Genomic DNA, 138,258 nt, shown 5'->3' on the forward strand with positions numbered 1-138,258 from the left:
CTTTTGATTTTTTTAAATTTTAGGCAAAATACTGCTGGACTTACCCCATGTGATTTTTTTTATAGTTGAGGCACAAATTTGATTAAACTGCTGGACTTACCTCTTGCGATATTTTTCAATTTTAGGCCCAAATTTGATTAAACTGCTGGACTTACCCCATGTGATTCTTTTCAAATTTAGGCACAAATTTGATTAAACTGCTGGACTTACCTCTTGCGATATTTTTCAATTTTAGGCCCAAATTTGATTAAACTGCTGGACTTACCCCTTGTGATTTCTTTCAAATTTTAGGCAGAAATTTGATGAAACTGCTGGACTCACCCCATGTGATTTTTTTTTAATTTAAGCACAATTATGATTAAACTGCTGGACTTACCTCTTGTTTTTTTCCTCAAATTTGCGCCCCAAATTTGATTAAACTGCTGATTAAACTGCTTGTTTATAATTTAGGCCCAAATTTGATTCAACTGCTGGACTTACCCCTTGCGATATTTTTAAATTTTAGGCCCAAATTTGATTAAACTGCTGGACTTACCCCTTGTGATCTTTTCAATTTTAGGCAAAATACTGCTGGACTTACCCCATGTGATTTTTTAAAAATTTAGGCACAAATTTGATTAAACTGCTGGACTTACCCCTTGCGATATTTTTTAATTTTAGGCTCAAATTTGATTAAACTGCTGGACTTACCCCTTGTGATTTTTTCAATTTGAAGCAAAATACTGCTGGACTTACCCCTTGTGATTTTTTTCATAATTTAGGCCCAAATTTGATAAAACTGCTGGACTTACCCCTTGCGATATTTTAAATTTTAAGCTCAAATTTGATTAAACTGCTGGACTTGCCCCTTGTGATCTTTTTAAAATTTGGGCAGAAATTTTATGAAACTCCTGGACTCACCCCCATGTGATTTTTGTTTAATTTAAGCACAATTTTGATTAAACTGCTGGTTTTTTTCCTCAAATTTGGGCCCAAATTTGATTAAACTGCTGGACTTACCCCTTGTGATTGTTTTATAATTTAGGCACATATTTGATTAAACTGCTGGACTTACTTGCGATATTTTTCAATTTTAGGCCCAAATGTGATTAGACTGCTGGACTTATCCCTTGTGATATTTTTCAATTTTAGGCCCAAATTTGATTAAACTGCTGGACTTACCCCTTGTGATTTTTTCAATTTGAAGCAAAATACTGCTGGACTTACCCCTTGTGATTTTTTTCATAATTTAGGCCCAAATTTGATAAAACTGCTGGACTTACCCCTTGCGATATTTTTCAATTTTAGGCTCAAATTTGATTAAACTGCTGGACTTGCCCCTTGTGATCTTTTTAAAATTTGGGCAGAAATTTTATGAAACTCCTGGACTCGCCCCCATGTGATTTTTGTTTAATTTAAGCACAATTTTGATTAAACTGCTTGTTTTTTTTACTCAAATTTGGGCCCAAATTTGATTAAACTGCTGGACTTACCCCTTGTGATTTTTTTATAATTTAGGCACAAATTTGATTAAACTGCTGGACTTACCCCTTGCGATATTTTTAAATTTTAGGCTCAAATTTGATTAAACTGCTGGACTTGCCCCTTGTGATCTTTTTTAAATTTGGGCAGAAATTTTATGAAACTCCTGGGCTCACCCCCATGTGATTTTTGTTTAATTTAAGCACAATTTTGATCAAACTGCTGGACTTAACCCCATGTGATTTTTCTATAATTTAGGCACAAATTTGATTAAACTGCTGGACTTGCCCCTTGTGATCTTTTTCAAATTTAGGCAGAAATTTTATGAAACTCCTGGACTCACCCCCATGTGATTTTTGTTTAATTTAAGCACAATTTTGATTAAACTGCTGGACTTACCCCTTGTTTTTTTCCTCAAATTTAGGCCCAAATTTGATTAAACTGCTGGACTTACCCCTTGCGATCTTTTCAATTTTAGGCAAAATACTGCTGGACTTACCCCATGTGATTTTTTTATAATTTAGGCACAAATTTGATTAAACTGCTGGACTTACCCCTTGTGATTTTTTTCAATTTTAGGCCCAAATTTGATTAAACTGCTGGACTTACCCCTTGTGATCTTTTTCAAGTTTAGGCAAGATACTGCTGGACTTACCCCATGTGATTTTTTTATAGTTTAGGCACAAATTTGATTAAACTGCTGGACTTACCCCTTGCGATATTTTTCAATTTTAGGCCCAAATGTGATTAAACTGCTGGACTTACCCCTTGCATATTTTTCAATTTTAGGCCCAAATTTGATTAAACTGCTGGACTAACCCCCTTGTGATATTTTTCAATTTTAGGGTCAAATTTGTAAACTGTCGGACTTACCCCTTGTGATTTATTAAATTTCAAGCAAAATACTAATGGACTTACCCCATGTGATTCTTTTTCTAATTTATGCACAAATTTGATAAAACTGCTGGACTTACTCCATGTGATATTTTCTATTCTAAGCCCAAATTTGACTGAACTGCTGGACTTACCCCTTGTAGTTTTTTTCAGTTTAAGGCAAACACTGGTTAATTTGCTGGACTTACCCATTGTGATTTTTTTAAATTTTAAGCAAAATTTGGTAAGAACTGCTGGATTTACCTGCCATTAAAGGCAGGTTACAAAATTTGTGGTAAAATTTTGAAATGAATACAAATATTTATATGAGGTCCTGTCCCTTTGAAACAAATTCAAATGCAAGTCAGTAATGGTTCATGTGATAAAACAAAAGCACTCATTTAATTACTCAAATCACACATTGTTTACAAGTTTGTCTGTTAAAAATACATCACAAAGTGGTAAGTCAATAATATAGGAAAACAGGTGGAATGGAAAATACTTGGACGGAAATTTAAATCTTATCTATCCTTTTAATATAATGAAAATATTTTTATTGTAAAGTTGATTATTTTTTATTTTTTTAGTTCTAAACTTAACATTGTACTTTGTTGGACGGATGGTACAGGCTGTGCTGTATGAAGCAACTTTAATAACTTTTAAAATATCTACATAGATCAATCATTTAATTGTGACATTGTATAAATTGTATTCCAAACTTTAATATCTTTACATGAAAAACGATATAATTTACAACATACACCAATACCGGTATTCAGGGAGCAATATTTTACAATCTAATGGCTGGTCCCAAACTTTTAAACACAATTCCCATCAATATCAGGGTGGTCTCATCAATATAACAGGGCGTCCCATTCCTCACCATTTTTAGGGAAAGTCTTATGCACTTCATATTCACAACACTCTGGTAATTTTTTGGCTATTCCTGTACAGCACTTTGAACACTCCTGTAATATCACTTCAAAAATACATCTACAAATAATATTTAAATTCAACACTTCATTATAACAACATTATAATCGGTTGAGAATGCATATGATATCATTGTGCTCCTGTTCCAAAGTGTGACATAAATTCACTGTTAGCCATGCCCACTTCACAAAAAATTGCTTCATAGAGATAGCAAGAATTGGTTGAATGAAATGTGTTGATCAAACCTTTCTGAAAAAGTTTGCAAAATAATAATAATTTTTGACTGTCTTTCATATATTTTGCCGGTCATTTTAAAACAGATTGGTAAGTTTCTATTGTAAGAAATGCCTTTTTCTAGACAGCTAAAACCTTTTTACGAAATCTTATTTATGTTAACTATTAAATTAAATAAAAAGCATCTGTGTCAAAATATGTTGAAATACAACCCCTAGGAGATTCAGTCTTTGAAAAAATATCTGCATTCATTACACACCAGTTTAAAGGTGTCAAAACGTTTTATCTCTACAAATAAATCTGGATGTATATACCAAATCTAATAGGCACCAAGCAGTTTTTTGTGCAAGATTTTAAGCTATTGCACCATCAAGATACAATGTTTTTTGCACTGGCGTTGCGATTTATAACTTCTCAAATTTGACAGTTGAAGTGGTTGGTGTTTAAGGGGTTATACCCTTGAGATAAAAGGTCCAGGCTACATTAGCGTTCCCTCCAGCTGATCTGGGACAAGTAACAACCAGTTTACCCATTTTGGGTGCCTTGGAGGGGTCAGGGTTACCCTCATACCCAACGATGATGTTATGCTGTTTCTTCCCCCGGATGCTCTCCCCTGGCTTGCATGAGAATGCCGGGTTATCCACCTGGAAGGTGAATGCTGTGGTGTGGGGGAAGACGTTACGGAATGGGATAGAGGTTGTAGAGTTGGCCTTGATGTTGTAAGGACCCTGAGGCTTGGGTGGGATACAGGTGCCAAACAGAGGGAAGATGTACTCTCCGCCCATGCTGGAGTTGATGACTAGGTTCCCTCTTGTCTCTCCAAGACGAGACGGCTCAAATGTGATGTCAATACCAACCTCTGAACCTCCACTTGACCCCGGGGCTGCTGTGATGGTTTTATCAGTGTGGAAGTCACTGTTGTCAACCTGTTATTGTGAAGTGAAAACCAAACAAACAAATGTTAAGATAAAGAAACGAACAAAACAAAAAGTTCAGAATCAATTATGGTTTATAGGTGCCTTCCTCAATGACAAACATGTCCAAATCAGGATTTGAACCAACTCTCAACTGCCAACAACACCATAACTTTGACTGCTTGGTTGCCACACCCCTTACCTTGCATGTGTACTCAGTCTTGAGCTTGGCAAAGTTGACAAAGTGTGCCGACTGCTGCTGCCCGCCACCCAGCGGCGCCCTGAAGTACACCGCCTTCTCTGGCCCTGCTGCAGTCGCTGTGAGCTGAAGGTCGTATTGGAACATGCCAAGCTCTGCGCTACTCAGCTGCAACTTGCTGTTGGTGACTCCGGTCTTCAAGGGTAGAAACTCAAAGCTCAGAGATCCCTGGGAAGTAGACCAACAGGAAAGAGTGTTGTAAATAGAGAGAGTTTTTCAATTCATTAAGTTTATCTTGGATTGCAAAAGACATGTTCAGACTTGCATGTATCTTTTCACAATAAACAGTCCTATTCAGAAAAAAAAAACTGGTAAGCTTTGTTATTCGTTGCTCTTGTTTTAAGCTTTAGAATATTGAAGACAGTGCCAGACCTGCCAACCTTGTAAAAAAAATTTGAGTACCACATTATCGCAACGGCATAAACATGATCGCCCAGTGCACAACGGCATATGGCTCAATGCTTACGGTCAGTCAGCAAAAACCATGGACCACTTCATTTTAGATGAACCATTCATTTAATGTAATTATATATCATAATCACACAAAATACAGGCTACTTCATAAAACAAAAAGTTGTATCATGATATCAGTGTTTATCTAAGGGGTGGTTGATGTGGCCTTTTCTGACTTTTTGTGCATGTGACCTTAACAGTCTGAAAAAAAAAAAAAAAAGAAATAACCAGTTGACTGCTGGAACTATGTTCCAAATGCCTAGATCAAGGATTTAAAACTGAAGGGGCATTTTTTTAAATTTTTTTTTAAATTTGTTTTTGTAATATCACAAAAAAATTGGCCAGGGGTTTCCCTACGGGCGGTGAGCCCATTTTGACACATTTCTGATCCATAACATATATTAATTTCATTGACAAGCTCTGTTGAACAATGTTCCTAAATTATTAGTAACTTAAACTCGGCATGCAAATATTATAACTTGGTATCCATCTTTGGTTGCCCAGTAAACGGAAAAAACGAAAGCCCACCGTAGAGTTTTCCAGTTCCACTTCAATTCAGGCATGCTTCAATTCATCATTTGTTTCCCTTATCAGGCTTATACAAAGATTACAGGCCATTAAATTCCCATTATTCTCCCCAAATTCTCGGGAGTTGGGAAAAATCGTGACGTAAATAATAACATGACTACCTCCTGACCTAAACTGCTGCCGCTCTTTGAGTGAGATGTCTTAATCAAATGAAGTGTGTGCACTGCTGACTGCACACGTGCACTGTGCAAAATGCATTATTTTCCACGTTTAGGAAGAAACTTCTTCGGAGCATGCATTCTCTTTTTTCCGGGTGGAGGAGTACTTTTTCCCCCATCACTGACACTTCGCCTTCGATCGGCGTCCATGTTGCATAGTATAAACACACGGCGACGCCGAACGAATTCGAGCCGAACACGTGCGTTGTGTGCACGTACATGTACATGTACATCCATGCATAAGGCTGTACATGTACTATACCAGGTTGACCAAACTGGTATGCGCCATTCCCACCCCCTCTGTTACGCATTGGTTTATTAGTTTTCCAGCGGGAGTAAGAATTTTAAAAAAAAATTCTAAGCACAACCTCTTTTTTCTCGAAGCGCATAATTATCACTCAGATGTGGGGTGTTTTTGATCTGTTGTTTTTGCACTTTGGGTCGAACGAATAACAATTGATTAAATTGAGAACAAAATTGTCCGTTCGTGCTGCAGTTTTAAAACACCGCGATCGCGATATAGATATAGCTTTTTGCGTACGTTCTGCAGAATATCTCGTACCACCGTACTCAGGGGTGAAAATGCGTGCATGGTCACAAAATGCGTACAGGTTGGCAGGTCTGCAGTGCCACAATTCGGAGCCCATCATGGTTTTTTATGAGAAGGCAGAATGTAAAAACAATTAAACTTCTCAGGAAAGTAAACAAAAAATGCAGCTCCCCTCCTCCTCTCTCTCCATTTATTGACCAATCACATCTATTCTAGCATGTCTAGTGACAAAAGCTAGACAAGACAATCTCACATAGGTTATAAAGATGAGAGTTTGCTCTTTTATACGTGTACGAAGCACACAACTCTGACTATACTTGGTTTGTCATGCAAGAGAAATTTGATACATTTTTGCTACGACTTCGTCAAATTGGCTGCAAGACCGACATCAAGAGAGGCCTTAAAAAGTATTACTGAAACAAGAGATTAGTTCAGGGGAGCCTTCAAACAAGTTTGGTATCAAAGAAACAGGGAATTTTGCTGTGAGATGGGTGGGGGGGGGGGTAAGTTTCTATTTGATCATGTCTTACCTCTGACTGAGGAGGCACCACAAGTTGAGGTGGGAGCATAATGTCAGCAACGGGGCAGTTGGTTGTAAAGGTCACCGGTAGATTGAGAGGGTTGTCCAATGAGATGGTATGAGACGTACTGAGCCGTACGGGTGTTGTCATCTCAATGGTGTCAATCACGCCGGGTGCGGTACTCTTGAATGTGGCGTAATAGAATTGGAACTCACCGGTTACCTCATTGCGGAAGATCACCTAGGGGGGAAAAGGGAGGAAAGAATATGTCTTCAGGAACTTGAGTTATACAAGAAGAAGATAACGACATTTATTATTGCTTACTGACCAGTTTTGAACATGCGAGATTAAGGGAAGTTCTATCTCATTTGTAATATATACATGTAGGTGAACTGCCACAATTATGGGTGCTGATCCTTTTTGTTACAAAGTCACCAAATGAACAACAAATAAATACTGAGTAACTCTTTGCAGATCTTGTATTTGACAAATTCAAGGACCTTTGATCCATCATTGACACAGTGGTGGTAAATTGATATATAAATAACATTGAGGTAACTGCTACATCAGTGTTTTTTAAGCCTTTGTGCATAAACTAGGAAAACAAATGTGCACCAATGGTTGTAGCTGTGCACCCATGCAAGCATTAATCTTTTGAAACCGAAAGTTATTTGTTACATTAGACAAAGAGTCAAAATTTGAGCATCTTTTGTTTTGACATATTAGAGTATTATTTCTCAAATGAAAAACACAAGACCACCAGACTTGTCATGTCGTGAGTTTACTAGAATACAACGCTTCAGGCCAGAGGTACAGTGTAAATTTCAAGCCATAAAAGACAAAACTAAAACTATAGATGTTATATTTGAGCTGAGTCAGATTGAAGAGAATCAATTCAAAGACGAGTCTGATTCGTTGCCCAATCTTTAGTCCTTACCTTAGCTGAGTATGAAGCTTCCTTATGACAGAAGAAGTTTAGTTTATATTCTCTCTTACTCAAGCCAGGAACATCAATGTAATCCAGACCCTTCAGGGTTGTTGCTGTATCCAGCTTGTCTGGTTTGATCATCTCAATAAGGACTTTGAATCTATGAGGGAAAACCAAACATAGTATGACATGTATGGGATACAACTCTTCACTGACATCACACACTGACACATTGTGTTCAAACCCCCTATTCTTTTCTTTTGTTTACCACGTTAAGACAATGTTAAATGAGGCCTGCAGTTTCATGAAGTTTCAACGCTTCAGGAGTTTTACTTTTTTAATCAAGATGAAGAGGCTATAGGCAGCTTGGCACAGAAACTGACAATTTGCCTGGACTGACACAAAGGTTCAATTTACCATTGCAGCACATGGTGCACACAAACATCAAAAGTGAAAAAAAATACATTTCTACGAACTGACGCCAGTCTTGAGTCTAGCGCAGGCAATTTTGATTTAAAAGCGCATTGAACTTTAACAGTCGTTTTCTCCGATTGCTACTTTTTACTGGTATCTTCGTTAGTGTGAGTTCGTGGCATTGTTGAAAAATTACAAGACAGTACATCGCAGTGATGTTACAAGTTTGCAAACAAGGATCAATACAAGAAATGTAAATGTTGAGACTGTGTTAACATACCTCTGTGGTCTCTTGAGCCAGTTAGAGACAGATAGTTGCTCAGTATACTGTGTCTTACTGGGTACTTCTCTAGTGATGCTACCTGCTGCTTTAGGTGCTTCAGATACACCAGTCAGATTGTACAGGAGACCTGAACCATCAGGAAGTGCAAAGAACACTGTCCCCTACAAACGGGTCAAAAACAAACAAATGTATTGCTTTGCTGCCTGAAGACCTTCTGAAGCTGTTTATGATTTATTAATTGTAGAATCTGATAATAAGAGAGTTTTAGTACCGTATGCTTCTTGCTCTCAGCTGTCATGATGAGAGGTCTATAGGTCATCTCATAGGGCTTGCTCTGCTGTGGCTCTAGCACTATAGTGTCCGCTCCAGCCCAGTGCTCGCCCTCAATCACCGGTCGCAGCTCCCAGCGTAGGTTAGTGCGGTTGTGCAATGTCAGACTGCGTGTGTCCTTCACCCGGACATGCGTGTTGAAGTGGAGGACCTCCTTCTGGGGCTGGCTGCCGACGCACATCCCCGTCAAGACAAGGCGTAGGGGGCGCCCTCCTTCGATGTGGCAGCGTAATTTCTATGAAGCAACCCCAAACTCAATTATTTTGTAAATCATCAGCAAAGGCATAGGCCTACAACATTTAAAAAGTTTTGTGCAGTAATTTGGAACGGCCATTCAAATACTGTATTGCAGATCGAAAAGTGTTTCGAAGTATTAGTGCTGGACTGAACTTTTAGCTTCAGATACTTTTATTTACAATAAATACCAACACAGTACTTTGTCTTTTACAGAACGCTTTAGACTTGAAATTTAGAAGACTTACGTCATATCGGATATCCTGACTGAGCTCCTTCGGGAAGAACGTGACTTCAAGTGGTACGGTCATACCAGGGGAGATATAACCTTCCGTTGGGCTGATTGAAAAGTCTGGACCAAACTTATCACTGTTCCACTTGAACCTACAAAACATAAGATACAATGAATCAGAAATCTGTTCAAGTCTTACACAATTTGAGTCAAACAGCAACTACTTGTACCGCTGGCTCATCTTTGTAAAATTAAGGGCAAACCTTGGCCCAATTTCATAGAGCTGCTTAAGCACAAAGTTTTGCTTAAGCAAACAAAAACCTGGCTTAGTAAAATCAGATTACCAGCCAAGACTCCACTCAATTGTTATGCTAAGTAAACAACAGCTAAATACCAGTCATAAGCAATGTATATGGCATGAAATTTTGGCCAGTAACATGTGTAACATAAACAATCTATTTTCGTGCTTAAGCAATTTTTTTGCTTAAGCAGCTCTATGAAATTGGCCCCTTGTCAGCTGTAAAAGTAATAATAACAAGTAACAAGTTAATAATAAGCCACAAGGGTATAAACTGACTGGGTAAACTTGAAATAATTTGAGCCCAAGCCAAGAATCAAACCAGGGCTACAGTGCTGAGGGGCAAGCAATTGCCACCCATGCCACCATTATTTATGAATGAGTTTAACCCTTTTGCGCTTTATTATATGCCTTATCCCAACGATGGATTTTGTTACATTTGTAGCAATGCATAAATCAGGGATAAATTTAACCAAACCTCTTTTTGTGTGTTATTTTTGGACAGTAATATGAACTTACCCTGCTCCTATGTCTCCTGTGTTATACATGAGGAGTTTGCGCGTAGTGCTGCTACGTTGTACCACGGCACCGAATGGTATGGACTCCTGATCAAGGCTGATGTCAATCCCCTGGCAAGAGCCGGCCACTACAAACAATGGTTGTGATAAGCCAGCACATTCTAACATCACCTGGAAACAAGATCAAAATGGCAGAAAGGCTGAATATTTCAAACTAATTTCCTTGCGTTTAACACCAACAACTTTCAGGCAAAATATTAACAAACAGTATGCAGTTCTTATCTTTGTCCATCAGGAATTTCAAATGCCATCTAAGAAAGCGGCTGAAATAACCCATCATGTTCATCTGGCAACTCATGAATGATTTAAACTAGCACCATGGAAACTGAAATGGTACATTTTTGACATTTATACTCAGTGAAAACAAAACATCTGGCTTTTACCTCCTCGGTGAATTGTGGAATACGGCACTTTGGCGTGAAGACAAGATCCAGGTTGCAAGTGCCTCCCTTTGGCTTGAGATATATCTCTTTGGTAGGGGCCAGAGAGAGGACATTGGGCAGCTGTTGGAGGATAGAGCTGAGGGGCGTAATGACCACGGTGAAGGAAAGAGGGGCAGGGCTGTTATTGATCACCGGGACGGTGCGCTTGATTGACTCGCCGACACGGAGGGCACCAAAGTTGACCAGTCTATCCTTGGGATTGGCTACTTCCACCCTCATCTCTGTTCCCTCTCCAAGAATTTCCACCTGTGTAAAAGAACAAAGTGATAGATCGAAAATTGCTCATCAACTTCTAACAAACAACATAATAACTTTGGCTTTTAATAACAGAGATAGTAAATAAAAAGATGAAAGACAAATGCTCAGAGGAAGTCCGATGAGAGAAAAATTGTCAAGAGAACTTCTGAGCATAAACAATGAAGGAATGGACGAAACGTCTTTTTTTGTCTCAAATGAAGTTAGTGTGACAATTTCAATGTTCAGAGAACTTCTGAGCGCATAAACAATGAAGGGATGGATTGAATGTAATTTTTTGTTTTATATGAGGTGAGTGTTGACAATTTCAAAAGGTTTTTTATTTATTTTATTTTTATTTTAAATCTTTAGACATACACAATAGTTACAAGTTGTACAGGGGCTGTCAAGGTTAAAACAAAAGTATAAAACTGTCATCAAATGATGTGTAAAACCAGACCCCTGCCAACGATAAAAATATAATTATACAATATAAAAAGGTGATTGCACTGAAACATTTTAAAATCACACAAGTTGTTCTGGGATTTCTTTTTACTTTTATTTTTGAAACTAGGAGAGTCAAACTTGCCTTCAGGTAAGTATGCTTTAATCAAAAACAGATGAAGTGTTGGTCTTTTTTAGCTGTAGCAACCATTCTTCACCGACTTACTGAAATCTTGTTCAATGGAACTGAAAATCACTTTTAGCTCTTAAAACTAAAATACCTGAGTACGAGACAGTCCATTGAGCTCAAAGATGACCATCTCTCTGTACTTGATGGCTTCTCGTGGGTAGAAAGTGAGGTGAACATCCCGACTATCTCCTGGCTGCAACACACACGCTGAGAACTGCACCTCCAGATGGGACGTACTGGTATACAGACAGTCAATGCTAAAATACAAATCAAAATGTACATTTCTTTAACTCAAGCTCTGGTGTTTCTGATCAGCAGAGTGTTGGTTTGAGACCTGGGCCCAATTTCATAGCGCTGCTTACCGGCCGATTTTGTGCTTACTGTGCAATTTTTATTTCATAGCGCTGCTAACCGTAAGCACACGAAAAGGCATGCTAACCTTCCGGTGCTTACAGCACGAAAATAAATGACGTCACAATGCAAATCCACGGTAAACGCGCAATATGGCCGCCCAATTGTTCTTCTAACCTTTGAAATACGCTAAGGCTTAAGCAAATTTTTCTGCTACAGTAAGCACGCAAATTTGCTTACCGTTAAGCAGCACTATAAAATTGGGCCCTGGTCTTGACATTTGTGAAATTCAGCAGGACACTTGGCCGTTATGTATGGTCTTGACATTTGTGAAATTCAGCAGGACACTTGGCCGTTATGAAATTCAGCAGGACACTTGGCCGTTATGAAATTCAGTAGGACACTTGGCCGTTATGAAATTCAGCAGGACACTTGGCCGTTATGAAATTCAGCAGGACACTTGGCCATTATTGCTTTTTACTGGTGTTGTATAATGCTGATAGAATAACTCAGTACATTTGTAGCAAAGAAAAGGGGTTCGCCCAAGTGTTACTGACATGGTCAGGCAGCAATATGCGCCACCTTGTATGTCTTTGAAGGTGTTGTCTTCGGTACATTTATAGCAAAGAAAAGGGGTTCGCCCCAGTGTTTCTGGCATGGTCCAACAGCAATCTGCGCCACCTTGTATCTCTTTCAAGGTGTTGTATTATAGTTGCTTTGTCTAATAAAAGCATTCTCCTCCAGAAATGCCAGATTTGATAATTTGGTGACAGGAGTGTCATTTATGACAGACTTGGCACATTTTAAATATTGCTCCACTAACAATATTTTTATCACGCCAAACAGATCAATAAGTACGTCTTACTAATGGAATGAAAAGGTTACTAAGGAAATATTACCTGATAGCCTTACTATCCCTGTTGGTGACTGTCAGAAGGTTGGACAAGGTAGGCATTCCAGCTCGATGGATGAAACAAGGCCCAAAGTCAAACTTGGTAAAGGAGAAATGAAGACCCGGGGCCACTCCTTGACCAGCTAAAGTGATCTGGTAGCTGGGACCGTTAGTCACCTAAACAGGATCGATAATGGAAATTGAGTCAAAGATTTGGTCAAAGACTGACGAATGAGGATTTGGGAAGAAAGTTGAGGGCCGACTCTGATTTGCCTAAAGGCAGTGGACACTTTTGGCAATAACTCAAAATAATTATTAGCATAAAAACTTACTTGGTAACGAGAAATGGAGAGCTGTTGATAGTATAAACCTTGTGAGAAACGGCTCACACTGAAGTAAAGTAGTTTTTGAGAAAGAAGTAATTTTCCACGAATTTGATTTCAAGACCTCAGATGAATTTTGAGGTCACAAAATCAAGCATCTGAATGCACACAACTTTACGTGACAAGGGTGTTTTTTCTTTTATTTTTATCTCGCAACTTCGAGGACCAATTGAGTTCAAATTTTCACAGGTTTGTTATTTTGTGCATATGTTGAGATACACCAACTGAGGAGACTGGTCTTTGACAATTACCAAAGGTGTCAAGTGTCTTTAAATAAATTGAAATAAGATCAACAGCGATGTTAATATACCTTCAGCAGAAATTCACATCCCCGTATCGATGTCTTGTGGGGTGGTTTAAATGCCAGAACACATCGTTTGCGGTCGCTGCATGGTACAGACCCAGTCTCTGGGGAGATGCTGACCATCTTCATTGCCTTGCCAGATCGCTCCTTCATTGACCACTCATAGTCAAAGTTGAACTTCCCAGCATTGACGATGAAGATGGAACGAACTGCCTTCTCATTTACTTCCACCTGAAAAATTACAGACATAAAAGTTACACAAATTATAACAAAAAAATTAACACTACTTCTCCCTCTTTGATCATCAACATACAAAACTGAGTTCTTATAGAGAACACATATCCTAGCAGCTAGAGCAAGGCAATAACACTCAAAATAAACAAATATTAAATTCAAAGCTTAGAACAGATCTAAATAGTTAGTCTCGTTGTTTCCTGGAGACATGTTCTAAAGTTGATTGGCAGCGCCATGGACAAAGAGATTGTTCTAAAGTCGTGGACTAGTTCAGCCCCATCAAATGTTGAATTTAGCTTGAAAGCATTGTGTCATATCTTTCATTTTACAAGACCAAAGATTTCGTTTTAAAAATGTACCTCTCCAAAGTTGATCTCATTAACTCCACAAGAGGACAGCTCTACATTCTTGCCAGTGGAATCTTCACAGAGGACCTTTGCGTTCATGGAATAGCCTTCGGCCTTGACGTTCAGGTAGATCGGCAGCGTCTTCTTCTTGATGTTGATCTCTACATTGAAGTTAACTACCTTCTCTTCATGAGGGGTGAAGGAGACGTCGATTGGAATCCTGAGTTGAGGGAGGGGGGGTGAAACTTTCTTTTTAAAAAACTAAACAGATTTCATTTATGAAAGGACAAATTAGTTATTATATTAGGTCAGCTTTAGTTTTCGTCACATCTCTGCTTACCGCAGAATTCTGCCCTTTCGACCCAACCAAATTTATGTCCTAGCTGTGTAAGCACTGCATGCCTAGTAACGTGGAATACACACGTGCACAAGCAAAATTTCCCTGGTTAGCTTTGGAGCGCCAAGGCAACCCCAGTCTGTAAACTCCCCAAGACGCTGAGAAAGATTAAAGGAATGTAATTGGTCCAATGACCAAGGCACTAATGTAAAGTGTATCGATAAGTTGTTGTAAAATGCATTGCACAAGAACTAGTTGTTATTTTTTAAACTAACCTTCCGAACGGTGGAATGATTCCCTCCTTAGGAGTAACGCTTAACTCGGATGAGAATGCCTCAGAGTGACATGAGGCTTCAGAGATGTCAAAGGTGAAAGGTCGACTCTCATTGTTGATTAGCTGAATCCTCTCATTAGCTTGGTTACCTATAAGGAAGGTAAAAGTCAAATTAGGATTCTCAGACTAAAAAAAAAGTATTTCCGATCATTCTAGACTGTTTTTTAAGTCCATATATTTCCAGAGCTGTAAAATGGGGGAAGGGGGTCCACAAGACCACTGGACTGACTCCAACGTTTACTGGACCAGAAATATTTGTACAAGACCAGCATCAAAATGAGAAGAAAAAACTTCCTGACACAATTTGATATGCATTTGAAGGTTTTTGGTAAGCACTTTGACATTTGAGATTTGAGAGAAGATTTACCTCGCATCTTTACGGGTATTGAAAGTATTATTCATTGTTTATTAGAATTGAAAAGTATCAGTCAACATTTCTCACCTAGCAGTAATGACTTGAAGTTGATGTGTGATCGATCAGTGGCTACAGCAGGTTCCTTAGCGTCACCCACCAGGAGAAATGGAACGAGGATGTTCTGCTCAGGGATGGTAAAGCGCCAGAAAGATTCAACGATGCCCAGCTGGGATGGGGTGAAGTCAAAGCTGATCTGGAACAGAAAAGTTAAAAACCATGTCAATCTCAAAATGAACTTGAAAACTCTTCTTTTGTAAACATAAGTATATCCTTGTCCAATCTGCACTGGGTTTCCCGAGTTGAAATTGTCCTCCCACATCTACAATCTGAATTTGATTTTCAGTTTTTCTTTTGACAGACCCACCCAAAATTTCGAGAAAAAAGAAGAAAAAAAAGGTTCAAACATTGACAAAGTTAAACACCTTCCCATAATAAAATTAGCTTGGAAATAGGAAAATGCAAATGATTAAAAATTAAATCAAAAAAAAAAAAAAATCACATCTATTTTCATACTTCGTAAACATTTCCAAACAATACAAAGCCATATTGATAAATAGTAATAATAATAAATTAAGTTATTGGTATAAAAAGAGAGCATTAATTGCTGACTGACCATAGTGAGAATAAAATAGGTCAGGAACTGGTAGATGAGAGCTCTTGTATAAGTACTTCTACATCGATTTAATACTTTTTGGATCAATCATAGATTGTTTTACAGTATATTTACAGTATATTTTTATATGAAGAAATATTTTTACATAAAGAAACATCCGATGGAAGTGTCGTGGTCGAGCGATTAAGAGCACTGAATTCAAACTCTGGTGTTTCTGGTCAACAGAGTGTGGGTTCCAATTCCCAGCCGTGACACTTGTGTCCTTAAGCAAGAGACTTAACCATTGCTTCGTCCTTCAGATGGGACGTTAAGCTGTTGATCCCATAATAATAATAATGATACAAGGTATTTATAAAGCGCTCTAACTAACAGGGGAAAGTACCACAGCGCTGTACACACAAAATAAACAAAGAGCAAAGAATAAATAAAAGCAAGCAAATCAGTTGAACAGGTGGGTTTGTAATGCGTGTTACAGAACCCAGTGCACTTATCAAAAAGAGAAGGGGTTCGCCCCCGTGTTCCTGGTCCGATCGGCAGCCAATTGCCCAACAGCACCTTGTAAAGCATTACATGGTGCTACCAGAATTAGGTCTCATAATTCAAACATAGTCCAACATCTGGCGGGAAATACTGTATGTTACAGCGCCAGGAGCGCCAGGAGCGTCACTTGGTGACGGACATGTACGCTATATAAGAAGCCACAACTATTATTATTGATTAAAGACAAGAATTCTTACCTCAGTCTTTTTACCTGGCGCCACGAACCCTTTTGTTGTCGCACAACTAAACTGCTTAACTATCTTAGGATCTTCCTCGTCCTCACAATTCCAGACGAATGAATACTGAGAGTTGGTCGGGTTTATGATGTAGAAACTCCTGCGGTTCTTCACCTGGATGCCTACCGAGGTGAACTCAATCACCCGGGTGTTGGGGTCAAGGGTAGCTCCTGGGGGCGAACCACCTGGACCACGAAGCTCCGGGTTGCGACGGGAACCAGTGACGTAGTCAGAGTCTTCTAGCTCAAAGTGGCAGTAGGGCATGAGGCTACGACCGCGGAGCGAGATCACTGGTCCCTGTTTACCCTCTTCAAGATTTGGGACCCTGGATAAAGTATTCAAGCGTCAACTTGTGTAAACAATCTTATTTAGTTTTAAATACGTTTGAAGAAAAGTGGAGTTTGAAGATCAATGTGTTACACATACACACCAATATGTGTGAGCACTGTGTACTCAACAGTACTTTCCCAAGCTCTGTGAAAACAAAATCACAGGCACTCAGGTGGGATTGGAACCCACAACCTTTGCCATTCAAGAGCGGTATCTTACCAACTAGACCATCAATATAAATATGTGCTTAAAGGGCCCTGTAATGTGCATATTGCTATGGACCACGGCAGGGCATAACAAATCCGTGTGAGTAGAGCCATGAAATTTGGGTCTGATCTAATCTGGACATACCTGCAAATGAGACGTCCCTCATAGTCTTGCATATCCAGTGGGGCAAACTTGACAGTGAAGTTTTGTTTCTTGCCGACTCCAACGGTTCCCATCTCAGGTATCACTGTGAATGGATAGACATCCATGAGATCTGTAGCTGCCGTGCTGCAGCGTGATGGTAATCTCATCTGGTCCTCATCAGCAAAGCTGACTGACTTACGGCGCAGAATCTCGTCTTCCATTACCACCTGCCAGTTGTAAGAGAGCTGTACTGTGCCCTTGTTGGTCAGCTGGAAGCTGTAGGAATCGAGAATGAAGAAATACATGTAGTGGAGTTAAAGCTACATAAGAAATTATGCCTGAGGAAATGTGTGTATCAATACGTATCGACTTGACTGGACCAATAGCAGTTAACCACCACTATTTAACAGGTATCATCAGATGAAAAATAGCTTCTTTGTAACTTTCCTTTCTGATATTTTTGTTGTATTGTCTATGCGTCACATCACCCTCAGATGATTCCCACCCCTACCACTTCCCATGTTGTATGGAACTTGGTTCCCTGGCTATATGGCACTTACAGGTTTAATGGCTTCTGACTGGCACTCCAAACAGAGATATTGACAAAATAGGGAGACCTCAAACAAAGGGCTAGATAGATAGCTCAGTTGATATAAAGTGCAGGGCTCAGGTTTAAGTCCCAATCTAGCTTATTTTTCTTTGTTCAATGCAGAGTTCTTTATCTTTGTACCCTATTTCTTGTAATAAACAAAAAGATCAATTTGATTTATCTAAACACAAGAATCTGGTCAGAGTAAAATAAACAAGTTCAACTTACACAAACTGTCTTGTTTGGAACATGAGAGTGTCTTTGAAGTGAATGACATCAGTTTTGCATTTGTACTTGGCATAGTCTGCATTCGCGCTGACGCGAAGTTCAACGTCGCGTGTTGTGTCCTCCAATGGGGTGTTGGTCGGCTCGAGTTCAGTCTCAACAACCTACATTCAAACCAACAACAATAATTATAATAATGTAAATATATAATGCGCCATGCATGTCAGATTTGACACTCTTCGGCTTGATGTCATCAAGAGCTTAACCTTGAATCATCGTAATTGCAAAGCAAAGTGTGGTATCACATCACTTTGGTAATATTGACATCTCATCTTAAATTTAATCTTATATTGCTTTGTGAAATCCAGGCCAGGATTTTTTATTGACTGAAACACTGCATTGGTTTCAGAACCACCATAACTCAATTTTAAACTATTATGGAAAGCACCATTTAATTACCTTCTTCTTGGCAGGCTTAGGGACCTCAATGACTATCTCACCCGCCGCTATCTTCCGTCTCAACTCCTCCTCTGTCTTCTCCTTATCCATCTGTTCCATGGCCGCCTCCTTAGCCGCCTCCTTGTCCTTAGCCCCGCCCTTCCTGTGCTCTTTCTTGGTTTCTTTCTCCTCCTTCTTGGCATCTTGGTTAGACTTTGGGCGATTCCCCGGGGTGTCACCCGAGGTCGGAGGTCGTAGAGCAGCCACAGGGATGTCTACCCACTTGACTGTACGCAATCTATCGTCCCAGTCAGGTACCTGGTGTTCACAATAGGGGATTTTGAATTCTTAGTTTACTAAAGTTACAAAATGCTTTATACTGTGTAATCTATAGGTGTGATGATGAAGCAAATCAAATTCACAGACAACTTGGTTAATACTTAATCATGACAAGCCTTCAAGTGCAGATGTCCAAACCATGAATTTTATTTGGGTGCATAAGTTGCTAATCGTTCACACCAGATCATATTTACCTGATCCACCGGCTTATCAAATGTGATCTTGCAGACTTTACAATTGATCACAGTATCCTGCAGACCAACGGCGGAATCCGTCTTAAAGGTGACTGCAATATCCTTGGCCAGGCCGCCGTGAAGGTGCCCAACCGAGGGACAGAATTTCAACTGGGGGTGCTCTGGCCACTGGAAGCGCACCGTATCCGTCGCATTGTGATTGGTCATCGTGAAAGTCAGCTGATAGGACTCCCCGATGTGGCAGTGGCCAAAATGGATATGATTGGATGCAACAGCTGAGGAAGAAATTTGCACCAAAATAATTTAAAATAATTTCAAGATTTCCTTCTTAAGTGTTGTGCTCACATTAACAATTACGAAGATTTGACAGCAAGTGTCTGCGAGAAAATGTAATTGCATTGTTGAATCATTTAGCTGCTAACTCAAACCCCTAGGATAGTATGCCTTTTGCTTTTCTTACGATAAAAGCAGTGTAATGGAATTGAGCCTGTGCTTAGGGCCTCTCAGTAGGCAAAAAAGTTTGCTTACAGGATTTATGAGACTTGGCACTGGGCCCAGTTTTATAAAAAGTTGCTAAGCACAAACAAATCTTGCTCAGAAGAAACAGGTAGCCAGCCAACATTCCATGAGTTTCATATTGTTGCCACTGGTGCATCACCCATATTTTTGCTTAGCAAGGAATCTGTATTTTCTGCTTAACAGCTTTATGAAATTGAGTCCTGAACTGTGATTGCCTACAGGTTTGCTGGTTCAGAAAATAAATTATTTGGTTTTGATTGTTTGGCAAGAAGTGAACTGTGACCTTTAAACCTTGATGACCTACCTGAGACTTGATTGTCGTTTTCTAGTAGTGCCTCTACGTTCTCCTCGGCTGGTATGCTGTGTATATTATCCAATGTAATTTCATCCTGATACCCTTCACCAACCATTTGAATGACTCGGTCCTCATACTGATTATCCATGACGGTGACTCGGATAGACCCCTCAAAGCGATGGGCCACGTCCGGCTTGAAGACTGCCTGGAAGGTTGACTCCTCACCAACACCGACAATGATGGAGGCTGTATGAGGATGGCGAATCAGTTCTTCACCCTCATCTGAAGGTCACAATCCAGAAAGATACATATTAGAAAAATCAGGATATTAAACTGTAAGAAAAATACTAGGAGAATCTTAATGAGTACATGTACAAGGGCTGACTGACTTGGGGTGCAAAGGCTGGTGACACACATTGGGTGCAAGGGCTGACCAACTTGGGGGGGGGGGATAAGGGCTGACCAACATATGGAGCACAAAGGCTGACCGACATGGGGTGTAAGGGCTGCTGACCAACAATGGGTGCAAGGGCTGACCAACTTTGGGGGTAAGGGCTGACCAACTTAGGGCTGACCAACTTAGGGCTGACCAACTTTGGGGGTAAGGGCTGACCAACATATGGAGCAAAAAAGGCTGACTGACTTGGGGTATAAGGGCTGCTGACCAACAATGCGTGCAAGGGCCGACCAACTTTGGGGGTAAGGGCTGACCAACTTTGGGGGTAAGGGCTGACCAACTTTGGGGGTAAGAGCTGACCAACAATGCGTGCAAGGGCTGACCAACTTTGGGGGTAAGGGCTGCCCAACTTTGGGGGTAAGGGCTGACCAACTTTGGGGGTAAGAGCTGACCAACAATGGGTGCAAGGGCTTACCAACCTGGGGGGGGGGGGGGGTAAGGGCTGACCAACATATAGAGCACAATGGCTGACTAACATAAGGGCTGGTGACCAACATATGGGGCTGACTGACTTGGGTTGCAAAGGCTGTGACCAATATATGGTGTGCAAGCACTGATCAAAATTGTGGTTATTTTTTACAAGCCATTTATTATTATAAACCTTATACTGAGGTTTTTTTTTAGGGAAAAATCAGTTTATGAAGAATACTTTGCCCGAGGAAAATATAACCAAAAATAACATTTTGCTATTAGAAATACTTGGCCAAGCAGTCTAGCGCAGTGAACTCAAGTTCAGATGGCCTCGTCATCAGAGTGTGGGTTTTGCGATCATGACACTTTTTCATTCATTACACGCCAAAGTATTGTAAGGATGCACCCAAATTGGCAGCTACGGCTACAGGAGCTACGGCTGCTGCTAAGGGTGTTTCTAAGAACATCCTATACTTCAATGCATGATGACCTGTGATCCAGCTGAAGCCGTAGCTGTAGATACCAATTTCGGACACGGCATAAAATATAAGCAATAAATGTGAAGGACCAATTCAGAAAATTGGTTGAAGTTACTGACTGTCTAGATAGGTCTGGATATTTCCCTGCATTGGATAGATGAGTTTTGTCTCTGGTGAACTTTGAAGGCTGAACACTCCATTCGGATCAGTCAAATCAATGTCAACCTAAAGGAGAAACAAAGATAAAGAAACATGTCAACTTTGCAATATCAGTACTGGTATATAATCCTTGCATATGACGTTTACCAGCCCCAAAACAGTCCCCCTTTTGAGGTCAATGAAGATCTATTATTGGCTGAAAGTTGTGTGCAGTGTATACACAAAGGCTCTTTTCCTTTTTTTTTCACAAAAGATACACTCACCTTGCTCGGCAATGTCCCGTCATTCCTAAGGCACAGCTGCAGCGTCTGCGTTGATCCTAGCAGCAATCTCTTGAACAACAATAGAGGGCTCCCTTTCTTGTTGCGTATGGACGGCTTCTGGATTGACACACGAGGGAGGTTTCCCTCACCCTGGACCTCGAAGGATAGGTTCTTCTGCTTGGCCACGGCTCCACTCACCCCGTCCAAGATGACTTCAAACTGACCAGTGTATGTCTGGAAATGGGAAGTTTGTGACAAAGAATCGTCAGCTTACATTATTGTAAGTCCTAACAACTGGACACTTTGGAAAACTTGTAGCTACGCCTACAATTGAAACTAAGGATATTGCTAAGGATGTCCTAAAACCTTCAACGCATGTTGATGCAGAAAACTAGCCATAGCCCTAGCTGTAACCGCCATTTCCAAGAGCTTTTTATTATACCTGCTACCACCTAGCATTATACCCATAAGTCTTTTTTATAAAACTGGTTTAGCATATTTTGACCCGCCTCCTAAATTAAACTTATTGGTGTTATATCTGCCCAAAGTATTTGCTTAGCAAGGAATAAGCACAAGTTTTGTTACAGAAAAAAATTGTCTGTGGTGTTCGATTATATTTCCCCTAAATTACAGCGATTGAACTTTAATAAGTCGTTAATGCAATTTGTAAGGATTTTTAAAAATGAGGTTTAAATTTTTTTGAAATATTCAGTTTAAACGAAAAAGAACAATGACTGGAGATTTCTTATTCCTTTTTTCACACCAAGATTAAATTGGCCTCATTGTGAGGATAAGAAGTTCTTGAAACATTCAGACAAACACTCTTGTTTTGGCATGTTTGGTGAGATGTAGAACAAAGAGCCATTCCAACTGCACCTCTGTGGAACTCCTTGCCTGGTGCATGTTTCCCTTCAGCCTCGTTCTGGACTGTTTGAAGAGAAAAATCAATTCCTACCTCCAGCTCCGCTGAGTAATGATCATCTTAAACATTTTCTTCTTGTAGCCCCTTGCCGAGCGTGGCTTTAACCCTTGTTTTAGGTGTGACTGACTGCCACAAAAATATATAAATTTAGAAAATAAGACATGATGACCACCATTTCTAACCTGCATGGATGGTGGACCAAAAGTGACCATGGCGTAGACGTGACTGTGTGCTGGGATGGAAGCCCTGGATGGCTCTACCTCAAAAATGTCTTGCAGTTTGGAGGACGGCTTTGATGTGACCAGCTTGCATGCAAAGAGAACGTCACATGACACCTAATAAAAACAGAGAAGAGTATTGTTAGGATCAAACTACTTATAGATCAATTTGTTTATGTTCACAGAGTGAACAGTTACATGTCTAACCAAAGCCTTCCAATAATGTGCCAATGAATTTAAGGTGTTCATTAATTTACCACAGACTCTAACCTTGTTGGCATTGGAGATCTTGAACCGCGCTTTGACTTTGCGTCCGACCAGCACATGGCCAAAGATAAACTTGTTTTCATCCTCTCCATACACCCCGCCTCCATCCAGCTCCAGCTGGTGGCTGTTGAGGAAAACACTGAGGTTCTTAACGACACGGTGCTCCTCAAAGATGGAGGCCAGGTCCACCAGATTGATGCCTGGACTACAAGCCTCAGCTAGGATCTTGTAAGGAATGCCCTGTGGATGATCGGCAGGATCACGATCTGTGATCTCAATTGCAAGGTCCTGAAAGAAAAGATGAACAAAGATTGGTACCATTAGAGTGGCTATTAGCCTTATTTGCAGTGAACTTGCATAAAAAGTCTATCATGCAGAGAAACCATTCAGCATAACACGGCACTATGGTTAGTTTCATCGCTTAACAAACCGCCCGACTCTTTACCTCATCTCCTCTGCCAGTCATCTCTGGTGGACATTCTACCTGTATGACATGTGGGTTGTTGGGATACACAACGCCATACGCTGGGTAGACGGTAAACATTCATCTCTAAATTTCAAAGTAAAACAGCTTGAGATCAGATTCTTTACCTCATCTCCTCTGCCAGTCATCTCCGGTAGACATTCTACCTGTATGACCTGTGGGTTGTTTGGATACACAACACCATACGCTGGGTAGACGGTAAACATTCCCAGCTGAAGCCTTGTGGTGCTACCTCCACCACCACCGCCTCCACCACCACCAATATCTTGCCTGGTTCATTCAAAGACAAATAATAATATTAATAATAATAATAATGCTTTATACTTCACAATACCTATATGAATATTATTCTACTGCGCACTACCATAAATATAAACCAAAACAGAAAAAAATACGAAAAACACAAACAGTATTAGAAGGAATGAAGTGTCAAAAATGAGTTTTCTGTCCAAAATCCTGCTCTTAGCACTGATGTCATCAAGCAAGACGATCCTTCTTACAAGAAGTGCAGCATTCTTAACAACTGCTTGAAAGTGTCACACTTTGTGATTGTTACTATTTTAGAGCCAGTTTTTATTTGTACTGGTTTAACCTGTGTGCTATAAAAAGACAAAAGTATTGGTGCCACACTTTTCCAAGCCAAACAAACTGAAAGAGTGATTTAAGAAACAGGCAACTGTTTTTATGACATCATACAAGTGACAAGCTCAATTGTGCTGATAATGTGCTTGACTTGTCAAACTGCAGGATCCAATATCAATGCACTGCTTACAGACCCATAAGTATAGGCCCAGCAGCCACTTAAGTCCAGTTGTGCAAGATTTCTTGTGTCAGTCGTGCGCACTTCACACCTTGCAAGTGGACTTACGCACTTGCGTTAAGTTTAGTGAAAACGGCAGATGATTGAAGGAAACAATCCATTACTCGTTACAATTGTTCTTGATTTAGGCGCTATACAACTTGGTGGCGCTGTTTTGGCCGTCAATGTCCCTATATGAACAGTGTAAAGCAGATTTTTAGGAAAGAGCCAAAGCACAACTCTTCCCAAATATGGCCTTAGTCAGAAATGAGGCAAGCACTTTAAGCACTAGCCATCCATGCCACCACTATAGCAAGGAGAATACCAGAAGTCTGTAAAAACAACGTTCATGTAAAGCAGTACTGATGGAAAGTTGAGATAATCGGATTAAGTTAAGAATATAACCGGCATACCACTCGAGAAAGAAAGTACCACATCCCAAGATTAATCACATTAGTGTTCCATCATGCAAACAATGAAAAACCATTGCCGTAATCAACAACAGCAAAGTCAAATCCAAATTGTGTGAAATAAAGCTCTGGTGGTATAAAACACATACCCGTCAGAAATGGATTGAAGAGTAAATCCTCATACAAGAGACAATGTGTTCACAATTTTAGACCATATCGGAATTAGCGGATACAGCTACGGCTGACGCTAAGGTGTTGCTAGAATGTCCTATACTTCAACGCATGATGGTGGAGAAATCTAGCCATAGCCTTAGCTGTAGCCGCCAATTCAGACACTGTCTTTTATTCACACTGGTGTGTGCTTAATCACAGTGCATGAAAATTACCTGGTAGAAAGCCTGAAGTTTTTGAAGAAGACACCAACCAAAAACAAAATGATTTACAAAAATTGAAATGGTTAATCTTTTGTGATATTTAAAATTCCCAAGTTTATTTTAAAATCAGAGTCCTAAATCCTTTCTGGAACAAACTTTCTTAGAACTTTTTCAGCGTTTATATTTATAGAATTTATATTTGGTTTACTAAATATATGGACACACGTTTTCCTCACATTTCCTAAACCATCAGGGAACATTTTGGAAATTGGCTGTTAATTTGACAGCATGAGAGCAATTTGAACAGCGATTTTGTTTCGGGGGCACCATAATAACACTTTCATCTAAATTCAATGTATGCTATTTTCTTGTATCAATGAGCACATCAATAATACTAAGAACAACAACAAAAATAGTTTGTTTAACTTAAAAAGTTCAAACACGGTCCAAATGACTGTGAATGGAAGACACGGAAGGGGAAGTTTTACCTCATTGAGTCAGCCCTCTTGGGTTTAGCTACAGAGCGTCCTGAGCTAGATCCATCCCTTGATTTACTACGTTTGTTACCACCGGGCCTGTTGACAAATGACATCAATATGTAACAATAATAAAAATAGTAAACAGTTATTATGTAACACCAGCTTAAACTCTACAATCGTAGCCAAAATGCTTTGGCCATGTGACAATAAACATACCCTTTTTGTCTCCATGTAGATGTTGCTAACCCCAGCTTGAGCACAGATGGCACAATTAGAGCCAACAATGACTGTGAGCCAAGGGCAGGGGCACTAATGGCCAAGATTGTCGATAAGTGAGTTGCCATTGCAAGCAGGTAAAATGGGACAGATACAAAATAGAGGCAACCCGTCGAAACAGATGAGTTTTTAGGATTCCTTTGAATGATGCAGTAAAAGTGTTTATATTCGGTTTCATTGACATTAAACAACTTTGATTATTTGTATTCACCCTGGACAGCATGTCAGTCCATCATGATAATGTGGTTTCCAGTAACCCATTGAATCCATACAAGTTAGGTCTGATGAACAAAACTGCTGTTAAAGTCTTTCCAAACAACTTGAAAGTGGGCCCAGTTGAGTCTATAGGGAATTTGAATGATTCCTTACTTTAAACACTTTATTCAATTTAATTTCATATCACTTGAATAAGGGTCTAAAATAGTCAGTTTGATTTAGTTTTCCCACAAAACACTGATTTCTGTGAATGTTTAGGACAGCATTTAAAGACTTGATTATACAGCCAGCCTGTCAGTCATTTAACAGGCCTGGGCTGGATCTCACAAAGCACTAAAATTCACCTTCAGATGAGTTGGCAGTATTACCCTTGTGATTAGTATTGTGACATCAAATTTTGTTTAGCGATTAAAACTGATTTACAGTTAAGATCAATCTTAGCTCTTTGTGAACTCTGCCCCTGGATCTACACTGGGGAGACCAGGGGCCAATCTGCACTTTTACACTGGTCTTGACTTCAATATACTGTATTAGCTATTAGTGTGAGTGAGAATATGGAAGTGCCTTTTTACTCATGGGCTGCACCTTTGAAATTGAAAATTTAATCTTGTCTTTAGTTGGATCAACATGTACCTTGATCTAAATGCAACAATTTCATGGCCCAAAAATGACTATTGTAGACAATTCATAATTTCTAGAGGAGGTTTAAACGTATACAAAGGTGCAACTGGTTACAGAGACAATTTCAAACACCTGCTTAGGATGCTTAGCATAGAAAAAATTTGTTGTGCTAAAGAATCAGGTTTACCAATTAAAGTGCTTTGAAATGACCACTGGTTTTGACCGATTCTCTCTTAGTTCCTGCTCCCAGTTAAATCGGTTAAGCAGCCTAGTATGCAGGCCCAATTTTATGAAGATGATGTAAAGCAAGAATAAGTCACAACCAGTCACAAGTGAGGTACATGTACATTACAATCCATTTTGTCTGGCTACCTGTTTTTTGCTAAAGCATGATTTGCTTATTCTGAGCTAGTATTGTGTGCAAGCTAAGTAACAAAAGTGGGCTCAGCACTAATATAGACCCCTTATCACTGTGAAATTATGAAGGTCCTATGACCAACTGGGGACAGAGCAAGCTCAAACAACTCCCTCTTGGTCTTCATTTGACCCTTGATCAAGGGTCAAATGAAGACCAATTGTGGCTAAGATTTGTGCATGGTGCGAAACACACGTGCATGTTCAGGCCTTGAATTAACCCATGGCACCCACAGCAAAAGCCGTGCTGCCATGTACCTTTACTATGTGGTGCCCTATGAAAAGTTCCAATACAAGTTGACCTTTGACACAATTTTCCTCATAAAGGTGCCCCTATTACCAGAGCAAAATTTCTTTGCCCTTTCTGGGGCAAAATTTAAGGCCTGCATATTCTCATCATTTGAAACTCAGCAATGGCTGCCAATGCAAGGGTTTTATTATTTGAGCTGAAATGTTAGTTCCACTAAGACGGAAAGGGGTGGTTAATAAGCTTGTGGGGGGAAAAAACCCACAAAGGTGCAGGGTAGGCTTGTGGAAAACCCACTAAGGTGCAGGTTAAGCTTGAGGATAATAGACCGCTAAGGTGCAGGGTAGGCTTGTGGAAAAAAAATCACTAAAGGTGCAGGGTAAGCTTGTGGGGGAAAAAAAACCCACAAAGATGCAGGGTAGGCTCGTGGAAAACCCAATAAGGTGAAGGGTACAGCTTGAGGGTAATAGACCACTAAGGTGCAGGGTAAGCTTGTGGGGAAAAAACCACGAAGGTGCGGATGTTTTCTTGTTTACCTCAGGAACTGGAAAGAAGCTTTTGATGCCCGAGATCCACTATGATAGTAAGCAAGCATTATGAGGTTGAGCGGTCAAAGCAAATGGAAAACAGTATCAGGATGGAACAAAGATGTATATAAAATACATCTGGAAATGCAGCTATTAAGCAGATGACATGAACAAGGAGAAAATTTGAAAAAAGAGTTCAAAAGATCATCAGAGCATACCATTATTCTTTTCAAAACCAGCGCAACAAAAATTGGGGAGAGACCATGCTCATCTCATGAATATTCAAACATTTCTGGGGCAAGACTCATTCAACATGCCCTAGACTTGCACAGTAAGCCCTAACACGGTGCTTCTGAAAAAGTTTCCCACCCTATGCAAGATTATAAATAATTCTCATATGGTGACTACAATTGTAATCTAATCAATAACAAATATTTTGGCATTATATTACCAGAATTATTATTGCTATAATATTACCCATTATCACACAATTGTGAGTGGAATAAAACAAAAATAAAGGGCTTCCCGCATCAAAAGAGGCCAGATTGGATGTGGGACACACAGTGCATTATGTGTTTCTATGAGCGCATGTGTGAAAACAAATTGATCTTCAAGCAAACTTGACACAACTTAAAGCACAATATGGGAAGTTATGGCAGCGCGATGCCAAGAGTGTGATATGAATCATGCAATGTAGGCTTATATCACACCTATTGTGAGTGTTTATGGGTTGACCAATGAGAATCAAGAATTGCTGAAGATAAATCTCAATGCAGTATATTACTGACAATTTCAAGGGAAAATATTAGTGTCTACTTATTTTAGCGAATATACAACAACAATGAAACGAGAACAAGTGGAGAAGGTAACACTCAGAGCAATAACAGTCAAGCAAATGTTTAGGGAAAGCGAGAAATGGTGAGAAAACTTAGCTGAGCAGAAAATTTACCCATTTAAATGACTCAAACATGAAATGCACATAAAATGTAACTGCTTTACCCCAAAGGGAAAACCAAAATGAACAAGAAACAAACGTTGTTCAATCACATGGTTGCATAAAGAATTTTAGAAAAAAATCAGAGAGAGTTGGCAGTTGTGATACCATAGGCACAACTTGAGTTCCGTTAATAAGGACTACTTCAGAGTTATAAATGTTCAGATAAAGTTGAGGTAGACTTACACTCTCCCCCTTAGCAGGGGCTGCATTGGCTGCGAGTCACGGCTCATACGGTTGACAGTATATTTAAAATCAAACTCCCCCTTGTTCTCGATGATGAAGGATCGAGTGCGCCGCTGGCCAACCAGCACTGCGCCAAAGTTGATGTCACTGATCGGGTACACGTTGTACTTACTGAAGATGCTACGTACGCTGAGCTTGACAGGAATGCTGGCAATTGTCTCGCCGCTGTCAGAGATGTTGGGCTCAATAACCTGAAGAGGAAATTCCAAAGGAATAATAAATCCATGGATGCGATTTGCGAAATGGGAAAACCCCTAAAATGTTTTCCTCCTACTTACACTGTGCATCACCAGAAATTTAAAAAAATACAGGTTAGGACGCAATGTTTTCTCCCTTTGGTGACTGCTTTACAATCTATCAAGAAAATTTAAAGGAGGTTTTGAAAAAATCCGGAAAAATAAAATGCCTAGAAAAATTCACCTGATTTTGTTTTGGTAAAATTGTGAAAAATTTAAGGAACCTAATTGGTAAGCAGTATTTTGAATACGATAACGTGCATTGACCAGTTTCTTAATTCATAATGCTGCTTTAAGGTATGCAACTTTTCACTTACTTTAGCTGAAAGTTTTGCTGAAAAAAGGGCAGCCTGCATATTCACTATTGATTTGCAACATTGCACCATTAATTTGTTTGCAGTCAGTACTGGAAGGAGAATGCAGTGTCTATTTGCTGTGAATGAGCAACAAACTGTCACAGTACTTCAGAAGATTGTCAAAATTGTCCCAGTTTAGTGAGGTGACAGCGAGTACCAACAGCATCTCCTACAGCAGCATTCACAAATGGACACCAACCCTCAGAAATCTGAGAAACAATTCTTATCTACAAGTAAAATGGTTTGGGCAGAAAACTTCTCCAAACCAAACTACTTCAAAGGGAATACATTTTGACATAAATGAAATTACCAACAGCTGCAGTGCTCCTTACCAAGTAAGTTTTTAAGGTCATCTTTTTTAGTATTTAAGCATCAATGACCCTTCCTTTTAAACAGACTGCAGACCAAGTAACAAATTGACAAATTATGCAGCTAGGACCAGATTTCTGCTTCTGCCTTCACTTTAATAAGGCTTGCCTGATAACCTCAGCAAATGGCCTTTAGTTCAGACAGCCTTAAAAAAATAGAAACTTACTTGACATTTGAGGATAGGTTGGTCCCTGATGGTGACTTCCTTGCGAGACTTGAAGATAACCTGGACCTGTGTGGGTCGGTCATTGGGTACTAGAACACCCTTCTGAGGGATCACAGAGAACAGGTTGATGATCTCCGGCCCACTCACCTCGGTCGTCTCAAAATTGAAGCTAGGATCAAGAAAATATTTAAAACATTAAATGGAGGGTAAAGCGTATGTAACAGCAATTCGGGACCAAATAGAGTACATCTTCAATTTGGTAAAAACACAACTCCAAGAAAGATAAATCAACTCCACCTCACACCTACACTAGAATAGCCAAATATACACACACACACAACATTCACAGAAAAGAGAATAGCCAAATATACACACACACAACATTCACAGAAAAGAGAATAGCCAAATATACACACACACAACATTCACAGAAAAGAGAATAGCCAAATATACACACACACACAACATTCACAGAAAAGAGAATAGCCAAATATACACACACACACAACATTCACAGAAAAGAGAATAGCCAAATATACACACACACACAACATTCACAGAAAAGAGAATAGCCAAATATACACACACACAACATTCACAGAAAAGAGAATAGCCAAATATACACACACACACAACATTCACAGAAAAGAGAATAGCCAAATATACACACACACACAACATTCACAGAAAAGAGAATAGCCAAATATACACACACACACAACATTCACAGAAAAGAGAATAGCCAAATATACACACACACACAACATTCACAGAAAAGAGAATAGCCAAATATACACACACACACAACATTCACAGAAAAGAGAATAGCCAAATATACACACACACACAACTTTCACAGAAAAGAGAATAGCCAAATATACACACACACACAACATTCACAGAAAAGAGAATAGCCAAATATACACACACACACAACATTCACAGAAAAGAGAGAACATATATTAGCTGTTTAAACTGTTTCCTCAACAGTTTCTATCTTCTAACTTCTTGATGTTTTAAAGACAAATTATACCTTTGGTTTGTTTTATCATTCAATTGTTTTAATCCTGTATAAATGTAGTACAATAAAACTAACATGTGAAAAGTTCATTTCAAAAGTTGGTCGTGTTTTTGAGATAGCACCCAAAGTTTTGAGCGAATATCTTGGAGGAAGGATAAAGCGGCTATCGGCTTCTAACCAAAGGTTAATTACCAAAGGTTAATTACCAAAGGTTTGATAACCAGGCCTTATTGATTGGTCTAATATACTTGAAGGCTATTTCATATCGTCCCTTGTTCTTGAGAGAGCACGTCTGTTTGGTCTCATCCATTACCCTGATAGTACCAAATACTTTACACTATTGAAAGCTGCTATCGGCTTCTAACCAAAGGTTAATTACCAAAGGTTAATTACCAAAGGTTTGATAACCAGGCCTAATTGATTGGTCTGTTATATGTACCTGAAGGCTATTTTATATCGTCCCTTATTCTTGAGAGAGCACGTCTGTTTGGTCTCATCCATTACCCTGATAGTACCAAATACTTTACACTATTGAAAGCTGCTATCGGCTTCTAACCAAAGGTTAATTACCAAAGGTTAATTACCAAAGGTTTGATAACCAGGCCTAATTGATTGGTCTGTTATATGTACCTGAAGGCTATTTCATATCGTCCCTTGTTCTTGAGAGAGCACGTCTGTTTGGTCTCATCCATAACCCTGATAGTACCAAATACTTTACACTATTGAAAGCTGCTATTGGCTTCTAACCAAAGGTTAATTACCAAAGGTTAATTACCAAAGGTTTGATAACCAGGCCTTATTGATTGGTCTAATATACTTGAAGGCTATTTCATATCGTCCCTTGTTCTTGAGAGAGCACGTCTGTTTGGTCTCATCCATTACCCTGATAGTACCAAATACTTTACACTATTGAAAGCTGCTATAGGCTTCTAACCAAAGGTTAATTACCAAAGGTTGATTACCAAAGGTTTGATAACCAGGCCTTATTGATTGGTCTGTTATATGTACCTGAAGGCTATTTCATATCGTCCCTTGTTCTTGAGAGAGCACGTCTGTTTGGTCTCATCCATTACCCTGATAGTACCAAATACTTTACACTATTGAAAGCTGCTATTGGCTTCTAACCAAAGGTTAATTACCAAAGGTTAATTACCAAAGGTTTGATAACCAGGCCTAATTGATTGGTCTGTTATATGTACCTGAAGGCTATTTCATATCGTCCCTTGTTCTTGAGAGAGCACGTCTGTTTGGTCTCATCCATTACCCTGATAGTACCAAATACTTTACACTATTGAAAGCTGCTATCGGCTTCTAACCAAAGGTTAATTACCAAAGGTTAATTACCAAAGGTTTGATAACCAGGCCTAATTGATTGGTCTGTTATATGTACCTGAAGGCTATTTCATATCGTCCCTTGTTCTTGAGAGAGCACGTCTGTTTGGTCTCATCCATAACCCTGATAGTACCAAAGTCCAATCCTCCATCAGCCCCTTTAGGGAAGCTCATATCCAGGGCTACATCATACGCCTCGGCCAACACCTGAATATTCTCAGTCTGTAGAAGACCCATGATGTTCTCAACATCAGATACCTTAGGCAAATCAAAAGGGGAGATTTGTTTATATTATTAAATAAATAACCTAATAATAATCCGGGAATTTAACTCCCACTGGGGCAAGGCTATTTTTCATCTTGTGAAGAAGGGATGAATGCAAAACGAGACAAGCAGCAGCTCAGTGGTTAAAATTAGTGTAACCCTAGGGTTTCCAAAAAAGGTACAGGGGCGGATTCTTCCTAAACAACATGATGTGAAATGTCAATGACGTCTTAAACCGCAATGATATTGAACAACATCGAACAAAACAATAAGTTATTCTAGAGAGAAATTATTCCCCAAAAACAAAATCCTGCAGATGCACGGTGAAGTTTTACGACAAATATTTTGGGCTTGAACAAAGACAAATTTACTAGAGCGGGACTGGAACATGTGACCTCCGGATTATATTGGCGCTCTCTATTAACTGAGCTGTCTAGCCCCAAAGATTTGTTTAAATACTTTAATGAAAAGTGGTTTAAATAAAGTTCCTCTTACCTCAAGTCTGATCATCTTCTTGAGATTGGTGGGTCTCATTGCTCTGAAGTGAGCATTCAAAGCAAACTCAGACTTGGGATCAATGACCCCAGTATCTGTTGTCACTGAGAAGTCATCACCGAGATTCTCAAGCCCACTGGTGCGCCAAGCCACGGGAAGGAGGGTGCTGTTACGAAGGTAGATTGTCTTTGTGTCTTTCCTGAACGACAGTTATCAATTGAAAAACAACGGTTACAACCTACAAACCAATTAATAATATTGTAAGCAAGGCATAATGGGCTTCTTGATCTCTTATGGATTTAGGAAAAACAAAACAGGACAATATGAATAATAATATAAGCATTTATATAGTGCCCCACAAAGAACGGAGGGCTTTACAAATTACATAAAAACAAACTGTGCAATGAAAAAAATACCCCTGAAACAGTACAAGGAAAAATAGAAATGAAAAGTCCCTCCCAAAGATGAACTCTACACTGACTGATTAAAAGTTGTCTTTTTTAGGATAGCTCTATGTTTGTTGCTGACAAGTGCTAAATATTATTATTGTTTTTAATTATTAATTAATAAATTAACTTGAAAGATTAACACAATATTTTGACTGGAGACTTTGACTAATAACCTTACCGGTGAAGAAGAACTTTCTCAAAATGAAGTTGTTTTTTGTCCAGTTCCAGCTCGGGTCGCACTCCATAGCAACTAATCTTGAAGAGTATTGGTTCTGGATTCTCCTTGACACAACAGACGATGCTGTCCTCGAAGAAACCCTGGTTCTTAGGATAGGCCCACAGGGTCAACTCCTGCAAAAGGAAGAAAACAGACAAAATCATAGGGTGAACATTTTAAAACCTGCATTGTCCAAAACTGCATAAAGAAGAGTTAGAACTTAAACCTTTTTCCTCTGGTCTATATATTCTTTCATGATTTTTTTGAAAATTTGTGCCTTGGTATTTTTATGCTTGGCATTTATAACCCCTTTGCCGAGTTCCCTTTTTGGGAGGATCTTTTAAACAACCTAAAAACAAACAACAAACACACAGATTCAAAAGAGCTGACTCACGTGAGATTCTCCTGGTTTGAGTGACATTGCTGGTGGATCCATAAGGAATGTAGTGGCATTACCATCATGCTGAAAGCAGAAGGTTACTTCAGCATCCAGCGGAGATGAGTTATTGATGGTTAGCTTCTCCATGTTCTCAGGGTACTTGCACTCCTTATAGCGGTCCCTAGACTTTCCTGCCAGTAGGGGACCCATCTGAAGGGTTTCTGAGCTTAGAATATACTTCTTGTGGACAATCTCATCGGCGCGTTTGCTCTTCTTACGATGTGGGAAGACAATTCTGAAGAAGGAGACGAGAACAGGTTATAAACTCATTTTCTTTGTTTTGTCATTTTCATCCAAGGTTTGTTCATTTTTCAAGGAGGCGAGAAAGGTGCTTTCTTTTTCAAATTATAATGAAATCAAAATCAAAATACTTTCAACGAAAAATACTTCACCTTGGTTCACGACTGACGTTTGGGAAGGAGCATACACCCCGGCAGTACAACTGGTATCGCCGACGAGTCCCAATGATTTCAAAATTAAGGGTCTGATCAAATTGTCCCAGCTCGTCAGACTGGAAGCGAAGTCTTAGGAGAATCTCTGATTCAGCTGGGATGCTCCAGCGAAAGATCCCCAGCCTTAGGGGGGAAAAATACAATGAAAGGAAAGTTTTAATACTCAGTTATTTTACACATTTTTTAAAAGAAATATTCAATAATATTTCAGTGTCAGTGTAAAAATGTTGTAAGTCCTAAAGTACCACTAATTTTCAGTGCAATTTTGAAGTTGTCAAAACAGTGCAGCTAAATAAAACAGCCTGAATAAACGCAGAAAAAAGATAGCAACTGTCTCAACCGGGTGTAACCTTGACTTTGGCTCACAAACAAGACCTAGACCTTTGACCTTTTCACCCCAAAACATCTTTCCCTAAGGGCAACTCTCCTTTAAGTTCCAAATCCAAATGGCACTTTTACTGGAGTTACGATCTGGAAACCGCTTACCTAAACTCACCACTATGACCTTTGAACCTTTTCAACCCCAAACAATCCGATTTTTTAAAGTTAAACCAACTTACATCCCGTTCTCTCTAAGTTAAAGGAATGTTACAGAATTTGTAAGAAACCCCAATCGTGAAGATCACAGATTTACATAAAACTTACACAGTCTAATGATGATGATACGAGAAAACATCCCTTGAAATATTTCTGTCTGAAATGTCATATTTGATGAGATATAAATAATCAAATTTTGCAATGGAGTTTAACGCTCAGTGAGCGTTTTATTCATTTTTGTTTTGGCATCGATGCAATGCAAAATTATTTGTAATGGGCTTTCACTATTCTCTCTAGACACAGATGGCCAGTCGATCTCAAACTTCTACAGGTTTGTCAGTTAATGTAATGGTGGATTACATAAAGTACTTACACTGCCAACAACTGTTTTGTTAGCAAAACCAATTCTGTAATGTTCCTTTAAGTAAGCTCATTCAAGTTAAGTTAGTTTGACCCCACCCCTCCCCCAATGTCTGTGTTACTTACTTGGGATTCTTAGGTTCCTGCATGGCTGACATATCCCCAGCTGTGCTACTCTGACCATCAAAGTCTGATCCTGGTGTAGTGGTGCCTGGGGGTGGGGAGGTGACCACTAAGGACCCCTTGCGATTGCGGGAGCCTTTGGCAGAGCGACGTCTTGAGTTTACACTCTCTGCTCCTGTACGGGATTTGTCTTTGCCTTTTCCTTTGCCTGTTGGGGTTGTATGGTCGTCCTGAAAGCATAAACAGACGTCAAAAAAAGAATTTGAAGACAGCAGAGAATTATATTGTGATTCATAACTTCATATTAGAGCACTGGTACATTTGTTCAAGTCCCGCTCCACTCAATGTTTCTTTGTTCAAAACCCAAATTGTTTAAACCAAAATGAGTTAAACCAATGAATAATGTGTCAAGAAGGTTCAAACTTTGTTGCATTGAGTGTAGATTGATGATAACTATACAGTGGTTTTCAATAAATCAGAGAGCGCATTGTAAGGTGTTTGTTAAAACCACAGCTCTACCTTTTCTCTGCCCTTGTCTGGAGTTGACGAATCTGGCTCCACTTCAACTTCCTTAGCCTTTTCCTCTGGAATAACATTCCTGTAGAAAAAAAATAAATAAAAAATACCATGAAAATGTCATCCTGGGATTTATCTCTTGTGTCATCCTGCCTACATGTTGGGTTATAGAATGGTTTTTGTCAATGCTATATTGATTTATATGCAAACTTATAAACATCGATACAGAAACTCACATGTGAAATTTTCAGCTGAATACAGTGTCTACTTGCTAACAAAATGGCAACAAACTGTCCTGGTATTTTCATAAGAACATTGAATCCATACACATTTATCAGGGTAACAGTGCAACTTCATTTCTGGCCTGAGAATTCCCAAATAGGATCTAAGAAACAAGTCATGGATAAAACCTTGCAGGATCGGGTCTTGCGATAAAGAACCATGGCTTCAGCTTGGTCCTTGCACAAAGCCAAAGCCATGAACTTGCCATTTTCATAAGAACATTGAATCCATACACAATTAGCAGGGTGACAGTGCAACCACCTTGCTGGCCTGAGCATTCCCAAATAGGATTTGAGAAACAAGTCATGTATGAAACCTTGCAGGATCGAGGTCTTCCAAACAATGCCTTCAGCTTGATCCTTGCTCAAAGCATGAACTTGCCGTCCATTTAAACAGCAGTTCAAGACATTGTTGCCACACTTTGATTCTCTTATTTATGTACTGTATCTACAAATTTACATACAGGGTGAAGCCCATTCTATACCATTATTTAAAAAAAAGAGTTAAAATGTGCATTGTACTTACGGGTCATCAGGAGAAGAAGCTACAAAGATGTAATGACCTGAAGGATCAGAACCAAGTGGTGCTTTCCTCTTGACAGGGTAAGGGACAACAGAGAAGGCTGCCGATGGGGGTATTGGTGGCCCATTGGGGCCAAGTCCTAAACCATCCAAGACCTCAGCAGCAGTAGGGAGACGCCCAAGGGTTAGGACCTTGTCGCCCATCTGGGTATCGGGTTCACTGGCATCCATGAGGATGTGAGGTACACCCGTTTCTTCCTTCTTGCTGCCATCTTTCTCATCTTCACCCTCTTCACCGCTCTCGGCTGCAGCCTGTTTAGATTAAGATCAGAACTTAAACTAATCAAAGAAAACTTTCTTGCTGATGAATAAATAAACAAAGATACAATCAGGGCCTAATTTCATTGCTCTGCTTTACGTAAGCAAAAAAACGGGGAAACAGGAAATTCCATGCTTGTTTTAAGTGAAATTCACCGGTAAGCAGTGAATATTTTGCTTGTGCGCATGAGTACTTCTCATTACAAACCATTCTTTGCCTACACAGCTTTCGCAGAAATTTGACGCTTGGAAAGTAAGCAAAGATTGGTGATTGCAGGCGTAGATTTTTAGTGGTCAGCGGTAAGAATTGCGCCCTGATGAAAAAAGGTTGAACTCTCAATAATTGTTGTTCCAATGTAGAGGACAAAAATGGAACCTACCTTCTCTGCTTTCTCTTTCTCTAAGCGTTCCTTCTCAAGCCGTTCCCTTTCTTTCTCTCGCTCCTTCTCTTTCTCCTTTTCTGCCTTGCTTTTACCCTTCCTTCCAGAGGGAGGGTGTGCAGGTAGCTCCTCAGCCTCCATTTCATCGGCCAGTGGGTCAATGACAACTTGTCCTAAAATACAAGAGTAAACAAAACTGCTTCTAAATGTTTGGCTGAGGAATATAAACAGTAAGAGACCAATCTATCTCCTATGTAGCTTTAGTTTATAGAGTCTTATTGATTTGACTTCTCACCAATAGTTCGATCCCAGCGGTCCAGAATCTTCTCAATTTCTTTCAGACCGTGATCGAAGGCCTTGAAGCGTGCAGTCAATAGGAGCTCTGCTTCTCTAGCTGGGTCCTTCTCTGGTTCTGGCTCCAAGGCAACCTCATTGGAGATTGGTCGACCTTTCTCTCTCTTGCGTTTCCTGCAAAGAAACAAGCAATGGTCAAACATGAGAGTAAATTGTTACGAGAGACCACAACAGTCACAAACGGCTTGTAACAAAACACACAAAGCTTTCTCAAACGACTGCAAGATCTGATCTACTTCACTGTACTATACAGGTCAAAGTCATTGGTAGCATACACAACACATCCATGTGGCTGGAACTGAATCCCAAAATAAGGGAAAAATCCTGACAAATTAAAGGCCTAAAAACCAAATGAAAGTTTTGAGGAAACACATGCTAAGTAAGGTTTCATTGTATATCGGTTACACTATGTAAACAATCTAGCTTCTTTCTGTGCTCTATGAAATTGTACCAGGGGGAGGTAAGAAGTCTACTCCGCAGCAGTAGAATGAATAGCAAGACAAGTAGATGTGAACACATGGTGTTACCACAAACTGAATGCTAAGATGTGGAGTTGCAAAGTTGCTAAAGCTATGAATGACTTACTTTCCACCTTCTTCTTGTGATTCACTGCCGGCAGTGCCGTGTGACTCTGGCCGTTCCATAACAGAGGATGCTCCTGCCTTAAGGCCATGCTCAGAGGGTAACAATGGCTGATCATGTCTACCTTGCTCACTAGGTGGTTTCTTCATAGTAGCTTGGCTTGCTGTAGGGCCAGCCTTGGCACCCTCTTGGGATTTCTTCAGGGGAGCTCCCTTGCCATCTTTCTCCTGGCCTTTGGCGCCTTTCTTTTTGCCTTTCCTGGGAACCATATAAACTTACTGATGATTGATTTCTCGGACTACAGCTCACCACAATACTTAATGTATATTTTAATAGATGTTAAATTTGTATTGGGGATAAAGAACATTAACTTTTGTTTCTTTACCCACACACCAATTTGTGTAGCACTGTATACTCAGTACTTTCCCGAGTCCTGTGAAAAAAGAAATATCACAGGCATATTTACTCGGGTGGGATTCAAACCCATGACCCTTGCAATTCTAGAGCAGTGTCTTACCAACTAGGCTACCGAGATTGCCTGGTAGGTAGAGACAGTTTGAATCCTATGTTTCGGCAGCGGGTACCACAATGATATGATAGATGTTAAATTTGCATTGGGGATAAAGAGTATAAATATTTGGTTTTTACCCATACACCGATGTGTGTTAGTACTGTAATAAAGATTATCCCGGCCAATTTCAACAAAACTTACCATTGTGCCTAAATGTGTAGTACACTGGTTGCTATGGATATAGTACACTGGTTGCTATGGGTATAATGTATTGGTTGGCATGGGTATAGTAATGTAGTACATTGTTTGCTGTGTGTATAGCGCACTGCCTTCACACGGCCTTCTTGTAAAAATAAGACATATCATGTCCTATAAACCAATCAGAGGAAGAACCCTTGTAGGGGTGTTTTAAATAATTGTAGTTGATATGAAAAACTTACTTGTCATCCTCCACTTTCTTCTCCTCCAGCAGAGCGGCAAGCTCACGTTCCTTACGTTCTCTTTCAAGACGCTCTTCCATTTCTCTGTAGTAATAGAAATGCAACCAAAGTTTTTATTAGATGATTGTTTGAATAAAAATAGTTTGATAAAATGTTTGAAAAGGACACCTTTCGACACACTCCAAAAAACAGGAAACAATCCAACACTTCGTACTTACATGTAGCTACCAAGGGAACAATCCAACACTTCATACATACATGTAGCTACCAAGGGAGCAATCCAACACTTCATACATACATGTAGCTACCAAGGACATGAAGGAATAAGAGACAATAATTTAAACTTACTTCTTCAGGAGACGTTCCTTCTTGGCCTTGAGACGTTTGCGGTCGACGTCAGCTTTCTCTTCTTCAGTAAGCTCATCGTACTCGTCTTCTGACATTTCTTCAAGACGGCGTTTCTCATCTTCTTCACGTTCCTTATCCTCACGTTCTATTAACACAAATGTTTCTTATTTCAATTTCAAGGAAACTTGGGGGCTTTTTCAAACCTGGTCTATTTCCGTCGTCCATTTAAGAGGTGTGTGAATTTTGTATTGGAGCCCAGAGCCAAGGTTTGGAAACATTTTTCGTAATAACTCTTTTAATGAAACCAAGAATGCCTCATAAGTGAACTTAAACCACTGTAGCTCACAATCCTGATAAAACGGGTAAACAAGGGTGCTTGTTGTGTGAACCAGAAACATCAGGGTTAGCCCCTTCTCTTCCATGATACATGTTTTTGGTTCGTTTACATGTTTTATGTGAACTACCAATTCTAGTACATGAGACCAACAGCTTAAAAGGACAAAGCAGTTTTGGTAAAGTTTCTTTCTCAGAGTAATAATGTCAAGACTGCTACTAGAAACCCACACTCTGCTTATTAAAAACACCAGAGCTTGAGTCCAAGTAATAGCAGAACTGACAACATTTGCATCTTGAAATCAGGGGATTTTGTTAATCAATCAGAGAGATATTTAGAACTAAATTCAACATAATAAGGACAAATTTTCATGATCAGGAAGATTTTCAAATTGGTTCATCAGGACATGGAAAAAAAATGTGTATTTTCGGGTAAATTTCTTCAGAATCAGGGAAAATTGGCAGCTCTGGTAATAGTAACTTCAACTTCATATAAATGATAAAGTACTTTTGACTGCAATCCCTCTTACCTTTTTCTTCCAGTAGTCTCTTCTCCCTAGCCTGGAAGACAGACTGCTCCAGTTTCATGGTCACAAAATAGATGTATTTACGGTTGTTAAAAGCCTTTAGTAGGGCGTTAGCAGTGGCTGTGTGATTGGGACTGAAGATGGTTTCCAAGCTATCAAAGACAACCCCACGATGACAGTCATTCAGCTAGAATGAAGAAGTTAAGAAAAGTTAAGTTCATTTATTTTATAATGCCACTCAGCTTGTCAATTTGACCTTTGCTCACAAGCTTTCTGTGAAAAAATGTCCGCACCTGCGGTTGTTTGTATCAAAGTAATTCAGTAACAAGAGAGTCTATCACATGAACCTCTGGTACATCAACACTATGGTTGTCTTACCTGTAATCTCTCAGCCAGTATCTCCACCAGTAGGTCCTCAGGGAGTAGGCAGCTCATCAAACCCTCCTCCCCAGCCACACTGGCACTCACACTCAGCCTCCTCGCAATGGGAGCGGCTGGCGGAGGGCTACCAGACAGCTGGGTAGCATTGTCCCCATCCTGCTTCTTCTCTTTCTTGTCCTTCTTATCTGGTTTATCCGGGGGGCCTGGAGCTGCCTCGCCACCCACGGTGCTGTGGGCTGGCTTGTGGCCGGAGATTGTGCTGGTCTTGCGGTTGCTGATGACAGAGTGGGCACCACCGCCAGCCATGCTGACTGAACCTAATTTCAAAATTTGTTTAGTAGTTGTTATAGTTTCAAATCTTAAATGAATTTTGCATTTCATTGCATTTCGGCTAAATGGAGGCAAGTCCCAGCAGATAGAAAATCAAGCATTGATTCTGGCCATGGGCCCAATTGGCGGCTGTGACTCAGTCTATGTTTATCTGTTGTTCAGTGCATGAACATGGTGTTTTCCTGAATCTTTCTTCTCTCGACATTGTTAAGTCATGTTTGTTTTGTGCCAGTCATACCCGCAAAGAAAAACATTATAGCAAATTCCACTGATATATTTATAACCCGTATCCTTGCCTGTAAATATTTAGAAGCCTTACTAAGTCTACAAAACATATAAAAAAAATTATCTAAAGAAACATTACCTGAGCCAGCTCCAAGTCCCATGGCATGAGCGGCTACGGCTTCCACACTCAGTCCCCCAGCTCCTGCCACTGCACCCCCAGCTACCTCACTCCCTTCCCCTTCCCTCATCAGCTGAGCCTTGGATGCCTGGGCACAAAGCTCTCTGGCTCGTAAGCCTGCTGGAGTATTTCCATTGGAGATGGACTCCAAGACAACGCTATCCACAGTGAGGAGGGCCGCCTCATAGTACTTGGCAAGAGTGATCGCTGTAGAGGTTTTTCCTATAGTGAGACACAAAAAAAAATTCAGATCACTTCTCAAAGGCCTCGATGATCAAATGTCTTTAACTTAAAGAGTGTTTGCCTTAAAGACAGACTTGAGGTTATAGAATTAGCTGTTATGCAAACTACTACTAACCAAAAGGACCTATGGTGTAAAGGCAAAAAAATAAACTATTGCCCGTCGTCTCAACCGTCTCTCTATTTAAAAATAAACTATTGCCCGTCGTCTCAACCGTCTCTCTATTTAAAAATAAACTATTGCCTGTCGTCTCAACCGTCTCTCTATTTAAAAATAAACTATTGCCCGTCGTCTCAACCGTCTCTCTATTTAAAAAATAAACTATTGCCCGTCGTCTCAACCGTCTCTCTATTTATGTATTTCCACTTGACTGCTTGTAATACAATTATATACCTGTTCATGTGTGCTCTGTTGTCATTTAGCCATTCGAGTAAAAAAATCAGGTCAATTACTATTATTAATTGCAACAAGATAGAGGCCGGGCACAAATTTAGAGTTCATAAGTCAACTTACCAGACATGGGTGCACCATGGACCACTATAGACACTCCTCTACGTCTCATGGAAGCTTTGCCTTCTGGTGTAAGGTCAATACCAAGATGTCTAGCGATGGCAGCAGATACTGGTGTGATCTCAAGTAGCTCACCCACTCCTACGCTACTCGCTGCATCTTTCTTATCTATGTGATATGATTATGGAATGAAAAAGGCTTTATTTAAACTTTTATTCCAGAGACTTCACATCCCTTTCGGAAAATGCCAGTGACATATTCTTCCTGTTTTGCACCTGAGATGGTCTATGTCGTCATAGAATTATGAACATTCAACCAGGTACCGTACATGCATGCCTTCCCCCTAACAAGTGTATGGAAAGTGTGGGCATGCAGTCACTGGGTATGAGCTCAAAATTACAGGTCAGCCACAGGTCTGTCTTGATCATGAAGACACAGACACTTCAAAAAAAATACATGGTTTTATCTCCAAGAATTTTTTTGATGCAATGTTTTCAAAGGGAAATTTGGCGCACAAAATTTTTCTTTTTACCGGCTCTGCTAGCCTTCTGAGCCACAAAAACGGTAAACAGCTAGAATGTGATACAGTGGAATGTTTAGAAAATCTGCGACAAGATGGTACTGTTAACTGTGAATTTGCAAATAAACCTGCATTCGTGTGATCAGAACTACATGGTCCTTCAGTGCAATTTGTATGGATTTCATAAAACTGTTTCTGCATACTTTGGAGCTCCTGGTAAATTGGGTTTATTGATCAAAAGTATTGTTGTTTGACAAAAAGAAACATTTGTTTTTATAATTTAAACATTTTTTTCATCATTTTTCAGATGTATTTTTCGTTTTATAACCATTTGATCATTAAGTATATGAAAATGTCAATTAATGAAGTTTTCCCCCATTTGCTCACAAACCTTGGAGTTCATCCTCGTTCTTGGGCAGCTGCAGTTTGTTGCTTTCCTCTGCACCCTCCGTGGCAGGTTTCTCACCCTTCTTGTCGCCTTCTTGGCTGGCAGTGGGAGAGGATGGTGGACCCTTGACCATTGGAATGGAACTCCCTTTGTGAGTCTGAACATCCTCTGAGGAGCTGCCTGGTGCAGTCACGTCAACCCCGATGGCACCTTCAGCTCCTGAGGGAAAACAAAGGAATGGAAAGCTGGGTTAGAAACTTTAAAGTGACTCATTGATTTTTAATGTTAATTAGATTTTAAAGCAAGGGTAAAATAAATTATTTTTCAAAAGGGGACTACGTTATGAAAAATCTAACAGCACTTTTTGTACCTTCAGCGGCGTCTTGACCAGTAGCAGCTTCAGCAGCAGCTGCAGCAGCCTCAGCCTTAGCCTTCTCCTCTTCCTCAGCAGCCTTCTTTAACTCATCATAATGTTCTAATAGCTCAGAGGCAAGCTTCTCTCCTGGGACACGAGGAGGGAGTAAGATCGTGCCATGTTCATCGTAACCCTTCACACTCCGGAGCACCTAGCAGAAGGGAAGAAAACGATATGTCACAAAAACGTATATCAAGAAATCTTTCCTAATTTGTGTTTTTTAAACCTTTTTAGGAAGAAATGCAAAATTAACCAGGCAGTACCTCAATGTTAAAAGAGGTAAGCCTCAAGAATCTTTTATTGACTTTCTGGTTTATCCTAGGTTCAACCTAAAGTTTCATCAAGTGTTGAATTCTACATTTCTCCCTTACCCTGAAGGCCATGCGGTACTTGGAGGCAACCACCAATACGGCATGGAAAATTAACACTTTGAACAATACAAAAAACAAATTCCTTACACTATCTTACTGTCATAAAAAATGTGGAAATTAAAATGTAAACATTTCTGTTTCCTGGAGATTGCCCGGAACATGTTGCCTGTAAATTGCCTCGTGTGACATGGTCCTAAGAGATAAGAAAAGTATCATGTGAATTGGTTATTGTTTCAATTAGAAGGCCCTTGACTCAGCAATGTCTCGCCAGAGCTTACAAAACAATCTTCAAAGTCTACAATAAGAACCCTTTTTAGATGAATCTCAGCTTACCTTTTCCTCCTCAAGGTACTGATCGTCAAACTCCAGTGAGTAGAACTCCAATGGAAAGGAACAAGGGTTCTTGACCACTACGTCTACCTCATCCCCAAAGCTATGTGGGAGGATAGGATCAAACTCCAGTAGGGACTGGCTGAACTCTATGCGTGGTTCCAAGCCAGTACCATGGGCCATCAGGGTCAGTCGCTGGCTGCTCTGGCTCAGGCGAATGGTTATACGATCAGCGTAAACTTTCTAAATAGGTTTATGAGACACATATAAATCAGAGGTTGAATGTGGTTTGTTTCTTCATTACTTTACTTTTAAAGGTTTATTTCTGTTTTGACAACGAATTGAAATTATTTTGTTTGTTTAACATTGACAGAGATAATAATTTTGAGAACCCCAGAGAAGTATTCTGAAGACGCAAGGTGAGTTTGGTCAACACAAATTGTGTGAAATGGATTTATACGTTATAAATACTAAATGGACAAAAACAAGATGCAGAAAGGGAGAATAATATAAAACAGTGAAAGACGGGGGCTGACTTACAGGAATTACAGATTCTTACAAGGTTTTTCAATGTTTAACTTTTTCTGAGTTTTGATATGACTGTATATTATTACCAACCTCTTCAGTTGGCATGAACTTGACCTGGACGTTGACTCTCTGACCAGGCAGCAGCATGCCTACTGGGGGCATCATCTCAAAGTTCCTTGGCCGTGCTTTTTCTGGCCGTAGCTTACGGCGGAGATGCATTGGCATATGTTTGTCAATCTGTGGAGTAAGGTGGAAACCTTGCTTGAGTTTTACGAAAATACTTTTCCAAAAGTATGGGTGAAACAGGTTGATATACAAAGGAAAATGACATTGTTATTAATTCATAGAAATTCATTTAAATATAAGTGCAATTTTCATTTTAACCCAATTTTCAAATCCCAATCTACCTAAACACATGATCTCCCTTAGAACACACAAACACTGTAAACCCCCACCTTTGGGAAAACCTTTAGATAAACAACAAGTTAATGTCTGTCTTTAAAATCTCAATACCAGTGCTATGAGATGGGAAACATGTGAAAATATATATTACTGAAATTGAATGACATTATATGAATTAGATGTTATCAAAGATCACTTGTTGCCTTTTTTCATTAAAGTAGCTCTTTTAAAGCCCCAAAAAGGAAAACCACTCAAAGGCTATCAAAGACGAATGGTGAAGTTTGGAATTAGTTTTTTACATCACACGTTAGTTTGGCTGTGAGATTAGGATTAGTGCACTCAAAACTCAGGTCCAATCTTTGCAAATAAAAACACACGTCAGTCTACCTTTAATATCCTCATCATCTCCTGTTGGACGGAAAAGCGGTTTAAACAGCAGGAAGTGAAACAATGTTAAAGAAATTTAATTCATGCATACAGGTAGGACAGAAAATAAAACAAGTTTTTGAATAAGCAGTGACTATAGCTAGTAAACTTTGAAACCACTTGTAAATTTTTTGCGGAGTGTTGGCTTTGAGAAGAGAATGACTCTGCTCATCAGCTGATCAGACCCGGCTTTCTGTTCCTAGAACTAGACGGAAAGCTGGGGATAGCTCGTTCTCCATGGCTGCCCCTCGCCTATGGAATGAGCTTCCCGTGGGTCTGCGAGAGGCGATCTCGTTGCCTGTGGTCAAAAGCCTCCTCAAGACATTTCTGTTTCCCCACCCATACTAGTTCGTTTATTTTTCTTTTGTCCTAGTCTCATGTAAAGCGCTCTGTTCTCCGTAGAGCGCTATATAAATGCTTTGTATTATTATTATTATTATTATTATTATTATTATTATTATTATTATCATGTGGTCTCACACTTTGAAAAGTATACTCTGCTCAATTTCATGACCCTGCAAGTTTCTCCTTAGAGAAGTAGAGTATACTGTTTGAAACAACAAGACCACACAGGCTCTTCTCAGAGCCAACACACCACTTACAAGAGATGGTTGTACCAGCAATTTACGAACATAGTTACTTGTTATTTTCCACACCATGCAAAGCTTGATAAACCATGGGTCAACTTTTCCTCACGGAAGTGTTTGAAAAAATCAACCTAAAGAAATAAACTTCAGAATCTTGTGGCAAATAGTGTTTTGAACTTTGTTCTTGATAGGGGAAACAGCAATTTGTTTCTGGTGAGGGGCACATCTTTGAAGAAAACATAAATTTGTACTAGACCTTGGCAAAGAGCACACAGCAAAAAGCACAAGGCACCACAGCAATTGCTGTTGGTGCTGAGGTTTAATTCAAGCCCTCAAACACTGTCTCATAATACTCTTGGCAAATTGGCAAACATATGATTGAGCAGGTCCATTGATGGCATTCCTGTACATTGTGGGAAGTTTTTGAGGACAACAATATTGAGGATAAAGTCTGTTTCATACTTCACATGAAATCACAAACAGTGCGTACATCATGTACATGATTGTTTGTGTCCTGTAATTTGCTTTGTGACACATAAACCAGACTTAACTGATACAACAAGAAAGTGTAGTAAGAAATGCTTTATAGTTACCAGTTTTCTCTCTTTGTCTGTTGGTAGAGAAGTCCACTCACACTTGACATGCTGGTTGTTATGAAGCTGTATGGTGATGACCTTACATTGACCACACTGGACTGGGCCAAAGTCCATGGAATCAGTAGATATCTGCATATCCGGCATGGTGACACTGGCCCTTAACCTCAGGGAAGCACATGGACCATTCACAATCTAAGGGCGTGATTTTAAAAAAGACACAATATTTCATATCAGCAGAAATGTGGGATAAATGTTGGTTCTGAGTCGGATTGTTTAGACAATGTGGTTATCTGTTTTTGGTTTGCCTTTATGGCTTCCCATAGTTTTCCAACCGTAGTTGGCAAGCACTCGGGGTGGGACATTCCAATAGGAAGGTCTACATTTTAAAATCTTTACATCAAAGACGATTGCCTGTGTGCAGTTTTATTTAAAAATTTAAAATGCACCAAATGATACTTACGTTTATTGGGACAATAGCCTGAATGCCACCGAGCCCAAGATTGGCCCCTCGAGGATCAAAGCTGACCCTAAAATCCACCGTCTCATGCTCAGGGTAACCTGGTAGTTGACGAACACGATCTAGCTCCACGTTGAACCCAGACCCTGCCAAGCTGGCACGGTCAACAGAGAATGAGGCAGCGAAGTAGCCTGTGTTTGTGGCTCTGACAATATGGGTACGCACTGTACCAAGGACAACATAGCCAAAGTCCAACAGGTAGTCTGTTAAGCGAGCCCTGTAAAAAAAAATAAATAATATTAATTAAGAAGTATGGCATGATGTGAGTTTGAATTGAATTTAGTTTCATCTTTTGGCTAATGTCAAAGTATCCTTACTTGGTGTATCCCAACATATGCATGCAATACCAAACCTGTGCGAATTTGGGCTTTATTGATCATCAAAGTTGCAAGAAAATAATGGGGCAAAAAATACACTTGTGTAGAATTGTATGCTTTCAGATGCCTCAAAAAGGCTTCGTGCCTGGAGCCTTTCTCAGATCAAAATTTACCAATTTCTCTGAAACTACATAACTTCAAAGGTTGTCGTTTCTGACACTGTTTTATAATATCAACAACTCTCCAGTGCTCTTAACCAACTAAGCTTGTATGGTCAATGGTTTTTGGAGTAATTACATGAATTACCAAAGGTAAAATCTCCCTTTAAAGTTGTTGATAATTCTTACTTGATTTTGGTACTCTTCTTTGCCCTTGATGTTCGGGGTGTCTTGCTGTAGGTAGGTCTTGATGGGCCATTGTTCATATTGGACTCATGGTTGGAGGAGCTGTTACTCTGTTGCATCTCTAAGGCAAACTCTTTCACAACCAGACGCTCCACTTCCATCTGCAGTTCCAGTTCTGATGGAAACTCATTCTACGCAGGTTAGAACAAACATAAAAAAGTTATTTGTCCATTTCTCCAAAAGATAATCTTTCTCTTTTTAGAGGAGTTTGAGATTTTCTGCATTTCTGTACCAAGAAAAGGCTATCTGTTGACACTTAATACCTGGTTTTGGGACTAATTTCATAGAGCCACATAAGCACACAATTAAGCTAAGCAGGAAACACCTTTGCGTTTCACTGAAAGGTTACAAGCCAAAATACTATGTCGGGATTTATACCATTTCCTGTAAGCAACATTTTCTATATATCATAACTCTCTATAGCATGCACTATCACACCAATGTTAGCATGTTAGCCAAGGCTTATGCTGTGCCTAGGTGTCGTGATTGTCAATCTGGGCGGTACATCAAGTGCTTTATTGTTTGTGGTTTCCCACAGTCAGATGTATATTGGGGTGTAAGGGTAAACATTAAATCACATCTTACCTGCATGGAAAGGATAGACTTTGCATCTTCATGGGATGGGTCCCTGGGTGTCAAGGAGGGCATTGGTGACCCTGTGGTCGTTCCTCCAAAGAGTGACTTGCCACCTTTACGGGTGTCTCTACCAAGGGTCTCCTTGGCCTCTTTCAGTAAGGAGGTGTAGAGACCCTCCTCATCACCGTACCTTGGGAGGTCCAGAGAAATCCGAGGAAACACTCCCTCCCCGCAGAGGTTAATGGTGTCTGGCTCAAAATGAGCCACTTGAATCTATTCAGTGGCAAAAACCACAATTTTTATTGATAAAAATAAATTTAATTTCAGGAAAAACTTGCAGAAATTTATTGAAAACTTTACGAGGAAATTTTTTTTCAAAAAAAAAAAAACCTAAGAACATTCTACCAGAGGAAAGTCAGAAAAGTCTCAGATTTTGTCTTATTTTCTCCATACACAGAAATTTGGAGGGGAAAAAAAAATGAGACTTGTAGATAAAAAATATATTTTTTAGAAACTTAATTAAACAAAAAATGCACTGCAAAAAATGTAACCAAAAACTCTTGGAAAAAAATCTTGTTATTCTTCTGATAATCTAAAACTATGCACTGGAGTGGAGCATCGATTAACATTTAAAAATTGAGGTAGTTTAGGCATAAAGAAAGAAGAGAAAGAGCAACAACTCACATCAAAACTCTTGTGGAACTTCTCAGGAACACCTGGAAGGAACTTGACAAGTAGTTTAAGTTCCTGGAGTGCCTCAATGCGACCCGCATGAGGAATCATAACTGGTAAGCCTGGTACTGGGCGTCTACCTGTGCTGGGATCCATATTGATAGCTTGGAAGTCAAAACCAACCTTGCCAGTGTTATGAAGGACAATCTCTGCTTCAGCAACTTGGTCAAACATCTGAAAGAAATTTGTGAAATTGGAAAATGTACCGTAATACTTTTTACCAACACTAAAAAATGATATTGTTTTACATGTTATATAATAACAACCAGTTTTTATATAATGCTATATCTACGAGTATCTCAAATCGCATATCATTATTTATTTCCTAAACAGGTTTTTGAATATTTTGAATTAAGACCCCCCTATGTAAGAAACCCTGGGCAAACTCCATCTCTTAGCGATAAGAGTATCTAGTTTCTTTAATGTACATTACACAAAACATGCATCCCATCTGAAGAATGAGAAGAGGAGAATTATGACTGATCAAGAGACAAAAACATAAAACAAGCTAGCAAGGTTGCACATCCTGAACTTACCCGTTTTCCATAGTCAATGTGTTTGGTGTCAAAATCATACTGCACAATGGAGGCCTCGCCTCGTAGTGACAACTCGTAGCAGGGTCCTCCCTCAACATTACATAGGGCCTTGGCTTCACTCCCTATATCTGTATGGCCATAGAAGGTGAAGGTTGTGATATCTGACTCACCGGGCATCAGAATACCATACAGGGGTAGAATATCAAAGACCTGAGAAACAACCAAAAGATTTTTTTGGATTTTAAGAGAAGTAAATGAGATCCGTTATTTGATTTAGAAAGTAAAACCGATTGAAAGTTCCAAACCTGTAAATGAAGAGGGAAAAAAGCTATTCTTTCAAATGACAATAAATAAACTTGGAAGAGAGCAAAATATAAGCCGTGCCAGTCTTGTTTGAACCTAAACATGGGATCGTTAGGTTCTAAAAAAGGGATTCAAAACAAACACTTTTAAGTTGCATGACTCATTTTTGGCGAAAAATCATTTTCTCTAAAACATTTAACAAGTGAAGCCGTCATACCAGTCAAGAAACAAACCTAGCATCTGTAACAAGACAAAAGGTTAGAATATGCATGAGACTTGCATAGTGTATTTAGTGTATAGACTTTGAACTTGACACAGTAATACAAACTAAGCCGTCTGTGAGTCCATTCGAAGTCTCTTTTTAAACACTGCTGGTTTCCCAATAATCAGCTTACCGAACTGTGGATATACACATGTACCATATATGTATTCCCTCTTTAAAACTCCTTCTCGTCATTGTTAATTTAATTCTACGTTCCTTTAAAGTTTTTTATCACATTATTATTTCCATTCAACGTACTTCTCTTTGAGTTAAGTTGTTAATAAATGTTGATTTGAACTGAATCGAATTATATATACAATATTTGTCTGCCAAGACACTAAAAGCAACTTCTGGTGATAAATCTGAGGATAAATAAGAATGACTAACCTCTTCAATGCCAACGACTGTTGGCTCAGTGATGGCTTGGAAGTAGGCAAGCTTAGCCTGTCGTCTGCGCCTGGCACTGGCAGGGCGTAGAGAGGTACGACTGCCCATACTCTGCCTGTCATCTGCAAGATGGTCATCAGCAACCACTGATGACATGTCTACTATGCTTAATATCTAGTTGGTAAGAAATGGTTTATTTTGTTTCATCAATGATGATTAAAAAGACACTCACAGTATGCATTATGGTCTCTAAAGTACAATATTGTAGTTAATACAATAAAAAGCAGTAATTGACAAAAAGCACATACAAAACAAAAACCCCACAATAAAAGGGCAAAAATGACCAGGAATTATACAAAAGGAAACTCTTACCCCAGAACTGACCCCAATCAGATCAAGCAAACATTACACAATGATAACAAGTTACAGACATAACCCAGACAGGTTATGTGTGATTTAACACTAACACAGGTTGTACAGGGAATCATTTAAGTGAATAATTTAATAATCTAAAGATGGTTACCTGTTCTCCAGGCGTCTCCACGTCTCCTCTCTCTGCTTTGTCCTCCTTCCTCTTCTTGCTGTCTTCACTGACAGAGGTCTTCCCTGACCGAGAAGACTTCCCTTGACTCTTCCCTGTCGTCTTCCTTGGTGTCTTCCTGGGAGACTTCTTGGATTTCTCCTCATGTTTCTCCTCATGGATGATGGAGTCTTTGGTGTCCTCTGGGATCATTTTGACAGACGTGGTGTCTTTTACGCTCTCCTCAGGGAGTTTGATGTTGACGGTGGTTGGGATGTCCTCCAAGAGGGTCTCGACAGGTTTCTGCAAACAAAATCACAAACAAGTATGGATTATGTGGTTCTAATATAGCAAACATATCTTAGTAGCTAGACGCCTTTCAATGTTATTATCCCTATTCATCTTCATTAGAAATAATTAAACCATTCCTCAAACTTGCTCAACTCCCTAGAGAGAATACGCCCTCCAGTTGCTTACATTAGTACTAAGGGCTTAATCCAACACAACATGATCTCGCAGGTTCCCCTCAATCAACCTTAGATCTTCATCGTCATCCCAGTTTGCATCAGGTCCCCGTACCAACACACGATACGGCGATAGAGCCTTCTCAGTATGTGCCCCGTCATTATGGAACAGTCTCCCCTCATACATCCAGAATGCTCAGACAATTGACAGTTTCAAAACACAATTAAAAACCCATCTTTTCAATGGTTTCAATCAGTGCCAATGAGATGACAATAATGTTTTCTCATAGTGTAATGATATTGGTTTCTTCTAAATAGCCTGTTATGTTGTATATTTCGTGTAACTTTTGTATTATTATTGTATATTTCTAGCTTTAATTTTCCCGTTTGCTTACTTATCATTTATATATATATATATATATATATATAATGAATAGGGTAGATGGCCTTAGCTTTCGATCCAATATATATATATATATTTTTGTGAAGCGCTTAGAAACTTATTTTTAGTATAAAGCGCTATATAAATGTAATCATTATTATTATTATTATGCACCTGAGTTAAGAGAATAAATCCTGGTGAGGTTTCTTGATTGAGGAAACAAGTGGCACAATTGGTAATCAATTACTCAGCAATCAGAACTCTGATGCATGAGACAACTGGGCTATGACACGCCACTATACAAGTAGAGCACAATTATTGTATCTCAATAATTCCTGCTTTGTGTTAGAGAAGTAATTGGTTAATGCATTACTGAGTGACAATGGGTCGGTTTATTCATATATTCTAAACATAAATGATGTTCTTCATAGAATCTCATTTCAAAACAAACTGACCTCTTTCTCCTGTTCCTCAGATTCCATTCCTTTCTCTGCTCCGTCTGTCTCCGTCTCCTCACACGGCTCCTCAAAGGCAACATGCTGATCCCCTTCCCCACCACTCCCATCTCCTCCCATCAGAGCCTCAGGGAGGGGTTGAGGGTAAATGACAATGGGATTAGAGGGTTCCAGGAAGGACCAGCGATACTTCACCGGCATGGGGCTGTTGTTGGTGATATTGACGTAACGTGTGACTTCGGTGTCGTTGAGGATGCAGCCAAAATCCACATCCATCTTCTCAAAGGTCAGGTTGGGGAAGTAGACCTCACCACGGAGACCTACATAGTCCTGAGGTGGTGAAAACATTATACACAAAAAGCCATTACTCGGAATAGAAAATATGTAGTCCCAGATCTTATACTTCATGAGGTATAAAACCTGTATTCCCTTTTAGGCTTTGAAATTCTGTCTTGAAATGCTATGTAAGGCAAAGGGCTCTGACAAAAATGTCAACTTTGGTAACCACTGCTATTTTAACCATGGCAGAAATAAGGGAACTCCTTTGCAAATGCTGAGAGATTTTTTTTAAATACGCATGTACCCTAAATTACAGACGACTGTTTTTGGCCTATGCAGTCACGTTGTAGAAAGAAGTTCTCCAATAACATTGCATTTCTGTTCTTGAAGGTTGTTTGGAGAGACAGAGTTGGGTAACACCAAGAGCCTTAAGTACTTACAATGTGAGGGTGTTCCTGGTAGCGGAATGTTAGTACCTTCTCAGCCACTCTTGAGTAAGAGTCATCTAGGTAGGCTGGATCAAATTGAATGATTAAGGTGCATGATTCGCCAACCTCTAGCGGTATATCCTGAGAAACAAAAAAAAATACAAATGTAGACACGTGATCAACAAGGGCTTTTAGAAATGTAGTGTAATTTTTGTGTCTCTCGCCAAGTACTACGAGGCGGCCCTCCTCACTGTGGACAACATTGTCTTCAAGTCCATCTCCAAAAGGAACGCTCTTGTTGCATGAAGAGAAGTTTTTACAACAAGGTTGTAACTAATCATACAAACTTGTTGGATTGGCAGGACAATTTATGATTTTTTTTTATAACAAATGCTTGAAAGAGACAAGTTGACAATGTCTTACCATAAATGAGACTTCTTTGTCTTCATCTTCATCCTTGGTAAGGATAACAAATGGATCTTCAAGATCCACTCTGGTGTGGAGTGGCAAGGAGGACACGTTAGTCAGAGTCAACTTCTCCAGCTGGTTTACTAGGACATCATCAGGTCTCTGTATATATTGAAAGGTTAGAAATTTTATTCATAGAAATGCCTGAAAAGGCGCAACCACACACACACATTTTATGTCACCATTGGCTTGTACATGAATCAAAATGAGAACATTCTAGCTCTGTCAAAAAAACAGATCCTTTTGTTAATTTCCTCGGTTGCAATGGGTAGACATCTCCCACATACACCTAAGCATTGCCTAGCAAATTTCTTCAAAAAGCAAAAAAAAATAGTAGGGCACCAGTGGCAACAATGTAACCTTTATAGCATTTTGGCTAATAACATTTTTTTCTGCTAACAAGATTTGTTCTGCTAAACAAGATTTTTCTATGATCTTTACCTTGTCTACTCTAAACATGACCTGCTTAGTGGAGAAGTCAAGCAATGGACTGATGAACTCAATACTGATGTCAGTTTTCATGACTTTCTCCTTGCCGCTGGCCTTACCGATGATGGCATGGCAGAGCATTCTCTCCTTCACAGTCTTAGGCCTATCAAAGAGAATTGTTTTATTTAGTTTTATTTGTTTATGAGAGATCACCTATTACATCACAAGGCCTGACACTCATATCGACCCAAATCAAATGCCACAAGGCCAGACTGCCACTTCAAGGTGAGAGCTACCCTGATTGGTGCTATCAGGTGCGACCAAAATCAACTGCCACCAGGGGAATGAGGCCGTAGATTAAAATGCACTCTTCCCAACTTATTACAAAGTAATCATGACTAAGGCCTTGCAAGTCCACATTTGACAACAGCTTGGGTCCATTGAAGTAGACCGTTTTCTATAACAAAGCTTCTTTAATACAAGCCGTACAAATGAACAATTGTCAAAAATGACAATAATAATGTACTAACATTGGAGTTTTAAATATCACACGTATCTACCCATGAAGTGCTCAAGGAAGAAGATAAACAATTTTTAGACTCTGAAATGATTAAACTTACATTAGGGTAGCTTCTAATATTTTCAATTGAGAATTAAATTAATGTAAAGCGCATTGATACGGTTATTGTGAAATGCGCTATATAAGAATTGGTTATTATTATTATTATTATTATTATAAAGAGTTAAGAGTTTGAAAGCTGCCGGTTTCTGGACAAGCTATTGAATACTGCATTTTGAACCCTCGTTAAATGTCATGACAACAATAATGAAGTGACTTTGACGTCAAACTAGATTATTTCATTTGTAATGTTCTAAACTAGACAAGCATAATGATGTCAAGGCCCAAATTTTAACCCAAAGACATGAGGCAGTCCGGTCCTAAAAACCGGACAAGGCAGGTCTGTCTCTCTGTCATTCTTGAGATTAAGACTACAGGACGACCCACCGGTGTTCTGCATGTACCCAATAAGTAGGGAAGGCACTAAAAACTAACCTCTACAGCGGTTCGGAACTTTTCGTGTGCTCTCAGAACATTCCGGCACGGTTCGCGACGATCCCCCACGCAGCAGGTTTGGGGAGTTGTTACATAATAGTGGACTAACCACTAGGACCTGGTTGTTAATAATTTCATGTCTAAAAGATGCAAGTACTGCTTCAGACTTCTTTATTCAAGTACATTTGTAGCAGCAGGTTTGGGGAGTTGTTACATAAGAGTGGACTAACCACTGGGACCTGGTTGTTTATATTTTCATGTTTAAAAGATGCAAGCACTGCTTCAAACCTCTTTATTCAAGTACATTTGTAGCAGCAGGTTTGGGGAGTTGTTACATAAGAGTGGACTAACCACTAGGACCTGGTTGTTAATATTTTCATGTCTAAAAGATCAGTACTGCTTCAGACCTCAATATTAAAGTACATTTGTAGCAGCAGGTTTGGGGAGTTGTTACATAAGAGTGGACTAACCACTGGGACCTGGTTGTTTATATTTTCATGTTTAAAAGATGCAAGCACTGCTTCAGACCTCTTTATTCAAGTACATTTGTAGCAGCAGGTTTGGGGAGTTGTTACATAAGAGTGGACTAACCACTAGGACCTGGTTGTTAATATTTTCATGTCTAAAAGATGCAAGCATATGCAAAATGACGTCATAAGGTCATTCTCGCTCGGGTATTCTCCGATGGGCCGAACCGCTGTGGAGTTTAGTATTTAGTGCCTTCCAATAAGTAGGAATTAGTGTCCTACACAAGACTCTCTGTCATTCTTGAGATTAAGCCTACAGGACGACCCACCGGTGTTCTGTATGTACCCAATAAGTAGGAATTAGTGTCCTACACAAGACGTTTCATGGAAGTAAATTTGGTTTCTACTTACGTATCAGACTGGCCCTCTACAACAACATCAATACTCTCTGCGGGTTCAAGTTCAAAGCGGGAGGGGGTTATACTGAAAACTGGCTTTGGGGGCGGAGGCGGGGGCGGCATCCTCTGCAATAAATTGAACACATAATATAATCAATAATCAATCAAATCAATCAGGGATTTAAGGCATTGCATGATGAGGTATTAATGTATACATGTGTTAGGTTTGCGATAACACTATGTGCATATCTACTTGCTGGGTAGATTACGTTCTTTTGAGAACTTGTCTTGGTTTTTTTTGCTACTCCCGTTGTTTTATTTTTTTTGGAATTCGGGAGACTTCTCAGTTCCAAAAAAGAACAGTCCTGCTTATTAACTACTACCTGGGCGGAAGGTAGAAAATTGGTTGGAATTACCACTTTTGCTTAGTGGATCTGCTGGAATTACCACTTTTGCTTAGTGGATCTAAGGGACTTATTAACTTCACTGCTGCTGATTGAGTTCTTAATTGGTCTCAACTTTTCGACCAGCTTGCTCTACTCACCAAGCAGAACAATTTATACAGGCAGCTGGTAACTATAAATAAATGTTCAAAGGTGTTTTGACACTAAAACAAATAAAATAAAATAAAGAAATTAAATATAAAATGCAATAGACCAATAAAGTTTAAAAAGATGTATGTTTCCATACAAAAATTTAGTCTTCAATGAGTTGTTTTCTCGATCGATACTTGAACAGTCTATTTCAATCAAGAATGAAGATTCCCACAACCTCTGTCCATTTTTTAATAGAGAAAAAATATCGCTTACAACATTTACAACTAATGCACATTCTTGTATGGTGACCTGTATCTGTTAAGCACAATTTAATTGTGCTTAGCAAAGGTTGTTCTCATGAAGCAGATTGTTACCTGATACTTAACATCAAGTGGGTTATAATACGGATCCTTGTTCTTGAGTTTAATAGGATTGAATCCCTCTGTACTCCAGAAGAGTTGCTGGTGACGTCGCCCTCTGTTGGTCAGTGTAAACATACGCCGGCAAGGACCGCTGCTGCTTGTTAAAGAGAAACAAACATTACAAAAAGCTCCATTAAAGAATTTCCGAGTTTGGCCACAAAAACATGGAAAGTTATAGGATCTTTTCACTAGGTGGGTGTGTTTACATTGAATTACTTGGGTCGTTAAACATAAAGTAGTTATCTTTCATCTCTCAAATTCACTTGGACAATCAAAGACCAAGCAAACCCTTCACAAGAGAGATCTGCATTACCCACCACCAAGCAAACTCAGAAAAAAAGTATATGAATATTACAGAAGATTCAAATTTGAAGTTAAAATATAAAATTCAAGTTTCTGATAAAAATTCAAAATCCTTGGGTTGCTTGTGATTCCTTGTTTCAGTGTTGCAAGTCACTACAAACCTCCCTGATTCAGTTCTCACTCATAACTTACCTGAAATGATGCCCAAGTTCAATACTAGGTGTAATAGGTGGGAATGAGACGATGGTCGTACCATGTCCATAAGCTTGAAGCTTGATGGTTCGAGTCTGGCTATTCTCAAAGTTTATGGCCAACTTGTCTTGGAACCTGTTGAAATGAAAGACAGATTGAAATATGGATAATAGTTTGGTTCTACCCATTACTATGGGACCGACGAGGTCCCCACAGACTAGCAGGGTTTACACATACCTGATACAGTCATCCAGGTGGACAGTCAATTTAACTTCCAGGTTCTCCTCTGATGCAATAGTTACATCACAGATACAGGATAATAGTTTGGTTCTACCCATTACTATGGGACCAACGAGGTCCCCACAGACTAGCAGGGTTTACACATACCTGATACAGTCATCCAGGTGGACGGTCAATTTAACTTCCAGGTTCTCCTCTGATGCAATAGTTACATCACAGATACAGGATAATAGTTTGGTTCTACCCATTACTATGGGACCAACGAGGTCCCCACAGACTAGCAGGGTTTAGACATACCTGATACAGTCATCCAGGTGGACAGTCAATTTAACTTCCAGGTTCTCCTCTGATGCAATAGTTACATCACAGATACAGGATAATAGTTTGGTTCTACCCATTACTATGGGACCAACGAGGTCCCCACAGACTAGCAGGGTTTACACATACCTGATACAGTCATCCAGGTGGACAGTCAATTTAACTTCCAGGTTCTCCTCTGATGCAATAGTTACATCACAGATACAGGATAATAGTTTGGTTCTACCCATTACTATGGGACCAACGAGGTCCCCACAGACTAGCAGGGTTTACACATACCTGATACAGTCATCCAGGTGGACAGTCAATTTAACTTCCAGGTTCTCCTCTGATGCAATAGTTACATCACAGATACAGGATAATAGTTTGGTTCTACCCATTACTATGGGACCAACGAGGTCCCCACAGACTAGCAGGGTTTACACATACCTGCTACAGTCATCCAGGTGGACAGTCAATTTAACTTCCAGGTTCTCCTCTGATGCAATAGTTACATCACAGATACAGGATAATAGTTTGGTTCTACCCATTACTATGGGACCAACGAGGTCCCCACAGACTAGCAGGGTTTAGACATACCTGATACAGTCATCCAGGTGGACAGTCAATTTAACTTCCAGGTTCTCCTCTGATGCAATAGTTACATCACAGATACAGGATAATAGTTTGGTTCTACCCATTACTATGGGACCAACGAGGTCCCCACAGACTAGCAGGGTTTAGACATACCTGATACAGTCATCCAGGTGGACGGTCAATTTAACTTCCAGGTTCTCCTCTGGTGGAATCTCAGCTTCCACTGGTTCCACACGCCACAGGGAGTTGGGACGCATCTACAGATAAACAAAAGAAGCAAAGTTTATCCATTGAAATACATTCGTATTTACCTTCACTCCAAGCTAGCAACGTTAGGAACTCCCAATCAAAACATGTAAACAAGGGTGCTTGATATGTGGACCAGAAACACAGGGATTAACCCTAGCCCTGGCGGCCTTACACTTTCGTATTATACTACAGTGACGTCCTGGATATCAGGGTCCATTTTTAGGGCGGAAAATTTTCAAAGCTTCATTACTCAAATCTTACCTGCAAGCAACCACTAACTTCAACAGATTCACATTCCATGGCAGCATATATTTTTCTGCGGTGGGTTTGATTGTCATGCATTCTTCACAAAACGGTCATTTTCATGAAAGCTCCCAATGTTAAGGAATTCCCATTTGTGTTCGTACTCTCACAGTCTGCCGTGTGTACGCAAGACGCACGGCGCGCAAATCTTGCGTTGTGTTTCTGTGCAGTCAAGAAACAGTGACCAGGAATTCATGCGTCTTGCATCTTGCGTCTTGCACGCGAATGTAAACGCGTACGCACGGCAGCAGACAACACTGTGAGAAAAACAATCGAAATGGGAATTTTTTTACGTTGGGAGCTGCATTATTTCACGAGAATTACGGATTTGTAAAGAATATATGACGACCAAAACCCACCGCAGGAAAATGTATGTCGCAGAGAATGTGAATCTGTTGAAATTAGTGGCTTGTTGCAGGTAAGATTTAAGTTATGAGGTTTTGAAAATTTTCCGCCCCAGAAATGGGCCTTAATAGTTAGGACTTTGTATCTGTGTACATAGAAAGAGTCCTATATAGGGCTAGGATTAACCCCAACTCTTCAAAGATAAGTGTTCTGGGTACTTTGACATGCACTACGATTTCTAGTACACGTGACCAGTGGCTTAATATCCCATCAGACAGACAAAGCGATTATAGCAAAGTATCTTGCTCAAGGACATGAGTGCTTTGACTGGAACTCAAACCCACACTCTGCTGATAAGAAACACCGGAGCATCAGACGGACAAAGCGATTATAGCAAAGTATCTTGCTCAAGGACATGAGTGCTTTGACTGGAACTCAAACCCACACTCTGCTGATAAGAAACACCAGAGCATCAGACGGACAAAGCGATTATAGCAAAGTATCTTGCTCAAGGACATGAGTGCCTTGACTGGAACTCAAACCCACACTCTGCTGATAAGAAACACCAGAGCATCAGAAGGACAAAGCGATTATAGCAAAGTATCTTGCTCAAGGACATGAGTGCTTTGACTGGAACTCAAACCCACACTCTGCTTATAAGAAACACCAGAGCATCAGACGGACAAAGCGATTATAGCAAAGTATCTTGCTTAAGGACATGAGTGCCTTGACTGGAACTCAAACCCACACTCTGCTGATAAGAAACACCAGAGCATCAGACGGACAAAGCGATTATAGCAAAGTATCTTGCTCAAGGACATGAGTGCTTTGACTGGAACTCAAACCCACACTCTGCTGATAAGAATTACACCGGAGCATCAGACGGACAAAGCGATTATAGCAAAGTATTTTGGTTAAGGACATGAGTGCCTTGACTGGAACTCAAACCCACACTCTGCTGATCAGAAACACCAGAGCATCAGACGGACGAAGCGATTATAGCAAAGTATCTTGCTCAAGGACATGAGTGCCTTGACTGGAACTCAAACCCACACTCTGCTGATCAGAAACACCAGAGCTTGAGTCTGGTGCTCTTAACCCGCTTCACCATGACACCCCGCCAAATCTTTGAGCAAAATATTCATAACAAACAGAAGCAAGTCAGTCTGATATATTTTGATATTTTGGGTAGTTGTTCTTACCAGCGTACAGCAGAATGGTGCTGGGATGAGAGATTCATTAGACAGGGTAACAATCTTAATAACATCGGTCAGTACTGGCGTCTGACCCCAGTCAAGTTCAGTGGGTGTCACATGAACCACTGGACCCTCTCCAATCGCCATCAGTTGTACTTGCTGTAAGAAACAATGAGGAGAACAAATATATCAAATCTTATGGCAATGGTACAACAATGCTTTCTTTTTCTCTGGACGATTGTATTTAATCCAACACCTGCAGTTAAACTGGTGGTCACTGTAAATAATGAAGTTTAAGAAAAACAGTTAATGTCACTTCAAGAATGTTGTGTACTCTTGTTTCAAGCTTTATTTGGGTTGTAGCAATCAAAATAAGATATATTAACATCTGGAGTTTTCAAATTCTATTCTTTGACTTTAACAGCATTAGTCAAATAGAAATATTGATCTGGATTATTTTCACTGGAATAAACTTATTAATTAGCTTTCAGATTAAAACTACTACTTAGATGTTTTGATTTTTTATTCATACTTACCAATCATCATTTTTATCTGATCTAAAAAGATTGGCAGTAACACCATACAGTATACAATTGTTGCATGCTGTGACGGGGTCCATGGCGTTTTGTACACTCAAGGGGGAAATGGAACCCGAGGCGAAGCCGAGAGTGCCATTTACCCTTGAGGGTGTACAAAACCCATGGACCCCAGTCACAGCATGCAACAATTGTTTTGTTATACCTTTGTATAATTGTTATTCCTCTTCTCGAAGTTCTGTAGTCATCTTCAAACACTATTCATTGTTTAATAAGCAGACGAACAAGAAACAATTCCCTCGAACCCGCGGTTGTTTCGTACACAGCGCTGGAAATCGTCCAACGCAGGGAACGATCAAGGTGATGTACACCGGTGTACATCACTTTTCATGTTACCCGGCCTGTCGAGGCATGTAACATGCGTTTTTGTTGCGCGTCACATGATTGGTTCTCGACCAATCAAACTTCACAGTTTGTTACCAAGGTATAACAAACATAATTGAACCCCTACCTCTGAATTAACATGCTCAACCAACTGAGACCTTTGCAGTTTGCAGTCTCCCTATTATGGCAATATTTTTGTTAGGGGCGACAGTCAGAAGCATCAACCTGTAACTGTCATATAGCCAGGGACAACACCTAAACTGAGAATACAACCTGGGAAGCAGCAGCAGAGGGATCACTTTAAGTGGATGCAACTTTTTGATTTCAAACATCAAGTACTAAGCCACAAGGGACACTGACTGGGTAAACTTTAAATCAACTGTCACACACGAACAAAGACATTGACAAAGAGGGAGACCACCATCATGCTCAGTAATTGGTAGAGCGCCGGCAAGTTAATCTAAAGGGTGCAGACTAAAATCCCAGTCTACTCACTTTTTTTGTTCAACCCAAAATAATTTTTCCAGTCAGATTTTCTCAAGATTTATTATTTGATACAAAAATAGTTACAAAATTATTTCAAACTTTGAAAGTTCATCCTCTGTACAAATAAATGCTTACCAGTGGTGGCTCATTGCTTCCAAAGATGCTGAACTCTGCTAAAGACTCAATCTCTTCAAGAGCCTTTGGCATAATGACTAAGGGGATCTCAGCCGTAGAGTGTGGCTGGATGATCCCAGTTGCCTCTGGACTGGTGTAAAGCATCGGGCTAAAATCTTCTACTTCCTAATCAATGTAAACAAATTCAGTACAAAACAAATTCAGTGTGTACAAGCGTTTACAATTGTTACTGAACATTAGAAATTAAACTGAACTTGCTTTGGCCATGATTCTCTTGTGTATGTTTGTTTCTAGTGCTTGTTTGTTCGCTGTTCTTTGTTTGTATGTCTGCCTATGTTTTAGTTTATTACCTGTGGCACCAAGTCGTATTTAGCAGGAAGGTCTGAATCATTGAAGAGTCTTGTATTCAGTTCATAGGGATGACTCAAAAAACATCTTGTGTAGTCCATGATGGGTGTGACTACCACGATCGCTGGCACAACACACCTAGAAATAGCGCCAACATCAAAACAAATTATTACATAGGGACATGCGCAGTATTAAAAATAATAATAATAATAATCTGGAAAAAACATCTAGATGAAACAGGGACAAATGTCAGGGTAGATCTGCTGCAACAGACAGTGCTTTAAAAAGATCCTTAAAAAAAGATCCAGGATGTAGCCAAGCACAAGGAGTTACCAAGCACACACAAAATTTGTTATTTCTTTTGACTGCTATTATAATATGAAATAATAAATAATATTAGTAATAAGGTGTTGAAACTATGCAAAATAAAATTTACAAGAACATGACTTGAGCCTGCAACCTCTAGTTTAACATGCCAACATTTATACTACCTGAGCTATCTAGTCTTTATAAAGCGGTCTCCCTATTTGTTCAATATCTTTGTTTAGGCGCTTTGTCAAAACCTCCCGGGCGTTCCTCCGCTGACAGTCTGCGGACTGGACAGCAAATACCGCCGTTGCTAAGGACCTCGTACAGTCCGCGGAAGAACGGCCATGTGCGTTGAAGCGCGGCGAAGTTAATGAGCTATCCTTGCCGGGCGCTATTGTTAGTATAACAATAAGTCTCATGAATAAACAAGTTGTATTTTCAGGTCATGAATATCAGCGGCTTGGACGCGGACTGGCCGTGCTCTTCCAGAACAATACATTTTCTACTCACGAATACCATCCTCCTGGAAGCGGACAGGCCGCACCGACAAGACAATTGCACCATCCAGCGCATGTGATAATCAGGGAACGATTTCGCCTGTATCACATCGCAATTTGTGATGCAATTTTAATGATTTGGTATGCAATTGTAAAAAGTGCATCGCAAATGTTGCGATCCAATTTGCGAAGCATAATTTGCAACATTTATGCTTGATACAAAAATATCGATTTTTAACTTGAAACCATTCACATTTAATCAATTTTCCCGCAAGAAAAACAATGCTAAATTAATAAGAAATCACCGCCGCCGCGACTACTAAACATTTTCTTCCATTATGTTGAATACAATATGCTGCTCTGGCAGTAGGGCAAAATCGACTAATGAAAACATTCGTTACGCGCTATATGGAAATTCAACAGCCAATAAAAACACCGGTCTCTGAAACTGTGGCTTCCTCCCCCTCAGACATTGGACAAACCAGATCTGGTTGTTTCGACATGGAGACACACTCGCACAGGTGTGTATATTTGTTTATTGGTGACGGTGACTTGGAATTTTATAAATAAGAAACTAATGTTTTCCGCTTGGAAAGTAAGAACGAACAGTTAAAATTGTCCCCTGGATACTCTGACCCACTTGGAACGGAGTTTGCACGTAGCCTGGAACTTTTGTCAGTCAAAGCCGGGAATAAAGACAACCATTTTTAAAATTCATATTTTGGTTATGTAGGCCCAACCAAGTCTTAAAAATCACACATTGGAGGAAATGGATTTTAGTTACACATCCACCCTTACTTTGCTTTTTAATCTGCAAAGGTAAAACCATTGTTAACCACCTACGTACCTCCGCAGTTCCGCCGGTCAGCTCATAAGCTGGACCTTACAATGGCCGACCGGTCGCTCCGCGGAATATTCATGTTTATTGACATGTAAATGAGCCGTCGTGGCCGTGGACATGCCCGGTTGCTACGGGTTCTTTTGTTACAAAAATCCGCGGACTCCCGCAGAATGCACGCGGAATGGAAGGGCTTGGAGGTTTTGACAAGGCGCCTTAGGGATGCAATTATATTAAGCCAAACTATATTAAACAGAGCCTTAAACTGGAAAGGCTGGATTCAAACCAGGTCCACAAAGGTGAACAGCAGAGAAAATACCAATTGAAAAACCTTATGATCTCAAGGGCTTGACGCTACTTACAGTTGTAAAGAAGTGCAAGAAGATTCTCCTTAAATATTGAATTCATCCATTTTTTTTTCAAAAGATGCAAGTATTTATATTTCACTTGTGTCAGAAATGCTTTTATACTTACTTAGCTGTAATGGGTAAGGCCAACAGCTCTGTCCCAACGCCTTCCACATCAACAACCAGAGACATGTCGTATTTCTTGACGGTGTTTGAAGTTAGCTCAACCTGAAAATGTAAATACCAAATCATCATGCAACTATTCTGTTTTTGTGCCTAACAGAGATGTCAAGTGTGCTCCCTTTATCTTTAGGATATTATAATGAGCTGCTGCGTCGCCTGATGCTTTAAAATCCAACGTATTTAAGAGCAAGATAATGCCAATTATTTAATTGTTGAATGTTAAAAAATCATCTAGAAATAACATAGGTACATGTACATGTAGATGTGGCTGGCTGCCAAAGGCGCCCTTGCACGCCTGCAGCTTGTATACCTTGAAGCCATGTCCTTCACAATTCAGCTTCTCAGCAGGGAGTACAAAGATCAGACTCCCAAATTATTATTAGTAATTTAAAATTTTTTTTTTTGAAGGCCTAATAAACTACCTGAACTTTGACTTCACTCTGCGAAGGAATGGTCCCGCTCTCTGGTGTAATGTAGAACTCTTTTGGTGGGACGCTGAGATTGGTTCTGTGCAGCGTTGCTTCACCACTGGTTGCTGAGACGACTTCACCTCCTCCATCACCAGGGACTCGGACGTTATAGGTCATAGGTACAAGAGCAGTGTTAGCAAGGGTCACGACCCTAGTGCTCTTGAATCCTACAAAAAGTCAAATTATAGATTAATTCACAATGAACTTCCACCACACTTGTTGATTGTTAAGTTATTTTTTATCTCTTAGTAAAATATAGCAATTACTATTTGTCAAATCATTTATTTTCAAGACCTTATTGATGGAGCCTTCTAAATTGTCATCACTGGGAATTTCAGTTCAGATCCTGCACTTTTTATTATTTACTGTTTTTTATTATCACACCCTTTCTTTTCATAATTTTTTTTAATATTTTGCTAAAATTGTCTACTTTTTGCTCAAAAATATAAGTAAACCTTAAATGTTTTCTGATGAACACTACAAGGCAGGACTTGTTTGGTGTTGAGACAACTGGTTTGATAGCTTGTCAGTAATCCAAAGTACTGAATGATCACAAGACATTTAATTCTTACCATAGGACACGGTTCCAAACTTGAGCTTAGGCTGGTCAAAGTGGAACGTTGGCCCGATCACGTTGCCTTTGAAGTTGAGCTTGAGCATCTCTGGCAGTCCTTTGACTGAGCAGAAGAATTCCTCATCAAAGTCTCCCAGCATGGGAGAAGAGAAGGAGATCTTAATGGCCTGGTGTCCACCAGGGACAACAATGCCCTCACTGGGACTGAATTGGAATAGAGGGCCAAAGGTCGAGTGGTTGGGTAGGAGGTTAAAGGTGGCATCAATGTCCCCCTGGTTGCTAAGAATAACCTGTAAGGCAAATTTATAAGAAATCACAAAAGGGATAAGATTAGGAAATCAATAATTAAAAGTCAATAATTACTAATGATTTACTTTTTCTTAATCCTTATTTTTGCGGAGTAGAAAATTGTTTAGCACTACTATCTGCTTAAGGAAGTATTCTAGGCATGCAAGAGTCGTAGGGACACACCCTCAATGCAGTGGCCCACCACAATGTTCTGTCGGAACACATCAATGCGATAAACTACCAAAAACATTTCTACATGAAAAAAATGCTTGTTGCTAACAATGCAATGCAAACGTTCACTGGAGTACTTAACCAATCCAATTAGAGCTTAGCTGCTGATGTGAATGTTAAGACACTCCATGGAATATCTTCTTTTTTTTAAATGGAAGATTTTGAGTTTTTCAAGGGTAAGAAACCGAACCTATCCATACCTCATATGTGTGCGTAGAGCGGATGAAGATGTGCCCCATGTCCAGAGTGTCGAATGAGAAGACCACCTTGGGTCCAACACCATCACCTCGCATCCTTAGGGGAAGACGTGTCTCCCTGCCAGTGATGTCACAGTAAGCTGTACTCCAGTAAGTACGTGCCTCCTCTGGCTTGAAGATAACGTTGATCTCGGCATTGGAATTGGGCCAAATGTCACCCTCTAGTGGCTCAATAGAGAAAGCGCTGTCTGAATACAACATGCTGTCACCTTCTACCATCTGCAAAAGGTTTGAAGAGGTTATGGTTTACAAAGTACTTGACTCATTACTTATGAACAAGCCTTTAGCATCAGAGAAAAAAAACCTAAAAGGTAGTGTCATTAATTAGTTTTTGTCAACAGAATGCTGATTCATAGGCACAAATATACAATCAAAGTACAATAAAAGCCACATGTGACAGTTTCTGCTGAATACTTAATGGGAAAACAGCAAACAAAAAGTCACAGTTTTTTAACAAGTCGATCCACGTGTAGGGAAGTGACAGTGGCTACCAAAAACACCTCTGGCCGCAGCTCTTGTCGGAACGGACACCAACCCTCAGAAATCTGAGGAACGGATCATAGATGAATCGTTTCTCAGATTCAGATAAATTAAGGTGATAAATAAGCCAAATCATTACTTCAAAGAGTTTCCTTTCTCAAATAGTCTTACACCATCAACAGCTGCAGTGGTCATTTTTTTGTTTACTATTTACCAATCTAAGACCCTACCTTTAATGACTTGATAGAAAAATAAAAAATTTACCTTTCTTCTGTTGTGAAAAGTTCTAGTAAGGATGGCCATTTTGTCTCGTAGAGTGTTGTCCACCATACATTCCTCAAGAAAGCGATCATTTTCTGCTTGCTCTTCATCTGCTAGGCTGGTACAAAATCTACAAGAAAATACATCCATAACACTCAATTTTGTGCAAAGCATCCAAACTACAAAAAAGTCAAGTAACATGTATAAGAATTATTTTCACAGGACTTCAGCAAGTCCCAAGTATACAATGCTTAGCACACATTGGTGCAATGGTTAAACACCAATTAACTTCAAATTCAACATTTATTAAATCGTTGTGGTACCCCTGCTAATGTAAGATTTGAATTACCTTTAGCTACTGAGCAAACTCTGTGGACAAGTGGTGAGATATCTCCTCTAGAATGGCAAAGGTCTTGAGATTGAATCCCACCTTTTGTTTTACATGACTAAGGAGAGTATTTGAAAGGTTTGCCGTAGCACCATGTGAAAATGTCTTTTGAGTAGTGTTGGTTCTGAAAAGAGGAGATTGGTGGTTGGGCTTAGCTCGGTGGTGCACAAAAAGCACCTAGAAGACAATGAGTAGTGTTGGTTCTGAAAAGAACCCGTGGTTGACAACCGAGCTAAGCCCAACCACCAATCTCCTTAGATTTAACAAGTCATTACTTAAGCAGCATCCAGAAACAGAGTCAAGCATTCCCCTAAAGTTGATTCGAGCATCCTGATTGAAATGTTAAGTTGTCAACCACTGGTTCTTTTTAGAACCAACACTACTCAAAAGAGATTTTCACATGGTGCTACCGCAAACCTCACCTAATCATACTTCCATTATGCAAAGTTTCAAATCCTACTGAGTAAACAGTGAATAATACACAGTGTCAATGGTTGATTAATAAATAATATACCTGTCTTTTTGTTGGTTTTCTTCTTCTGCTGTTGCAAAGGGTTTCCACTGGAAGTGTGCAATGACGTCGCTGCGATTGTTGATGGTAAGAGATCTTTGATTGGCCATAGTGATAAAGGTGTTCTCTATTCGGACTGTGTTTTTGTCCAATCGGACGTTTGCATCAACTGCCGCACCGTACAACGTGACAAAGACGTCTTCAGCTGTTTCAGTTCCGGGAAATTAAATCATTTAAAAAATAAAGATCAAGGTTACCAATCAAAGTACAATGTGAGAGTATATTGCTTGTGAGTGGTTCCAAATTATATTTGCTAAGCACAGAAATCTTTTAAGAGAGCATCTCAAAAGCATGTTAGCGAGACAAAATAATTTTTGGATGGGCACATGCCTAAAATCCACAAGACCAGCGGAACATCTTATAAAATCCTACACAATCCAAACAGAACGTTCCTACCATCCCAACATTTGAGATGCTCCCTATGCAACATTGTACTGTGGTTTTGGGGTGCTGTTTAGTAGTAGTAGTGGGCCCCCCTAATAAAGCTGTATCTGTTCGGTATTGCACACAAACTCCACTATCGGGATATCAATGGTGCAGGCGCGTGGTGGCTAGTTTAAACGTCAATCCTAACCACCCCAGTGTATTTGGTTAGAGACCTGCTCATAACCTATAAAAACCTCCACTCTATGGTACTCTGCAACAGAAGGATTTGGATCAAATAGAGTGTGCCTGGTCCCGTGAGAGGTAGGGCCTAGTTTCATGGCACTGCTTACTGCAAAATTCTGCACTACTGACTACCAGCACTCTATAAAGTGGCTGATTCTATGGGCAGAAAGGACTGGTAGAGATGAAAGAATGAAAACACCTAAGGACAATCGTAATACTTTTCCTAAGTTCATACCTGTATCATACGAGACGACTAGATCTTCATTGTGATCACCGACTGTGTTGGGTTTAAATGTCACCTCCACCTGTAGGCTCTCATTGACTGCTAGAACACCGCAGTCAGGGTGAACTAAAAAGGGTCTAAAATCAAATAACAGTCAGAAATTTCAATCAATGACAATCTGATATAAAATCCTTATGACCTTAAGGCTCAACTTCATAAAGCTTATAAGCACGACATTTTCTGCTTACTGAGTAGCCAGTAGCAGGATTTCTATTTCATAAATACTGCTTGGAACCTTGTCAAAAATTAGTCTAGGACAACCAGCGAATAAGTACAGTCCAGGACAAGGTTTTTACCCGCTGTTATTTCACCATGTGGTTTTACGTGGTCGAGCGGTCTGTTGCGTTGATAGTTGAATCATCAAAGTGTGGGTTTGATTCCCGGTCATGACACTTGTGTCCTTGAGCACAGCACTAAACCATTACTGCTGCTCTTAACCTTAAATGGAAACCTGAGAGGGCTGAGATTAAACCCTCATCGCTAATATAGGCAGCTTGGGGTTGAATGCTCCCTAGGGAGTTAAGAAAGTTAGACTGTTCAATAGTGTTGTGAAGGGCCTGGATCTAGCTACTGGGATATCTGCACACATACAAAAACCCACTTGAATTATGACTTACTCTGACACATATAAAGAAAATCTGGCCTCTCGGTTGCCTACATTTCTGACCAGTAACGTCTTTGTGGAGGAGTACTTGACAGGGCAGGTTGAGAAGTTGACCTGGTCTGGGAAATCCAGCAAGGCTCGGGCACCGATGGCCTTGACTGGTACAACAAACTTCTCTCGCTCGGTCATGCAGATCAGCTCATGTACATAGTCCTAGGATCACAGAATTATTATTTATTTTATTCTTATTTATATGGCAAGTTAAGTCAAACAGCTGTTTAAACTTTCTGTTTGCAACTTTTGCTTCCGCTCCAAAAATGGCATTATAAACAAATACAAAATAATTGCAACATGTAGTCCATGTCAGAGACATTATCATAATGCAATATGAGCACATAATTACAAATGAATATATACATGTACATGAACTACAAGTAAAATTATTGTCTTCAAAAAAGCGGAGCTGCCAACAGTTACACCCAGCGCTCAGGGAGATTTTGTACAACTATCAGGGAGATAGTTAGGTGTGCATTCAATGTAATAGTGATCAAGTTTCCATAATCAGGGACAGTTTCTATTTGTTCATTACAACATGGAAAGAATGGCATATTTTCAGGGAACTCTCTGCAGATTCAGGGAGAGTTGTAGCTTTGCAAGTAGGCAAAAAACAACAAACAAAGCAGGCTTGAGTATTTTCAAGGATGACATGGGTTTGGTATTTCCAGTTTTTGGTGGGGGTGGTTATCTTAAAGAGAACTAACCTTCTTCTCAGCGGGCATAAACTGTATCCTGAAGACAATGGCCATACCAGGTGCAACCTTGTTCCCAATGTCTGGAGGACTAACAATCTTAAAATACGGGGAGTCGGCCTGAGACACTTTGACTAATCGAGACACCTGATAAGATAAACGGAATAAAGTCATGACTACCAAGTTATTCATTTTCCTTTTAATTGTAGTCCAGAATATGATTTATAAATAAATGCATCCTTTCTCAGATTCATTTCTCAGACTAGTTCATACTTTCAACAGCTGCAGTGCTTCTCATCAAGTAACTTTGTGTAATCACTAATTTGTGGAGTTACTTACTAATCTATGACACTAAATCATTTCTAAAGAGCTATAGGATACATAAATTGCCGTCAACCTGCCACCATCTTAAAGATAAATTTATGATGAAACAGTAAAAATCCAAAGATTTGTATGCGAGGCACTTAGGATGGGCAAATGTCTGTAGTTGGTTGTTTGCCTGTAGTTGTGCTTGTCCTTTGTCTTTCCGTTTGGATATGATTGGGGGGGCCCATTAAGTCGGCCTGAGTGCCTGTTTGGGGTTTTCCTTTTGCAATGATGTCATCTTTTATATATTTGTGCAATCAAGGTAATAAAATAAAGAATTAAATAAAATGTGTATGTGCGGCACATACGATGGGCCAATGAGCAACCTTGTTATGACCTCTAAGCATGTGCATAAGTTCTATAAGAAATCTCTCAAATCTTACTTTATCGTTGTTTCTGAGCAGCAAAGGTACTTCAAAGACTTCATGCGGCTCAAACTGTTGGAAGACAATCTCTGATGGGAAGGGCTGAAACATGGGCTCATCAATGTCTACTACAGAGAACTGAGGATGCAATCATGTACAAAATAAATACACATTGTTCAAACAAAGAGTAAGGACAGAGAAGTCCTTACTCTATGGTTAAAGACACTGAATAATATTGGTAATTGTCAAAGACCAGTCTTCTCACTTGGTGTGTCTCAACATATGCATTAAATAACAAACCTGTGAAAATTTGAGCTCAAATGGTCATCGAAGTTACAAGATAATAATTTGAGACCTCAAATTCTAAATCTAAATCAAATTCGTGGAAAATTACTTCTTTCTCAGAAACTATGTCACTTCAGAGGGAGCCTTTTCTCACAATGTTTTATACTATCAACCTCTCCCCATTACTCGTCACCATGTAAGGTTTTATGCTAATAATTATCTTGAGTAATTACCAATAGTGTCCACTGCCTTTAAAATGTGACATGGTAACCTGAATTAAACTACCAATCAAGAAGATTACATTTTTGTTTGTTAGTTTGTTTGTTTGTTTGCCTGCTTTGGCATTTACATTGTCTTTCCATTATGAGATGTTATCCCTTTTCAGATTTCTATTACAGTTTAATAGTTTTTAACTGATTTATAAATTGATCTTCAATTTACCTTTTGATGTGTAGTATCTCCCATGTCCAAGAGTTCAATGACCTGAGGAATCCTCATGTCATGTGTGTTTGCGAGTTTTTCATGGGTGGACTGTGCCATTTCCTTCATGAATAACGAGGGGGTCAGCTACGGAGAGGGGAAAAACATGGAAACACCAGCAAGATTTAATGTCCTGCAGCCATTACAGACAAGTCTCACTTATGTTTAAACACTTTTCAAGGATGTTGTGTTCTCACATACATCAATGCGAAGAAAACAAATTGCCCACTTAAAAAGTCCCATCGTCCAAATGTTGAGACCATATTGATTCTTCTCAGAGCCAACACACTTCCTAAAAACGTTTTATACATGGTTGTACCTGTTAAGCCCTTTTCACACAACGGACACAAACCATCCTGGCGAGATTTTCTCAATGTTTGTGAAATAATACATAATGAGCTTTGGTGAAAGGACAGCAATTTTGAACCTTTTCTACATTCCTTGCTAAATGTTCATTGTGAAATTTCATAGTAGGCACGAACATGCATGTGCAGTAGTGGAATTTTTTGCAAGGAGCCCACGCACATCCTTGAGTGTAACAACCCCTTATTTATTATTTTATAGTCAGTTGCTTGAAAAGAAGTCTGACCATGCAAATTTGTGTGCTACCACTTTTATAATGAGCATCACACTAACATTCTGAACCGACATGCGTGGTTGTGTTTAAAACATGTTCATGACACATCATTATTTCACTGGCTCCTTTGAGTATGTTAAAAACATTTATTTGCAGTTGTAATATTATTTTCTTTACCTTTTGTTCTTCAACAGGTCCCCTTAGGAGCTTTGGGTTTCTTGGAGCAGTGACCTTGCTGACATAGAGGGGGGTCTCACCACAGTCGGTGGCCCGTTGGGCTGTCTGCTTCTCAAGACCCGTAGGCATCTTTGCTGCTTTTTATCTGCTGAAAACATGGCAAATAAAGTTGTTTGTATTCAAAATGATAGCAAATGGTTTTCTTGTAATGTTTAAACTTTTAGCATGCAGCTGTATGATTCTGTTTGTTTGACTAAATTATACAACAACAAAAATTTACTCCTTCCTTGTCACTGTCAGCCGTCATGTGTTTGGCGTGTTTAGGATGCTGCAGCCACTGCCGTCAACGGGGCCAGGATAAAGGCCAGCCTAGTACAAGTATAACTTGTTGTGTTGTAATGATGATTGCAGTACATAGACCGACAGTTTTTGACAATTACGAAGGGAAAAATACTTTTAAATCTTGCAAAATGAAAATTTTTGCATACAACATCAATACCAATACCATGTCATGACACCACTAAACAAAAGTGCAGAGTGGGAATGAAAATTTAGGGATTTCTTTGATTAAGTCATATTAAATTTTGATGATTCAAATTTTTATTAGAAATTCAAAGAAAGTTCAAGAGTTTCTTTTGGTAGGCCTGTTAAAAAAAAAAATCCTAACAAATATTAACAACATTAAATAATATGGAAATGTTTCAAAAAATGTTCCCAATTACACACAGACAGTGGTTACACATCCCTCAAATTATTGTGGAAAATAATTAAATCAATCAAGCGGACTAAACTCTTTTTTTCCGGGTCAGCAAACTGGGTCAACATGGTCAAACATTACAAACATCAACACAACAATCAACATGATCAACTCTCCAGTCAGAACAAAACAGTGTAGGCCTACGTCGTTTTTACTGGCGACAGTTACACTGACCATGCTCACACACAGTCACACTCATAGTCAGTGACACTGACAAAAACAATGACTATGTATAACTGGGTACCGCTAACGGCTATAACTTTCATTTTAATAAATTTATTAAGTAAAAATAGAATATCAGCACTCATCTGCTCATTCGTAATTTATTTAGTTACATAGACTATTTCAAATCTAAACCCTCTACCACAGACACTTAGATGTACTACTTACAGTTTACACTTCTAATTTACGCGTTTAAATACCGTCTCACCAGCTCACTCTCTTCAACAAGACCTCACTCAGTCCCCACGACTACACGATTTCTACTCAGAGTCAGAAATCAAGTCCCCATTTCTTTTAATTCCCATAAAACCCTTTCTTTTGATGTGCATAGGTGCTGACGAAACCAAGTCAAGTGCATGCTGTATCATAATGCTATAAAATATAAACTCACCTTTACTTAAAACGAATTTAGATCATACTTATACGGATATTTCAACGACAGAAGTTTTAAAAACATCAAACTAAACATATCGCCATCTTGTTTTTGCTCGATCGTGTTGTCAAGCAACCCGTTTCTAAACTACAGATAACGGCTACTCCTATTGGATGATCTATTCTAGTGACTTAATTTTGACCAATCGCATTACGTGACTTGTAAGTACTGCGATAAATGGTTTAGGTAAATTGTCGTCTGAAACCCCGCGACAAGAAGTGATTCGTGGTAGACTTGTCTACTATATTGAAAAGTTATGAGGAAGGTCACCAGACCAGACGATGACCTAACGAGCAAAGTGACTTGTCGTCTGCTTTTATAAAGGACCGGTCGTCGCTCTTACGAGACGTATGAAGCTAAACCACGGATTGTCGTGCCTGAATGCGCATGTGTGTGTAGGCCTACTATACTTAGCTCGCCTCGTTGTGTTTCCCTTCTTGAATAATCCTTGGGGGGGGGGGGGGGTGTGCCTTCATCGGCCTTTTTGAAATAATCCGCCGTAAGGGATGGTAGTGTGTCACTACATACACTGCCTATGAAGCTTGTTATATAGATTGCTATTGCTCATTAGGCCAAATTAAAAAAATACCAATTCTTTATTTTGAATCAACCGCAAACTTATTTTATACCTCGAAATCGAAAAATAATAAATAGTAAAAAAAAAATTAAAAAAGGGTGCGGCCCCAAAAAAGGATGCGGGCGGGGACGATCAACTGGTGTTAGTATTACTTTTTTTTTTGCCTTAGATGTACATGATTGATTTTGGAATATCTGCTTCATCCATCGGAAATCATCATCACAGGCGACTTTAACATTCATGTTGATGACATCCACAACACCAATGCAAACCAGTTTAAGCATCTACTTCAGGCTTTTGGTCTTACCCAGCATATCAAGGAGCCGACTCATCGTCTCGGTCATTGCATAGACCTTGTCATAACTCGTGAAATCTCACCACCAATTGTCTCAAACTTTGTTATTCTACCTGGATTATCAGACCATTATGCAGTCATGTGTAACTTGAGTCTGTGCAAGCCCAAAGTCCCAACCGTTACTATAAAGAGCCGACAATGGAAACATGTGAATCCTACCGAAGTGTTCCGTGACATAGGCTCCCATTTAGCAAATCTAGAAGTTGATCACGACTGCTTGTATTCCTATGTCAGCCAATATGAGAGTACAGTCAGTGACATCTTGGATAAATACGCACCTTGGAAAACGAGATCAGTCAAGGTCCGAACTGAAGTCTCCTGGTTCAATGATGATATTCGTACAGCGAGAAAGATCTGTCGTCAACTGGAGCGGAAGTGGCGGAAAAATGGCAAATTGGCGATTCAACGACAAGAATATCGCAACCAATGTAAAGTAGTTAGGAATTTGATCAACCAGGCAAAGATCATCCATTATTCATCTCAAGTACAAGAATCTTTAGGAGATCAAAAGAAGCTTTTCAAGATAATTGGTAAGTTGTTGCTCAAACCCAAAACCCCTGTCCTTCCATCCACTTACAATGACCAGGACTTAGCAAATGAGTTCCAGAAATTCTTTGTCACCAAGATTTCAGACATCCGCTCATCATTTTCATCAGTCCCTTACAACGTGTCGCAGACATTGCCACAACCAGAGTGTAGACTATCTGTGTTTGAGCCTGCGACTGTTGCTGAGATTCAAAGGGTTATTATGAAATCTCCTTCAAAATCCTGTGAGCTGGATCCAGTGTCAACATCCATGATAAAGCAAAACATCGATATTTTTGTACCCTACATCACTAAGCTTGTAAACGAATCCCTCAGTTCCGGTTGTTTCCCCGATAGCCTCAAAGTTTCATACATCAGGCCGCTCATCAAGAAACCAAACCTGGACAAGGAGATATTCAAAAACTACAGACCGGTTGCAAACTTAAAATATCTTGGAAAAGTCATCGAACGAGTAGTTTCATCACGTATTTCTGATCACATTCATACTTTCAACCTGTCCGACGTGTTCCAGTCAGCATACAAGCCTTTCCATGGGACCGAGGCTGCACTAGTCCGTGTGAGCAACGATATTCTCTCTGCAATGGACAATGGTAACCTTACAGCACTAGTCCTGCTAGACTTGAGTGCTGCTTTTGACACTGTCGATCACAACATCCTTCTCTCTCGGCTCCAGAATCACCTTGGCATAGAGGACACAGCCCTAGCATGGTGCAAATCGTATCTCTACAATAGAACTCAGCATGTATGTATTGGCACCGCGATATCCGACCCTGTTGTTTTGAACTACTCTGTGCCACAGGGGTCGGTACTCGGCCCGCAGTGGTTTACGCTATACACTTTACCGATTCGTGACATCATCCTGAAATTTAATCTGAATTACCATGTGTACGCAGACGACACTCAGCTATACATCACGTTTAAATCTTCTCAAGAAAACGCCAATGCATCTATTGCAAGACTTGAGAAATGCATCCAAGAGATTCGACGTTGGACACAACAAAACTTCCTGAAGTTAAATGATGATAAGACAGAGTTCCTTCTATTTGGGTCACGTCAACAGTTAACTAAGGTTTCAGTGCCATACATCTCCATCGGTGATGCTCGGATAGCTCCCTCGCTGAAAGCTCGGAACTTAGGGGTTATTTTTGATTCATCAATGACACTTCAGCCACACATCAACAACATTGTTCGTTTATCATCATATCACATCAGGAATATAGGTAAGATTCGCAAGTACTTGGACAAAAGTGCCACTGAAAAGGTCATTCACGCATTTGTTACTTCTCGTCTTGACAACGGCAATGCTCTTCTCTACAGTCTTCCTAACAACCAGATTTCCAGACTTCAACGGCTCCAAAATACTGCTGCCCGCATTGTGACACTGTCTAGAAAATCGTGTTCTATCACCCCCATTCTGAAACAACTACACTGGCTCCCTATCTCTCAACGAATCATCTTCAAGCTGATGCTCATTGTCCACAAAGCTCTTAATGGCAAGGCTCCCCACTATATTTCTGAACTGCTTCAAGTTTACACTCCATCAAGGAATCTTCGATCAAGTTCTATGCTTCTCCTCATTGAACCCAAGTCTCGACACTCATGGGGTGACAGGTCTTTTTCTTCAGCCGCGCCACGCATCTGGAACTCTCTACCACTTAATCTTCGATCTTGTCTTTGTACTGCAAAATTCAAGTCTCTTCTCAAAACTTATCTTATGTCACAGGTTTTCAATGACTAATTTTGTTGTGTCTGTTTTTTCTTTGTGTTGTGTATTGTTTTTGTTTTGTTTTTGGTTTTACTGCGCCTTGAACACCCAGCAGGGTGGATATGTGCGCATTACAAGTCTTATTATTATTATTATTATTATTATTATTATTATTATTATTATTATTATTATTATTATTATTATTATTATTATTATTATTATTATTATTATGGTTGTGCCACTACACTACTTATACGTAGGGCAGCCTTGCGCACGGTTGTGCATGGTTGTTTGTATGCTACTCTACATCTACATAATGGGTGCGTTCGTTTAGCTTCCCTGGGTCGACCCCAGTGTGTGGCGGTTTTTACTTCCATGACGAACGTGGGTAATTATCTGCCCACGTTCGTCCTGGGAAAAAAACCGCCACACACACCGGGGTCGACCCAGGGAAGCTAAACGAACGCACCCAATATGAAGCTTTGTGCGTAGAACACAACAATGGTCACGTACGGTGGTTTAGTAGCTCAGTGTCGGTTTAGTATCTCCGCACTACAGTGTTTCTATGACGACGCTTATCCAGTGAACCTTTCACAATACATGCAATAAGAGTTTGTTGTTTGGTTTGAAGTTATATATCGTATGTGCGATTGTTGGCAAGTTCACTGGTGTGTTTTAAAAGAACTAACTCTCTGTATACTGTAGGTCGTTACTCAAGTTTTGGCACCATCGGGAAGAACAAAGATGACGATGAGTTCGATGCAGTGCGCCGCCTATAGGCGTCAGTCGGCGAGGCAAATGTGAACGTTTTGGAATAATTACCTTCAGATGGCATTAGACAAAGTATTCTTGTCCTCCTGTCTGACCTTGGGATTGGGGACATTTTTGTTGTTAAAAAGACCCATACATTGCCAGGCCTGCTGCAATTGCTGTGAGAATTGAAAGGCTGCCGCCATACTGGGAATGTGACGTCAGCATGAAGCCGGTGAAGCCATTTCCAGTAAAATGATTACGGCTCAGCTCATCCAGCACGTTCTTGTCCGTTTATTTGATATAAGTGCCATTTTCCAAATATTGTTTCTTTCTAAACTAACTTGTTTATACATTTAAAGGCAGCCGACACTTAGTAATTACTCAAAATAATTATAAGCATAAAGCCCCACTTGGTATCGAGTAATGGGGAGAGGTTGATTGTATAAAACTTTGTGAGAAACGGCTCTCTCTGAAATAACGTAGTTTTGGGGAAAGAAGTAATTTTCAATTAATTTGATTTTGAGACCTCAGATTTAGAATTTTAGGTCTCGAAATCAACCATCTGAAAGCACACAACTTCTTGTGACAAGGGTGTTTTTCCTTTTTGGTTATCTCGCAACTCCGATGATCAATCGAGCTCAAATGTTCACAGGTTTGTTATTTTATGTATTGTGAGATACACCAAGTGAGAAGAATGGTCTTTGACCATTACCAATAGTGTCCAGTGTACTTGTATGTGGCCATCCCAAACGTACACGAGCACTCAATCTCATCACACATAAACCCAGAGAGTCTTTAACATGGCCGTGTTCTTGGCGCGGTCGTAACCAGTAACTGTTTCTGATGAACTTGCCATTGGTTGATCAGCGGCCAATGACCGAAACAGCTATTGGTTACAGCATGGAGGTAAAATTAAATTCTACCTATGGTTACAGCCACCAAAACGCACTCATGGGGGACCCGTTTTCTTTGGCATGTGTGTGCGCATGCGTTTTTTGTGGTTTTTTAAAACTGAAATGGCTTCTAATCACAATGTTGTCGAAACTGTCTCTATACCGCAGCTCACGTGCCAAAGTGACTACGCCATCGAGAGGCATATTCTCGTTAAGAGATTGTTAAAATCGTAGAGAGAAAGTGTTGAGAAAATATCAACAATGGATTGTTAGATGTCCGAAATCTTGTTCACTCTATATGGAACAATAAAGTAGGCAGGCAATAATATAGTCAATCAAAAGCACAAATCAACACCAATAACATCTTTCGGGAGTAACATGTCGAGGTTGACTCTTCTAACAAACTGACTCTGATGAGGTTATCAACTTAAAAATAATCAAGTACTTTTTTTATTCAGGCGAAGTTCCAAACATACTCCATTGACTATTACATACCTCATCTCATTCTATATAACTGAACTGTTACCAAAAAATACAACATTTTATTGCACTTTTGAATCAACACAATGTTTTATTATAAAAGTCTTTGATCTGATGATAATATTATTCAGATTTGTTCCGTATTATGTAAGCGTAAGACTAGTCTTAACTCTTTGTGAAATCCACCCCAGAATTACTTAACGTGTTTAACCATTCTTATCCCTAATGAATGTATGCAAAACGTACTTTAAAGTATGTCATGCGGCGGCAACGTGAAAACAATCTGACTTTTCTGAAGGTGTATTCGATGTTTAAAGACCAGGTATCATGGTAGTAGCCAAATAGTTCCAATCCAACTGGGCACTCCAAATGAGCCGATGTAGCAGGAGATCCCAATCCTTATACGGAGAAATTGTATAAATAGAAATTTCGTCAAAGGCGCCCCTTTTTAATCAACTTCCTTCAATGAGCCCATGTTAATTTTCCGTTTGGTAGAAACACACCAAACGCACACACAAGTGTCTATCAGTTGGGCTAGTTTAAACTTGACACTCTTGGACACAGCATTGATGACTGGGTATTATAAAATGTTCCTTTTAAAATTACTAAGTGTGACGAATTCTTGTCACACGATTTACTGGATCCCATACATCACTACATACTAGCATTGGCTAAAAGCAAACAAGTTGAAATGATACTATAAGAGACGGAACCCTTTGCACGTCAGCCTCAAATTGGTGGCATGAAATGTCCCTCTTATAAAAACATTTATTAAGAGCTTATATTTACATTTCCTTTTATATTTAAAAGCTGCTCTAAAACTAATTTGCTGTGTGCTGGTCAACTACGTGTTCAGTGCACTTGTATTGCTAGAGAATATCCGTTATCGTCACACATTATATCAAGAGAAATGTTTATGCGGGCTGGTACCCGTAGGCGTTCAGTCTATAGGCAGCAGCACACTTTGATTGAGCATTTCACTTACATTAGGTTTGTAAATTCGATGATGCAAGACTGGTCTCAGTCTCAGTGCCATGGTCACTGGTTATGGGAGCGTAACATAGTCCGATTCAGAAGCTGGTTTAAAGAGACTGGACAAGTCTATGAATCTGGATCAAAACTTGAGCATCTGGACGCTCGTTCTGAGCGAGATGTTTGGGTGATACAGATTTCCCTTCTCCAGTAATTCGTGTTGCGATACCAGTGACGCTTACAAAATACCCGTCGCCAATCAAAACCATGGCTAAGCTTCATATTTCATATAAAGGGATCAGGGGGTGCCTGTCACAGAGTGAAATTTTCTAAATTACGCCAGATATTATGGTAAAAGGGTAACATAATATAATTTGTGTATGGCCATAGTGCATGCTATAGTACTTTAAAGTTGTTCTTGTAAACAAGTTTTTATGTTGAGTGGGGAAACCACGCCCCAAAATTCCTTACACTTGGTGAGCCATCTTATATACAAAGAAGTAATGTGACTTCAACATGATGACTTTAACATGAGGCTTTGATTGGTTAAGTTACTGGTTATTTTGAACAATGAATATTCATGAGTAGGCTTGGGCGAGCAGGCATAAGTTAAGGGAAATACAAATAAAATTCCTAAAGAATCATTTCTGGTTTGGGAGGGTGTGTCGGCCATCTGGGAATATAATATTTTTCTTCAGAGCTTCATGAGGAGAGGGTGTACAGCCAGCCTGAAAGATTTAATTGCGAGCCTTGTGACAGAGGGCATAGCCAGCTTTTGGAAGTGAGAACTAATGAGAGTTCAACAATAATTTTATTGGACCGTCGCTTGTTAACAAATATTTTATATTTAGCGATTGGTATTCAGCAAAACTCTGAGATAAGCCAGGATTCGCCAGTAATTCCTGAAAGTCAAACTTTGTACTAAGTATTGTTAAATTTGAAGTGGAACATTGCGTTTATTGTACATTTTTTGAGAAATTATTTTATTTATTGTCACTGGAAGAAAGTTGTCCAATCTTTAATAATGCAAAGAGTATGTAGTTCAAGACGGGCGAGTTAGCCAACCGATTTTATAATTATGTTTCTCTATTCTTGTGGTATTAAATCAATGAGCTCGAGTGGCACAAAGGCTCTACGGAATCAATTTAAAATTCTTTATTACGAGCTGACGTGTTGTAAATAGACCGAGTAGTAAGAATTGTGTTTATTATGTATTCATAAATACCTCAGACAGTAAGTTTCGCTATTCCTGTTGGTGGAGAGCGCGTCCAAAAAGGCATTTATGAATGGGAATAAAACAGTAGTGACTAGTTCTTTAACGGCCGTTTAAAAAGTTCTTAAACGGCCGTTTAAAAACTCGTTAAACGGCCGTTTAAAAACTCGGAACTACCCTTTAATTCCCTTATTTGTATACCAGTACCCCCCCCCAAAAAAAAAAAAAAACGAAAAAAAAAAAAACCCGAGAAAAAAAACACACACAGAGCTTTTACACAATGTCACACCTGCCAGCTGTCAATGTTTCAACTTTCAATGAAGCTAACTACGGGCACAAAAAGCGAGGCAGAGGAGGTGTAGTTCTTTGTTCTTGATCTCTTCAAGAGAAAAAAACATTTGTTATCTCTTCTTCCCAAGCACCATATTGAATAATCCTTAAAAGAGGTATATCCTGCACAACATGGCACACTTGTCACTGGTAGCTTCATAAATTATTGTGTGTTCTTTGAATGTGTAGAGTTTCTTCCTCCGGTGTCATTTCCAGAATCGTGTTGAAATGGGGCCGATCTTCACAAAGGGCTAAGATCAATCTGGTTTAAGCAAAGTGCGATGTGACAATACAAATCACTCTGGCAATACTGACAACTCATCTTTAGAACGAGTCCGTACCGTAAAAGTGACTTGAAATCCCGACTGTGTTCAGCCGAATTTGCAAAACACAACGCGAGTATCCTGGTTTTGTCCGAATTCTATAGTATGCCAAGGTACGTTTTGTTTGTATGCAGCTCAACATTTTCCAGACGTTAAACCAATGTTTATATGAGACCTTCTAATTCTACCTCCATGGTTCAGGTCCGTCTGTCCGATCCTGGTATTCGCATGATAAGGGATCGAGGCACATCCATCTTTCGTCAGATTAGCTTGAATGTAAATAGACTACTAGATTCATAGTGAAACACAGGACTATAATGTACCGGGGAAACAGTGGCTAAACTATACTAGTGTCCCATCAAAAGCTGCAACAGGTGTGTTTGGTGGAGGAATACTGTTCTCCCTTTGCACAACAGGGGCTCCAGTCCATTCCCCGTACTCATCCCCGTCCCCATCAACCTCGGTCTCCGAGTCCTCAACCGGGTCGGGAGCCGGAGGTAGAGGGTATAACTCAATAAACATGTCTTTATTTCGTGTTGATTCACTGTCCCCCCTGGATCTCGATCGACCCCTTCCTTGATTTCCCCGCCCTCCGCTGTCTGTGTTGCTTGTGACGTTGGTAGCTGGAGGGCTACTGTCGCTGTTTGACGTACGTTGACGGGATAAAAACCGATCACACGCCTGATAGACGTGGTAGAGAATTAGACTGCCGATGAGAAATCCCGTCACGAACACTGTTGCTATAATTACTGCAAGAACGGGTGTCGTTGGACCTAAAAAAGATGGGAAAACCACAATTAATATTTAAATTACTCTCTTCGATATGAATATGAATTTACTCATAAATGACCTTTCATTATGTCTACAGATGGATAGCGCATGACGTCATTGACTGTCATATTGGATGACAAGCAATGGAAAAGTGCCCACGTGTATGTACACTGATGGGCACGACTCTTAGCCAATTAGAACCTTTCACGCGTGCCCATGTCATTTCATGAAAGATGGCAGCTATTGAAAGGGGTCTATAAGAAACAATTGTCAGATAGATACTGATGAGCAGCCATACATGGAGTCTCTTTGTAAAAACAAATCAAACAGATAGACAAAACAAACCTGTTCTCTTTCGACTTCTGGAGGGAGATGAACCTGGTGAGTTTAGAGGTGTAGATGGTGTGCATCGTACAGCAAGACTCTGAGTAAGGTCACATTGTTTCCCGACAGCAACCTTTAGTTCGTCCTGACGGCACAGGGTCAGGTTTCTCTCCGTACCCTCGCATCTTAGCCCCGACAGCAATGCTCGGGTGTACCGGGGAGGCAGAGTGAAGTTCCCCGCTGGAATGACGCTCTGTGCGGTGAAGAAATCAAGTTGCCGGCAGACGATGATCGCACTGTTCAGGTCGTCGGAGATGTTGCCAGTTCTGCAAACTGTCCACCACCGATAATTGTGGTATAACTCCACCACACCTTCCGATGTTGTGTTACTGCCAGTCAGACGTACTGGGTAAAGACACAAATGCAACAAATCACAATCATATAACGTTCTGAACTTGCGAGAATGTGTGGACAAAATAATATCCAAACCTCAACATTACAAAGAAACGTTTATTTCGAGTGGTATTCAACCCGACATTATAGCTCCTATCTATCTATAGCCATGCAGCCAGGAGCGTCCTATGGAAGTGTAGGCCGAACGTTACTTTCCGTATTGAAACAATTAGGGGCGCAAGCAAGATACTTACAGAATCGGCCTTTTATACAATTGGGGTTATATGCAGTTAATGTAAAAGAAGAATATTTCTTAAAGGCGCAGGCGCGTCATCACAAGGAGATTGTTTTGTTATAGCACCCTCTGCCACTCTTCATTATAAAAGCAGATGTATATCGCGGTTTTTCGTGTTGCTGTCCTCTGATAGAACAACGCCTTCTGCATGCACGGCGTAACATGGACTGCGATGACGACGTGCAAATGGCTTCTTTATACAATACATTACCGGTGTGTCAACGTCAACGAACTGTGCTGTTTCTAGGTGACGTCGCCGTTTGGGGCTCATTTCATGCTCACGTATGACGTCTGCGCGTACGCACCTTACGTGCAAAATGGTAACTTCACGTATGCTAAAAACGTGAGATTTTAAAAACACAATTGTCTGACGTTCACGTTCACGCTCACGCTCACGTATTTGCTTGCGTAACGTGCAGCTAAACCTCCCTTTGTGTAAGCCTGGACGCAGACATGCATATAGTTTTAGTATTTCTGAAAATGTACGAGCTTCAAACGTCAATTGATTGGCGCAAAGGATTTTCGGTGAGATCCTAGCCCAAGCGACCCGACTACCATAATGGCGCGCTGGTTTTTAATATAATTTGGCGTAACAATAATGTAAACCACAGCATAGACCCAGTAACTGGGGTGCTGTACTCCTTTTTTCAAAATTTTGAAATTCTCGTGACCGAGAATGTCAAAAGTTGTGGTCCGAAGACTGAATTGCATTTGAATTTACAACTTTAACGGACATTCAAAGCACACAAAAAGGCAGCTTGATCTTCCTTTGTACCTGTATACTCGGTTTCCAATATGTACTGCGGCATCTTCGGTCAACCTCTTCCTATATTCTATTGCTCTTTATTGTTATCACATTATGTATGAATTCCTTACTTGACTTGGGTAGTTTCATTGAGTGTTGCACGGTTGGTTTGGAGCACCTCACACCAGCATCCTGTGTATGTTTGCAATCGTGTTCTCCTACCGTATGGTGAGAGCAGACCAGTAAGTTATCTTCGGATCCCCTGCAGTTGACTTCATCAAGGAGTATGCCTGGTGGGAAGCAATAACTTGAATAGAAACTCATAGTTTGTATGTTACCAGTGGTGGATTTCAAAAAGAGGTAAGACTAGTCTTACTGTAACTCTGGGACTATTCTCCTAAGTTTGACCATCTTTGTAAAAACCGACCACAGACAAAGTATTTTTCTTCTGAAAACCAAGATGACAAAAATATCACTTTGAAACAACGTTGGCTGAGTGCAAACTGCAATTGAAAATATTCCTACAGAGCAAGTATAGCTTCATGAAACAACATATTTGCTGACATGGTGTACTTTATCTTGATTCAAAGAGGGTAAACATACGGTACCAGTGTCATTAGATTGTTGTATTTATTTAACCGTGACTTATTTAGTTCAGTTTTATCGCCAAAAGCCATGAGGTTATAACTGGTTTACTTGGTGTTCAACAACAAATTATGTTACATTACTGAGTCAGTGGTTTTTTACTTCGTTTGTTTACATGGTAACATCGAGTAAGTATACTTAATAAACAATATCTCAAAATACGAAATTGGTTTTCCTTTAGTGATGCGTCTTACAAGTCGCCTACCCATTTCTTCTCGTCCTTTGCCGAAGTAAGCACCGAGGACAGCGGACTCAGCTGCCGGGAAGCCGAGCTGTTTGCAGGCAACCTCGGCAGCACTGATATCCCAGTTGTCATCGCAGATTGTCCACCAGCGATTGTCATGGTACAGCTCCACCCTGCCTTCTTGTAAAGATTCCCCTCCAATCAAACGGATATCTGGACCTAAAACCATGGATGGAAGAACGATCATAAATAATACTCTATAAGAGGGCGTACTTTGGGCAAACTTTCCTAGTAATGACGACTAGCTAATATCCATACAAACAATATTTGCCGTATTCATCATGAGTAAGTTCAAATTCTTAAAGATGGTTCGTGCAACAGGGAAGAAGAATATAATTTGGTTTGGGGCCATACATGTGTATTAACTTAGTACTTTCCCATGTTGTTCAAACAAAAATCAATAGGAAATAATTTTATTATCGTTTTTACCTTCAATGATGAGTAAGTCTGTGGAACATCTGACTCCTACAGCAACCTGAGTCTGACAAGTGGCTTTCCCAATCCCACCGTTCAGACACTCAGCCAAGTTGTCTTCTGTCCCTAGACAGTCGACGTCTTCCAGAAGGAACCCCATCTCACCGGTTCGTCTGCCCTTGTAGAACGTCTGCAGAGTCGAGTCAACCTCAGCCCCAGGAAAGCCGAGCTGTCTGCATATCACCTGGGCGTCGGTGTAATCCCAACCCTCGTTGCAAACGAGCCACCACTGGCCGCCGTGCTGCAGCTCCACTCGACCCTCATAGGGATGGCTGGAGTCGCTGCCTCCTAAACGGGCTTCGAAGGCTGTAGAAGTTAAAAAAGTTGTAATGAATTTACTGAGAAAAACGGACTTGAGAAAAAACAAAGTAAGCAGGTAGTGAGCTAATTAAACAGATATGACGTCATAATCTTAGTTGGTCTTAGTTTTGGCAGCCTATGTGTGTACAGCGTAGCATATGCCTACCATCAATTCTTTATGTAATTGTTGTAAGCACAAAAATGCCAGCGTAGCAGAAAGTGAATACATGTATGTTAGTGCAAAGAGTCAATAAATAGATGCAACATCAGTATAAAAAAAATATACCTGAATGACGATCAATAGTGGGAGTAAGACCTTTGAAAACATGGGTGGCAGCAGACCATGCTATAGCCATGGCTGTTGGAAGGGTACACGCTCACAATTAACTACGTAAACAATGGAGTTTTACCTGGTATATATACTGCCACCCAGCGTTGGCCAGTCCCATAGGACTGAAACTCGTCCTATCCATACTCACTTGGTTTTATTCTCTTTCCGTCACACACCACGCCTGCGTCATGATCCTGGCTGCAATACTGCCGTCCAAATCCAGCGTGCCTACAGTCAACTACAATCCCCTCTTCCCCAGTGCATTGGAGATCCCCCATCAGATAGTTCAATCTGCAGTTGGTATCTTCAGCATCGACGCCACTAAGACCCCTCTCGCAGATGGCATATTTGGTGTCATCGTTAGATAGTTTGTAAGGCACCAGAGCTAAAGGATACCCGATCTGATGGCAGACTACAGTAGCGTCAGGCATATCCCAGTCATCAGCGCATACCTTCCACCACATGCCTTCATAGTACACCTCAACACGGCCTTCGTTTTCCTTGGACTTCCCACTTAGGCGTAATCGTTCACCTTTTAGTTTAAAAATGATACACTCATTAATGTAGCTCTCGTCAAGCAACGTTCATACATAATAGATGTTAAATTTTCAACGGGGATAAAGAATATTAATTTTGGTTTTTACCCATACACCGATGTGTGTTAGCACTGTATACTCAATACTTTCCCGAGTCCTGTGAAAAAATATCACAGGCATGTTACTCGGGTGGGATTCGAACCCACGACCCTTGCAATTCTAGAGCAGTGTCTTACCAACTAGACTACCGAGGTTGCCCGGCAGCTAGAGGCAGTTCGAATCCTATGTTTTGGCAGCGGGTACCGCAACGATCCCACCCGAGTAACATGCCTGTGATATTTTTTCACAGGACTCGGGAAAGTACTGAGTATACAGTGCTAACACACATCGGTGTATGGGTAAAAACCAAAATTAATATTCTTTATCCCCGATGCAAATTTAACATCTATTATATCGTTGCGGTACCCGCTGCCAAAACATAGGATTCGAACTGCCTCTAGCTGCCGGGCAACCTCGGTAGTCTTGTTGGTAAGACACTGCTCTAGAATTGCAAGGGTCGTGGGTTCGAATCCCACCCGAGTAACATGCCTGTGATATTTGTTCACAGGACTCGGGAAAGTACTGAGTATACAGTGCTAACACACATCGGTGTATGGGTAAAAACCAAAAATTAATAACGTTCATACAATAATTCACTTCGACCGCCCGCTTCACCCAAGTTTCTAACCACACAAACAAAGTACGATGGAATATACCTTTATTACGCAGACACCATCTTTGTTGAGAACCCTGTGTAAAATGTTAACAATGAATACTGATTCAAATCTATGCCATAGTAGCACAAGACTATTTATTTGCCATTCATAAATACCTGGGACAGTTTCTCCATTTTGACTGGTTGAGAGGACATCACGTGGGGTGTTTAAACGGACGATATACGCCTCTCTTTATATTTATGCACGACGTCATAATTCTTACCCAAAATGAGGCTATGGACGCACGTCCGCCACCACTTGCAGTCGCTGCGCCCATCGCCTCGTTTTGGGGTTAGCATTGTGACGTACCTCATGCATTAAGAGTGGCGTAGCCATGAAAAACCCACTTTGGGAATAGCTAGGTGGCAGCAGACTTGTCTCATTTGTTCTCGGACGTGCTAATTAAGAATTCTAACCAAAAACAATTGTGTCTGCCGCCGCAGTGCGCTCCATTCAGTCACCGCAGTCTCCATTTCAGAAGATAAATTCGAGTCATATCACACAATTCATGAACTCGATCATGCTCTTTTAAAAAGTAAATGTAAAATAGTACATACCAGCGGGTATAGATGGTTTCTGACTGCACTCTACGTGGGCAACCGTAATAACCTCACCTCGACCACACCCAACTATCCGACTCTCTACGTGATCACATTCAAGGAGGTGATCCTCGTGTCCTGTGCACCGGAATCCGGACCAACCCCGTACTTGCTGGAGCACCATTTGGAGTTGATGGGCGCGGTTTGTCATTACAAGTTGTGCTTCGGCGACACCCCGTCTCTCTTCAATTGAGCTGGCACTTTTGGCGAACTTGTAACCGCGCTGCTTGCAGACTACCAATGCGTCTGCAATGTCCCAACCATCACCACAGACGGGAAACCAGTGTTCGTCTTGGAGAATCTGAACAATACCTTCGCTAGGGTTGGATCCTCCGTCAAGCCTGATGCGGTATGGAGCTTCTGATACGTACAAAAACAAGAAGGGAAGAAGTTTGTTTTAAATTCCAAACGGTGCAAGTTTCTCTTAGTACGCATAGTATGAAGAAGAAAACAACTTTATTTTACTTTTTTTGTCAAAACTTCAACACGGCGATTTACAAAAAGGCAGTGTGAAAGTTGTTGTTTTGATTTAAATAAAAACAATACTTTAATTCATCTAGGTGTGTTACCTTTTTGGCGGTTTTGGCAGAGTACCCGTGCCTCATGCTTTACTCCTCCGCAGTCCACGTCACCAACTCCGCCGTACTGGCACCCTGCAATCGTCGTCTCGTTCCCCATGCATTTCACGGTCGCGAAACTCCGTTTCCCTTTCTCTAGAGCTCCGGAGATCTTAGCCCAGGGCTGCGACGCACGGGGGAATCCTAGCTCGCGACATACTACGTTTGCTCCTCTAATGTTCCATGTGTCTCCGACATCGCAGACTGTGTGCCATATACTGTTAAGAAGTATCTCCAGACGGCCCGCGTTAGGAGTAGATCCCCCGGTAAGACGAACGGAGTAGTCTGTAAAGTGTGGGTATACGATGTGAGGTTTAGGTAAGGCTTAAAATTGTTTGCTTGAACGAGACTTAAATTTCAGCGTGCATTTTTATTACTGAATGCCCCTTTAAATTGACCGCCCTTCTTGGACTACTCTTGGTGGCGCACTATATTATCATAAACAAATAAGGGTATGGTAAACCAACCAAAGTTCTTACCATAAGAAACTGTCCGATTGTCGCACCTCACTCCTGCATCTTGCCTGTGCTGGCAATCATGCTGGTACAATCTTTCCGCTCGGCAGTCCAGCAAGTTATCCTCGTCCCCGACACATTCAACCTCGTCCAGCAAGATAGGTCCAGAGCCGGGCCCAAAGTGCGCCACGCTGACTAACGCCGAGGTAGCGTGGGTGAAGCCTAACTGACGACATACCACGTTGGCGTCTGCCATATCCCAACGGTCAGCACAAACGGTCGCCCATGCCCCGTCCAAAAAGATCTCGACTCGGCCTTCAAAGTCACTTCTGCCACTCGCAAGTCGAACTTTGCCTTCTGATAAAAACAAGTATAAACATAAGCTAAGACCTCAGAACGACAACAGAAAATAATTTATCACCCATTGCGTCACAGAAAAAAACAGACGCAAAGAGATACATACAACATAAAACAGAGACAACGGAAGAATACATCAAATTCAATCACAAATAACACAATGGAAAGGCCAATAAGAACAGCATCTAAAGGTTTGAATGATTTGACATTTATACTAAACACCAAACATACGCTTCCCAGAAGATTGTTAAGTTCTCATACATACCTATCTCATTTGATCTACGTGGCATATTTCCATTGCAATCCACTGTGGCATGTCCATTGCGTGTAGCACACACCTGGGGCCCAAGACCGCTGTGCGGACAAAATGCCAAGTTCGTCTCATTACCATGGCAACGCATCTTGTTGAGCAGCACGCCGATGTCCCCCCGGGCATCTATTGATCTACCAGGTGAGGCGGCCGTCAGGACTGGGGACATGGTCTTAGATGGGTGCCGATAGCCGAGTTGTCGGCAGGCAACCAAGGCATCGTCAGGGTCCCAGCCCTGATCGCAGACACGCCACCACTGCCCGTCATGAAATACTTCTACGAACCCAGAGCTGCTATCGGAAAGACGCATTAAGTTACCTGTTATAGGAGCAAAAAACATCGACCAACGTGTCAAATAAGAGGCGTTTAAGAATTCTGACAAGACACGTTTTTCGATTGCAGATTGCCGACCGTTTTTCCCCTTTCTATAAACCAAATTCGAAAGAATTGTCCACCAGAAATTGAAAACTGTAAACAGAAAGGGAGGTTTAAATATAACCAGTAAGAACGAGTAACATTGGATAGCATTGATTACTTGCCCACTTAAAAAGACAGTTCCAAAAACAAAATTTACAAAATTTCATTAAAACATCTCGTCACTGCCAAAGATAAAATCGATCACAATAAAACAAAGGTGGTACTTTGAGGAAGGAACCAGTGATAGTTTTTCCAAACTAATTAAATAAAGGACGGACTGCTTACCTGCTGGCTCTGCCGTAGGGTCCAAGCTACACACGACGCCAGCGTCATGTCCATGTTGGCAATTAGTTGCCTCCATACCACTTCTTGCACAATCCAATAAATGCCTCTCGTGTCCCGTGCAGCCTACCCGGCTGAATAGAACAGCACCCGTACCTTCCCCGAAGTGGGCACCCCCGGGTGCTGCTGTTGCATAGTGATAACCGAGCTCTTTGCACACGATCCTGGCGTCTTTCAAATCCCAATCCTCGTCGCATATCGTTCCCCAGTTGCCATCGATATTTACCTCTACCCGACCCATATTAGGTTGAGTATCCCCGGTGAGACGTAACCGATCCCGGGGAGACCCTGTCAAAATTAAATAATTTTTTTTCAGAAATCGAATCAAAGTTTAATTTCTAAATGTATCCACTTCTACCGCGACGCGTATCATTTTCGTTATTGGCAGCAACCACTGCCTTGAGGGGAAACCGTCCAGGGCCGTTGCAGGCAACACAAGACAAATATTGTCAAGTTTCCTTATTGTATTAGCACCGATTATTCACCCCCCCCCCCCCACACCCCACCCCCTCAGTCTAGACCCTGATCGGTTTCCCGTCGAAATGTACTTTTAGATAATTGGAAGCGAGGTAGAAATATAAATGTACAGCCTTAAAATTTACCAAATAGGAATGAAATAATATGTTAAACCTTTTTTCGCTTAAATGACGAAGAACATTTCCTCCGGTTTTAATGCAGGCCTCTAAAATCTTGCGAGAGTGGAGTATATTTCCATTAAGGCAAGTATGTGATCACAATGCATTCCGTGTCATATCGTGCCTGCCCTGTTGACCCTCGTACCAATCAACAAGAGTGGGCATAAGACGCGCGGCAGTTTGTCTAATAAAATAAGAGGTGCACATTGGCACAACCAACGGAGCAGGGTTTGCAAAATCAAACTAATGCTGCGTCTATTTTTGTTAAAACAGAAGAGTTGCCGATGCAGTAATATTGTGTTTTTCTCTTGAACGGTGCCACCTACCTTGGCCCAAGGTAGATTAAGTATTGTTGTTATAAATATTCTTCCTGTGTGGACAAAAACACGATCACCTTTTGACGTGAAATTTCCATGGATCTACATTTATATAGGATTGAAACATTCGAATGGTTTTACAAACCAAATGTATCCATTGCCTTTAAAACCACAAATCCTTAAAGGTAATTTTATCGACAACTGTTGCTTCCCTTTCACTCGTTCGTCATCAATCGCTATTACTAACGAACCAATTGTTTCAAACACAACTTACATTGAATTTAGATGCACCTTTAATGATATGCAGTTCCGTTTAAAGTAGCGACTGCTGTTAAAACGAAGACCAATGATTGTGTTTGTTACCACAAAATGCTGCAACTTGGGTTGCAACGTCACATTAATAGATATTTTGGTCTGAGCAGAGAAAACATGACTAGATGGGGAGTTTAACTTTGTCTGTTGTTCAACCCAAAAATATTTAGAATCTACCGAGTAAATTTCCCTTTTGGTTTATTATGATATAAATTAATATGTGTACACTTTGCACAAGTGTTGCCGATTTAATTCTTCTAAAGACCTATATGGGTAAAAAAAAAAAACCCAGATATGAATCCCATTTTCCCTGGAAGAATTTACACGGAATTCCAGATTCAGCTACCCCTGTTATTCAATTATAAACCATGCGGAACTGGTTCAACTGAGATTACTGACACCATTCACCTTTAAAGTCCAAATTCTTCCATCCTATATCGCTCAATATTTGCTCCCTTGTCTACCCGTTATTTTATTTCAAAGCAGGACTATTGAACTCGACAACCCGTTACAATTGGAGTATCTCTCCACTACCACGCTTCGACGAATCCCGGCCATCAAATCCTGCGTGTGCATCTTTATTTATTCGCAAATTGTGTGGATCAGAAATCCAATTATAAGCAACAGCAGTCAAATCTTATCCTGTTCTTGGGATCCGGTCAATGAGTGGAAAAAATACAATCAAAATGCATTGCCGGAGGGCGTTTTACAGCGCGTGCTGTGCTTACCCAATCGAATAAAACGCTTTAATTTAAACCTTTACCAAAATGTATCAGATCAAATTATGTTTGTGTGAGGTCTTTGTTTTTGTTTTAGCCGCTGCGTTTTGTTTGAGGAAAAAATTGGAATGAAGTGCAATAAAATAGGGTAAATAACTTGCAATGGTATATGGGAATAGGGATGCATTGGAGATTTCTAAATTGCTTTTTCAGGGTCATGTTTCAAAATAGTGTGACATGTTTAATATGTTCTGCATAAATGAGGGGAAATTGTGGTGACAACATTGGCACAGTACGTTTAATAAGATTATAAACCTCAACGCAGATTATGCACATTTAAAACCAATTTTAAGATTCACAATAAATTAAATCATGTTTTAAATGAATGAACACTGACAAATATAAATTAGGAATAAATGACTAGGGGCCTATAGTATAGAGAACCGAGGGATTTTAAAAACTGAAGAAATACATAACCATTTTGTTTTTACCGTTTCGCTCGTTAGTCACACATGTCACAGATACGGGGTTTGGACACCTCAAACCCCGAAGAGCACCAACTTTACACTGGGCAATCCTGTTCTCAGCTCCAGTGCAAGATACCAATTGAACAGCCTGCTGTGAATCATCGTCCCCGTTGACGTATAGCAGAGTTTTACCCCAGTCTGCGATGACACTTGGGTAGCCTAGTTCCCGGCATGCCACTCCAGCTTTGATCATATCCCATGATTCATCACAGATGACATTCCATGTCCTGTTGTGATAGAGTTGTACTTCACCCTGGTTGGGAGTGATACCCCCAACGAGGCGGATTGGATTATCTGGTAACATCAAGATATAGAAGAAATATTAGTTTTATTTGAACAGTGGTGTGGGTCTGTTATGGGTTGTTGGGTATGTGACTCCCATGTGTGACAAGTATCATACAGTTCTATACATTGAGGTCGAAACCAGATCAAGCGACCTACTTGGAGCGACCGACTGTAATGCATGCTACGGGATCACTTTGGTAGCAAATGAGTTATTGCTCATACAGTATCTTACGATCCCAAAGATTGTGTGAACATTGAAATGTGAATGCATTTTCTACACGGAGATTGTCTGGAACTGATTGCCTGTAAATTGCCTCATTTGACGTGGGCCTTTGCCTTGTATGCTACGTCTATGACCTTAGGCAACAGCGACTGTCAGCACCCTGCTGAATTCACCAAGGAACCCTAAAATCACGACACCGAAATCAAACACTTTCGACTCCTTCTTTAGTTATTATTATTTACATTATATTTACAATCAAGCATCAACTTCACATAGAAATAATATGCAACTCCAATTCCACTTAAATTCACTTAGCATCAATATGCAACTCCACCTTCTACTTAGCAATAATATGCAACTCCAAATTCCACTTAAATTCACAATAGCATCAATATGCAATCTCAACTTCTACTTAGCAATAATATGCAACTCCAATTCCACTTAAATTCACTTAGCATCAATATGCAACCTCAACTTCTACTTAGCAATAATATGCAACTCCAATTCCACTTAAATTCACTTAGCATCAATATGCAATCTCAACTTCTACTTAGCAATAATATGCATCTCCAAATATTGTTCTCTAGGCATAAAAGCCAGTCTTCCCTTTCTCCAACAAATACCTCCTCGATGCAACCTCCCTGATACATCAGTCCAGCCCTGACGCGACTTCCCTGTCCGGCCCGACGTTTCGTCTACTGATGAACGCACGTTAACTGGGGCAACCTCGCCCATTCCCTGGCCCTCTTGGCGCATACTCTTGGCGCATACTCTCGGCACATACTCTTGGCCATTTAAACAATAGAGTTTGTAATAACAAATAACACATAATAATGTGATTGACTATGGCCCTTCTGAACAAACTTTGAACTAAAAAACATTTTGGATAACAGCGCTTTTCTGTTACAACTTTCTCAAATGTCTCCAGCAAATACAATACTATTTCTTGTAACTAAAGCCAGATTACTCAATTCTAAATCAATATTGATTTGTCAACACAGTTATTGTTTCTTCACACAAAATGCATTGAAAATATAGACTTCGTTTTGGTTGCACTTCTTCACACAAAATGCACTGAAAATATAGACTTCGTTTTGGTTGAACTTCTTCAAACAAAATGCACTGAAAATATAGCAGTTATAAACAATAAATAAATAGTTGGTTTAACATACAGTCAATCCTGGGTGTTTCCGCCTTCCAAATATCTGGATTCAGTGTTAACTATGGTGATAAATTTCACCCTGCTCTGGTTTACTTTTTGAAGCTCACGGTTTGAGCCAAGTATAGAGTGCCGACACACTCTATCCACGATGTTGCTGGCTCATCACAATGTCAGGTGAAAGAGCAGAGTGGCTGGGCAGTGTGTCCTTCTTACTGCTCTTACTGGAACTCTCTGGCCAACATCCTAAACTTGGAATGTCCCCCTGACTAAAACTACTTGGCCTAATCACCTTGAATAAATTATATACTTCACTGACCCAGTGTTACATAACCTGAAACCTCTATACCTGAAACCCCATGCTAAAAAGAACAAGGGAATGTCTAAACCTCTACACTCCAGTGAACCTAATCAATGACAACCTCACAGGAACTTTTAACAATAGCCTGAACTTAAAGGTACATTGCTATATACAAATATATACAAGAAAAAGTCAGAAATTTTGTGACAGCGACAACGTTGAAGAAAGGGACTCTTCAGCAATCTGGGCAGATAGCCACACACCACCAAAGCCATCTAAGTCAAGCAACACTTTCATCACGGGGTTTCAACACAGGCGGACGTTGTCTGAAAGCCGGAGCCTATCAGCCGTGGTTTCGAAAACGGCAATAGTATACAGACCTTGTCTAGTACGCCACCTAGTAAACCAATAATCAGAAAATTTGATTCGCTGAAAATAAGACTCAAAAAGAGAAAAAGCAAGCAACAATTGAAGAAAGTGTCAAACAGTTAAGTCATAAAATAATCCGAATTCCTAGAGTTTTGGAAGTTTAATATTACCCTTTTGTGATGAGATGTTACTGCATCGAACGCCAGCTGTTTTAAATTTCCCGCAGGACAAGGCAGATATTTTACGATGCGAACACTCTGTAAATTCCGACTCCATTCCGAGGCAAGATAAAATAATCCGGAAGTCTTCAACCGCCTCATTTGGCTCTTCCCCAAAGTGGGCACCCCTCCACGCCATGGACGAGTACCCGAAACCCAGCTGTCTACAGATGACGTCAGCATCGGGGATTCCCCACTCTATGTCACACACTGCCCTCCATCGACCCTCTGAGTGGACCAGCACCCGTCCCTCCATAGGGTTGAGGCCCCCTGTGAGACGAACTTGGATCTTCTCCGTAAAACCGGGTGTTTCTGTTGAGAAAATGGGGTTCATTTTTATTTTAAAAATAATGTATATACGCTTCCATTAAAAACAAAAACCTTGAAAGAAAGTGCAAACGCTGTTAACATCAATAATTCAAAACACGATCACTCATTGTCAAATTAATTAATTATGAATGTCGACACTGGATTAGGGATGACTGAAATTGTTAGGAGCAAAACAAAAGACATCATGGAAGCTTATTCTGCTGAGACTGAACAATGGAGGGTGATAATGTAATATTTGTAATGTGAGTTCACCCTATAAAAGCATCTAGTCTAATTGCACAAACGGTTTACCAAACAATATTTTTTTGATAAGTTATTGAAAATAGAGTTGCAATCCCTTTCTGACTGCTTAAATTTCCCAAGGTATTTAATGCTCGCCACACATAACGACAATATTTATAAAATTAATTATAGTAATGGCAATACAAATTTACAAACCTACAGCAGTTTTCGATAGTATAAAGCATTTTGAGAAACATTTCACTTCGAGGTAGTGTCATGTACAAAGATATAAGTATTCATGTCACATATTTTGAAACTGAGAAGCGTTGTGTATCTCTATGGGAACTATTCTTCCAGTATGGGCATACTACTCGCTCGTGAATTTCGGCGATATCTAAAAAATCGCGACCAATGATGTTACCACTTAGTTTTATTGTATCAACATTTATATCGGATTAAAAAAGAAAAACACCATTCCAACCTAATGTATACTTTGCCTTAGATACAACCTTTGGCGTACATTGTAAACTGAACGTAAGATAATATGAATGAAATGACAAACAGATATTAAAATACCTTCTGAATCGAGAATAAAGACAAAGGAGCTCACGACTGCGTCGTAATTCATTCAAATAGAACATAAGACTGACAAGGTCAAATAGTCCGAAATAAAACCCAATAAAGTTCACCTCGTTACCTCCTTAGCGCGTTAAATATAGTGCATTTCAAATCAATGGTACCTTTGAAAATACGATGTTAGGGGCCGGCTGTCTCGATATAAGCAACACGATTTGCAGAGAATGGTAAAAAGGGGAGGTCATATGAAGAGGAAGTCTCTGTCACGAGAGCTAGGCCAAGAAACAGAGTGTGAAATCTTGGAGGCACCCAGCACCTTCAAAGTGCACTTAAGCTAGGGACATGACAAGTTGAAGAGTGGGACAGTATAACGGGTTGAAAGAGTGCGCACTACAGAATACACCGGACCGAGACTGTGGGACTATGCGTACATGACTGACTGAAGCTTTCGCGCCACTGAGCATGCGACCAATCTTAAACAGATCGGAAGTACAGATACGATAAGGCAAATTGAGTTTGTGAAAAGTTCAGATTTGCACTTGTCAGCGCCTGATCATGTCAATTGTAATGAGTGATTCTGAACACTGTTCCTTCACAATGTTCTTTCGGTCAGTGTTTGATGTACACTCGGGGGAAATGATCTAAAAGCTACACGATTTGTATATACACTTGGCGGGCTGCCTCAGTGAATACGTAATGCTGTATCAAATGTGTTAAAAGGTGAATATTTTAAGGAAAATTTATATTACTAGAGGTGCACTGTGGTTGACTGCTAAAATGTACGTCTGTACTGCGTATAAAGCGCCATGTTGATTATTATTTCATTTTATCATGACAGCATGCCAAAGAATGATCATATTTTTTATTTGTGCCGGTAACTCCTCGAGTCACGCTACGTCCCGTAGCCTTACAAGGGAATTTAGGAGTAGTAGTCTCGCTTTTCCCAAAAGTGCCACCTTCTTTAGCAGATCTCACTTCCAGGAGTTACAGATGTGCCTAATCAGCTAAATATGTGCCCAGTGCTTTCGGGTGCTGCCAAAGTGCTTTCACTTTTACCAGCAAAAAATTGTGTTTTTAATATTATTAATAATAATATTATTTATACTATAAGAGATTTTAAATTATTTATACTGTTATTTTTTATTAAAGAATCAGATCAGAAGATTCTTGTAGTAAAGCTTTCCGGAATATTGGATGCAATAATAGTTTATGAGCCCGAACAAGTGGCTTAATAAACTAGGGATGCTAAACCGCCTTAGGTCTGAGCCATTATGTGGTATATAGTAATAACCAAAGAGGGACTGCATTGTGGGCAAGATTTTTAAAGAACAACAGTTCATCACATTACAGATTGAACCGTATTGGAACATTATCAAGTGGATATAAGACTATTATTAACCCATGACTACATTTATGGAACCAAAGCTGTGTTACAATACAAACCGGAATGACCCAAGAAAAGGATAGTAATAACCTAAGGACCCGATAACATTTTGAACCGGGTGTTACATAGTCAGCAATTACATAGTCAGCAATTACATAGTCAGCAATTGTTAGGCCGTAAAAATTAAATTACGTCTTGGGAAAACCGTATTTACGATTTCTTACAAACATATTAAGGTTTGGAAATAACGTATTTACGTTAGGGATAACAGATTTTACGTTTTGTGGCAAACGTATTTAAGTTTTGGAAAAAACGCATTAACTGTTTGGGGAAAAACGTACAAAACGTTTAATAACCTTACCAGACATCAGTTATTTCAATCTGGATTTCTTTTTACAACGTTTTGTGTTCTCTAATCCAACATTAGTACGCAGGTGTACGTCATAATAAAGCCATAACTTGCTCGATATTGTAAGGATTGCACACCTTTAAAAGGTAGATGCATACTTTTAAGTAATCCATCTCCCAAATATTAAAAGCTTTTGTGATTCATCCGCCCCTCCTCAATTCTTCTTCATTTTCTCAAGATGAACCAATTCTCACGTGTCTCTCAGGACCCCTGACTAGGAGAATTCGATCACCAGTTCGTGTGGACGCATAGCCTGCCACAACGATCACCATTCTACGGAGGAAAATGGTGAAATAACAGCAAGAAATCGATCTCGCGATTCAGAAGGCTTTTAAAAAAGGGTCGTCTCTCTCCATTGAGATAGAGAGAGTCAGAGTCTTTGGAGAACTTGAACGTTTAGCGCTTGAAAAACAGTTTAAGACTGAGTTTTTATTTCAAATGTAAGGTCTTTTTATTGTCGAATGGTTTGGGGATTTCATCAAGGTTCAATTTAAGAGTGTGTATTAATCGGGGAAAGGATTGGGGCTCTGTATGGGCGGACATTAACGCCAATAGTAAATGTAAAGACGTCTATACCGAAAGGGAAAAACCTTTCAAACATGTTGCACTGCATGTACATAAATATTGGAACCAAAGGGGAACCAAACTATAGCATGACCTTTAGACTTTTTAATACTGACTAAAACACTAATACTTAGAACTGAGTAATAGTGTATTAAAAATCACGCTGTGGAAAAACAAAATTCTCCTAATCATTTGCCATTTTCTTGCAATGCTCTTTGAACCATGTGTGCATTATTTGTAAATAGATGTGGTACGGAACTAACAGTTATGGTGGAATTATTGCATGTTAACGCAGTGTGTAGAGATTAGCGCAAGTATATATTCCACATTAAAATAAGACAAATTCAAAAGTGTACCAGAAACCACATAAACCTTTTTATTACACGGTCATTTGAGTAGGGCCTACTGAAATCAAGAAGGGGTTGTTCATTTACCAATTCCCGTATGCCGTGCGTACACATCTGATCGTTTTCATTGTTTCATCAGCTCTTTAGCACCAGTACGTTTTCATCCTTTCATCCTGGTTTTACCTCAGTTAAACATGGCGATATATTATGACGATGTAATACCTTGTTAATGCAGCTAATATTTATTAACTCCCCGATATACCGATATACAATTATCATTGCAGACCGTTTTTTAGTGAATGAAATATCCTGAATCTATTGAGTATTGTTTTATTCTATCCCGAACGATTGCTGTGAAATTGCAATGAGTTCCTCCAACAATCTTCAGGAGATACCATGAAAAAAACTTGTTTAATAAGAGAAGGCTGGTTCAATGTTTCATTTCGGCGAACATTAGTGTGAAACAAGATGCTCCTGGGTAGCAGAGAGCTGCCCAAAGCATCCACAATAAAGTCAGTAAGGGCAAACCAAGACATTATTCTCTCTATCTGGAATCTTTACGTCCCTGGAGTCTTCTGCCTGCAACATCGCTAACTCCTAATCATTTTATATCAACATCAAATCTCTTCATCTTTTAGACTCGCCCCTAAATCCCTCGTCTTGTTTGACGATCTTTCAACTCTTCGGGACCTCCCGTGTGTATCCGCATAACAAACCCCAGCCTCGATCTGTAACATCGATCCCCCGTAATCTACTATCGCCGTCTAATTCACATTCCCTCTAATAAACTGATTTGGTTTCCTCGGAGGGTGTCATGGCACTTTCACCTGCCTAAGCTTATAGCACAGTGTCGACGATGAAAGATAAAGTATTGGATTGTCCAGTGCCTACATGAATTATAATCCACCTGTTTTGGGGACGGGGAAGATGCAGACCAGAATAAACTCCAAATGTATTTATGAAAGAAAATGGATTTCCTTTTCTGCACGCGAAGTCGTTCGGTCACAGGGTGTCATACAACGCATTAGTCACTCCATTCGGTTGAGCAACCGTAATTGGTTCATTCTCCCGGATCAATTCCATCAGTTCGAATTAACAGATGATGATAAACGAACAGGCGCGCTATTCAATACAAAATGATCGACACAGAATAGATTATCACATAAGCCTGTAAAGACACCTTGCAGTGACCTCATACGTGCGGTCTACCATTATGGAGGCTGTAAGTGGTATAACGATAATGGTATCGAGGATTGATTGTCCTAAGTTTCACCACGGTTTCGGCATAAGAGGAACAACAACAAAGATGGCGCCCGGTGTGGCTGCGCCTTAAGCTCCATGTTCCATTTTGAATACCCTGCACACACACTCGAAATAACACACACGTAAAGCAGGAAGAGGGAACATCGATGATACAGACTATGCTGACACTACAGTCGGGTTTCTTCTGTGATGCGCTTCATTTGAGAAACTAGAACGAAATGGTTTACACAGACCTGAAGCAAGTTTGTGCCACCACTTTACCAAACCCCGACAACACCTCACAGCTGATGTATCTTTTACAGTTACCCAAGGCATGGTTCTGGGCCCTTAGTGCGCGTTAGATCTCAACTCCTCATACACACGTTTTTTAAGTGACGCTATGTAAACTCGGCACCGACGGGCGGGAGTGCTGATGAACATGCGTCTCCACGTGAAACTGTTGCTTAATTCCAGCCATTTTCAATGGTGTTTCCCTGATGTGCGTGGTTTTATACTCCTGGCCTGATTCTAAACACGGACTAGACATCTCCAGCTCGATACAGATTTGACTTTAAATGTCCAGGACGAGCAATAGACTGGAAAACAAACCAGTCGAGCTTTGGAGGAAAACACTTTTAAAATGTGTAATAATATAATGAATATAATGTAGGCCTACAGTAATATCTTCTTGATATGACGACGTGTATGCTTTGAGAACACCACTTCCATAATTGAGAGTAACGGACTTTTGGTAAAGAATTTTCCAAGAAACATCTGTAAAGAAACTTGTCCATTTAAAAAAATGTATCTTTAATTGAATTACTTGTTCATGATAAAGCGAATGCAACTCCATTAAAGAAGGGGGAATGACAAGTGTGTGTATTATTAACAGTGTAGAGACGAATTAACTTTGCACATTTTCAGCATTACGGACGGTGGTTAATGAAAAGACCAATAAAACATTGTACACTTGAGATAAGTCTACACAACGATCAGCCAAACCAGTAGAAGCTTTTAGATTTCAGCTTTTCAATAACATTTCACAACCCACCCCCCCCCCCCCAACCATTGACTGATAAAAAAGTTAAGATTTGAATTACCTTGTAAGAGGGGAATTCGCTGAACCAAAAGTATTGTTTATAATTATCAGCGTATCATGTTTTATCATGGTATCAGAAACCAGACTTGAGCTAAAACAACACCCTGGAAGATTCACAAGAGCGCGCCACCAAGAGTGCGCTCATATAGGAGAGGTGGTTTTTTAGAGGAAGAGGAAGGCATCTTCACCCAAACGTCAGTGCAAACACGTCACTGAAATAAAACTTAAACTAGAGAAGGATTTCTTCAATAAGTTAATACGAATGTGTAGAATAAGTCATAACTTTTGCACCCATTGCCGCACTGAGAATAACCTACATTAACCTGTATATGGATGACTCAAACTTTTCCAGACCATCTGCACAACTCACTGAAGAAATAATAACAAATAAATCCAAATTCAATTAAACTTTTTTCTTCTTCAAACGAAGATGAAATTGCGAAACAAATTAAGGACTATGCAACATTGAAGTGAATCGATCAAATCCGATTGAGCGTCACGATTTACCCTCCATTCCGGGCCTAGCCAATTGAATTTAGCTTCACGCCGTATTACTCCCCGGAATGTCACCTAAAATATTTGGAAAGTGAAGTGAATTTTTGTCACTTTCGATGTGTTTAATCACATATCATTCCACATGAGTAATATGCATTGTGGGTCCCGTGGCAGTACCTAATTCTGTTTAATCTTGTAAGATTGTGCCCTCCTCACGGCTTCGATGCTCCATCGGAATGATTAGCGTGAACCAGTAACAAGGTTATAGTTCCTTAACAAGACAGCACTCCCCGCCGGCTGTTTGCGAAAGACACACTCTTTTTTATTCCTTTTTGGCGGGAAACAGTCGCCAGAATGAGATGCGGTTTAATAGAGATATTCAGTTTTGCTCTTTGTTTGGTGGGGAGCTGATGCTAATCTAGATTAAGTATTACTGGCTCATATCTCTTAATCAGTTGACTTAAAATGAACTGCCATAGAAGATTAATCCGTTCATCACGCCACATGCCTATGAATATATATTTCCATAAAATTATTAGTAAAGTAATAAGGTTGATTCATGGGACGGCAGTTTACGGTTTACGCCTTGTATTTACGGTACGCTACTTGCAAACTTTTGCCAGACAATTTAGCACTATGCCGACAGTTAAATAAAAGTGAATGGATGAATGAGTGAATGAAAAAGTTGCAGGGAAAATAGTGTGGTCCGTTTAAACTATAAAGGCACTCACTGCATATTATTGGTGTTGTAGACACACAGGGGTTATGACTAAAATGATTGCATAATTGGGGTGAACGGAGTGCAACAACAACAACAAATCGATCTTGGAAGTGTGTACGCTCAACATAGACTATGTGTAAGCTCTGACTGACTTAGATAGACCAGAGCAAAATGTTTCCTGAGTTTTGGGTCATGGCTTTAGAGCGGAGGACATTGACATAGCGAGGTATTAAGGCACTCTATCTTGTCTGTTCTTCTTCCTTAATCCGACCGTGTCATCACCACTTGTAAGACCCTACATCCCCCGGGATACACTCCGGGCCCAGGCAAGCCGATCTTGGGACTTGGACTGTTAGATCATCTCGCGTTTCAAGCTATGGGCCATCTCATTTGGAGTATTCCCGTGCCGGGGGGAGATGAACCGGTTTGAGTATGCAGAGTGGAAACTCAAGTGTTTTGCATCGGAGACAACTGCTTATTTGTGTAAGCCCTCTGGGCTCTAAACAGCCGATCCATATTCATATTGGGTGTATAGGATAGCAGAGACTGGCCGAGGTTTTAGACGAAATTGTTTTGCGATCGAAAGGGGGGTGCTACAGGTGGCTTGTTTTAGACACAACTTAGGCGTCTTGTCCATCAATTTGTGAATATTTACTTGTCTTTCTGTATGGTTTAAGGCGGGTATTTCAGACAGAGAGGGGGCCTTTAGACATTTTAATGGTTATTATTGGATTGGTTATGTGTTTTAATTGCCTCAGAACTTCCTTGAACATCATGTTTTCATCCATACCGTAATTACTGTTTAATCATTACAAACAAATGGTTAAAACAATATTAAATGATTTGAAACAACAGTGAGATCACAATTTACAGCGCTTTGACTATAACTTTTAAAAAAATTCGCTTAATAAAAAGAAAAACATTATTATTATTATTATTTTATTATTTTTTACGTTAATCTTGGTTTTGAAGCTAAGGACTTGCCAAGTTCTCTATGGAGAATATACAATTTGGAAGGAAGTTTTATTTTCATAGTGGTAAGAGAAAAAACACAGAGAATAATTCACGGGGAAAACCAAGGCGGTCAAGTATGGACTGAAAACCTAGTGCCCGTAGAGATTCTAATTCGGATCGATGGAAAACACACTTCGCCAAAAATATACAACATTAAGTGATTGCAAATTCAATTCAAATAAATCTCAAAGTTCACTGATTGTAAAGTTTGAATTTGAATATAGAAATGATTTAGAGCGAAGTGGGATCAGAACCAACGAGCTCCATAAGATAGTGCAGCTGAGCTATCCATCGCCCTATATATTGGTGGTATCCTGACTTTGTCAATATCTATTTGTTTCGGGAAGCCAGTCGGAAGCAATATAACCGTTAGCTGCCGCATGGCTAAAGGTCACACCCCAGTTACTTTCCCTTGTGAATTGTTTACACGATACTAAGCAAATAATAATCAAAACACCATTGAATTCTCCATAATATGAGTGATCTGTTTAACCCTTTAGTCCCTGCACCGCCCGAGTTTGCTGAAATTCAATTTCTCAAGATTCTTGCAGTAAATTTCTGGAATTGTAGTTCAAATTTTAAAAGATAGCCATGGCTTAATGTGTATGCACAATGTTTTACCCTTTCGGTAATATTTGTATAAAAGTACAAGTTCTCATGGGAACAATAAATGCCTCTCGTTTAACGGCTACGGTAATTTTTATGGTGAATATTTTTGTGCACGGATAAAATGGACACAATAGCTTTTCAAGGCTTTTGTCTGGCTCAATGATCATACTGATTAAATGCGAAGGCGTTAATTTTCGACAATATCATCATAAATAATGATCAATTTCCTGTTTACTAATGAGCGTTTTTTTTCGTAAGAGCTAAATTATTTCATCATCATTAGGTTCGACAAGTCAACTGTGAAGGGAGAATTAATAACGATCTATAACAACTAGATATATTAACAAATGCGTAGACCTACTTATGACTATCGAGTTTTCTTTTGATGTTCCTTTTTTTTCTACAAACACAAGCTAGCGAGGTTTCCTCGTACCGCATACAGTGTATCGCTATAGGCGGCTGGGCGGTACAGTGGCTAAATGGTTAATGAATTTATTATAGACCATAATATTTAAATGATTTCCATGTTTGAAACAATGTATGTGGTGTGGCTGTGCATTAAACACAATCCAAACGTTGTGCCTTCCGTTTATATAAGGTATAACGGTTACACTAAAGTATTTAAGAAAGAAAAACACTTTTTTAAATAACAAAACAATTAGATTAAATTTGGGAATTCGGAGACGAGAACAATTTTCCTGAGAACTTCTTCCGCCGTGAAGTGTTTATCTAAAATTGAAGGAAAATGATATAACAAGTACTTCAGCATGTTTCTGTCTGGCTCGTTTAATTTAGGAATAACAGTGGACCACTTTGCTGTCTCCAAAACGAAGAGAAAATTAAGAGACTACCTGTTGAAAGAACCATCGAACTGCATGACACGATTTATGTTACAATTCTAAGGAACACAACATTGGAACGTTACTCCATCGACATTACTTTCTCGATAAAGTCTTCCCTTAACTCTATGGTTAGACTACAACGGGAGACAAAGTTTGCGGTAACATGGTGTTTCTGCAAACCAAATATATATTGAGACAAAGTATGTTACGCGTGATTATATTCTTAATTGGTGCATATAACTTTAATTAATAATGACATTCTTTTCTGGTCTAGATATTCGAGGGTCTATAAAATCCATTATATTAGATGGCTTCAATTCATTCTTCACGAGATTGTTCGACCGAACATGCATGTGTCAAAACATAAAGGGTTCAATTTCACAGAGCCACTTAAGCACAGAAAGTATAGCTGTAGCAAACCAAATGCTTACCAGCCAAAATACCATGCCACGTGTACCAGTTGTGACTAGTTCACTAGTTACTTTTGATAAGCAGACAATAATTATTGTTAAGTATCGTCTGCTTAAAGGAATTGGGTATTTGTAATACAAAACACAATGTCCACAGAGTTACATTAAACTTACACCGTTTGAAGATAATGATAGTAGAAAGCGTACTTTAAGATATTACTTGATAAGGTGCTATGGTTTTTGAGAAACGAGTAAAACAATGTCATGGAAATACAGTTTTACGTGCTAAAACAATTTTCGTCTCATGATCACTAAGACGAAAACTATTTCCATGATATTGTTTTACTCATTTATCAAAATCTACAGCACCTCAGCAAGTAATATTTTAAGGGAAGCTTTCTACTATCATTATCTTCAAACTGTGTAAGTTTAATGTAAATCTGTGGACTTTGTGTTTTTTTGTCCGACAAAAAGTACTAGACCCTTAAAGCAGCAACATAGAAATTGGGCCCTCTGATGCATCAACATAGATGTGTTTTCTTGTATATGAAAAGTAGGGACCTACATAAAAGGGTGGTAGTTTTAAAACCTTTAATTAAAGTGTCCTAATATACTTTTTATAATGACTTTAAAATTAATGGCAATACAAATTTGGTTGCACGTTGATAATCTTTTCACTTCGAAGTACTACGGTTATGAAAAAAATATGTCACATTTTATCCCCAAACATTGTCTTAGAAGCGTTACTGACAGTAACGTTTCTCAGATTGTATATTCCAATTGCAGATGATTCTTCCTGCGCGGACATAACCGCGCTACAGATTGACAATTAAATATTTACCGTTAGAAATCGAAACTAGAGTCTTAAGAAGGGATGAGATTTGAACACTCTTAAGCAGTCATATATTGCATAAAATGGCAGAAAAGAACAATGGGCATGGCTAAGTCTTGAGTATCAGCTGCAGCGTTTTCGCGATCCGTGTAGCCAAACATATTTAATTTGCATCTTTATCAGCATTCGGGAGTACACATTTCAGGCCTGGATTACATACGGTGGTTTGGGCCATGCTACTTTTCAATTGTTCTAACTTTGTTGTAATTTTGATCCATCGAGAGAAAGCAGCATAGTTTGCTTATGTGTGTGTTCTGAGCGTACCACCATCATTCAGTTAAATCAAATTTCATTGTGAAGTTGCTCGTGAAAGTAACCGGGATAAACCAATTGAAATTGTGGCTGTACGCTTACCTGTTCGCCTAGTTGTGACACAGGGATCAGTGCTTGGTCCCCTATTGGGTATTCCGTATTCGGTACAGCATTTAAAGCCATTGGACCCTTTCGGTTAACAGTGTTGTCCAAGGCCCACACTTTTTGTACCACAACTTCTATATCAAATAACAAACCTGTGAAAATTTAGGCTCAATCGGTCATCGGAGTCGGGAGAAAACAACGGAAAAACCCACCCTTGTTTCCGCGCGTTTCGCCGTGTCATGACGTGTTTAAAATAAATCCGTAATTCTCGTTAACGAGAATTTATATTGTTTTGCTGTTTTCTCAAAAAGTAAAGCATTTCATGGAATAATTATTCAAGAGAAGTCTTTCACCATTGCCTTCTGTAAACCCTGTAAGTTATTTGTAAATCTGTGATTTTTTTTTTTTTTTCTGAACCGAAAGGGTCCAATGGCTTTAACTAGGCCGACTTCCACACATGCAAATAACAATAATTCATTTTCGTTTAAAGACATGTCTGCACGCTAGGCAATAATTTCAAACTGCTGAAGGGGGGCAATTCAATCTGTACTGGGGCTAAATGTAATTCCCTTCGACATGCGTCGCGCACTTACATGACAGGAATTCATTTTACTTAGAAGCACTGCTCCTTTTTTTCCGGGGGGAGGCAATTTATCATAAATATTGCCCGTCCGGATCATCTTTGGACTTATGTTGATACCCTCGCAGCTATTTATGGTCCGTATATTTCAAAGCTCACCGTTGAATTTAAGAAAAGGATATTCAGGAAACAAGGTATCTCATTGCAACCGTGTAATGGTCACATCGTGCCGTAGCATTAAAGGTGAACGCTCCTCCTGTTCCATGTTTAGTATTAAAAGAATACGTGTTCTTACAAGAGGGGCGTCCAATGCGCAGGTTTCTGCAGTGAGCCTTGCACAATGACCTTTTGGAACCATTAAATGCGTCTCTGCTTAGTAAATGCATATGATTTTTTTGTTGAGTGGTAAAATGGCAATTTACAGTTATATTTCTTCACTTTGGCACAGTTTTTTTAAACATCATGTCAGGGCAAGTGGAAAAAGAATCGCACAGTTTGGATACCTGTTTTAAAGGTCAAAGTTTACCTTTTAAATTTTTTTTGTGATGGTCACTCTGAATGTAATATTCGGTGACCCTGTTCTCAAGAATAGCGGGTCGTTGTAATCAATATATTGGCCATTCTTGCCATTCCTCAGTAGTATAGGCCTGCTGTGCCTGAGATTTGTTTATATATAATTTAATCTGTGCATTTTCTTTAATCACAGCGACTGAGTACAACACAATTTTCACAAAACAGACTTCCAGGTAAACGGAAGACGATATAAAAAAAACTGCCGTCACAACTCAATAATGATGGATGCAGCGACATTAAAACATGGCCAAGACCCTGTGGACTCCGCATCAAGATACAATGCAATAGAGTGAATCTCATTATATCTCCCCCTTAAACCATAACACAAACACACAAGTTCTTTTTTTTCTCCATACCTGACTAATCAATGCAGTTGATTATATTAATACCTCGACAAGGTCAGGCGGTAGTGCCATGCTAACAAAGAACAATGTTTACACAGCCATACGAGATGATGGACGATTTTAAACTCAAGTTCCAATTTAGGCGAGATACAAAAACGATCTTATCTGCTTCAAGGCAGTTACCTTTGAGGACGGTATAACATAATAAATTAAGGGGAAAAGTGACATTCTGGTGTTGTGTAGGAGATCATTGATTTAAAATGTCTAGTTTTCACTACACAAGCCATGTATAACCATTGAGCAATGATACCAGCCTGGGAAACATTCATCTATTTAAAATGTCTAGTTTTCACTACACAAGCCATGTATAACCATTGAGCAATGATACCAGCCTGGGAAACATTCATTCTATTTAAAATGTCTAGTTTTCACTACACAAGCCATGTATAACCATTGAGCAATGATACCAGCCTGGGAAACATTCATTCTATTTAAAATGTCTAGTTTTCACTACACAAGCCATGTATAACCATTGAGCAATGATACCAGCCTGGGAAACATTCATTCTATTTAAAATGTCTAGTTTTCACTACACAAGCCATGTATAACCATTGAGCAATGATACCAGCCTGGGAAACATTCATCTATTTAAAATGGTTATGTTTTACAGAGAAAACAATCCGGGGCTTTAATTTCGTTGACGCAATGAAATAAAACGCAGTCTGTGAAAGATGCAGTGAATACAATGGTTCTGTTTTAAACACAAACAAACAGATAAATATAACTGAGGTGCTTGTTTACATATTCATTCTCTGCCCAAATTTATAACTTTCCCATAAGCAATTCGGCTGCACGTAGAACCCAAATGCAGAGTAGCAATTTTACAATGTACACTATTTTATAAAGTAATAGTTGAACTCCGATCGTGTCATGAAACAAACGACTACCGGTCCATACATTACGCTATGCATTCTTAGGTCGTTGTTTCAAAACGTTGTTTTATGGAGACCGATGGTCGTTTCATTGATTACGTTCGACATACGGAGGCGCGAATAATAATTTCACTGCCGATAAAGCTTTTGGGTGACTGCTAGTGTAAACACAATGAATCAACTGCAAGTGAGTTATTGTTGATCAAACGCGGACGCGCGGCTAATTGTTTTACTGAAAGAGACATGTTTCTATGCTTGGACAGATCTGTAGATCTGTACACAATCCAGCCTAGTGACTTTTAGCCCTCCTTATTTTGATAAAAGTTGTTATTTAAAAGGGATATTCAATAATAATAACAAATAGTAGAAACTGGATTTGAAATGCGCCAAATTATGTTCTAAGTTGTTAATCCTTTCTAAGTTCCATAATTAGAGGTCAGATCATTAACGTTGACTTTATGGACCAGCTTCAACCGCAGTAAACACTGTGGAAGTCCTACACACTAGTTAATTGACACTGGTACAAGGGCATTGTTTGTTGAGCTATACAGCCTTGAAATGGCTGAACACTGCAACGAAAATAAACAGTAACAGTAATTAGACAAATATCAAATCCTGTGGATGTATAGTTATATATTTAACAGCGGAAACGCTGGCAATTACTTTGCCACATATAAACAAAACGCCTTAGACTTCTTACAGTGACGTCATAAATGACCCTTTGTCTGCCAATTTGTGGGTGAAATAAAAAACGACAAAAACAAAAACATGTACAAATGGCGGCTACGGCTACTTTGTCTCTAAACGTCCCACGAGTCACGGCAAAACCTTACCATAATAGAAACTTGGCCAAACTAATAGAACAAATAAAGATTGCTTTAATAAATATTCCTATTTATCATGTATTATACTATTTGGTATCTCTTTCATCTGATGAAAGAGATACCAATTAGTTGATTCAACTGTTGTCACTCGTTAATTAAACGAATGATCTCATTAAGTTCTATGAATCATAGTGGGGTTGTGTAAATACATTGATATTTTTCAACAATGGCTGCCCAAAATGTAAAATACACTTTAAAAAATACCTTTGTATGCACCTTCAAGAGATATTCTTATAATATAGTTATTACTAGATGATGAGCGTTTGATGCATGTGTGATATCAAAATGTGGAATTTCCGTAAACAAGCACCAATGAATTCTCCCTCGATTACACATCCGGCTGCTAGGCCGACGAAAACACGGTAAAAAGTAGTTAATTACAAGGAAATTCGAAACCACGATGGCAACTCTTTTAACTTCAATTTCCTTTAAAAAGATCGAATAACCAATCTCGCGGGTCTACGGGTGTAGACGTAGTCCCCAACCTACTTGGAGAAGCCAGGTCGGTAATTAATGATGACTTGCGCACTGTGAGAACATTTCATCAGGCACAATCGTGAAGCTATCACCACTAACATCTCTAATGTCGCAGCTCATCCACCAAGAAAAAAAATATTACGAATTGGCGCACCTCGCGTCGAGAAGCGGGCGGTTCAATCCCCAAATGATACGGCGGAGAGAGGCGACGTTTCTTGTCTTTCCTTCGCTTTTTTTGGTGACCGCAAGATTCTGAGCCGTGGGTGTCTGTGACACTTCGGATACCTCCAAGGCAACTTTCTTAATTGAAATTTCAGATAATGGGGAATGTTGAAAAGCCGTCCATGATGTTTTGATCGTGGCTCGTGTGAGCGGGAAAGACTGTGCCATTATGGATGCACGATGATGAGAGGCAGTAGCATGATTAGGTAGAGTTCTAGTAAAGAATGGGCTGAAGAGAAAACTATTTTAAGTGATAACTGCTCCACATTCCGATACCCCTGTATAAGTTCCGTTAATCATATTCCGAAACCTCGTAGTTTAAATGCTAGTTAGGGTTAGGAATATGGAAAAAAACATTAGGTGTGTGGGAACATAGGTGTGTCGGAACATAGGGGTGTGGGAACATAGGGGTGTGAGAACATAGGGGTGTGGGAACATAGGGGATATGGGAACATAGGGGTGCCTGAACATAGGGGTGTTGTAACATAGGGTGTCGGATCATAGGGGTGTGGGAACATAGGGGTGTGGGAACATAGGGGTGTGGGAACATAGGGGATATGAGAACATAGGGGTGCCTGAACATAGGGGTGTTGTAACATAGGGTGTCGGATCATAGGGGTGTAAACATAGGGGTGTGTAGGAACACAGGGGAATATTGAAAAGCCGTCCATGATGTTTTGATCGTGGCTCGTGTGAACGGGAAAGACTGTGCCATTATGGATGCACGATGATGAGAGGCAGTAGCATGATTAGGTAGAGTTCTAGTAAAGAATGGGCTGAAGAGAACAACTATTTTAAGTGATAACTGCTCCATATTCCGATACCCCTGTATAAGTTCCGTTAACCATATTCCGAAACCTCGTTAGGGTAAGGAATATGAAGAAAAAAAACATTAGGTGTGTGGGAACATAGGTGTGTCGGAACATAGGGGTGTGGGAACATAAGGGTGTGGGAACATAGGGGATGTGGAAACATAGGGGTGCCTGAACATAGGGGTGTGGGAACATAGTGGTGTGGGAACATAGGGGTGTCGGAACATAGTGGTGTGGGAACATAGTGTTGTGGGAACATAGGGGTGAGGGACCATAGGGGTGTAGGAACATAGGGGTGTCGGAACATAGGGGTGTCAGATTATAGGGGTGTAGGAACATAGGGGTGTCAAAACATAGGTGTGTGGGAACATAGGGGTGTAGGAACATAGTGGTGTGGGAACATAGGGGTGTAGGAACATAGGGGTGTTGGAACATAGGGGTGTGGGAACATAAGGGTGTTGGAACAAAGGGGTGTGGGAACATAGGGGTGTGAAAACATAGTGGTGTGGGAACATAGGGGTGTAGGAACATAGGGGTGTTGGAACATAGGGGTGTTGGAACATAGGGGTGTAGGAACATAGGGGTGTGGGAACATAAGGGTGTTGGCACATAGGGGTGTGGGAACATAGGGGTGTGGAAACATAGGGGTGTTGGAACATAGGGGTGTAGGAACATAGGGGTGTTGGAACATAGGGGTGTGGGAACATAGGGCAGTGGGTACATAGGGGTGTCGAAACATAGGGTGTGGGAACATACGTTAACGTTGCTCATGCTGACAAATAATTGGCAAAGTATCCTTTTCGTTGTTTGTACCGTTTGGTTGTTTTTACCCCTAACTGTAACATTATATCTTACATGTGAAAGTACAATTCCAAAGGGGATGGATGGTTGCATTTTTTGAGATATCACCGAATCTGGAGCGGTTCGGTCCACGCAGGAAGAATAATCAGTCATTACAATGCACGATCTGACAACCGTAATCGTAGCTGTAGCCACCAGCTTCGAAACAGCATTTACGAAACGTGTAGGCCTATATGCAATAATAGTAGAAGGACGAGAAGACAATGGCTTATTGTTGTCGAAGAGACCTTGATATTAAGCCAACAAAGATAGACGTGTATTATTTCATAGTAAAAAACGACCGTGACATTTTCCAATCGTTGTTCACATATAATAGCAGAAATAAAAAGTCAAGGTGGTGGATTCATCGTCATCTTGAGAACGAGGTTGGTCCTGTACGTTTTCACTGATTGCAAGCACTTTGCATTATTGTTCCCCGTTATATGGCGTTACAATGTTACAGTAACAGAGAAATGGCTATGGGTACGTTTAACCTATTCTACTAACACAGAGCGAATAATTACATACGACATCCGTAATATTCGTTGTTTTAAACAAAGTAGCTGACACGATTGCAAACTCAGTTTACAGAGTTTTTTATGAGAAAAAAAAAGCATACTGTTGATCAACGGAGCTGGCATTGTGCCAATTCAGACACGGACTTAAAATGTAGAACCATAGAGTTATATTTGACCCAAGGAGCAAGAACAACCTTTCAAACAGACATAAAGAAAACAACAGATTTATGTCTCTAAAGCCACCAATAGAACGATTACGCTACCAATGTTTATCAACCAAGCCTCAATCAGAAGTAGACTATAACATATTCTTATTCTAGTTGGATAAGGTTTTGTTAGATTGAACTATCTGATGATTATGATAATGATTACAATAAAGAGGTGGAAGATTGTGATGATGGCAGAATGTTTCTTTTTAATGTATCCACATTATTCATCAGATCTTATTACATAATTACAGATTGTACCGGCCGAACACCTTTCCTATCTCTGTTTAGAAAATGTTGATACATGTATACGTGTTTCGAATCGCTGTTCGAACCTTGGAGAATTTATTCCTCCATGTTCGAACTGACTGTAGACAGCAATGTCAACTCGACTTTGCCAAGTTGCATCTCTTCTTCCATGGGTCTGTTTGACTTCTACACGCTACAGTTCAGTAATGATTAAGTTAGTATTTGTTTTGATAATGTCAGTGTTTGCACAACGGGCTTTGTAGTTTGCTATAGCTCGCAATAGCTCGCAATAAGTAAATATTGTAATGAAGTGATTCAAAACGAGTTAAACTCAAACTCACAATGGACTCGCATCGCGCTGCAGCAAATCTCCCTCTCCTCGCATTCAATAAACGTAATAATACTGAGGCTTGACGGGCAATAGTCTGAGCCTTCTTCTTGGAATCAGTATTTAGTATTAAATGATGTAATGTACACTTGGAACACGACAAAGATGGAGTCTCCTAATAATTGCCATTTGGACGAGCTGCTACAATTTAAAACTCTTCATTTGGCGCATTCTGTTTACTGCTTTTAACCACCTTTTGAAGGAGTTTACAAAGGAAGGTTCTTGAAAATTCGATGGCTCTTGAAAGCATTGCCTCGCACCTTTTATTACAGCATAAGTCAATATCAGCCCGTGCCTTATGACGGTACCCCTCCCTTACGGTGCTATACCCCATGTACAGATAACAATCTAAGTTCGCTTCATCAGCAAAACAGCGACCGCCTCGGTGTATTGCTGCTGATGGAACAGGTTTGTTTACTCTTGCTACATTTTGCTTCTCGCTCTGAGGAGAGGGTTAAACATTTGTGTTTTGAAATGAGCGCCGTTAAGAAAATAGCCTCAAAATGTACGTGGTGGAATGTTCATTCAAGTATTTTCAGAAAACACCGTTAAGGATTGATGAAATGGTTTAGTTCTGTAATCTTTATAATGGAAGCTGATGGGAGGTTGCATTTATGTTTGGGGCTAATGCTTTCACACCTTCTTAAAAAAGGAAACGGTGCTGGTTCTTAGAAAAGCCGGCGAGTAAAAGAAAACCCGACGTTTCCATCGGTATGTTCGAGTGTCTTCAAGAGAATGCAGAGTTCTCAGACTCCAACCTTGTTAATCACAGGGTTGATTGATTTCGCCATATTTCGTCATACGACATGCTGCCTGTATGGTAACGAGGCTACTCTGATGGGCCAAGTATCACAGAGCTGCTTCACAGAGCTGCTTCAACGTATGTTTTAGCAGAAGCAAGTAGGAAACGAGCCACATGGTAGGCCTACATGTGGAGTGATATTTTGGCTGGTAACCTCATTTTGAATAGCTGTTTTTGTTATCCTTATAGTCTTTGTGCTTGAGCAGTTCTACAAAAGTGGGCCCTGCATGCATCTAGAGAGCCCAATTCTCTGTTGGCTACTAATGGGCAGTGCGCGGCACGCACGCAGTTAGACGCCAACTACAATATTTTCAAATGAAATTCAACTCCCAAAATGGCAGACATTAACTGGATGTAAGGTCAAGATGGGGGTCGTCTTACGTTTAAGAGACGCGGGTGGTATGACGTCATGGCGGGTTACTTTGCCAAATTGCATCAATCAATCAATTGCCAATCCCAGAGCGCACTTAAGAAATGAATTTTTAACGGCAATCCATGGTACAATTGCTATGGCAACTGTGTAATTCAGATATTTATTCGAGCTTTAAGCCGACATCTCAGACCGGTTTTTAGGTTTTAAAAGTCGGCTAGTTTTCTGTTGTGGAATAACCTTGATAATATATAAGTATGTGATAAGCCAAGTAATGTCGTAGCATCTAAGAAACGATATGTTTGAGAGTTGTACCATTTGTGATCAGCAAAAGAATCTCAATACAGCATTGAAATTGTGGATATTATGGTTAGCTTTTATTCAACTAATTTTGTTTGAGTTAGTAGGCCTACATTTAAAAACGGAGATGCGAATTTCCCACATAATTTCAGCATTAAAAATGTTTTCGTTTTACTTTAAAAAGCTACTCAATTTATAACTATCGAGAAAGTAAAACCCGTATAAGCAAATACCACAAAATTAATCGTTGTTTGTGGTTTGAACAGTTGGATGGCCTGCATGAGCTCGCTTAGATTGTATGATGTTGGTGGCATAGGGGGGTTTAATGAAAACCAGAGGATGGAAATGAATTTTCTCTTGCAATAATCAATAAAGTAGGCGGTCTAGTATAATATTATTCTTGAAGCGCATTTTACACTCGTGTTTACACTGAGGAACCCAGGGGAGAAACCCAATGCTTTTGGGCTGCCTTTTTTACCATCGTACTTTCTGCTTAATTTCAAAGTGACAGTACATTTTGAGAAAAGTGGTTCAATACCAGAAGGGACATTACAGAAGAACCTTGGCTTTTTAACAGTCGTGCGAACAATTTGATTATTTACACATCTGATGTATCCACACCAATATGAAAATGTGTCTATGATGATCACTGTCATCTGTCAGTGCCCTTTCTAGTCTTAATCAAAGTTCTCTCTTCGCCAGCGAAGGGAGAACGTCTCAAGTAAAAGGACATAAAAACTCGTATTTATTATTTAGTCAATTCGAGTTTGCTTGACAGTCCCATTTAGCAATTTTATAAATCAAGAAATTGAAGGCCGTCGCAGTGGTGCATTTAATGGACAAATACATACTGGGTATATGAGTACTTGCTTGACAATCGTGAGTGTATTTGTCAATTGAGACAATCTTGAAATCTTGTGGTTTTATCCAAACGAATTATTTAATAAAGCTTTTAATGGCAGGGGGCAAAACATTGTCTTTGCTTTTGTTTAAAACATTGCTCCGTTGAGTGCAAACACTGTCCAGAAAAGGAAAACTGCAAAATTATTGTTTGTTCGTGTGCCGCGTGTTGTGGGTAATTAATTTGGATGAAAATTTAATTTTGACCATGGCCTTGAAGGGGAACTATGGATACTTCATCCATCGCCCCTAGCAGGACTAATTATATTTCGCGGTGAAAAAGCTGGGGGTTTTGCATGTAGGTGTTTTGTGTTTTGTTTTGTTTTTACGCTTATTGTAGAATGGGAAACTATGAACCATAACAATTCAATGTAAATCGGTTCTGGTAGTTTTGTCAATCCAGTACTGAACGAGTGTGTGTACAACATTGGTTAGTTTGAATATATTAATATTCATAGATTTGCACAAAATTAACAAGTTATAAAGATGGTCATGGTATATAACAACATTTCCCCTGAAATTCGCCTTCACCTTAATGTTTTTGTTCGGGGTTCAAGCTCCTCTCCAGTCATGTTCTCATTATTCAACCCATTGTCTCATGTGGCTTATTACTTAATGAAATCATCACACAGTACAATGGCAAGACTCATAAGTTAGTGTGCGTGTTTTACACACACTTGAAATATACATAATAAGAAATTCTTCAATGGCAATCGATATTCAAGCGAGGACAACAAAATGTTTTATTTCAAATGGCTGGTTTATCTATAACGACTTGATGCAAGGCTAGATAGCACAGTAAAACCTTGGGATTTCTTATAAGATGATTTGATTGCGTTCGTACAAAAAAAATTATACAGAAGTTGTTTTTAGGTAGGCTTCGTCAATGTCGAAAAATAGAGATAATTTGTGCAAACTGAGGTCCAGGCACTCGTGACGGTACAGAACGTGATGTGTTAAATACCCTTGCGCCATCCAAAAGCACGGTTTGCTAATTTACAGGATAATAACATGCAGAAGAGAATACATTTCCTATGAGCACAAAAACAGTTGCGGCCTTTTCAGATGCTTTGTACGTTGGTTTGTTTTTGTGTTTCAACACGAGGACCTGAGAACAAAAGCGGTCCTCGTATTGTAGGGACTTGAAACACTGTGTGGACTTATGTTGTTTTACAACAGAGTGACTGAGGATGTGAAACACTGTGTGGACTTATGTTGTTTTACAACAGAGTGACTGAGGATGTGAAACACTGTGTGGACTTATGTTGTTTTACAACAGAGTGACTGAGGATGTGAAACACTGTGTGGACTTATGTTGTTTTACAACAGAGTGACTGAGGATGTGAAACACTGTGTGGACTTATGTTGTTTTACAACAGAGTGACTGAGGATGTGAAACACTGTGTGGACTTATGTTGTTTTACAACAGAGTGACTGAGGATGTGAAACACTGTGTGGACTTATGTTGTTTTACAACAGAGTGACTGAGGATGTGAAACACTGTGTGAACTTATGTTGTTTTACAACAGAGTGACTGAGGATGTCCTCGCTTTGCTTTCATGTATAAAAACCAATGGAGATGGCTCGTTTATATATACATCCAAACAAATGGAGAAAGAAGATAAGTCTTTGATTTACTAGATTAACAAACGAGTGTGTGGCTTCGTACGGAAGGGACCTTGTGGGGTCATTTACATAATGGAGATGGCTCCATCATATCTAAATCTAAACAAATGGGTCATTTTCACAATGGAACATAAGAACCCATAAACTTGTCTTTGTTTAACCTGGATCCCCCCCCCCTCCCGAGGAATTCTTTGATTAAAGGAATAACATAAAAACAATAGCAGGACCCAAACTCGAACAGTTGTGAACATGTCTACGAATTCAAACCGAGGACTTTAACAAAAGGGATCTGTTGGCCGAGAAAGGAAAAGCATATACTTCGGATTTTATAAAACAATTAAAGGTCCCTACGGTACATGTTCTAGCTGAGAGTTGTACTCTAAAATCCCCAAAGACATCTTGAGACTTGTCATCATAATGGATTCATTTGCAAACATTTTCTCCTGAGATGTTGTACTGCGTAAGATGAAGTTAAGATCCTGCCCGTGGAGTGTTTCTATAACGAGTGAATGTTTACTCTGTTTATGGATTGTGTCCATTAGTGACTTCACTTACTGAACCATGCAAACGCCGACGGGATTTGTTTGCTGTATCTTCTCCAATGACAGCTAATGAACGAACGTGCTCCACTCAGGTGTGTTCTAGGCTTTGCCAAGAATGTCGTCAAGCAAAGAACTAGTCTTAGAGTGGATGGAGGTAGAAACAAATATCAAACTCGTGTAGGGGTCAATATTAGATTTCCCATGTGAGTATTTTAAAGACACAAATTTGTATGGCTGTTATGTTTACAGTCTGGTTTTGCTTTCGATTGAAAGTAACATTCAGAATGATTGGATTTCGGCCCAGTCTGTACTTAGACCTACCAGGACAATCTATATATGGGAAGGACGATACTCTCATTAGGAGCAAAACAAGAGAGTGCAGTATCTAGCATTTTAAAGCAAAGTGATCGATATAATGGCACATCTAGAAGGATCAATACATCGATGGGATGTAACATTCCTCCCGTTTTAGTGTCACCTATACAATACTTAATTAATGAAGTATGTCACTAAAAGAAGCGACAAAACTGAAATAAGAAGACGAGGGGGATCCGTAACGAGGCCACAGTGTTGACGTTGGGGGGGGGGGGTAACATCTTAGCACAGGTCTAATAGACTTTCCAAAGGTCAAAATTCTGTACTACTTCATACTCGTTCATGGGTTGGCAAAATATGAATAGGGGGCTAAAAGGCTCCAGTCTTGAGGGTAAACAACCTCTTGCATTTCCCACTCGGCCCCCTAGATTGGGTTTGGGTTCATACAGCGATAGTAACCACATAGTATTAATCAACCTTTTTATAGTTACTTTCTAACATCAGTTCCTTGCGTCACAGGCAAGATACTATTCATACGGATACCACTTTGTCATGTTCCCTGATTATATAAAGGTAAATATCAATGTGGAGTCGCATAATACCAAAAGGGATCAGTCTGTTTTCTCTGCAACCTCGGTTCCGGCTTTATCACGGTATCACTTGGTCATATTTCCTGAATATGCAAAGGTAAATAATAACGCTGTGTATTTTTTTACCAAAAGGTACCAGCCTATTTTCTTTTCAACTTCGATTTGGTCTCTCACTGCTTTGGTCGTTTTTCACACTGTTATAGAGAGGGGAACTCTTTATTGCTCTCGACAAGTATACAACCAACAAAACTCATAAACATTTATGTTGACATTTTATAGTGTCACTGCTTCTTATTCTACATTCTATCACCAATACAGATTCCAGTCAAAAAACGAAATGTACCAGACTATTTTCCTGTCAGCTTCGACGTGTTTATAATGGTCTGTTTCATGTAAAAAATAATACGTCGCCATGGTAATAGCTACGTCACTAGTTACTTAAGAGTTTAAATCAGTCCTGGATTCTCTATGGATTATTATGAGTCAATGAGGGATATGACGTCACTCTCTAGCCATAACAATAAGGAGTCCTGAGCCAAATATCAAAACTGGTAAGCACAATAGTTTTGGCAAACACAAAAAGGAAATTATGCTGATCAAAACGTGGTAACCAACGAAATCATTGTGTAGTTTACAGAAGAATTGGCGATCAAGAGAAGGATCATAACAAAAACAAACAAAGACATATTAACATTGTGTTCACTCTCACCTTGGCCATCATAAACGTGAGATTCTGACGATATGACGGTACCGTAGCAACCAGCTCCAACACACATTAACACTAGTAGGCTCAATTCACCGAGGGAATATCTCCGTCTCCGTAATGTCATGTTTGTCGCGCCGAAGGAGTCCCGGCAGACACTCGCAAGAGTTCTTAAATTGCAGGGGCCAGCACTCGAGCCCATCCGCTGTCGTAAGAGAAACTGGCGCGTTGTAGTCGCCTGCACTTCAGTTGTTGTACAATCTCAGATCTGTACACAGCACACGTGGTCAGCTTCTAAACACCGTCATGACAGTTGTAATAAACCAGTGGCATATTTCCCTGGCTGGTCCCGTCTACCAACTTGTTTTGAAATCGTGATCCATTTCCCCCCGGGATAAGTTATAATCATTCGCCTTCTCCTGAAGTTACGCTCAGAATTGCAAATCTAGAAGGAGTGCGGAGCCAATTGTTACTGGAGTGCGTTGCAATACACCCATCCACTGTCAGCTGTAGACTAGTCCGTTGCTATCTTATGAAGATAGCACGATGAGGCGACAGAGACATCGTATACACGTTATGACACGACCCACTCGTGTGCGTGAATGTATGTGAGGTGTTCGTTGCTATGGGATCAAATAAAGACAACAATGTCCATGGGAAATAGATGGTTTCTGGAAGGGCTTTTTTTCCATAACGATTTTGAGATGCTGAGATATTCGTTGCTAAGGAAGCGTAACGCCGCTGAAGAGAATCAGTTTACACATTTTTGCCAGTAATGTCCATGGCGTTATACCGTAATCACACATTCGTGAACAGAGACACAGAGTCTTAATTATTTCCCGTATATCTGCTTTGAAAAAGAAAGATGTTCTTCAATTAAATAACTGACGCATCGCTCAAAATTTAGTCTGACGTGTAGTTCCACCCCCTTCCAACTGTCAGGGAAAAACTCTTTCGATTGATGTAGAATAAAAAAAGGGTGCAGCCCGAACTAATTTGCACGATGGGCCGTCGGGATATGGATCGTCATTTTGCGATAGTATCATCACCGACCGTTCAAGGCAAACCTGAGGCTTGCTTTGGGTAGTATATTGGTAGCGCTTCACTCAGCACCTGCTCGCGCACACACACACACCATGTAGTCCACCGTGAGGTTCGTATTGCTCCATGGTACTACACAGCAGCACAGCGTTCGTGCATAGATGAAAGAGTCTGCTTTTCATTAGTTCAAACCCATCTGCTTTCGACCATTTGACATCTCCCTCACTCTCAACATGCGTCGCTCACGTACAGAACAGACTCAGAAACACCCTTAATAAAAGTTTGATGTAGCCGCGCAAAAACAGAAAGGAAGAAATGCTGGTGGCTGCTGTTTAGGCTACCTTTGTCTATGCTGATATCTAACTGCAGTGGATTTGTTTTCTTCTTGAAAACAGTCCGTTGTTGAACACGCGTGCCTCGTGTCCTTTCAGCTAGTTTGAGTGTCGGAGGTATATATACCTATGTAGGCCTAGCAGAAGAAAGGATTACCGCGTAAAACCAGGAAGTAAATACCGTGGCACGGGACGATGTCACCAACGACATGACCACGGTGTGACTAGCGGAAAATGGACACGAAGGATCAACGTCTTTACCGGGAACTAACCTTTAAAGTGAAATTGTTAAGACTTATTGCAAGGGTCATAAATTCTCAAAGATTTCCCTTTTAAATAACTTCCCTCGTTAACCCTCGATTGCGATTATTAAATAAAAAGATGCACAACATGTATCTTTTGTGCGAGAAGTAGAACAGAGTTGAGCTGCAAATAAACTGGATACATTAACAGTGCACCTTTAATACAGTCCAGCATAAAGCATAATAAATTATAAGCTAAACTTAAAACAACTGAGTGGTTTCTCACGATAATGTGGGATGCTTTTGCTTTCTTCATTTTTAATCTAATTATAGGTACTTAACCATTAGGGGAAAAAATACGTTTTGCATCAGATCATTAAAATGCTTTTGGCAATTCTGTGTTTATTGTGCGGTTAAATTTGGAGCTTTATTCTATAAGTGCTCCGCACTGGTAATTTAATAGCTACCGTTGATCTACTATTTCCACGACTGCAAAACCTGCATATTCTTCTGATGGGTTCTTCGCTTTTGACCAGTGTTACAAAACATCTCCACTAGCTCCCCTCGTGCGTTTATGAAATGGGACTTTGTCGGTAAATAACATAAGGCTTTTATCTACAGTTATTATTGGGGGAAATAAGGCTAAAAATAGACTCGACGACGAATGTATTTCATGCAGACGGCTGTTGGCTGTGGTGCACAGAACTATTGGACACGATTTGATGCATAGTAAACTGTCTTTTGAGCTATTTTCAATCGTTATGTATTCGATGAGCTTTGCTCAGTGTAATTATTTACGCGTAGCTTTCAATCTGTGATGCACGGCAGAGGCGTTTAGTGTATAGTTTGTGAGCGCAAACAATAATATTGTGAAGGCAAAACTAGCACTGAATCCAACTATTGTTTCTTTGTGGTGCGAACATGGCTGCCTCGGCGCCGGAAAAAAAAACCAGTGTTACATAAAATTATATCGATTTTATTAAATATTCCATACTGATAATGGGTAAAAATGACTTACCGTTCTCAGTGTCAGTTGTATCAGATTCTCGGATTCATAAAAATAAATCTACTTTATACGTTCTGAATTTATGTTTTGTCAATTTAGGCGACCATAATACGTACGTAACTGTGTGTTATAATATTGCGTGTAAGTGGTACTTTCAATGGGTTTTATCAGACTACATTGATTTATGTGAACTTCCAAGTGCTTTCTATCAGATTATCGTGTCCCTTTTAGACAGTCTGATGTTATTAATTGCAAAAATACATACTCAGTAAAATACCGCTACGTTTAAGTGCAGAAGCGCTCTTGCCTAATGGTAAACTCTACACGAACGTGGACCGGTTGAATCTACTGCTGCCATTATCGTGCGGATCGAAAAACCTTGAATAAACTTTGAACCCTCTCCTCTATTTCAGTAAAAAGTGGGCAATTGAACGACGACATCCCACCGAGAAGAGGTGCCCAAATCTCAGCGTATTCCGGCTTAAAGTATGGTAAAATTAGACTGACATATCCGGAGTAATGACCTGGGGAAGAGGTTGAGTAAACGAATGATGAGCCCATAAGGACCTGTCGCATGGAGAAGGGAAACCGTTTGCTCCTTCGTATAAGAGGATGGTCTTTGTTTTAAGATGTTCACTAGTTAAGGGTGCAAGGAAGACGCAGAGTGGCTTTTGAAAAGCTCTTGAAGATAAGGTTTATCCTTGGTAAACATCCGCTGATGATTTTGTCTGCATACTGTATGCATAAAACAATCATCGAGTCCATGGGTTATTGGTTTGTGCCTGTTCAAGGGGAAGATTTGCGGATGGTTGCATCGTACAGATGTATTGTTTTCAATGTGATGTATTGCGCTGACTGTACATAATCTAGAAACCCTGCAACTGAACCAGGGGTCGATTTCACAAAGAATTAGGACTAGTCCTAACTTAGGACTAGTCCTAGGAGTATACAAATTGCATGGTTAGTCCCAAGTTAGGACGAGTAACTGGTCCTAACTCGAGATAAGACTCGTCCTAACTCTTTGTGAAATCCACCCAAGGGTCGATTCCCCAGGGTGGGGAAGGTCATGACCTTTTCCGGGTCAGTTTGATTATCACGGGTCAGTGACCCACTACTTAATTGTAAGGCAGTGTTTCTGGCTGGATTGCCCAACCGGGGTCAGTTTGATTATCACGGGTCCGACTGACCCACTACTATTAATTGTAAGGCAGTGTTTCTGGCTGGATTGCCCAAGCGGAGTCAGTTTGATTATCACGGGTCCGACTGACCCACTACTATTAATTGTAAGGCAGTGTTTCTGGCTGGATTGCCCAAGCGGAGTCAGTTGGATTATCACGGGTCCGACTGACCCACTACAGTTAATTGTAAGGCAGTGTTGTTGGCCGATTGCCCAACCGGGGTCAGTTTGATTATCACGGGTCAGACTGACCCACTGCTATTAATTGTATAAGGCAGTGTTTCTGGCTAGATGCCCAACCGGGGTCAGTTTGACCATCACGAGTCAGACTAACCCACTACAATTAATTGTAAGGCAGTGTTGTTGGCCGATTGCCCAACCGGGGTCAATTTGACTATCACAGATCAGACTGACCCACTACTAATAATTGTAAGGCAGTGTTGTTGGCCGATTGCCCTACCGAGGTCAGTTTGACTTTCACGGGTCAGACTGACCCACTACAATTAATTGTAAGGCAGTGTTGTTGGCCGATTGCCCAACCGGGGTCAGTTTGACTATCACGGGTCAGACTGACCCACTACAATTAATTGTAAGGCAGTGTTTCTGGCTAGATTGCCCAACCGGGGTCAGTTTGACTATCAGGGTCAGACTAACCCACTACTAATAATTGTAAGGCAGTGTTGTTGGCCGATTGCCCTACCGAGGTCAGTTTGACTATTACGGGTCAGACTGACCCACTACAATTAAATGTAAGGCAGTGTTGTTGGCCGATTGCCCAACCGGGGTCAGTTTGACTATCACGGGTCAGACTGACCCACTACAATTAATTGTAAGGCAGTGTTTCTGGCTAGATTGCCCAACCGGGGTCAGTTTGACTATCACGGGTCAGACTAACCCACTACAATTAATTGCAGTGTTGTTGGCCGATTGCCCAACCGGCCGGTCCATTCTTCAAAACTGCTGCTGTAGTCAACTATCAAAGCCGTTAAAGAAGTAGTTGCTTGATCCGGTCGCGGCTAAAATCCCTGAACTAAGACATCATTTGTGTCAACTATGAAACTTCAAATTTCATCACACTTCTAGTATTATAAATATGTTAGTAATAATGGATGTCACTTACCAAGATGCCGTAAGGGACATTTGGTTTTCCACTCCAGGTTTTAAGTTATGGTCACATCGATTCATGTATTATATATCAAGACAAAGTCGTGTAACATACCCTTTAAGGATGGCGGAGATAGAATAACTAGAACTTTGTGAAGAGAGTTGGGGAAAACATCTTTTAAGGAAGATGAGACGATGCGAGGGGGAAATGGAGGAGACTTATATTGATAGTGGAAGCCGTCGAAAGAGAAGACAGGGTGACAGTTTGAGATGAAAGAAGAATGACAGGGGACGAGGTGATCAGCAAAATGTGGACAGATGATGAAGCAACAGTTAACAATTGTTAGGAAAAAAAATTGAGATAGCTTAAAGGGACGTGCCATTTTTAGAGCCAATTTGATGGCCTGATGGTGGTATCTTTCTTCGCCTTCAATCTCTCGGACCCTGTTTAAATCACGCCGGGGTACTATGTGGATTGGGTTTTCAGTCTCTACCTGACTATAAGTGGGTTTTCCCTGGAATACTTACTCTGGGGTGTTCCTCCCACATTTAAAACTAAAGCTTCCATCCTTGCCTTCTCTACATTAAGTAATTTGCTAATGCAGTAATTAAGTCCGCTTGTTTCGCTTTTCAAACATTAAAAAAAAAAAAAAAAAAAGCACAGATCAAAGACATTTAAAATAGTGCGCCACCAAGAGCTTGATCCAGAAAGGTAGTCATGACGTAATGCCAAAAGACATGTGGAAACTTACGCTTTTCAAAAGCTTTTATCATCGTTTACCTTCTTACTCATACAGACAAATTAATTCTACATTATTTTGATCTTTAAAACCAAACGATTAGTACATTACGGTGCGACCTAGGGAAATTAAATACATGTATATAGCCGCGCCACGCATCTGGAACTTTCTACCACTTAATCTTCGATCTTATGTCATTTGGTTTTCCTGCGCCTTGAACACCCAGCAGTGTGTATATGTGCGCATTACACTCTTATTATTATGCATTATTATAATGCATTGCAGAATTTGCTGTACAAAACGTTTTTTTGCCCAAGGAAACGATAACAACAACTTTTGAAAGAAACAGCTGAGGCTTGGCTTTAAATTTTGAGTCAGAAGTATTAGGAATTGGGAGTGAAATCAATATACAAGACAATATCGCATTATAAACAATATAAAGACCTTAAACCATGGGTTTAAGTTGTTTGCGAAATCTTGCAAAGGTCATTGCGTAAATATTGCAAAGATCTTAAAACAATCTTAAATTGGTTGCAAACTTGTATTGTGAAAATAAATCAAACGTTTGGAACGATTTACTTGAACAACATTGGAACTCGGCCGCAAGGCAAGCACCCTCTTCAAAAGATAACATAAACATTTTGACGTAAAACGTGAAAGACGATCAGGTGAAATGTCAAAACAGTTAAATTTCAAATTATTTCCCCTGCTAGTTTTGTCTACCCGCGAGTGCTTTAGGTAGAGTGTTTTCGGCTGGGAATCGCGGCACCCTATATTTTATGTTTTTTAACAAGCTGAATTATCGTGGAGTATAGGGTTATGCGCACGCAACACATTTTCTGACAACAAGATAATGGAGACATAATTTGTTTTTTATTTGTTTATTTATAATTTATATTCTGTGGGTATTTTTATGTTTTGTCAAGAACACGTCTGAGAACTAGTCACTGTTCTTTTTCGACAATTACCAGCTGTGGACTAAAACTGATGGATGAAGTGGTTGGACAGAGAATTGGGTCGAATCATAGAGCCATAAATAGCGCTACGGGTTGAATACATTTTAAAATCTTAATGAGGCATGTTCAACTTTAATGACTGCAAAATGGAGAGATCTTCACTGCATCAATAGGAAGACACTTCAGTTTCGCAAAAGAATTACACTCTCTGACAAGCTTTTACTGTCACCACGAAATATTGAAGAGTGAGTTTTATTTTAATCTCAGTTGACGTTGCCTCGACTATTGATCAGTATGGCATATCGGTATAAATAAATGGTTTATACAAAGACAATATTAAGTTCACTATACAAACAGAGGGAGAGAGATTGTCAGAAATACTCGTCCAACGTTGAACTCCTTTGTATTATTCACGTATTCGAAATAATTAATTCCAGCCTTATTTAAGCAACCATTCCAGAGAGAGCTCTTTATAAATGTCTTCTTCTTTCTTGCCCATGGTTCAAACCAACTACAAACCTATACAGATGAAATCCTGCACGTTAAGTGGACGCGAAACCCGATATTTTCATCTGAAGAAAGTAAAAAACGAAATCTGACATTTTGCAGTTTTGTCAACTCCCCTGAGACAGTTTCCAGTCTGTTCACGAGTCCAGTTTAAAATGTCAGCCACTCTTATTCTATAGAGAGACTCGAGTGTCGAATTACAATACTTTCTTTACTATATGCGCTTAAGGAATTACACGGTCATTCAACCCGACCCCCCCCCCCCTCCTAACAAATAACAAAATCATAAAATGGGCGATTTGGTCCCCAGGGCCTGTGATTGTCCCCTTCATGATGAACGGCTCAGTGCTCAATCATAAGAAAACTATCGTCCAGCAGTAGCCAATTGATGCATTTATAGAAATATCCAATATTTAGCTCCAGGACACCAAGTTTTTTTTTATCGCGCCATTTTCTTTCGGCAAAATGTCACACTGTACTATGAGATAGTGTCAGTAAAGCACATTAAATAGCTCGGGCTAAATTAAAAAGGTCTTGCAGGTTTAAGAAAATATAAACGGAATTTTCAGAAGAAAAAAATACTGAGGGTGGGAAATTCAAAATTACTTTATAAAAGCCTGTGTCAGTGTAGAGGGGCTTAAGTTTTAACATTTTGGCCGCAGAAGAAAACGCTGTGCAGTATCAGGCAGAGACCCTAGCAGTTCAAATCCGTAATCGCTTCTTCCTGCCTATAAATCACTCATACAATACAGTGGATTCTGGCCACCTATACGAATAGACATTTACCACAGGCTTTTACGTTAACGCGTCTTCTATGATTATGTTTTCCTCACTTTGCTTCCCAAAAAGACCTAAGCCGTTTCAAGATGACATCTCCAGCATGCAGTTATTATATCCATGCATTATTTATGGGAGTTTGAGCTTTGCGTAGTGGATTCTGGATATTAACTAAATCCCCGTTTCTCGATCCATCGTCCGCAATCTTAGTTTTACTATCCAGTTCGGTCCCGTTTAGCATACAGCGTAATAAACATGAAAATCGCTGCCATCTAAAGCAATGTAACTGAAATGGGACTGAAAGGGGGAACAGTCTGGTACCTAAGTTTTTATAATGTCAATACAATGTAATGTGAAAAAGGCGACCATGTGCTGATTGTGGTACTTTAATCTACATGGCGTTACGAGCCTACCCTATCCCAAAGCAATTTAGTTTTAAACTTTCTCATCTCAAGTGAAGATATAGTTTCTGTATTGGAAACTTATCCATCACTGGGTAAGATTGTCCGTAACGATGAAATAGTGCCTCCATACGGTGATATTAAAATGGGCCGTTTCTATGGTGCCGCCAAAGCAATCACGACAAGCAGTTCCAATAACGGATTCGAGTTGCGATGAACTATGACAATTCTGATGGCTTCATCTGATATCCTTTTCTGCGACTATACACTTTATTCTGATCCAGAACACCGTCTAACTCGCAAACAGACAATTTACAGCTAATTGTGATAAACCCTTTAACTGGGAAATCCCATGCGTTGGGCGTCAGAATACTCTGTTGGGACAGGCCCCGGGCAGTGCTGAAGAGAGAGAGAGGGAGTCTGGGCCGTAAAATCGGGGTAGATGGGCGTGTAAATCTAGAGCCTGCAATGACATCGACACTACTACAGTAAAGTGGCATGGCTCCAGCCTCCCACACGTTAGTTCGAGCTAGCTCTATATGGATTGAGTAACCTCTGCGTTCATACAAATGAAAATTATACGTTAACGGATCGTGACCTTATGGGCCACGGGTTGATTCTCCCTCGAGACAACAAAGAAAACAAGGAAATCGACCACAAAAATGTGGCTTTTAACAAATGAGACTATTTAGGTAAATATTCATTTCAACAACAGCTTCATCAGCATGCAGCACTAGAGACATGAAGACAATCATATACAAATCGAAACGTCGAGTATACAATTGGTTATTTTACAGAACCATCTCTTTATTAGGGATATCGTTAAAACAAAGGAAAGTGAAAATTTTATTACAAGAGCATTTAAACCAAATTATCAGATTAGTGCAGGCAATACTAACAGAAACAAAAGACAACATTCAAAACAAAAGTCAACACCTCACACAACAACTACAACAACAACAACAGCAGCAACAAATCATCGTGGTCTGGGGTTAAATGCAAAATTCGAATCTTACCAAGCTAACCGTTGATTTCACAGTGACTAATAATCAGTACTGTCACCTAGTTTCTTGGTTGATACTATTCATAATCATAGACGTTAAACCAATGTTTGTTTGAGGGAGAGATTGGCTGTTGCCAGCTTAGTGTTTATATCCTACAAATTTTGCCGATTTTCCTGGACGGGAAGATCATCTATGAACAAACAACAACAGTGACACTATCGACAGCATAAAAACGTCACAACAACAGCTGAAAACAGAAGAGGTCGGTCACTACGTGCAGTCAAAAAAAGACCAGCCACGGGAGTTGTTGCACAGAGTGCACACTGACGTCATATTATAGCATTTACAAATAGCCGACTACCTAAACAAAATAATACTATAAATGAAGCAAACAAGCAAGGAACAATCAATAAAGCTGACTTCATGCTGATGACACTCAGTTATATTTCTCTTTTAAACCATCACAAATTTCTGCTGATGAGAGCATTAATCGTATTGAAACATGTGTTTCTGAAATTCGTGTTTGGATGCAGGACAACTTCCTTAAGCTAAATGATCACAAGACAGAATTTCTTATACTCGGTTCACGGCAACAACTTTCTAAAATGACTATTCCCCACATTAATATTGGTGACTCCGAAGTCACCGCTGTTGCAAAAGCTCGCAATCTTGGTGTTATATTCGACTCTTCCATAACACTCAGTTCACATATTTCTAGTATTTCACGCTCCACATTTCATATCCGTAATATCGGCAAAGTCAGGAAATATTTGACACAAAATGCAACTGATGAGCAGATAGTCCACTCTGTTGTAGTTTCTAGACTGGATATGTGCAATTCACTTCTATATGGCCTTCCTTGTACTCAAATTGAACGTCTTCAACGTATTCAAAACTATGCTGCTCGTGTTATTACCTTAACTAAAAAGTCCTGCCATATAACGCCGATTTTAAAAGAATTACACTGGTTACCAGTAAGCAGTAGGATTAAGTATAAACTTTTGCTTTTCGTGTATAAATCGCTCACCAGTAATGCCCCTGCATATATTGATGATCTTCTCAGCTCATACAATCCTCCTCGAAAACTCCAGTCTTATAATTCTAGCCTCCTTATTGAGCCCATTTCCAAACATTCATGGGGAGACCGATCTTTTTCACATGCTGCCCCTCGTCTATGGAACAAACTGCCTGCACTAGTAAAATCATCCGTTTCTTTGACCCAATTTAAAAAACAACTGAAAACACATCTCTTCAAACAGGCATTTGATTCAATGGTTTAATTATTGTTATTTTGGTTATTTTATTGTTTGTATTTTAGCGCCATGAGCACTTCTGTGGATTTGTGCGCTTCATAAGTTTTCATTATTATTATTTATTATTATTATGATTAAAATGAAGAACAAGAAGAGAGAACAAAAATCTGCGCACGACTCAGACTTCTATGCCTTCTCAAGACATCATACACATCTGGTTGACAGTAGCAACAGGGCCACGACCATCTTCAATCGCATCACATTGGCGTCAAGCTATTGATTTTAGGAAACTTAGTAAGTTACCTACGTGTAAGGATGAAAACTGTTTCTGTTACCCATCTTGTAATGCTCCCATTTAAATCAGTGTAACCAAACCGAGGCTAGAAGTGCAAATAACTGTCCGGTCCGTATTGATTCAGTGTGTGTTATTAACAATTGGTTTATGCTGTTAACAGATACAAGACGGTCATCCAATGCTATACCCGGTGTAAGGCTTAAAGACAAATCTACATATCGGAGAAAGGGCGTAGGAAATTTATGTAAAGGGTTTCAATAAGTGGGAAAGTTTAATCGGTTCTCTGCCATTCATAAGACATTAAAGAGGTATGTTGTATTGTGCATGGGAATGATGAAATAATGTGTCTCTGGGGAAAACTCAAGCAACACAAAATGTAACAAATATTAATCTTTGTCAATATCGATTTTATTGCTGCACGACATTCTGTTCCTGAAAACCGTTGTGTGTGCCGGGAAGTAGGACTAAGTAGTGAAAACTCCAAAAGCACACAAAATAAAATAAAATAAAAATACCTAGAAGTCTCACAGCTTTTTAACCTTCAGAACCTTCAGGAGCCTTACGCCATTTTTTTCCTGGCATACGACGACCCCCCCCCCCCCCTTTCGAAAATGAATTAGTTACACTATTGTACTATACGAGAATAAAGTTCGCCCAATCAACTTCACGGTATCAAGAATAAACCTCATCACAGGAGGATGTCTATCGCCAACAAAGTATCCACCAAGACCCCAACAGGATTCACACGATAAGTCACAAACCACGGAATAATGATCTCTTACCACACACCACAATGTAATTAAGTATAAGGAATTGAAATTATGACCGTGGAAAGATGGGGGAACCAATCTTGGGACTTGACGAAATGTCTACATATAATAATTTGCTTTTGTAATATTTGTTGAAGATCTAGACGATACCCAGTGTGATCAAGCTGGAGTAAAAGATGTCTCATACTCGATTTCAAACACACGTCTCTTGACATTTCACTTTTTTATTAACTTCCCAAGCCACCCACATACAAAAGATGAGGACAATCAATGGAACAAGTATACAAGCGTTTCCTTGAATAGATAGATTTGCACCGGGGATTGCACCGATGTGTATTATAAAACAATCGAACCGTTCCAAAAAGCGTAATGCATCTTTGCCTTTATGCAAGGTGTTTTTTGCTTCACAGTTCCACATAATTATCTTATTCAAGTTTCAATGCATTACGTTAAGTTCCAACCTCGTTCATGAGTACTTTATTGCCAAGACATTTTGTCCAATACTCTCAAAAAACTCTAAGGTCCAATTGACCAGGATCAGGGTCTTGGAACCTGACACATTTCTGGGTCGGAATAACGTTGATACATCTAGTTAAAAATTCTACCAGTGATCAGTCCCCGCTTCAGGCCTGACCATAAAATGGGCCAAGTACCGACGCTACCGTGGGACCCGGACTCATCCGGATCAATTCTAACCCGAGAGATTTTATGATCAATATTCTGACCCGAAAGATTTTACAGGAACACTGACGTGTGAGGACATGAACGAGTCAGTGGGCCTAACCCGGCGTTTTCAAAAGGGATGGGAGTGGGAAAATACGTGTTAAAATGAATCGAACAATTAATTGGTGCAGATTTTCAATCCCATTGAGGGGAGGGGGTCGGGGTTCTTATACCCCCTCCCCCTTCCCACTCTAGTAACCTCACTGTAGTATATACGATCTTTACTTACACACGTCATCAACTGCAACAAATTATTTATTTCTCTACACAAGGCAGATATAAACAAAATCTCACCTCAGACTCAATTTCATCCATTATTGGAGGTTATTTTTAACCGAAATCATGACCCCCGTTTAGTTTGTTATCATTGACAGATTGATTTTGCCATAGGGGCCTAATGCCCTTTAGTTCCAGTTCGAACGAATACAACCATTAACAAACCTCCATGGACGATTGCAGTGGCATGCTCGCTGAAACCGCTGGAGGGCGCATGGGTGCATAAGTCCCATCCCTAAAACTATGTGTTTCAACTGATTTGTCCTCTATTTAGTTGCTATATGAGATCCCCTTGGCACGGTAGTCGGTTGATATTACTTATATTAGACAGCAAGATCAGCTGATGACCAATTTAACTCATAATTAACCAAGGATAAGTCCTGGTCTGGTCACTGATATAACTTGACCGAGGTATTAACCCTACTCTAGCCACATTTATGAAACATCTGTTCTGTGGTATTTCCAAGATGCCACATTAATTTCTCTACGGACTTCATATTTAATAAGCAGTGCCTAAATTCAAGCATAGAGCAATCTGGACCTCACTCTATGATTTAAGTTTCATCAGGATTATCAAAATAGCTTCCGGTGTTTTGAACCCGCGTTTGTGAGTATTTTTATTATTAATTAGATTAATTTCCGAATCATATGACTTTTCAGCCGATAGTCATGACTACAATGGGAATTACAAAAATAGAACAGACTTACAAAATTCATCTGCCATACATGACGTATAAATGTCAGAGATTGAACTCGATAGAAAACAATGACTTCAGAAATAGATACTTTATACCATTGGCGGTTTGTCTGACACCGTGAGTGACCACCACCAACAACTACTACTACTGCTGCCACTACTACTACAACTGTGTCAGTACTAAATAATCCCGAGTTCTGATGTAAACAAATCACAGGCATATTATTACTCGGGTGTGATTAGAACCCACGACCTTTGTATTTCTAGAGCAGTGTACACTGCTCATAGGTCGTGCACTGCGAAAGGTCGTGGGTTCGAATCGATAACAACAACAACAGCAATGACAACAACAGCAACAACAACAAACCACGGCGTGTCAGTTATACCTTTATAAGGCTGCGAATTTAAGTAAACAGTCCACACCGACATCTCAAGTTTTTTATAATTTAAAAAAGAAAACTTTTTTTCTTCTTTTCCCAGAAAACAATACTGGGGAGCAGGTTTTACGAGTGTAAATTCTCGCACCTTTTCAGCAACTCGGTAAACAATTTATCTAAAGTCATAATATGGGTAAAGACAAACACGTTCTCTCTCATTCCCACCCGAAAGCATTAAACTAACAGAATCCATTTTCTCCCAAACGTGTTACACATTCTATACGGAAGTAGGCCCAACCCCTAGCCCTTACACTTCCATATTACAGTATCTGTGTACAGCACAGAGGAAGCGTCCTAAAGTAGGACTTAGGACTAGCCCAACCCCCAACACCGTAGTCAATCAACCTATATTGTTTACTACCATGCAATTAAATTGTGGTCAACAGAAGACATCTATGGATGTAGACACTCATCTTCTCGTCAAAGAAGTGCTTTCTTTGAATAGTTGAATAGTAATAAAAAGTGAGGGGTAAAGGAATAAAAACATCTGAATGTTATCTCGGAGTAAATCTGGGCACGTGAGCCGTCTTCGAGTCTGGCTTTAGCACCCACCTGCCTCAGGCAGATTCACGTCGCTTCCCTGCAAAAAGTTTCTATATTATTTGTTTAAAAAACGGGATCAAGATGTTCTAGATTCTAGATCAATCTAATTTACGGAGGGAGTGGGGACTTTCTATAAAGATGCCAGTTTAAAGGGACTGTGTGGCATTCCGGGTTCGAACAAGAAATATTGTTTTTACAAAAAAATTAATGCACGTGTTCAAGATGTTTTTCAGCTCCTTATACCAATATTTAATCGAGATTTGTTGTCGCTGTGTATACAAAAAAAACACATTTCGCTCTCCGAATTAAAGACACTGGACACTATTGGTAATTTTCAAAAATAAAGTAAAAAATAATCTAATAAACAAATCTTCTCACTTGGTGTATCTCAAAATAACAAACCTGTAAACATTTGAGCTCAATTGGTCGTCAAAGTTGCGAGATAATACTAAAAGAAAAAAAACACCCTTGTCATGACAAGTTGTGTTCGTTTAAATGGTTGATTTCGAGACGTCAAATTCTAAATGTGAGGTCTCGAAATCAAATTCGTGGAAAATTACTTCTTTCTCGAACTCCCTCGAACACTATGTTACTTCAGAGGGAGCTGTTCCTTACAATGTTTTATACCATCAACCTCTAGTCTCTACCCATTACTCGTCACCAAGTAAGGTTTCATGCTAATAATTATTTTGAGTAATTAATAATAGTGTCCACTGCCTTTTAGTCACTTTTAACAGGGGATAAACCTAGTACGTTTTAAATTTACCCCTTATAGGTGAATAACCTATACAGATCAGACCAAAAACGAAAACACCAGAGGCACACGCCCTAAGACAACAACCAGCCTATTACATGAAACTATAAGTAGCGAATGTACACTGCAGAATGTCTTGTCTCTACGAATTGATCATATTTCCCTCTGGTTGAGCTGACAGGGGACAGGTAGCTAGAAGAAACATCATCAGCTTCATAGAAGACGTGGGAGTCCCCCACTATATGCTTGGGGCGGCACATGGTTGTAACGGAGGGGAACAGACCCTGGTTAGGGTGACTCATTCTGCCCCCCCCCCCCCCCCCCCCCATGTTCTAGGCACAAGAAAGAAACCAAATTAGGGATTATTGTGAACCCCATTGAAAGAATATACGGTAGCTTGTTAAGTGTGCCTACAAACCTCACAATGACAAATATTTTATTTAGATATTTGTCAGAACATGGTATTAATATGAAGAAGTAAATCCACCTCAAATGCATTTAGTTGTGAAGGAATAACCTGGAATGGATTCGGAAATAAAATCAAACTCGAATTTAATGGTTAAACTGTCTTTGCAACAAAAACAAGTTGGTAAAATTTCATATTGTGTACATTTTCAAAAATTGTTGATATTCGTCTCAAAATGGTTCGTATAAGTACTAGTTAGTAGTGAACCAAATAATGTGGTTATATTATGCCTATGTGAATAATATGCAGAAATCATCGTCGGCGGATTATGGATATAAATTGGAGCACGTTTTATGAGATGATTTATCATTTGAAATTAAGCCGGTACTCGTTGAGTAGAGAATACTAAACCCTTGAGTGGCTTCCACCAAACCTGTCTCGATTACACATGACATTGTGCAATTTCCTCGACCGGAAATTGCTGCTGTATAGTAGTAAATCAAAGTATATGAATACTATTTCATTGCATTGTTGCAAACATAAGCTCTTGAGTAATGTACTCTTTCTCACGGTGGATTTTCAATCCATTTTGGTTGCGTGTAATTATGTTAGCAAGTGGTCTGGACAAGAGACAAAATCTTTCTAAAAGCATTTCTTCTAATGACATCTGTCTTTACGCTGAGTCACCTCACTAATAAGACGTTTCATTTCGTTATCTTAATTCCCACGTGATAGCAAGTTTTTGATAAACATTAATTTTATGACAGTAATTGCGATGCGCTACTGAATACTAAAGGCGTTGTCATGGTAATTTCACGTCACTATTGCTGAGGAGCAGATTTTACAATCGTGCAGCTAGCAATGGATAACTGGTCACCATTGGTGTCTCTATACTCTCAGCTCAGCTAGCTCCAACCAACACCCATTACATTCTTCATCATCACAATCTACAAAACACAAGCTCCAATTCATGTAGCATAAGGGCGCCCGTGTGATAGGTCAACTTCCGATACAGAAGACTTTT

The 138,258-nt window shown here is 39.9% G+C and overlaps 2 protein-coding genes across 2 annotated transcripts; both read right to left on the reverse strand.

The window, feature by feature from the left end:
* Positions 1 to 2,708: 2,708 nt before the first annotated feature.
* Positions 2,709 to 75,019, reverse strand: LOC117288946 (hydrocephalus-inducing protein homolog). Its single transcript, XM_033769823.1, has 83 exons — positions 74,944 to 75,019; positions 73,574 to 73,721; positions 72,781 to 72,906; positions 72,073 to 72,192; positions 71,336 to 71,470; positions 70,588 to 70,787; positions 69,923 to 70,047; positions 69,022 to 69,223; positions 68,123 to 68,249; positions 67,322 to 67,597; positions 66,601 to 66,892; positions 65,981 to 66,195; positions 65,503 to 65,603; positions 63,387 to 63,522; positions 63,037 to 63,201; positions 61,502 to 61,654; positions 59,556 to 59,659; positions 58,269 to 58,403; positions 57,726 to 57,867; positions 56,829 to 56,941; positions 54,909 to 55,059; positions 54,423 to 54,569; positions 54,012 to 54,140; positions 53,293 to 53,622; positions 51,995 to 52,294; positions 51,472 to 51,645; positions 50,520 to 50,729; positions 49,936 to 50,157; positions 49,261 to 49,524; positions 48,619 to 48,806; positions 47,898 to 48,171; positions 47,435 to 47,629; positions 45,517 to 45,663; positions 44,902 to 45,141; positions 44,153 to 44,348; positions 43,786 to 44,001; positions 42,878 to 43,042; positions 42,085 to 42,345; positions 41,388 to 41,707; positions 41,013 to 41,196; positions 40,150 to 40,294; positions 39,802 to 39,885; positions 38,854 to 39,108; positions 38,210 to 38,382; positions 37,915 to 38,087; positions 37,221 to 37,528; positions 36,417 to 36,495; positions 35,901 to 36,127; positions 34,818 to 35,000; positions 34,381 to 34,660; positions 33,948 to 34,120; positions 33,321 to 33,519; positions 32,620 to 32,819; positions 30,209 to 30,377; positions 29,022 to 29,272; positions 27,851 to 27,889; positions 25,550 to 25,636; positions 23,586 to 23,748; positions 22,998 to 23,282; positions 22,692 to 22,844; positions 21,588 to 21,821; positions 21,285 to 21,390; positions 19,828 to 20,100; positions 19,005 to 19,279; positions 18,493 to 18,789; positions 18,037 to 18,197; positions 17,220 to 17,495; positions 16,500 to 16,863; positions 15,177 to 15,342; positions 14,676 to 14,823; positions 14,076 to 14,283; positions 13,489 to 13,713; positions 12,803 to 12,972; positions 11,644 to 11,809; positions 10,625 to 10,930; positions 10,183 to 10,352; positions 9,382 to 9,517; positions 8,841 to 9,134; positions 8,567 to 8,730; positions 7,882 to 8,032; positions 6,954 to 7,184; positions 4,618 to 4,842; positions 2,709 to 4,427 (listed from the first exon to the last, which is right to left on the reverse strand). Exons 2-83 carry the CDS (start codon positions 73,700 to 73,702, stop codon positions 3,945 to 3,947), a joined length of 16,164 nt encoding a protein of 5,387 aa, XP_033625714.1. The 5' UTR covers positions 73,703 to 73,721; positions 74,944 to 75,019; the 3' UTR covers positions 2,709 to 3,944.
* Positions 75,020 to 82,696: 7,677 nt separating this feature from the next.
* On the reverse strand, positions 82,697 to 123,280 carry LOC117289110 (scavenger receptor cysteine-rich domain superfamily protein-like). Its single transcript, XM_033770079.1, has 14 exons — positions 121,800 to 123,280; positions 97,060 to 97,419; positions 94,517 to 94,846; positions 91,986 to 92,330; positions 91,239 to 91,601; positions 90,641 to 90,973; positions 90,114 to 90,446; positions 89,503 to 89,904; positions 87,803 to 88,186; positions 86,979 to 87,329; positions 86,511 to 86,708; positions 85,792 to 85,950; positions 84,249 to 84,632; positions 82,697 to 83,905 (listed from the first exon to the last, which is right to left on the reverse strand). Exons 1-14 carry the CDS (start codon positions 121,993 to 121,995, stop codon positions 83,475 to 83,477), a joined length of 4,569 nt encoding a protein of 1,522 aa, XP_033625970.1. The 5' UTR covers positions 121,996 to 123,280; the 3' UTR covers positions 82,697 to 83,474.
* Between the last annotated feature and the right edge of the window lie 14,978 nt (positions 123,281 to 138,258).

Source organism: Asterias rubens, chromosome 4, assembly GCF_902459465.1.
Source record: "Asterias rubens chromosome 4, eAstRub1.3, whole genome shotgun sequence".
Classification (NCBI taxonomy): Eukaryota; Metazoa; Echinodermata; class Asteroidea; order Forcipulatida; family Asteriidae; genus Asterias; species Asterias rubens.

Excerpts from the sequence above, each read along its gene's own strand:
- LOC117289110 (XM_033770079.1), bottom strand. The coding sequence starts at position 121,995 with ATGGGCTCGAGTGCTGGCCCCTGCAATTTAAGAACTCTTGCGAGTGTC. Across the intron at positions 97,420-121,799 it reads TCACGTTTATGATGGCCAAG|AAACACCCGGTTTTACGGAG; the intron begins GTGAGAGTGAAC and ends TTTTCTCAACAG. Across the intron at positions 85,951-86,510 it reads CAAAGGACGAGAAGAAATGG|GCATACTCCTTGATGAAGTC; the intron begins GTAGGCGACTTG and ends GCTTCCCACCAG.
- LOC117288946 (XM_033769823.1), bottom strand. The coding sequence starts at position 73,702 with ATGCCTACGGGTCTTGAGAAGCAGACAGCCCAACGGGCCACCGACTGT. Across the intron at positions 55,060-56,828 it reads GTAGAGGGCCAGTCTGATAC|GCCTAAGACTGTGAAGGAGA; the intron begins GTAAGTAGAAAC and ends TCTCTTTGATAG. Across the intron at positions 49,525-49,935 it reads AGTTCCACAAGAGTTTTGAT|ATTCAAGTGGCTCATTTTGA; the intron begins GTGAGTTGTTGC and ends GCCACTGAATAG.